The following is a 121,896-nucleotide window of genomic DNA, read 5'->3' on the forward strand; positions in this document are numbered from 1 at the left end:
AATGAGATTGACAGGCTCATTCTGCTGTGGGGGCCACGATGGAACACACAGTGTGAAATAAGCAAATACATACAGGAATAAAATGTCGCAAGAGCCCAAGGGATGTACCAACTGAGCTTTAGAGAGGTCAGGAAAGACTTTCTCTAGAAGATGACTTATTTAACTGGATGTTGAAGAGTTGACAGAATTCTTTACATAGATAAGGAGGGCAGAAGAAACAAAGTACCAAAGTGCTCAGAATTGTGACTAGTTTGAGAACAGCAAGCCATCTTCTATGGCCCTCATAGTGGTGTGGGGTTAACCCTCTGTCAAGGCCATAGTTGGTCCATATGGCGTCTTCCTATGCGTGCATTAGTTGATGTGTGTATTAGTCAGGGTTCTCTCTAGAGGAACAGAATCAATGGGAAGTATGATTATAAAAAGGGAATTTATTAGATTGGCTTACACGACTAGAAGCTGAATCATCCACAATGGCCATCTGCAGGCTAGAGAGCTGGAGGAACCAGAAGCTGTGCAGTCCAAGAAGTTGAAGTCACAGAATAAGAAAGATTAACAATGCTACTCCAGTTCAAAGTTCAAAGGCTACTGGAAACTCCCTGGAGAATCCCTGGCAGAGTCTGCTTTGGAAGAGTGGAGGAGTGAGATTCTTAGGTCCTCAGGAGATAGCAGCAGCAATCAAAAACCTGGTCAAGGAGAATCAAGCTTGCATCTGCTGTTTCTCCCTTGTTCTTCAAACTTTATCCCATCTAAGCCACCATCCTATTGGATAGTGCTGTCCACGCTTAGGGAGGGTCTCCACTTTAGTTTGCTATTCCACATGTCAATCATTCTTAGACACACCCTCATTGACACACTCAGAAGCCTTTTAATCTTTGGCATTTCTTAATTCAATCAAGTTGATAATTCAAATTAACCATTACAACATGTACAAGCTTGGTACATGGAGCATGGGATAGGTCAGCCCCTACTGGCTCCCCAGCTGGGTGCCATATGCTCTGATCCAGTGCTCTAGTTCCCACAGCTCTTGATTGCAACATGTTGCTGTCATCTTTCTCCTGTCTCTCTATGTCCTCTGGGACAGCATGTCAAATCAGGGGTCCCAGACCATTGGTATCAGAATCATATGGTGAGACATGGTTAAAAATAGATTCCCATCCCCACCCAGCTCTGCTGAATCAAATGTAGTAGAGCGAACACTAGAAATCTTCATTTTTAATAAGAAAAGGGCCTGAGATCAAAATATGCTTTAGAAACCACACTCCCCAAATATTTTGGATGCACAGCATAGTAATGGAATCACCACTCCTAGGCCTGGTAGAAAACCTGGTATATTATAAAAATGTTTAGTAAAAAATCTAATAAATGAAAAGACCAAGTGAATACCTTGGGGGGAATATGATACAGACAGGGTAGAACAGAAGAACAGAAGGTCCTAGACTAAGTCAATGGGCGGTAACTTCCATGGAAGAAGGGCGGTCCTGAGAGGGGAAGCTGTGGGGTGAGGTTCTCCATTCAGGGCTCTGGGTGGAATCCTGGACCCACCCTTGTGCCCCCCCACCTTCTCTGTTCTCATCCTCCCAGAGGCAGTTTTCTCTAATTTCTTTACAGGGCAGAGACAGTCACATGTTTATCTTTGTGGCCCCAGTGAGCAGAAAGCTTCATCAACACAAGCTCAAGGTCTGACATGGGTACCTCCCCTCCCCCGGATTTCTCATGCTCTCCACCCACACCTCTTTTTCTTTTTATTTATTTACTTTAAAAAATTTTTTTGGTGCCAGAGATTGAACCCAAGGGTGCTTAAACACTGAGACACATCTCCAAACCTTTATTTATTTATTTATTTATTTATTTATTTATTTATTTAGAGACAGGATCTCATTAAGTTGCTTAGGATCTTGGTAAATTGCTGAGGTAGTCTTTGATCTTGTGATCCTCAGCCTCCCCATCCCCTGGGATTACAGGTGTGCGCCAACGCACCCTGCTACACCTCTTTTTTAAAAGGGAAAAATGTAGTTCTTTAGACATTTGCAGACCAGTAAGTGAAGCAGCCATACTTTCTTTTTTGGTGTTTTATTTCATTTTTAATTGGCAAATAAATAATAATTGTGTTTATTTATGGGATGCAAAGTGATGCATACACACACACACACACACACACACACATACACACACACATAGTGGAATGCTCAAATCACGCTAATTGGCATATCTATCATCTCAGTACTGAAGACATTAAAAATCCTCTATCTCTGTTGAAATATATCAGCTATAAGTTCAACAAGTGTTAACATGAATATATTATATGACCTTGTAATTGAACATAGTTCTTCCAAAGCCACAGATCTTAGCCTTAGCCACATAATGTAATCATTGTGGGGCTTCCGGAACTATGCCTGCCTTTTTCTACACCCAGAGTTTCTAGTGTGTTCGTCTGGGGCACAACCTGGATTCTGCTGTGCCTTCTAGATTGAGAGTGGCTGTTCAAGGAGACATTGTCTGAGAACCTCTGATGGTAGTTTAGAGCATCCTGACTAGTTAGTCCATGGGAAGGCAGTTGAGGGTGAAAGGGAAGTTGAGGGCAGGAGGGTGTCAAACAACGTCACCCTGGCCCTGGGCTATTTTAAAGGGTAGTCAGCAAAACCACTTCTCAATATTCTGTAAAAGTGTCTCTAGAAATACATGGAGACAGGGGGAAAAAGTGAGTTCACTCCATATCACTGTTCAGGGAATAGAATGCAATAGGTTAGAAAGAACTCTGATAAAGAGCTTTAAGTAGGAAATTATTAAAACCCAAAAAACATGTTCTGAAGGGCAATCAATGAATCAAAGAAATAGGTGGCTAAACTGTCTACTAAGAACAGTGGGCCCAGTTAGCCACAGGAGTTTGGTGTTGCTGGGTGGGTATTAATTCCTCTTGTTTCAATTTGGACCTAACCACCAGCTTCTCTACCCCCAGTAAAAAAAAAAATCCACTCATCGAGGACCTACCTTCTGCAAAGACTGGTACATCAAGTCCATGCTGCCACTGGATAATGAAGAAGTAGTTTCGAAAGTGTGCTTCCTTCTGGAGTAGCAATTTTATCAAACCTGTAGCCAATTTAGATTAGTTTTTATGATGGCTTTTTTTAAAAAAAAAAAAGAGAGAGAGAGAGAGAATTTTTTTTTAATGTTTATTTTTCAGCTTTCGGCGGACACAACATCTCTGTTTGTATGTGGTGCTGAGGATCGAACCTGGGCCGCACGCATGCCAGGCGAGCGTGCTACTATTTGAGCCACATACCCAGCCCATGATGGCTTTTTAAAATAGTTTTCCTTTTTGTTGTTGTTTTTGTCTGATACTGGGGTTTGAACCCAGGAGTGCTCTACCACTGAGCTAAACATTCCCCCCCACCCACCCTTTTTATTTGTTTATTCTATTTTGAGACAAGGTCTCACTAATTTGCCGAGGCTGGCCTTGAACTTTCAATTCTCCTACCTCAGCCTCCTTAGTAGCTGAGATTACAGGTGTGCACTATCGCTCCTGGATAGATTAATTTTTTACATTATGCAGTTATGAAATATTTTTGCCAACATGTTTCAGGGTTTTAGAACTTTCATTAATGCTGTTACTTAATAAGCATTTTTAAAATTACTTCTCTTTTTAGTCAGTGTTTAAACTTTCTTAATACATGAATGTGTGAAAGGATAATTTACTTGAAAAGGGATCTGGAGCAGAAAAGGGCATCTTTTTGACCAGGTAGCAAACACCTAGAATCCCCAGAGGAGAGCCACTGAAGCTCTGTAACTGTTCCCTGAAATCTGCCCAGTACCAGGGTGCAAGCACACAGTCAGCGTGTTTTTAATGTCATCACCTATTTGGTTAGGAACTGCCAAAGGGGAATCTTATTCTCTTATATCTTAGATTCCTAAGTGATTTAATTCAACAGGTACTTATTTAAAACCAAGTCTTGGATCTGTGTCTGGGCAAATGTGATCTTTCCCCTCCTGGAACTTTTAATCTTAATGGGAAGAGAAGGTACATTTTCCCCCAATGAAGCCATTATATAGCAAACTGTGTCTTAGCATGGATGGACACAGCATAGAACATGTGCCTACATTTTAATTCAGTTCTTTTGCAAAATGAGATAAGACTCACAGGGTTGTTGCTGAGTAAAATATATTGTGGAAATAAAATATTTATGCACCTGAGCACATAATAACAGCTCAAGCAATGTTGCTTCCATTTCATTTAGCAAGGGATTCAAGGTCATCTGGCCTGGTAGCTCCTCTTTAGATATAAGGAAACTGAGACCCAGAGAGGTCAAAAGACTTGCCCAGAGTCACAAAGCTGGAAAGAGGCAGAACTAATAACTAAAAAGCAGGAGCTGTATTTTCTTTGGATTTCTCAGAAAGTACCAAGACTCTTCAAAATTCCACATTGCCCTCTAAAATGAGTGCCCCAGAACAATGGCCTGAGGTCGTTTAAATGACAAAACACAAGTCCCCCACCTAGGCTTAAAGCCACACTCATCTGTTTTCAGTGGAGAAAGCTGCTAATGGCTCTTCCCAGGCCTTTCCCAGTTGAAGCACAGAACCAAAACATTTGCAGCCTGAGGAGTCCCTCCCACTGTTTGTAGATCAAACACAAACAGAAACTGTGGGAGGCTGGGCCATCTCTAACTGAGAGAATCAATATCAATGAAACAGACAAAATCCCAAAATCTCAAAATAATGAAAACAAAGATATCCAAGTAATAAAATCTGCTAGAATCACAAAGACAACACAACTCCGATCTCAGCTGGCTCAAAGAAAGTGTCCATTAACAAGGGATTAACACAAGGGAAGTACACAACCAGTCAATAGGAAATGAAAACATTTCACACAGCCTGGTCCCATTTGAGCCCACCCTGGGATTATGGATGAGGGTGTGTTGAGATGATGTAGTTCTGACTATAGAAAGGAGTCTCTAGAAACCACCAGCCATGTTCCGACTTAAAGGGGCACCCCAAACTGAAACTTGTAGGATTGAAAATTTGGGGAACTGATAAGCCAGAAAATGATACTGGCTTATCAGGAACTGATTAGTACTGATTAATTGTCCTTTTAAGTCTTTTCTGTTGCAATTTCCAGCAGACCCTTGAGAAAAAAAGCCACATACTATCACTGAAATGTCTTTTAAAATGTGGGTTTTAGTCAAGGTTCTCAAATGCTAGAGTTCTGGGGGATGGGTAAGGGGAAATAAATGAATTAAATTGTGGTTTAAAATTTGATGAGCTTATCGTAAAATGGCATGTTCCACGCCCCTTATGAAGATAACGTAGGTACAGTTGTTCCAGCGTTCATGTTCCTTCAAAATTCATGTTGAAACTTATTCCTCAATGCAAGTGTGTGTGTGTGTGTGTGTGTGTGTGTGTGTGTGTGTGTGTGTGTGTGTAACCCAGGGATGCTCTTCCAATCAACTATATCCCCAACTTTTAAAATATTTTTTATTTTGATACAGGGCTTCACTAAATAGCCTGTTAATTGGGATCCTCCTGCCTCAGCCTCCCAAGTGGTTGAGGTTACACAAGAGCACCGCTGTTTTCCCACACTGTTTTCCCAATGCAATAGTAGTAAGAGGTGGTGCCTTTGGAAAGTGATTAAGTGGCGAAAGCTTTGCCCCTGTGACTGGTATTAGTGACCTTATGAAAGAAACTTCAGAAAGCTACCTTATCCTTCCATTTCCTCCATCATATGAGAACATGATAAGAAGATTCTATCCTGGAAGTCCTTACCAGACCCTGAATGCGCTGGCACCTTGATCTTACACTTCTCAGCCTGCAGAACTATAAGAAATAAATTTCTATTATTTTTCTATTACCCAATCTAAGATCTTTTGGTATAGTCCCAGAGCATGCTTGGACAGTGGGTATTTTCAGTTTAAAATATCTTCATTTGGATGAGGCAAAAATTAAATATTAAAATGAATATAGTTGACCACGAACATATATTAGTACGTGGCTGTGATATTGCTAGTCAATGGCCAAACAACTATAGAGTTGAATTAAATGTATGCTATGCATATGATAAAATTCAAACATTTCTATAATGGTTAATAACTAAAAATTAAAACAATTCTCTTTTTTTCAAAACTTTGCTTATTTTATTTTAGTAGAAAGTTATAACTCTATTTCTTTGATGTACACATCTATAACCAGGTATGATGACTTCAGATGAAATGAAGTTTATGTATTTGTTTATCATTAACAACTCCAAGAAGAGTCCCAGTTTAAGATCTGTCTGGCCTCCTGAGCATGCCAAGCAGTGTGGTCTGAAATACAGATGTGTCTTAGCCTGGAAATGTAGTCTCACCCTGGAAACATATTGCAAAGAACAGAAAAGAAGGAATGAATAAACTATGAATCTCTCTCAGACATTGATTCCAAAGAGATTCAGACAATTCTAATAGAAAATGACTGCCAGTCACTTGTAGCCAAAGGGCCATATTTCACACATGGCAGATAGGGACATATATGGTCTGCAAATGGAGAGAATATTTAAAATTGGGACCAACCTTAAAAGTCAGACTCATCTGAAAGGGTTTCCTTATGATGGACTCTGTCACCATCCTAGAGGAAAGTCATGATGGCTTCCTTGGCCCCTGAGTTCTGCAATCTGGGCTCCACCTCATTCCCTGCTGTGCTCAAAAACCTTTCTTCCACAGCTTTCATGCTCTGTGTGTATGTATGCAGGCTCACACACATTCACCCATCTATTGTCCAACTCCTAAAATCTTCCTCACTTCCTCTACTAGTATTCCATGTTTCCTAAAAGAAAATGTGATTTTAGCTAAGACCTGAAGCTTAGTCTCAAAGTTGGTTCATAAAGGCAAAGGATTTGAGGCAGATTTGGATGCTAAAAACATATTAGTGAAAGCTTAGATAGAGAAGGAGTCCTGAGTAGTTCTGGAATTGTTTTCTATATCTAGCCATGGGAGAAATCTTTTCACGTAAATGGTCTCCAAATGTTTTAAGAGCATCACTTAGCAAAGTGGTAAGGCTTAGCATCCCTGCCTTTTTTTTTTTTTTTTTTTTTTTTTTTTAGTTTCTCAGAGCAGAGACCGTTTTAATGTTGTGCAGGTAATTGGCTGCAATTGTGCTCATTCACCTTCATCCACAGGGGTATATAAAGAAGTTGATCACATCAGAGGCTACCCAAACCTCTCTGGTAGGATTTCAACAAAGTTCCCAGAATCAACAAACCCCCAGTGTCTACTGAGTGCCAATAACTAGGACTATGATAAATAAGATAGAGTTCTTGAGAGTCTGCAAGGCATTTAAGATGTGAGCATGAATTTGGGAATCAGACCACCCTAGAATCAATCCAAAAGTGATAGATCCTATGGTTACTTGCCTGATTGTTCTCCCCTTACTCCTTGTTAGAAGACTCCTGCTTCAGGAGTTTTGTCCATAATTTTAAAAAAGGGCTAGGGAGGTGGCTCAAGCAGTAAGCGCTCACCTGGCATGTGCGGGGCTCTGGGTTCGATCCTCAGCACCACATAAAGATGTTGTGTCCACCGAAAACTAAAAAATAAATATTAAAAAAATTCTCTCTCTCTCTCTTTCTCTCTCTCTCTCTCTAAAAAAAAAAAAAAAAAAAAAAAAAAAAAAAAAATACTGTTTCCTGGAGTTTCCTGGCATTTCCTGGCCTTTCCTGCAAACAGGTATCCAAAAGACATGTTCTAGCCAATAAGATACTGGATAGGATTCTGAAGAAAACTTCTAATTAAAAGGGGAGCCTAGCTGGCAGGCTCCTTTGTCTCTCTGTCCTTAGTTCTTCTTGCTAGTGGTGTGACAGCCATACTGCAAGGTTGAATCCAAGGAGCCACGAGGCTATGAAGAACACAGTGGAAAGACACAGGAGACTAGGTTCCTGAGAGCTTTGATTCCATGCAGCAACCTTAGACTGCTTCTGCATGCGATCTCGTTGCACCAGCCAAATGAATTCCAACTTGCTTAACTTGTACTAACTGCCAGGTCTTCTATTATTTGCAGTCAAAGGCATTTCTGAATGCTAAACCAATGGTGTCATTAAGTTTCACTTTTCTCATCTGCAAAGAGGAATCTAATCTTTACCAACTTTGAAGCGTTGCTGAAAAGCCTCGTTGGTACATACTTAGTTCCAACACCTAGCTCACAGTAATAATGGGAAACTATTATTTTGAATGGTTATTAGAATGAGTATCTTTTTTTTTTTTTTTCCTTTGCAAGCAAACCCAAGTTTTTCCCTTTCTTCTGGACAAGGAGCTAAGGCTGTATGACAGTGGAAACCAGCTGAGTTCCACTTTATATAGACCCTTACCTAAATATGACAGTCAATAAATACTTGATAGCTAAAAACCATGTCCTTCTGTTTTTACTGTAGATTTCTCAGGCTTTCTGCTAATGCACGCTCACTGTGTCTAACACTTGACAAGCAAGCTGTTGTTTTTCTCTTTTTAGTGAAACCCAATCTTGAATGCATTTCATTCTTGAGCAGCAATCACACCAACAACTAATAAAGCATTTCAATTAAAAATAACAGAAATTTTTTTTGGATACATAGGTTTTTTGCCTCCAAACACTGAGTTTTGCCCTGAGTATGTGAAATAATCATAATTCTGTTTCATTTCATGTTCTGTGTATTTGGCCTTCAATTTTGTGGACAAAATCACCAGTTACTGCTCATTTTATTAGCTTGTAAATTAGCTTTAGTTGAAGCTTCTTGATATTTTGGTCCAGCAGAAGCAATATAAAGGGGCTTAAAAATATATCCTGGGTAATGATTTAGATGATCTTATGCCATGTGTGTCACAGCAGCAGGACATGAGTTACTACCGCATCCCAGGTCCCTGTGTTGCTTTGCCATAACACAGTTCAATAAAGCAAATGTGATAAACCGAGTGCAGTGGCGCACACCTGTAATCCCAGCAGCTCTGGAGGCTGAGGCAGAAGGATCGTGAGTTCAAAGCCAGCCTCAGCAAAAGTGAGCAGCTAAGCAACTCAGTGAGACCCTGTCTCTAAATAAAATATAACATAGGGCTGGGGATGTGGCTCAGTGGTTGTGTGAACCTGAGTTTAATCCCCGATAACAACAACAACAACAAAATGTAATAGATGTACATAATAGGATATTATTCAGCCATAAAAGAATGAAATTTTGTAGCAACCTGAACGAACCTAGTGGATATTATGTTAAGTGAATAAGCCACACACAGAAAGACAAATACAGCATGTGTGGAATCCAAACAAGTTGATTTCATAGAACAGAAATAAAATCACCCTTCCCAGAGACTGAGAAGGGTGGGAGGGAAGGGAAGACAGAAAGAGATTGGTTAATGGGTATAAAATTACGGTTAGGTGGAAAGAATAAGTTCTAGAGCTCCACAACACATTAGATTGAGATAGTTAATAATTTATCATATATATATTTCAGGTATTATAGCTAGAAGAGAGGTTTTGGATGTTCCCAACAAAAAGAAAAATGTTTGAAGTGATGATACGCTAATTACCATTATTTGATCATTACACATTGCATACATGTATTCCAGGAGAAATCTAGAAATGTGTACTACTACTACTAACTGTAAAACCTCTTTTTATGAACTTTAGTTAATCAAATTTGGAACGTTAGTAAATGAAGGCTGAAATTCAGTCGGGGGCAGGGGAAAAAAACCATCCATTTGTTTAGGGTTTGTTGGAAGAGGGATAACCAGAATGGGTGGCTACAATGAGCCTCTTGGTCTGTTAAGCAGAGGTTTTCCATACTACAAAGCTTTCATCCAACTTTTCTAAATATTTTGAGTACCTTAATTTTCTAGAGAAGAATCTACATCAATATTGTCCATTACAATTATAATTTGAACCATAAGTATGAGCCATATGTATAATGTTAAATTTTCTTATAGTCACATTAAACACACACACAGAGATACAAGTAGAATTAATTTCAAATAGATAGATAGATAGATAGATTTTTTTTTTTTGGTGCCAGGAATTGAACCCAGGGCCACTTAACCACTTAATCACTGAACCACATTCCCCAGCCCTTTTTATTTATTTTATTTTAGAGATAAAGTCTTGCTAACTTATTTAGATCCTTGCTAAATTATTGAGACTGGCTTTGAACTTGTGATCCTCCTGCCTCAGCTTCCCAAGCCACTGGGATTACAGGCATGTGCCACTAGGCCCAGCTCAACTAAGTTTTTAGAAATTTTTTAAAATTTGTTTTAATTAGTTATACATGACAATAGAATGCATTTATGAACTTTGATATATCATACACAGATGGGATGTAATTTCTCATTATTCTGAGTGTACATATTGCAGAATCATATTGCCCATGCAGCCACATATATACATACAGTAATAATGTCTGTCTCATTCTACAATCTTTCCTATCCCCACATCCCTTCCCCTCCCCTCCCATCTCTTCCTTCTATCTAATCTAAGGAAATGCTATTCTTCCCTAGTGCCCCCTGCCTTATTGTGAATTAGCATCTGCATATTAGAGAAAACATTTGGCCTTTAGTTTTGTGGGATATATCCAAAATATTATCATTTCAACAAATAATCAATTCAAAAATCAAATTCAAAAATTCAAAAATCAATGCAATATTTTAGTATTCTTTTTCCATATTAAGTCCTTAAAATCTGCTGTGTAATTTATTCTTACAGCATATGACAGTCTAGTGTAGCCAATGTCAGGTGCTCAATAGCCACATGTGTCTTGTACCCATGTTGTAAGGCCTATGTTTCATGGTCTGCTTTGACTTCCTTGAGATTTGTAGGATCCCCAAAGCCGAACTCTGATACCCTCACCCCTACTCCTACCCCAGCAGGAAAGGCTCCTCCTTGGCCAGTTCCCCAGGTTGCCAAACCAGCAATGCACCACCTGGTCCTCAATCTAAAGAGTCACTTCTCTGCCAGCCTGTGGAATTACTCAGACAAACTCCTCACCTCCAGTGAGGGCCAGGGGTCATCTCCCCCACCACCACCATCCCTACAAATCCAGCCTTCTCCAGCCTCTGCTGGTTCACTTGCTCGCAGTTGCACCCCAGTGTGGCCTTGCATGGAATGGTGTCCTCTACTTCCATATGTGGGACTAATAAACTTCCATCAATCTCATCTGCCCAGTGTCCACTGTCATGTACTCAGTACTCTCCAGAGGCCTAGAGTAGAACTCCCTTCCAACCACAAGGTAAAGAGGAAGCAAACTGGAGGACAGCATGGGTTTATGCTTTGAAAGAGATTTAAAATCAACTTTTCAAAAATGTCTGGAAAAAAATTTGGATTCATCTCTGAGCTTGCCTATATTTACACTGTCTAAAAAAGTCCAGTTGTAGCTCTCTGGGTAATTTGTTCTTATCTTGTTAATAGTTTTAGTACCTTGGGGTGCTTATCTTTTATCTCAGTTGTGCAGCCAATCCTGTGTTGGCTCTGTACTTTCTTGCTACATTTTCTGACCTTTTTGAGGCTTGTAAATCCTGGAGGCCAGTGGTCCCTAGTATTCCTTGCTAGTTCTACCCATCCAGCATTCCAAAGGCTATTGGAGAAGAGAAATGGCAGGCCACAATCTCTTGATATCTGAGAAACTCAAACAAGGTAGTTTTAATTGCATTCATTGAAGACATCAAAATAGGTACTCTAATTAAAAGGAAACCAGGCCGGGTGTGGTGGTGCATGCCTGTAATCCCAGCAACTCGGGAGGCTGAGGCAGGAGGATTTCGAATTCAAAGCCAGCCTCAGCAACTTAGTGAGGCCCTGAGCAACTGAGTGAGACCCTGTCTCTAAATAAAATACAAAAAATGGCTGGGGTTGTGGCTCAGTGCTTAAGTGCCCCTGGGTTCAATCCCTGGTTCCCATCCTCACCCCCACCAAAAGGGAAACCAGGATTCCAAAAGACAAGTTACATGGCACTACATAGACTCTAAGTTCTAATCATAATAATCATAGATCTCCCCCCAAAAGGCACAATTCCTTAGAGAATTTAATTAATTAAGCAACTAACTAAGTGACTGGTTACTTAGTCCATTAAAATATTAAAGCAAAAATCTGCTTCATGGGGCTGTTTTTTTGTTTTTGTTTTGGTGGTACTGGGGAATCAAACCCAGGGTCACACACATGCTAAGCAAGTGCTCTACTGCTGAGCTAATATCCCCAACCTCATGGGACTTATATTTTCTGCATGTATGTCAAATAGAAAGCCCTAGGTAGAAGCCTGTGGGCAGAAGTGGTGGGGAATACAAGGTGGCTGCTATGCTAACAGAGAAAAGTCTATGCAAGCCAGAGGCAGCCCTGAGTCATCTGCTCCCAGAAGATTTATATGTGTGATTTGCTTTTTTGATAAAAGTCATTATACAGAAAAATTCATCTACAAACATATGGTGAGATAAAAATTGTATTTAACTTCATATAGTTTATTAGTGCTCAGCATTGTGAGATAGGGTCTTATAGCAGCACAGGGTAAAGAACACCATCTCTGCATTTATTCAAAAGAGATTTTAAAACCTGGTGATAAATAACCATGAGTTAGCTGCTTAGGCCTCAGTTTTGTTGTCTGTAAAATGCAGATGATAAGTGAACTACCTCCTTGAATTTTTAAAGCATGTAACAAGAAAATCTTTGTTAAGTGCTTTCACTGCTATATAAAATGGTACTATTATTATGAATGTAACATGCTTATTTTTATTTCTAATAACTATCATGGAAATTTTTCTTGAGGAGAAAATTGTCTCTGATTGGAAAAATACATTAGTAAATCCCGGCCATAGAACAGGGAAAAGCAAAAGTCATTTTTGGTGTATGCTTATGAAGCAATGCTGTTGGGGACACCCCTGGAGGTGCTTAGAGTCAGAGGTGGAGGGAGGCCTCTGGGTACCTAATAAACATGGATGTTGTCCCTAGTGACAGGCTGTGACTACGCATCTGTTGCAAGAGTTTCTTTTCCCTTATCAGCTGTTCACTCATGTTTTTCATCTGGGAGAAAATTTGGATTTCTTTTCCCTGAACATAGGTGCTTTAAACAGAAGATGCAGAAGTATAGGGGAGAGGCCTTGTCAAGGAGAAAGAGGGGCAGAGTAAAGGGACAGTGCCCAGTAGTACTCTCTCCTACCTCACCACTCCCTAAAGCCAGCTCTGAGAAAATTCTCACCTTCAAGGACAAGAAAAAAGAGAGTCAATATGTATTGAATGTCTACCCCATACAGGTACTTTACTGGGTATTTCATATGACATAAAATAGCATTAGCTGTATTAATTATAATACCATTTGTCAGGCATTGCACTAATCATGGTACACATATATTTTTTTTAACTTCATTTTCATGGCAATGTTGTGAGCATGTAGATAGTTATCTACATTCTACACAAGAGTTCCAAAAGAGGCTCAGAGAAGCAAAATAATTTGTTCAAGTTCACACAACTAGTTACCTTCATTCCAACTGGAGTTGCTGGCTCAGATGTGTCTGTATGTCCTTTCCCACGTACCATGGTACCTCTCAACAGGAAAAGAAGACCATGGGAAATATCACCACTTCCTGTTAATTTCCACACGCCCAGCTTTAATTGAGACTCTCGCTCATAGTAAGTGCTCAGTAAATGTTTATAGAATGCATGTCAGTAGAGAAAGACTAGAGAAATGTACATATGGAGTGTTAATATATTGCAAACTGAGCAAGAGAGGCAAACAAAAGGAGAAACCTCTGGGTGACCTTCATAATTCATGCACCACTCTGCACTATTCTTGATTGGCCTCATTTGATGATGCCCATACCTGATTTATATGGTCATAAATAATGTCAACTGCAGCAACCATCATTTTCTGAACTTAGTTGGGCTCTACCTACCTGCTGATTTCTATTAAATGCTGCTTAGAAAAATAATTGTGTGACTTGGCCCTGTTGGCATGAAATATAAATCATTGGTTTGGCTGCTAAAATATAATATTTAAGGTGTACAGCAAGACAAGAAATCCCCCCACTGCCCCCTATGCTTTAACAGAAGACAGGAGACCCTGGATGGTTTCCCATTGCAATGTGCCACACGTGTGTGGCTTGCTCTGCTGGTGGCACTGTGCTGCTGTCGTCACAGAGCCATCAGTCATGGATTATGGCTACAAGGGGTGCCCTGGTTTAATCTCATTTCTGAATGAATTAATATTATTAGTTTAGACAAATTAATGGTATTAAATGTGCAAGGTGAGTATGAATTATGTCCACATCCACCTATTACTAAATGTGCCTCATTCGTGTGCAAAAAAAAAGCTTATTAAATCAATTCCATGGAATCCTATTTTCTAAATGCTTCTTAGAAGACATGCAAAGGTAGGCTAATATACCTATGGACAAGTAGATTTCTAAAAATTAAATCTCTTCTTTGGTCTATATCGGAGAAAGATATAACTTTGTGGTGACTTATTATATGTCTTTAAAAATGAAATTATAAGTAGACTCCATCCAAGAAAATTTTATTTTTTCAAAAAGCCTTGAGCCATCTGGGCACGGTAGCTCATGCTTGTAATCCCAGCGGCTTGGGAGGCTGAGGCAGGAGGATCATGAGTTCTAAGCCAGCCTCAGCAAAAGTGAGGCACTAAGCAACTCAGTGAGACCTTCTCTAAATAAAATACAAAATAAGGGTGGGGATGTGACTCAGTGGTTGAGTGCCCCTGAGTTCTATCCTAGTACCAAAAAAAAAAAAAAGGCTTGAGCCCCCCACACTCTTTCCCCCCTTCCAATATAAAAGTAAGTTTTAAGTTATACCCATTTTTTGAGAGGAAGAGAAAAAGGGATATATGCTTCTATGTATCTCTTTTTATACCTGAAACCATTTTTCCCCTAAGTCTAAAGGAAATGCATATTTTTAGATGTATAATGCAGCAAGACTAAAATTTATGCCTGTAATTGAAATTTGGGAGGAAATGATGATCAAAATGAATGAACTCAAGGATTTTTTTTTTTCTGAATGATGTTCTTAATTGTTACTTTAAGGGACCTAGAGTGTTGAATACTGTGAACATACAGATTGACCATGTTTCATTAATGCAAGTTATTAATTACTGGGCACAGTACCAAATACTGGGGTTCAAAAACTTTATCATTCTCTTTACATCTCATTGGCTCCAAATTGGACCAAAAAGTAATTAGATCATTAAATGCTCCTAATGTTCTAATTACTTCCCATCAGGCCCACCTCTTAGAAGTCCCATCACCTCTTACATTGCCACACTGGGGACTAAGCTGGGGACATGATCCTTCAGGGGACTCACTTGAACCATATCCAAACCAAAGCAAGCTTCAATATAATTTCATTTCAACACATAGTTACTACTTAGAAATTTTTTTTAGGTATTTTACCTTCTCATCATCATCATTATTAAGTCTTTTTCCCAGCATATATTTTGTATTCACAGAAGACCTCAATTTGAATGGGCCACTGCTAGCTAGCCTTTCTAACTTTCCCTCAATATAACTTCTCATCTACAAAGTTAATTTCACATCATGCTCAGTGTTTTGAGAAGTTTGTCTTCCCCAATTTACCAAATTAGTACTCATTTTATGTCATTTCATCTAACAAGCAGTTATTGTTTGGTGCCTCCTATGAAATGAGGACTCCTTTCCACCTTTGAGCTGTGTACACATCTGGTGAAGGGAGCCCCCAGCAGAGCCACAGGACTCTTCTTTTCTGTCCCATTACATTGGTATGAACCTCTTTAGAGTGAACCTTAGGCTCCTTCTGCTTAGGGAATGGCTAAGGAGACAGTACTGTTTATTATATCCACATCTACCTTTTACTAAATGTGCCTCATTCGTGTGCAAAAAAAAAAAGGCTTACTAAATCAATTCCATGGAATCCTATTTTCTAGAATGCTTCTTAGAAGATATGCAAAGGTGGGCTAATATAAGTGGATTTCTAAAAATTAAATCTTTTCTTTGGTCCAAATAAGAAGAAGATATAAATTTGTGGTGACTTATTATGTGTCTATAAAATGAAATTATAAGTAGACTCCATCCAAGAAAATTTTATTTTTTAAAAAAGCCTTGAGCCAGCTGGGGATTTTAACTGTGTACTCATGATAAATAGGATTTTATGTCATGGGGGTTTAGATTGGAAGGGACCTTGAAAGGTGTGATGGTTAGTTTTATGTGGCCACAGGGTACTCAGACATTTGGTCAAACATTATTACAAGTGTTTCAGTGAGGGAGTTTGGGGATAAGATTATTGTTTAAACCAGTAAACTGAGTAAAGCAGATGCCCTCCCTAATGTAGACAGGACTCATCCAATCAATTAAATGTCTGAATAGAACAAATACCTGACCCTTCTCCATGGAAGAGAGAATTCTTCCTGCCTAAATGTCTCTGCACCAAGATGTCAGCTTTTTCCCTGTCTTTAGAATCAAACTGAAACATTAACCATTCCTGGGTTTTGAGCCTGCTGGCCTTCAGACTAGAGCTGCAGCACCAACTTGCCAGCACACCTGCAGACCTTGGGACTTGCCAGTGGACATAGTTGCATGAGTTAATTCCACACCTATGCATGCACATGTGCATACACACACACCCCCCATATGGATGGAAAGACAGATAATAGGTGATAGATGCTCATAGGTAGATAATAGATGGATGAGGGTTCTGAACATGGTTCTGTTTCCCTGGAAGACCCTGACTGATATAGAATCCTTTTCATCCAATCATCTCAGTATCCTCAGCATCAGTAGGGCATTGATTCTGGCGCGACTGCCCTCCCTTCTCCATGGATACCAAATCTTCAAATGCTCACGTTCCTTCTATAAAATGGTATAGTATTTCTATATAACCTACATACATTCTCCCATATACTTTAATCATCTCTAGATTAGTTATAATACCTAATACAACATAAATACTCTGTAAATAGTTGTTATACTAGAGGCTTTGGGGAATAATGTCAAGAAAAAAACTGCACGTGTGCAGCACAGATGCAATTTCTTTGTTCTTTGAATATATGTGATTCATAGTTGATTTAGTCTGTGGAACCCTTGAATACAGAGGATGGGTAATATTCGAGGAAATATCACAAATGAGAAATACATAATGCTTTGATTGATGGAGAGACCCACATGCTATTATTTGTATTAGTAAGTGTCTGGTGAGAATGCATGTCTAGGCAGACGTGAGATGGGAATTCCAGACCCATATCAGCACCAGCAACACCTGTGATCTCACCTGCTTATTCTTATAATTTGATAGAACCTATTTAGGCCATCTATTTTTCTTACCAGAATAGTGGTAGAGATGTGGATGAGGACTCCCGGGAAAACCTCTACTCCCAGGGCTCTTCCCCCAGGTTCTGCCCAGGCAATGGCACCCAAAAGGAGACCTCACTCTTGACATCTTTCATAGCTTCATGGGATATATTATTAAAGGTGGAAATTTCAGGGCTGGGGATGTGGCACATTAGCAGAACATTTGCCTAGCACGCACAAGACCCTGGCATGATCCCAGAACCAAAAAGAAAAAAGAAAAGAAAATTCAAAATTTTGTCTAAATAGTATTTAGAAAAGAGCAAAGGATTTGATGTTCCTTACCCTCTTCCCAAGTCCTAGCCCAGGATCTAAGAGACACCTTAGGTATGCCAAGTAGACAGATACTACTAAAGGATTACCTTTCCTCTGAATATAAAAGAAGACTTTGGCTTCTGTGAATGTTGTTAGAAGGACTTTCAGGCACTACTCACAATTATTCCTAAATCCCAGCAGAGCTACCATAATGTGCCTAGTTTGATTCTTTTGTCCCTTTAATGCAAAGGCCCCTTTAAGTTTCATCTGGTCCTTTCCCCAAAATGCCATTTAATTCAGTATGTTTAATTATAATATAACATATAATTTGCCTCTGAGTGCCCTCTAGGGAGAGGAGAGCTGCAGCCCAGCTCTCCCACTCTCTAGACCTGAGGTCTTGGGTGAACCCATTCTTCTGTTGCATCCATGGCCTATAATCTCTTCTAGCATTTCTCACTAATGCTCTATCAGAATTCCCGAACCCTGCTGAGAATGGTGGTGCACACCTGTCATCCCAGTGAGTAGGGAGGCTGAGGCAGGAAGATCACAGGTTCAAAGCCAGCCTCAGCAATTTAGCAAGTCCTTAGGGACTTACTGAGACTCTGTCTTAAAACAAAAAATAAAAAGGACTGAGAATGTAGGTCAGTGGTTAAGCATCCCTGGGTTTAATCCCTGGGACCATCCTGACCTCCACCAAAAAAAAAAAAATTCAGAACCCATAAGCTTTTCTTGAATCTTTTCCAGGTTGGAGAAGTCAATTAGCTACTCTGTAGAACAATGATTCCACAGTAAATAAAGGCAGCAGTTCATCTTCATGGGTGTGTGTGTGTGTGTGTGTGTGTGTGTGTGTGTGTGTGTGAGTGTGTGAGAGTGTATTTCCCAAAGCTTATTTTAAGCTTGGGTTTTACAATTCTTACTTCTTCTCTGAAGATTCTGTGTGTTCTTTTTGTACCAGTATATTTTGTGCCACCCCTACAAACCCCCAAGTAGTCTCTAATCCCCCACAGTAATTAGCCCTAACCAATATTTAAGTGCTTATTTTTTTTCAAGTTCTGTTTGTTTTGCCCGTGACACTAATTTATGGTTAGGTTATAACGATGGCAACCACAATCATTTAAATTGCTAAGAAATTTGTAAGCTTTAAAGGACTTATTTTGGGGAGGAAAAAAACCCTAGAGTATCATTTATTTTTATTATTATTTTTGCTTTAAAATTGTCCCAAGATTTTTCTCTTCACACTTTAACTCATTCTAGGTATTTTAGGAATAACTAACAGTGAACTTGTCTGGGAAAAAAAAACTGCCCTGAGCTATTCTTTAAGTTAATTATCACTTCTTTTGGTTCTGTGAATGGCTGTTCAATGACACTGTCAGCAAGTGGAATGAACCAAATTACTTTAATTATGGAGTAATTGCACAGAGTGATGGTAATTAAATCTTGATCAGTTTAAGTGAGTGAATTAATTGCTCTAACTTGGAATGCACACCACAGCAAGAGGGGTTGTTTTGTAGTTTAATTAACACCATCCACTAAAGTCTTATCATATCTAAAATGTAGACAATTAATGAGTTTGATATTATTCTCACCTTCGCAAGAATTAGGACAGAATACATGCTGAGAAAGGTAGTGTACTAAAGGAATGACAGGAAACTTAATATTCTTGTCACTTTTATAGATATATTGGTTGCAATCTCTACTTTGCCTTCTGGAGAAATGTGCAAATAGAAATATTTCCATATAATTAGCTTCTGGCCCCATTTCATTTTAATATTCCCTGATCTATGCAACAGTATACGTTTCAAATTTTGTTAATGTTTTAAATGTCTACAACCTGAATTTCATTGTGAATCTATCCATCACTCACTTCCTTTGATTTGGGAGAGACTGGCCCTTGTGCAAATACGCTCGAGGTCTTTAGAGAAGCATTTGTCAATCGTCATTTATTAGAAGTGGCTTTCTGTGCTCCTTCTAGTACCTGTTCCCTAGTGCTGGGGAATGCTTCATGTTTTTGGAGCACCTCTCCTGCCTCAATTGAGATCAGCAGTGCTCACCTTTGGGCATTAAAATCATCTACAAAATTCAAAAATTGTCAATGCCCAAGCCCCAATGCAGAATCTAGGGGGATGGGACACAACCATGAATATGTTTTTAAAACCTCTTAGGTGATTCTAGAGCTCATCACAGGCTGAGAACCACAGATGTAGAAATTCCATCCATCTCATCCTGTCAGCACTCAGAGGAAGATGGCATTATTGCAAATGGCATTTCCTGGTGGGTTGTTCCAATGGCTAGGATACAGTCTAAGGACTGAGACCTGGGCCTAATCCCAGGTATCATCAGAGCCAGAACTTGAATCTGATCTTCCCTGATTTCCACATCCATAAATGTTGAACCTGTATACCCTAGGCTGTAGCTCAGAATTAACATAACACATGGGAATTGGCCTAAGATGATGCATAGATTCTTGGAAGTTGAGCTGGTTTTGGAAAATAATAGTTTTCTATGTGAAGGAAGGGGGTTGGGGAGGTCCTGCAAACCAATGCTTCTTACATGCAAAAAGACGACAGCATACAATGTTGAGGGGAGAAATATATTAGACCAAATGGACCCAAACCATTGATAATCTCTACTTCTGGGCTGAAGAAGTAAATGCATTTAGCTTGTTGTTGCAGAGAGAATGAGAAGCAGGCATATGAAGCAGCTTGGTAACAGGGAGTTTTGAGAGAGAAATGGGTGGCTCTGAGGAAAGTTTAAGAAATTGCAAGTCTGTTTGGGATTGAGTGCCATCAAGAACAGGTGCAATTCAGTAATTGGGTATTTATTAGTTGTATCCAGAGATGGGAGGATTGAAGTGAGGCTAGCTCAGCTGATAATAAAGCCGTTCATCCTTCCTGTCGTTGCAGAGGATCCTTGTCTCTGTTTCAGACATAGTCAGAGGGGGAGTTGTCTCATCCTCTGCTATGAACATGGTTCATGTTCAGTTGGGAACATTATGATTAGCTTCCAGCAATGCTTTTTACTTTTTCAAGGGACAAGGCTCTTGATTGCTATTTTAAGGAGCTAGGACTTAAATGTTGAAGAATTTAAAGGATGGAAATAACATTATAAAAATTCCAATTTTGGAATAATCCCTCTGGTGGCTACGTGGAAGATGGTCATGAATGTGGCAGGCTAGATACAGATGGGCCAACAGGAACAGAGGAAAGCAAATACTGGAAATGGGGATGGAGAGAAAAGTACTGATAAGAGATGCTTTAGGGGCAGAAAGGATAGAAATTGGGCTATATAACAAGTCAGAGAAATAACAATACAAAGTTATAAAGCAGGGAGTGCTTCTTTATCTCCATTACTTAAATGGAGGGGGGAAAAAAACCTTTTAACATTGTAAAGTTTTCCTTGAAAAATAAAACCCAGAGTTCAGTAGCTTCCTGGACAAATAGGATTTTGTAGCCACATAAAAGTTGTAGTCAATCTTTGTTTCAGTTCTGGGAATGCCCCCAAAGTAGCTTTTTCTTACTTAGGATGGAAACAGCTTACAATATGTTCATCCTGGCACAATTCTGAACAAATATACTGAAGTAAGGAGACAGCTGGTCCCAGGTTTTCTTGGAAGATAGACTGTCTGTTGTCCAAGGCTTGGAGTCCTGAATCAGCTTCTAGAAGCCTGAGCAGCAAATAGGAAGAAGAGGAAGTGAAATAGTATCAGGTACCCCTGCTCTAGCTTGGTTCTTCAGGTCTCTCTTCAGCCCATTCTGCCACCGAAGGAAAAGTAAATGGAGTATCCTGTTGAAATTTTTTTAAAAATTAGCCTGGGTGCTAAATTTGTGGTGCTAAATGGGTGCAGTGGCATACATCTGTTAATTCCAGTGAATGGGGAGGCTGAGGCAGGAGGATTGTAAGTTTGGGGCCAGCCTCAGCAATTTAGCAAGGCCCTGTCTCAAAATCAAAATTAAAAAGGACTGAGGATGTAGCTCAGTGGTAAAACACTCCTGGGTTCAATCCTCAGTATCCCCTCCCCCCAAAAAAAGTAATATTATGAAAAAAGAAAGTAAAAGAAATTAGTGGAATACAACAGAACTTTGGGAGTTGGGGTGGGGGAAAGAAAAAAAAACTTTCTTTGGTGTTAGGTAGTAACTGAACATAAAGTAGGGGACCATCTTACTTTTGGGACCATGGTGCTAATTATATTGTCCTCTGACCTTTTTATTTTTTTTTTAATTTGCAAAATTGTCCTTTACTGATGTTAAAAAAAACCCACACAGATTCATAGAAAAGATTTCTGTAATAGAAAAATGAACCAAACAATGAAATTAGTAATAAATCACATAGAATTACAATTACTAATGACCATAAGATTGGAATTTTAATTATTTTTGAGGAAAAAGATATGAAGAGACCCAAATTCTTTCCTTTCAGTCTTTTGTGGGGGCTGGAGGCTGGGGATTGCCTCAAATCACTTAATTTTAATCTGTGACAGCACTGTTACATAAATGGCTTTGAGGAGAGTGCTTCTTAACATTTACTTCTGTTCCATTTAACACACATGTTTTGAAGAGCAGATATTGGTTTGAAAGCAACATTTCATAAAATTCAGATGACTTATTTGCCCAGTACTTCTGTAAGCCTATTCTGCAGATTAATTTTACTCTAAAACTGTTTTTTTTTTAAATGAAACCCTCAGAAATTGAGGATTCTAATAGTTCACGACCTTGAGCTTTAATGGAGAAAAAGTGGCCTTGCAATCCATAAAACGTGTTAATGTGGGGATAGAAATCTTTATCCTTCCATGTATACTAGGTCCAATCAACAGAATGGATTAGGTCCTGAATAATCTGACATTAGTATTAAAACAAATATTTAAAAAACATGTCTATCCATTACTGGTACATTATGTATGGAGCTTTGGCTCTTGGTATTAAGACATATCTTGATCCCCAAACCGGGTAGTAGAAACCATCATTATATGTGATGTTAGGTAAGGAATGCAGATGATGACTTAGGTCACTTTTTCAATGACCAGCAGAGGAAAGATTTGGCCATTCAATGAGACATTTTAATGAGATAGTGTGTTAAAATGAGGAGAGTGGGTTGGGGATGTAGCCCAGTGGCAGAGTAATTTGCCCAGCATGCACATAGGCCCTGGGTTCCATCCCCAGCAACACACACACACACACACACACACTCACACACTCACACACACTCACACACACACAAAACCCTGAAGGAAGCTTGAAGCCCACATTGCTGCTGTGCTGAAGGGCATCTGTCATGAGCAAACCACACATCAGTGTTCAGATTTCACAACTGAGCCATGCTATAACTAGTGAAAAAGGCATGTCACAGCCTCCGAAGACCATGCACCAATTCAATTTTCAACAAATTGAAAGTGGCACTACATACAGCTACAGTTGTCCTCACTATCCCCAGGGAATTGGTTTCAGGTCCCCATCTCCCAAATCCTCAAATGTTCAAATCCCTTATACAGAATGATATAGCATGTAACTTATGCACACCCTCTCATATGCTTTAGATAAATCATTCAGCTGACTTATAATACTTAGTAGTGTAAATACTATGAAAATAGTTGTTATTCTGTATTGTTCCATAGGGAATAATGACAAGAAGGGAGGGAAAAAAAAGAAAGAAAAAGCCTGTACATGTTCAATGAAGAAGAAACCGTTTTTCCTGAATATTTTTAGTCCGTGTTTAATTGAATCTGAGTACACAGAACTTGTGAATGCAGAGGACTACAACTTTATTATATCTTAATTATTTTTATAATAAAAATTTATTTCTCTTAAAATGTAACCTATCTCATTTTTCATTCAGTTGCTTATATATTTCCAGTACCTATTACTCAGTAACTTGTTTTGTTTTCATATCATTTTGAGTACCTACCATTTGTTTTTATTCTAACAACCCCCAGAGTACAGAAATATGTAGTACCTGGCACCTGCCCTCAGGGGGTTTACATTAGGAATCCTTAAAGATTAAATGATGGCATGTTAAGAATATCAATTCCCAGGGTATAGTGAGGACAACTGTAGTTGTATGTAATGCCATTTTCAATAATGTCATTAACACAGTATAATGCCAAAGTGTCAAATAAAAGGAAGAGATTGTGTAGGTACTCTCAGCTTGTGGCAGGAATCATTGCTGCATTGAATCCGTCAAAGTTTTATGAGGAAGAGGGTAGTAAGCTGGTTCATGAAAGATGAATAAAGACTATGGTGTAGATACCAGTTCTTGGGATGAGGGAGCCTGACTGGTAGCATGTGTCAGTTTCTACAAACATTCCAACGTGGCTGATTTAAAACTACTAACCTAACTCCCTGAACTTGAAGATGGCATATGCTGAAGATTCATCTGCTTCACAAGTGTTTTGAGAAAGGAAAGGATGATCTGAAGTACTCCTAAGAAGTACAATAGCATTGCCTCTCCCCTTCTCTTCCCCAATGCCATATTCAAGCATGGTCCTAATTATATACCAATTACCTTTAAAACCTATATTGAGATAGGGCAGAGGGGTTGGAGGGGAAGGGAGGAGGCGTGGGGTTATTAATGATGGTGGAATGTGATAATCATTATTATCCAAAGTACAGGTATGAAGACACGAATTGGTGTGAATATACTATGTATACAATCAGAAATATGAAAAATTGTGCTCTATAAATGTAATAAGAATTGGAATGCATTCTGCTGTCATACACACACACACACACACACACACACACACACACACACACACACACAAAACTATATTAAGGACTTTCCTCTTAAAGGGAAATGTCACCTCTTAAAGGTGACGATTCTCTGGGGATAGTGATGATCTCAGCTGGTCTATATCCCTTCTTTCTAAGCAACTCTTCTGAGCAGAGCACACATTTCCAAGATAGTGGACTTGAATTAGAATTGCAGGTTGTGGCCCCAGAACAGATCAAAGTTACATATAAGCACAGAATTAGACTGGACTTAAAACTTGGTAGAAGTTGGCTGATTTGCTCTCTCTCTTGGATGCATATTTACAGTGTACAGTGGGGACCCCAAGTCCTGATCTCATCACTCAAGAAATGTTAAAATACCTCTGATAAATCCAATTTTAATTCACCATGACTGCTAAAAACAGAGGCTTTGGAAACTAAAGCAGTAGCAAATCTCTTGATCAGAGTTTTTAAAAGGATATTCAGCAGCTGCAGCTTTGAATACATGTATGTATCCAAAAAAGTTAATATGACTTAAATATTTCTAGTCATTTTCCTGGTGCAAATCCATGGCTGAGGGAGGAGATTCATCCATCCACTCTTCTATCCATCCCATAGAAAGATCAAAATAGACCCCTGTCTTTCTTGCTTCAAGCTTTGTCTCCTTTTATGCTTTTCTTTTCTCTTCCTTGATCCTCCCACCTTTGCTCCCTCCCCTCCCATGAACCTTGATTAGCAGACAACCCACAAGCTTACAAAAACAGCTCTTGAACTGTTTTAACAGTTGCTGGGATGAGATCGCTCCATTGATCCCAAGCAGGAGCCATTAAAAACAGGGGACAATTTCAAACTGTTGCAAAGGAAATTTTATAGCGTTAAAAATAAAGAAAATTGCAACATGGACCAGAACACAAGGCCACAGGCCCTTTGCAATCCCAGTACTGCTTCAACTAGAGATGTTCCAGGTCCTCAGACACAGATTCGCATCAGGTGGAAAAAAGCCTTTAACTTTCTTTGAATCATTTGAACTACTTATTTTTTTCCTGATGCAACAAATATTTATTGACCATCTCCTCTGGCCAAGTACTAATCTTTGGGTGCCTCGGTGAACAGAACAAAGAAAAGGTCCCGCTGTCTTAGAGTCTATCCGCCAGCCATCCACAAAGCTACAGGCTACCTGCTTTGGTTTGGGATGATAGGTTTATTCAGGGGAGCCATAAAAGGGAAGGCTGAAGGCAGAATTCTAGATTTGATAATCATAGAGTCATTCCCCAAATATTGTTTATGTCCATAGTTCTGTCTCTGATTTCCCATATTCATCTAAGTTGGAATAATGACCTGGACTTTGCAAAACACTGAACTTTCCAGAAAGGACAAGACTCTTAGAAATGGTACAAGGTTGGAAACTAAATATACAAACCTTAATTTGTTTGACAGAGCACTGGGAAGATCAAATAATTAAGATAAAAAAGATTATTGACTTCTCTGAGTGTAAATATAATGCCTAGCTCACAGTGTTTGCTAAGAATTACTAAGGATATAGTTACAGTACTACTGGAAGAGTTTTTAAGGTCTAGAATTTCTGCGCATGGTGATAATAAAAAGTGAACATTTTAGCTGGTTTCTTTGTTTCAGATTCTCCCCAGACACTGTACCCCCATTATGCCAGCACCTCATCGGACCACCACCCTCCTCTTCTCCCTTGGTACACTACTTCCTTTCTTCAAACATTTTGAAGATCCATCTCACATATGAAGTCTTTTTAGACCAATCCAGGTCAGGCTGACTCCCAGCACTGGTTTATTCTATGAACTTCTAGAGCCATTACATTCTGTACCTCTGAATTTGTCCTGACTTAAATGCCAAGATAAATGTGCTATGGCTGTTTCCTACCAATCATGGATTTCCTCAAATAGAATGTGATGAGAGGAGAACTCATCACCTACCAAGTGAGAGTAATTGTTCCTCACTGGTAACGGGTGAAGGTGTCCTGCCTGTGTAGACCACATTCCTCAAAGGCCTTATTCCTCTTGCGGTAGGCAAGTTCATCAATGTCCCAGCTTGGGCTTGAATTTGGTAGTACTCCCTGATGATCCAGCTATGTCTACCAATGTCTAATGTTCTGACACAGCTGGCCCACCAGGAATCTTCTAGGAGGGAATGGGAGAGTGAGACCAGCAAAGATGATCTGAGAACATTTAATTAATAAGGAGAAGAATGATACCAAGTGGGGATTTATGCCTGGGAGAAAAGGAAAAAAAGTAAATTTAGTGAGCCTTTGGGACTCCTATATTACACTCTGGGGTCTCCATAATAGAAAATGTCTCTCAAAGGGTTGGGACCCTGCCCACCTTTACTGCAAATCTCTTTATAGCGTCTGCAGCATGATTTGTAGACAAGCATTAGGAGTCCCTTGGGAGGAGCAATCTGATGGGTGAAAATAGCATCAGGAAGGGGTGGCCAGCAAAAGTGATACCTGGCAAGGGTGACCAAACCCAGCAGCTGCCACTTATTTATTGTGAAGCCCAAACATTGATTGCAAAACATACTGGTTCCACGTACTAAGCTAATGAACTCCGTCTGCATTCTTTTATTTATCGTTCACCATTCTATGAGGTATTTAATTTCACAGATACAGAGTAACAGAACCAAGGTGGTCACTAACTGGATTTGTTCAAGAATATGTGTGAGGTACACCCCAGGAAACATCAGGTATCTTGTGGAATAAGCTCTCTGGGAACCGCACATCTGCGAGTGAGTTTTTCCATGAATTTTTCCCACAGGTATTTTATGCATGTGACTCCGTTTAATTTCACAGGTTGGTGAAACCCTGAAAATTGGGAATGCAAATAATTAAAATAATCATACTGGGTTAAGAAGAGGGAGAGAAGCACAAATCACAAATATAACCAAGTAGTCCTGCTCAAATAAGGGATGCCACTGTCCTGATGTCCCCGGGGCAGTTCTGTAACTAGGCAGGAAATGATTAGCACTGATTGCTGGCAGACTGTTGTCCCCTGCAGGGTGAGAAGAGGGAAGACAGCCTTGGGGATGTAGGAGAGGGAGTGGGCTGCTCTCACTCTCCCTGCTACCACCCCTGGGGGGACGCTAATTAGACAATATCTACTACTAGACCCCTGAGCTACATTGAGACCTTGGTTCTCAGTCTGAGCTGCAGGCATTGGAACCATCTCGGGGCCTTAAAAATGGCCCCACTAGGAGCACCCAGCTAGCTTACTCAGTAAAGCATGAGACTTAAAAATGGTCCCACTGCTCCCTCGGCGATTTTTTATTTAATTGGTCTAGGGTAATGCTGGGTGAGGGGCATCAGAACTTCTCAAGCACTTCACACAGTGCTTGCCTCCAAGAAAAGAAAATCTCTCCTTGAGTAGCAAGTATTCAATGAAACCACTTTGGAATAGTAAAGTAGGGCAGGGGACAAATTGATTCAAGACAGTGAATTGATCTAGCCTCTTATTTCAAAGGTGATCTTCAGACTAGCATTAGCCACATCCCACGGGAGCGTCTTAGAAACACAGAATCTCAGACCCTACCTACTGAATCAGAATCTACATCTTCAATGATCTCCATGTGATGAGTATGTATATTACTTTGAGAGTAGCAGCATTACTTTGTTCCCATTTTGTTGCTTTAGGAACATCTGTTTCATCATTTATTTTCCTTGGAAATTCCCCCCATTCCCTTTTTTTTTTCTTTTAAAGAGCATAGTTGCAATTTTCTCTGTCCTTCTTCAAGTACAGGAAAGCAAGAAGAGCAGAGAACTGGGATCTTGTTCATAACTAAGTCTTTTGTAAGGTTTCCTTCTATGGCCCCAGGTGCCCTGGCACAGCTGCTGATATTTAGTTACGTTCTGCACCAGCAATTCTAGCATTTGGGAAGCAAAATTCATTTTTTCTCTCTCTGGATTATGAAAGCCCGGGGCAAAGAAGGTGAAGAAACCAGCAGTTGGAGGAAATCGGTATTGAGAGAATCAGGTGTAGCAGCAGCGAGGTCAGAACTGTTTTTGTTTTAGGTTATAGCATTTTATTTCGGCCACAGTGATCTTTTCCTTTATGTGGACATGGAAGAATTTCTTTAATAAGGCCACAAACAAAGGTTTGTAGTTTTAAAGGGCTCAGCATTTGACTAAAGTCCTTATATTGAGTTACACTCCAAACAGAAATTATGCTCTCACTGTTTGGAATAATTACTTTCGGAAACATTTGGGGAAGTCCTCTCAACCATGATCTTCAGCCACTTGTAACAGTAATTGTTCCATTGAATAAGGGAACCACAACCCCATTTACCTGACATCAATGCCTGCTTTTCTTTTCATCAAGTAATAAAGAGACTCACTTTCTCAGATCCCAGATCTCCTTTTTAAACAAACCTGTTCGACTCCTTGTTTCAGTTTTAAGAATAAAGACCTGTGCTATTGAGTATAGTCAAAACTAAAACCTACTCAGAGAGGAAGGAATTTACACATACTGGGGAACTCTTTGGACTTTAAAGGATGTGGGTGACTTGGAAGCAAACTGTGCTTATTCTTGCAAAGTTGCAGAATTATGCTTTATAATGTTTGCATTTGGAAAAATTAATTATGATCCTAAGTCATGGGTTAGAAATATAATTAAACTGATTAGTGTCATAGGACAAAAATAAAAAAGCAAGACCTGTGACAGCTTCTGAGTCTCCCCACCCCCAGAAAGGCTCTTAAGGGAACATTTAAAACATAGGCTTTTGTTCCATCAATCTAACGTGCTCAGGTCAGGTGGACCCTGCAGCGTGGCTGAAATATTTCAAAGAGTCACTCACAAATGTGTCATTTGACCTGCTGTTCTTCCAAAGAGGTATGAAAAATGTGTTTCTTGCTGAGATAACTTGAAATCACATAAACATAATCTCTTTAATTCTTTCTAAATAATTCCATATTTTAAGTCTAAACACAATAGAACACAAAGCTTCTGGGATTAAAAAAAAGTTTTTTTATTTTTTATTTTTTTGTATGTGGTGTTGTCAGATTTCTTCTCTTCCAGTTTGTATTAGTTTGATCATAAGAGTATAATTTACGTTTTAAGCCAAGAAAACATATTTCCCTCTGTTTACACATACATATACAAAGAAGGCAATGTTGTCACTTGGTTATATGTATGAGTGTGCTTTTATAAGAATGATATCTTAAAGTCAAGACAAATACTCTTATTTATAATTAACCATCACTTGGTAGATCAGGGGAGAGACATCGGCAAGCCTTGTAACAAATTGAACAATATTTCCTTGTGTAAAATTGGTTCTGGTCCATTGTTTTTATTTATATGAAATAATGGTACTCACTCGAGTTTGTAATAACACTGTCATGGCTGAAGGGAGTTTGCTTTAGGTATTATATCTAGTATCTGCTCCCTCTCCCTTCTTTAAACAAAATCTCCAAGGAGAAAATCTGAATGTGGCTTGGATTTAAGAAGAAAAAAAAGTCTTCCTAAATCTCACTATGTAGGATGCTATTTTAGATTGTTTTAAGATTTTTAATAATTCTAGTTTGTTTGCTCTTGGCATTGAGCTTTGGATAACAGAGAAATTGCCTTATTCTTAGAGGAGAATTATCAGGCTCGGAGGTGCCATATTCTAATGCTTTCAGTTATTACAATGTTCTATTAATTTCCTTTGCTCTTTTATGAGGCAAGTCTACCTAACCTTTTGCCCAAACAGGAGTATTGGTTATAGGAACTCCCCAGCAGTAGATAAATTTAGCAGTTTGAAAGGGTTTGCTTTTCTTTACCACCACTAGAGTATGCTCTAGTGCCATAAGATCCAAAATGTTTTTTCTTTAGATGGTCTACAAGGTGGGTAGATGAAATGCCTAGGGGGGAAAAAATCTCTTCTTTGTAATTACAGAAGTATCCCTTTGATGGCATGGGTAAGACCAAATTGTGTTCACTAATTAATTAATTAAGATGGAACTGAAGAATTTAGCTTCAATATCGACACATAACAATACTCTGAATGAGATCATTTTTATTTGTTTTTTTAATTAGCTTCATTTAGCTCCATTGGGGTGATGAGAACTACTATTTCCCCTCCTCCTTGAGTTATATTTCTTTACCTTTTATTTATAAAATAAGCATCACTGTGGGCCAGTACAGGGATGTACACAGTAGGGTTACTTGGGCAGAATTCACTCTTTTGAAGAAAGAAGTTTGCAAGCAAGAGTGCTTATCCCATTTTTGTTTATCTCTACTGTGTTTTTCTTTTTTAATCCAACCATGATCAGAGTGGCTCACTTTCATCAATGCCAGTAGATTGTCTGGAAGGAGATGGTTTGGCTTGAGTGCCTTTTGCCCTTATCTTGAGACCATGGCAGAAGACCCTTCATTGGAACTTGGGTGCCCTGACTAGCCTCCTCATCCCAGGAGAACACTGTCCTGTGGGGACGACAGCAGCATGCTCCTTCCTGGGATCCTAGCAGATCTTTACAGCACATCCTTCTGCATCCCTCGATGAGGATAGAGCACCATCTTCCATTTTTATTCCTTCCTAGGAGAAAGTAGGCCACTGAGACTTTTCTCCAGGCATGTAGCCCTTCAGTTTTCCTATGTCTCCAGGGACCTGAAGTTCTTTTGCTCCTGATGCTTTAAATAGCTTTGGACCCTAAATAACTTCCTCCCTCAGGGTGTCAGTCATACTTGTTCCAACAAATTCTACAAAGTCCTTGTAGCTGGGACTACTTTCTCCCTCCATGTCAAAGTCTTTTTGCTCAGAATTTGGTGACCACCACCTCTGGAGCTCAAATTCTGACCAGAAGGTAAACCAAGAGTACATTCACAAAAATATGTAGCTGGTTATGCAAGGACAGTGAAGTCCAGCTCTGTGGCCACCCTGGGGCTGATTGACCCTGGAGAGCCCACAGCCAACAGAACTATCTGAGATGGTTCATTGTAGCAGGATTCTTCTGCCCCTGTATGGGCCTGGAGGTACTCCAAAGGTGTCCTACCACTCATGTGATACTTGATGCTCCCCTATTCCTAGGAATCTCAAATTAGATTTAGAATAGACATTATTGCCACCTTCTCTTCAGTTGGAGTGGTGGTGGTGAATGTTCTTCAGCTGAAGGTTTCTCTTGACAATGGAGAAACAAGGTATCTTAGGAGATTTAGAATCCCCTTCAATAATCTCTACTTTCCTTTTCAAAGATGCCCCCAAATAAAAATACAATCCAAATAAAATAAGTACACTTTCTATGTAAGTAACTTGAAGCCAAGCCATGAAATGAGTGGTACTTCCAAATTCTAGTTAAGTTTCACATGGACATCTTGAGCCATCATTTTTCTGGCATGGTGGAGACCTTACCTAGGGTCCTGATCAGATTTCCAGTCTAGGAACTTACAGGAGCCAGCCCCTACTGGATTCCAAGCCTCCCAGGACAAATGAGAACAATCTGACCTACTCCTGATCCTGGGATTCTATCAGGACCAGGAGGTCAACATGCCAGGTTTTGTGGACCTCAGTGGTGTCTGAGAATATCCAAGAATAATATTCATGTGATGAGCAGAACGCAAGCTCACCTCTTGCTACTCTCTTGAAGTTCCTTCAGCGTCTATGCTTGTGTTATGCACCTCTTTAGGCAGAAAGAAGTAAATGCAAACCCAACAATCTACTTCCAAGTTAGGCAGATCCTGAAACTATGTATGAAGGGCTGGGGATATAGCTCAGTTGGTAGAATGCTTGCCTCACATGCAGTCCTAGAAAAGGAAACTATGTATGAAAAGAAAACAGGATCCAAATTCCTCAGCTTATTAGTTGTGTAATCAAGATATCTCCCCACCATATGTGTGTGTATGTATGTATGTATGTATGTATATATATATATTTTTTTTTCTTAAGTAGAGGTGATATGAGATACCAGATTTAGGGTTGTAGGCCGACACCCCAAAAGTAAATATCACTGCTATTAACTTCGAGAGAGTCAAGCTAGGAGCATTAACTGATCAGTTCATGTAAAGATGATTCACTCAATCATATTTGTCAAAAACCATCTTTAAAAAATAATGTACTAGGGGATGGGGTTGTGGCTCAGAGTTAGAGTGCTTACCTAGAACATGTGAGGCACTGGATTTAATCCTCAGCACCACATAAAAATAAAAAATAAAGATATTGTATTCATCTACAACTTAAAAAATATTTGTTAAAAAAGTATTATTCTTACATGGGCTTATGTTACTTACCAAATAAGCTGTAATTTCAATGCAACAAAGGTTTGACAGACTTGCAAAAAAAAAAAAATCTGAGATTTGTACAAAATAAATATTTTTCTACTACAATATTGAATGTTCACCATTGAACATATCATGATATATTGGCTGTTTTCATCATTGTAGTCATTTAACTGCAATACTATTATTAATATATTATGCAATATAGAAGTTGGAGATATAAAAATGAAAAAAAAAATGCATGTTTCCAACTTTTGAGCCATTCACATTCTACCTAGGGACAGAAAGACACACACACTTCAGGATTGTGAAGTCTGCTAAATAGAACCTATCATGCATATTTTTTGTTGCTCACAGTTGATGGTAATGAGCATGGATAAACTCATATCAAAATACAAATGCACTTATATCTGAGAGTATTTTCCCCAAAGTATTTAACCCATTCAGTCTAGATACAGGAATTGTGACTCAACTATTGTGAACAGAATGTGAGACTAGAATTCAATTCCAGTTCTACCACCAACCAGCTGTGTGGCTCAGGCCAGATGCTTGACCTCCCTGATGTCTGCTTCCTTATCTATAAAGTGAGTAGTTGTAACTTTAGATCAATGAGCTCCAGACCAAGATAATCAACAAGATCACCCAGGAAGCTTCAGAATTATTCAGATATCCAGGCTCTTGCTGGAACTGCTAATCAGCATCTCCAAGGGTGGGCCCAGGAATCCACATTTTAAAAAAGCTCCGCCAAATATTATTAATGATCAGCCAGATTTAAGAAATGTGTGGTAGAGGACTGGTCACACTTGACCTTTCTTGAACATATATTTTTATTTTTGTGGTTTCCCCCCACACACTATTTAAAGACTATCTTGGAAGAATCTCTTACATTCATCTCTGACTCTTCCTTTCTTGTCCCTGCTTCTTTTGGGTCCACCTGTGCAGCCCTGGACACCCATCTCTGTTCTTCCTGTGTCCTCACGATGCAATGGCTGGGGGTCCTTCATTTTTCTGACTGCTTGTGGTCCTGTCCCCATAGCTCAACAGTGCCCACAGCAGAAGCCACTTCTCAGGATAAACCCAGCCCTACCCAGTGCCCCATGTAAAACAAAAATCTCTGAGACTCTGGAGTCAATCCTAGTCCAAGAAAACAGCTTAAAAAATGACCTAGAGGCTCAATATCACACTTAGGGGTGCAGATAAGATGGTATCCCATCATGGTTAATGTGAGGGCCTGGCTGGGTGACTTCCTAAGTCACATAGCCAGTGAGTGATAGAGTAGGAAATTCAACCCACAAATTTCATTTAAAGGCCTTCACATTAAGCATGATGTCAGCCTCTCTATGGTTTCCTTTTCTTCATCTATAAAATGAGAATAAATATGGTTTCCAACTAATAGTGCTGCTATTAGAATGTAAATGAAGTCACGGGTAATAGTTAAGATTTTCTGAGTGTGTATTGTACATCAAGCAGTGTTCTAAGCTTTACACACATTCTAACTTGTTTCACTGTTGGAGGCAAGTCTCAAAACCAAGCAGCAGGCGGGCTCAGAACCCTTGGTCTCAGCTACTGATCTGTCTCAGCTCCATCTTCTGTCTTGTCTAGCTACCCAGTTCCCCTAGGACTTAGGTTCTTTCTTCCATTTCATCCACCTCTTAAGAGCTCCCTTATGTGAGATCTTCCTTCCCTGCCCCTGTCATTAACTCTGCTCCAGCTGCTGCCATCACCATGAAAGAACATGGTTGGTGTAGCCCAATGGAAGATGAGACACACGTGCAGGAGAATTAAGCACCCCAGTCCTCCTAGCCAAGGCTATTCCAGAACAGCTGATCTTCATAAAAGGGAGCAATATTAGCCAAGATCAGCAGTCACTTAAAATTGGCTTGTGCCATTTGAGTTTGTGAATGTTGGCTGGTACAGAAGAAGAGGAAGGCCAGACAGAAGTAGCCAACCTGGAGAGGTGAAAGAGATTGCCAGACATGATACCAGGTTCTTGAAGGTTTCCAAGCAGGTGGAGACCAAGAGTTACTTTTTAGAAACATTTCAGACTAAGGACTAATGGAGGATGCTGGAGTGATAGTGCTGTATACACAGAACCATCTCTTTTGGCCTAAACTTGGCATTGGTGTTAATGACATCTGCCTTCAAGGGACCATGTAGATAGACTTAGACAATGAACATGTCAGCAGAAGCCACTGTGCAGACTAAGCCCAGAATGTCCACGAATGCGTAAGCTCCCAATGACTATGACTGTGGAAGGGTGGAGGTGATATAGAAAGGAACCCGAATAAGAACTGAATGATTAGGTAGAGGAAAAGTGAAGGAAGGGCAGGAGAGGGAATGTGGGGATAGGAAAGATAGTAGAAGGAAACAGACATTATTACTTTATGTATATATGTGACTGCATGACTAATATGATTCTACAACATGTACACTCAGAAAATGGGAAAATATATCCCGTCTATGTATGATATATCAAAGTGCATAAATGCATTTTACTGTCATGTATAACTAATTAAAACAAATTAAAAAGGGTTAAAAAAAAGAACTGAATGGATTTTCTGATAACCAAGTGAGATAGAGATTCAAAACAGATTAAATTTTATTTATTGAAATAAAGTCAATGTGCTCATGTGTGGTACAAATTTAAATTTGTATCTTCTCCACTTGAGTTACCATTTCTGCAGGATGACCCCACACACCTACCTCCCCCAACCACAAGTCTCAACCTTGCCAACCTAACCCATGCTCTGCACTCAAAGACCGCAGACCTGCTTGCTTGGGTTCATTTCATTCCCCAGCAGCCTTCCCCTGGCAAACTCTGTTAGCCTAATTGCAGCCATCTTCCTTTTCCCCACCCCACTTTATGAATACTATTTTTTTTTTTTGGTGTGTGTGTGTGTGTGTGTGTGTGTGTGTGTGTGTGTGTGTGGTGCTGGGGTTTGAACCCAGAACCTTGTCCATTTGAGGCAAGCACTTTACCAACTGAGCTATATCCCAAGCTCCATGAATACTGTTCTTATTCCCAAGAAATAGAAACTACCCCGAGATAAAACTTACCAGCCAGGAGATGTGCCGGTCTCTCTCTGTTCTCACATTGAGAGATAGGAGACAACTTACTGGCCCCTGAGATGGCGACATACTGGTGTCCCTGTTCCCTCCTTGAGAAGATAAAGGGATATGCTGGTTTTCCTGTTCCCCCTCTGGGAGATAGAAAAACTGTCTGTCTCTGTTCCCAAGAAACAAAATTGCCTTCCACAGATCAGGGGATGCTTACTATGTCAGTCAAGACTAAACCTGCCCCTAGCATGACCATGATTCTAGCCTATAAAAGGAAATGTTCAAGGGGCAGTTGCTGCTGCTGTACCTCTCTTTGTGCAGAGCAGCCTTATCAGGCTCCTGACAATAAACCTGCTTCTTATCCCAGGTGTATGATGATGTGTTTGATCAGTCCTGTGCCACTTTTCTCTCAAATACCTGCCTGCCCCACTTTAGGTCTCAGCTTCTTTGAAGCCACCTATGTAATCCCATAACACCCTGAATTTTCTCTATCATAGCCCTATTACACAGTGTTTCCATCTCCATATTATTTATTGTATCCACTACTGGTTCTTAGTCTGGGAGGATAGAAAACATGTCTGCCACACTTCTACCAAAGCATGGAGCCTAGTCACAGTAGATATTCAGCTGATATTTTTGAAGCGATTAACAATGATAACCAACATTTACTGAGTATTTACTCTGTCAGGTTGGATGCTAAGCACTCGCCCTAGATTATTTTATTTTTATTTTATCCCTGCTTAATAAAATAAAGTGAGGGAAGCTAAGTAACTTATCCAGCTAGTTAGTGATGGAATTGAGATTTGAACTCAAGAAGTCTAACTCCAAACCATTGCCCTGTAGTCCTGATAGGAGGATAGTTCAGATAGGCCAGATACCACAAAGTTCCTGGGTTCTAGCAAAACGACCATTCTGCTGGTGGGTCTATCTCACGGTTCATGAGAGTGCTTCAATCCATGCACTCTCATACACTCTGCACTTCCATCTCTGTTGCTCTTGCAACCTCCCTCTATTTCTATGAACATTCATGCTCTATCTTGTGCTCTGTGCACTAATCTCATGTTGAAGACATGGCCTTCCAAAGCAAAGACTCTAAAACCAACTAAACCCATCATAATAACCCAACATACAAAACCCATACATAATAAAAATTCATGCATACATGGGAGAAAAGTCTCATTTGTCCTCAGGTAGTGTATTTGAATTTTTTAAATAACAATTGCAGAATGGTCCCTGGACTAACTCCATTGATTTACAGTCAGCTTATTCCAAATGTCCTGTACCCAAGCTCATGGTTCAACCAAATAACCCACTTGACACAGGATATTTCTACAAGGAAACAAAGCCCTTTTGGAGGGGTTTGTGGAAAACAAAACATTAGGAATGGCATTACCCACCCAGCTCACCATACTCTTAATGCCTGATAGGGTCCTGTGTCTTCAGGCATTCTTCATCTCAGGGGTCTTTGGTTTACCATGGACTTGTTCTTAATATCCTTCCAAGATGAGGACTCACCTGTCAGCAACCTCACTTTTCCCATCAGGGGAGAGATGAACTCCACGGACAGATAGAACCAGGGCATCATCTAACAGGGTTCACTGCCAGTTCTGGAAATCTTGGTGTCTGTGGAGCTCAGGCCAATTACAAAAGACCCCTTTCCCCCAACCTAAGTGGTGGTCCCACTGGTCCCACTCTTCAGAGAAAAGCAAATTTCCCACTGGGTTCATAACATAAGAAGTAAGAGGATCTCCCTCCTCATCCTATTTACTGCTAAGACTCAGCAAAAGAAGATTATTTATCTTATCTTAGGAAGACAAATTTACTGATCATACTTTTCTTACAGATCATAAAACACCAAATTGTCTTTTGACTCTCAAAGTATTTTTGAGCCAATATGTGTCTACTTCTAAACCACAACTATTTTATTTTTTAGTTGTAGATGGATAGCATGCCTTTATTTTATTTATTTTTATGTGGTGCTAAGTGTTGAACCCAGGGCCTCATAAGTGCTAGGCAAGTGCTCTGCCACTAAGCTATAGCCCCAACTCCAAACCACAACTATTAGTGTGAGTATTTTCTGAAGATGAAGGAAAGTATCAGTCTCAGAAAATCCTTTAAACACAGTCTGACACCTATTTCGGTTTTTTTCTTCCCAACTTCCAAGATTAGATAATCACAAGCAAACTGATACTGCTGGAAACAATGTCCCTAAATTTGGTGTTGAGCATGACCAAATAACTCAGATAATTGTTTAAAGTCAGACAAAAGGAGAGAGAAATGACATAGAACAATGCTGACTGAAAACTTGTTTCCTAGGTTATTGATCCCCAAACAGCATGATCCAGGGTCCCCATTCTTACCAATTAAGAATCTTACATCCAGAAAAATTAAGCTTTATATTTTATGATGAAATAAAAACCTTCCATGATAAGCAAAAGTTAAAAGAACTTACAACTAGAAAGCCAGCACTATGGAACATCCTCAGCAAAATATTCCATGAAGAGGAATTGAAAAACAACAATGAAAATCAGCAAATGGAGGTATTTCACTAAAGGAAATACCAATCAAAGGAGAAACCAAGTCAACTTAAATATCAAAAGTAAACAAAAATGGTTGGGAATACAAATCATGTCTCAATAACAACCCTGAATGTTAATTGCCTAAAGTCACCAAAAGACATAGACTAGCAGATTGCATTTTTTTAAAAGAGCCCAACAATATGCTGCCTCCAAGAGACTCATCTCATAGCAAAAGGCATGCACAAACTGAAGGTGAAAGTTTGGGGAAAATCATACCACTCACATGGACTGTGGAAAAAGGCAGGGGTTTCCATCCTTATATCAGATAAAGTAGACTTCAAGCCAAAGTTAATCTAAAGGAAAATAGAAGGATATTTCATACTGTTTAAGGGAACTATTCATTAACAGGCATAACAATAATTATATATATATATATATATATATATATATATATATATATATATATATGCCCCAAACAATGGAGCAAGCATGTTCATCAAACTCTTCTCAAGTTCAAGAGTCAAATAGACCACAACACAATAATTTTGGGTGACTTTAACCCACCTCTTTCACCCTCACTAGATAGATCTTCCAAACAAAAGTTGAAAAAATAAACTATAGAACTCAATAATACAATCAATAACCTAGACTTAATTGACATATATAGAATATTTCATCCTTCAATGAGCAAATATACTTTCTTCTCAGCAGCACATGGATCCTTCTCTAAAATAGATCATATATTATTCCACAAAGCATCTCTTAGCAAATATAAAAAAGTAGAGATACTACCCTGCATTCTATCAGATTATAATAGAATGAAATTAGAAATCAATGATAAAATAAAAAGTAAAAGCTATTCCAACACCTGGAGACTAAATAATATGCTACTGAATGAACAATGGGTTGCAAAAAACATCAAGGAGGAGATTAAAAAGTTTTTAGAGTTAAATGAGAATACAGATACAACATATCAAAATCTCTGGGACACTATGAAGGCAGTACTAAGAGAAAAGTTCATTGCATGGAGTTTATTCCTTAAAAGAAGAAAAAGCCAACAAATAATGATAATTTCTAGGGCTTTTTCAAAGCCCTCGAAAAAGAAGAACAAATTAATACCAAAAACAGTAGAAGACAGGAAATAATTAAAATCAGAGCTGAAATCAATGAAATTGAAATAAAAGATTCAATTGAAAAAATTGACAAAACAAAAAGTTGGTTCTTTGAAAAAATAAATAAAATTGACAAATCCTCAGCAATGCTAACAAATAGAAGAAGAGCAAAAACTCAAATTACTAATGTTCGTGATGAAAAGGAAATATCACAACAGACATTATAGAAATACAAGAGATAATTAGAAATTATTTTGAAAATTTGTACTCCAATAAAATAGAAAATATCAAAGGCATCAAAAAATTTCTAGAGTCATATGATTTGCCCAAATTGAATCAGGATGATACATGCAATTTAAACAGATCAATTTCAAGTGATAAAACAGAAGACACCATCAGAAGACTACCAACCGAGAAAAGCCAGGACTGGATGGATACACAGCCAAGTTCTACAAGACCTTTAAAGAAGAACTAATACCAATACTCTTCAATTTTTTCAAGAAATAAAAAAAGAGGGACCACTTCCAAACTCATCCTATGTGGCCAATATCACCCTGATTCCAAAACCAGGCAGACACATTAAAGAAAGAAAACTTCAAACCAATATCTGTAATGGACATAAATGCAAAAATTCTCAATAAAATTCTGGCAAATCAAGTACAAAAACATATCAAAAAAGATAGTACACCATGATCAAGTGGGGTTCATCCCAGGGATGCAAGGTTGATTCAACATATGGAAATCAACAAACGTGATTCATCACATCAATAGAATTAAAGAGGGGCTGGGTCTGTGGCTCAGTGGTAGAGCACTCATCTAGCATGTGTGAGGTGCTGGGTTTGATCCTCAGCACCACATAAAAGTAAATAAAGGTATAAAAAATCACAACAATCTTTTAAAAAAATAATAGACTTAAAGATAAGAATCATATGATCATCCCAATAGATGCAGAAAAAGCATTCAACAAATATATAGCATCCCTTTATGTTCAAAAAACTAGAAAAATTAGGGATAACAGGAACATATCTCAACATTGTAACAGCAAGTCCCAGGCCAACATCATTCTAAATGGAGAAAAATTGAAAGCATTCCACCTAAAAACTGGAACAAGACAGGGATGCCCTCTTACCACTTCTATTTAAAATCATTCTTGAAAAACTGGCCATAGCAATTAGATGAAAGAAATTAAAGGAATACAAATAGGTAAAGAAGACCCAAATTAGCAATATTTGCTGATGATATAATTCTATACCTAGAAGATCCAAAAAATTCCACCAGAAAACTTGTAGAACTAGTAAATGAATTCATAAAATTAACAGGATAAAAAATCAACATCCATAAATCAAAGGCATTTCTGTATATCAGTGACAAATCCTTGAAAGGAAAACTACGCCATTTATTATAGCCTCAATAAATAAATAAATAAATAAATAAATAAATAAATAAATAAATAAATAAAATATTTGGGAATCAACTTAAAGAAAGAGATGAAAGACCTCTACAACAAAAACTACAGAACACTAAAGAAAGAAATTAAAGAAGGCCCAAAAGATGAAAAGATCTACCTTGTTCTTGAATAGACAGAATTAATAATGTAAAAATGACCATACTACCAAAAGCACTATGCATATTTAATGCAATTCCAACCAAAATCTCAATGACATTCCTCATAGAAATAGAAAAGGCATCATGAAATTCATCTGGAAAAATAAAGAGATCCAGAATAGCTAAAGCAATCCCTAGCAAGAAGGGTGAAGCAGGTGACATCACTATACCAGACCTTAAACTACGGAGCAATAGTAACAAAAAAATTGACTTGTAGACCAATGGTACAGAATAAAGGACACAGAGACTAACTCACATAATTACAGTTATCTTATATTAGACAAAGGAGCCAAAAATGTACAATGGAGAAAAGATAGCATCTACAACAAATGATGCTGGGAAAACTAGAAATCCATATGCAACAAAATGAAATTAAACCCCTATCTCTCACCATGCACAAACAACTCAAACTGAATCAAAGTCCTAGGAATTAAACCAGAGACACTGTGTTTATTAGGCCCAAATCTCCATCATGTTGTATTAGGCCCCAACTTCTTTAATAAGACTCTTATAGCACAAGAATTAATATCAAGAATTAATAAATAGGATGGATTCAACTAAAAAGCTTCTTCTCAGCCAAAGAAACAATCAGTGAAGTAAATACAGAGCCTACAATTTGGGAACAAATTTTTACCACTTGTACATCAGATAGAGCACTAATCTCTAGGATATATAAGGAACTCAAACATCTTAACACCAAAATAACCCAGTCAATAAATGGGCCAAGGAACTGAACAGACACTTCTCAGAAGAAGATATACAATCAATCAATAAATTCATGAAAAAATGTTCAACATCTCCAGCAATTAGAGAAATGCAAATCAAAACTACTCTAAGATCTCATCTCACTCCAGTCAGAATGGCAGCTATTAAGAATGGGAGTTCATAACCCGCTTGAATCAAACTGTGAAATATGATGTATTAAGAACTGTGTAAGGTTTTGAACGACCAACAATAAAAAAATAAATTAAAAAAAAAAAGAATACAAACAACAATAATTTTTGGTGAGGATGTGGGGAAAAGGCACACTCATACCTTGCTGCTAGGACTGCAAATTGGTGCAGCCAATATGGAAAGCAGTAAGGAGAATCCTTGGAAAACTGGGAATGGAACCTCCATTTATGCAGCTATCCCACCCTTCTATCTATACCCAAAAGACTTTAAAACAGCATATTACAGGGACACAGCTACATCATTGTTTATAGCAGCACAATTCACAGTAGCTAAACTATGGAACCATCCTAGATGCCCTTCAGTAGATGAATGGATAAAGAAAATGTGGTATATATACACAATGGAATATTACTCAGCAATAAAAGAGAATAAAATCATGACATTTGCAGGTAAATGGATGGGGTTGGAGAATATAATGTTAAGTAAAGTTAGCCAATCCCCTAAAAACCAAATGCTGAATATATTCTCTGATTTAAGGATGCTGATTCGTGATGTGGTGGTGGCGGCAGGGTGGGGCATGGGAAGATAGGTGAACTCTAGATAGGGCAAAAGGGAAAAGGGGAAGGAAAAGAAAGGAGGGGGATGGGAATAGGAAAGACAGTGGAATGAGATGGACATCATTATCCTAAGAACATATATGAAGACACAAATGGTGTGACTTTACTTTTTATATGACCAGGGATACAAAAAATTGTGCTCTACATCTGTAATATGAATTGTAATGCATTCTGCTGTCATATATAGCAAATTAAAATTTAAAAAATGAAAAAAAATGGCATATAAGTCAATGGTTTGAATTTTTCAGCCATCCTAGGTCAATTATGTTTTTCTGCCTGAGGCAGAATAATATTTAGCTTATATATTTATATATTATTACATGAATATATAATACATAATAATATTTTCCTTACATTTTTTCTTTATTTTTGTATCAAGGGTCTTGTTGAAGATACAAAATTTATGTTCAAAAAGTAACTTATTTTTAGAACAATGTTCAATATTCTGTCACATTAGGTCACCACAAGAAACTTGGAAACAAAATTTACTGTCATGTTGAGGGCCACAGCTGAGTCCGGATGACGCATGGCATTTTTGCCAGAAGTAGTGGTTGAGAGGTGATGCTAGCGAGCCATTAAGATGATGACTTTTGAGTTCTGGCTGAGTTCCCGCGGGGATTCCCAGAGAGTTCCTATTGGTTGGGGAAGTGCCAGAGGAGAGATAATTCCGGTTGCTGGTTCCTGGAGGAGCCCCGTGGTGTTGGGGGGAGTTCCTGGGAGTGTGTGTGGAGTGTGCTGGTGGAGTTCAGAAATAAAGCTTGTTCCTGCTTCAGTGGCTCCTGATGTGTGCCCAGCCAGACTGCGGCACTGTCATGTAGAAATCCACTATCCTTGAGTATAAAACAGTTCTATATAATCTATATAATTATACTACATAGCACTTTAAGATGCAGAAAAATTCATGAATCATCTCAACTCAATTCAGGTAATAATCTAGTTAGTATTCATTGTAGACCTGTCTACTAGGTAGCTATTCCAGAATCTTCCTTCCCTCCAGTCTATTTTTTAAAATTGTGAGATATATCACAGATAAATGAGGGCATGGAGCATTTATAAACACTTTGAAGAATAATTCTAAAGAATATACCTATGTAGCCACCACCTAAGCCAAGAACAGAAGCATTGACAGCACTCTGAAGCTCACATGTAACATGTACTCGCCCCATGCACAACCCTCACTTGCCTCCAGAGGTAATTATCATTATTTCGCTATCTATGATTGTTATCTTTATAGTTTTAAATGCTATGGATGTATCTTTAAATAACATAGTTTAGTTTCACTATCTTTCAACTTTAACAGCTGAAATCATTGTGTATATATTTTCTATAACTTTCTTCTTTTGTTCACTATTTTGTGAGAATAATCCATATTATTCAATGGTAGTTACCTATGGGTCATTCATTTGTTCTATACCATGCATTATATGAATGTAGGAGGATGGACTTCTCTTTTCTCTGTGGATAGATGTTTGGGGTTGTTCCTATTTGAAGGCTATTACAAGTGATCCTGCTATGAATATTTTTACCTATTTCTTGGCTTCCTTAACTATAAATCTGGAGTGGCTTTGGTGGGGTGTAGGCACTGGATATTTTCATCTCTACTAAAAAAAATACCTGTTTATCGAAGTAGTTGTACCAATTTATATGCCTAGCAAAATTTTCTTTTATTCCAAATATATAAATAATATGTAATATATATTATAATATTATATGCAGTACACATATAAATGTGTATATATGTATACATACTTACACATGTGTGTGTGTGTGTGTGTATTAGTAAGATAAAGTCACATTTGATTTTATATCAAGTGGGCTTTGGGGCAATTTTAGAGTTCTAAGTACTCATTTTTAGGTAAATTTCAGTGCATTAATGTTTGTGAAGCTACTTGGAATATCTAGAAAGAATAAAACAAAGCAGAGTGACTTCTGCTTCCAGTCAGATGAAGTAGACTTAATTTTCCCCATTCTTCCTGGTAAGCACAACTGAACATTATATATAATATCAACACACAAGACTTTGACATGTAAAGAAAAGAGTGCAGATAAATAGAAGCTTTAGAATCTGGAAAACAACACAGTAATGAGATCTCTGGGCTTTCTTTTTGCTGCATAAACCCCAGATTGGTTGCTAGAGAAGCTGGCAACCCAACAGGCATAGATTTTTTTTTTTTCAAAAAGCCAGGTTTAGTGGTGCTCACCTGTAATCCCAGTGGCTAAGGAGGCTAAGACAGAAGGATTGCGAGTTCAAAGCCAGCCTCAGCAAAAGTGAGGCGCTAAACAACTCAGTGAGACCTGTCTCTAAATAAAATACAAAATAGGGCTTGGGATGAGGCTCATTGGTTGAGTGCCCCTGAGTTCAATCCCCAGTACCAAAAACAACAACAAAAAAATCCCCCAACAAAAGGCTGCTTTCTCTGGCTAAAGAACCAGGAAAGGGCCAAATCAGATACTTTTAGAAAATAACCTCTTTACAATAGCCAAAACCAAAGCGAAAACTTTGACAAATGCGGAGCAGGAAGTCTAGATTTCTATCCGATTCAGGGGCACCCATATGCCCACCTGGTTGGTGTCAAAGAAGGCAGAAGAAGGAACCAGAGCTTTCATTTGAGTTGTGTAGTAATGAGATTCCTTTTGATGAGATCATTGGAGACCACTTCTAGCCTTCTGCCCCTGCCCCCAGCAATAATGAGGTGTGTTTTTCCTTCCCTGCTGGGTGGGGTCAGAGGGGCCTAGTGGAGAGTCAGGACTTTTACCATCCAACAAAAGGGAGGCCACCTTCCTTGCCCTCACCTACAATGTAGTTTCAGTGGAAGCCACAAGGGCCAAAGTAATGAGGTACTCTTACCCCTCTTAAATGGGGAAGTAGCAGGAAGACTTGGTGGGCAGCCTCTGCCAAGTAGGAAGGAGGAGTCCTCCCATTGGGTTTCAATATATGCCTCTCATAAATGCCAGGGAAAGTAAAGTCTTTCTCTGGGGACTTGAGAGGCAACACCAACGATCCCTTTTGTTTGATTTTCAAGACTGCTAGAGCCAAATGTGGGATATCATAGGACTACAGAGCTATGTAGGTGGAACATTCCTCATCCCAAAATGCAAAATCTAGAGTGCTCTGAAATTCAAAACTTTTTGGGTGTTGATAGGAAACTCAAAACATTTAAATTTTTAGGGCTGGGGTTGTGGCTCAGTGGTAGGGCACTCGCCTAGCATGTGCGAAGCCCTGGGTTCGATCCTCAGCACCACATTAAAAAAAATAAATAAAACAAAGGTTAAAAAAAAATTGGATTTTAGTCGGCAAAAAGCGAGGTTCTAAACAACTCAGTGACACCCTGTCTTTAAATAAAATACAAAAAAAATAGGGGCTGGGGTTGTGGCTCCGCAGTAGAGAGCTTGCCTAGCATGTGTGAGGCACTGGGTTCCATCCTTAGCACCATAAATAAATAAATAAATAAATAAATAAAAGTATTGTATCCAACTACAACTAATATATATATGTGTATAAAATACAAAAATAGGACTGGGGATTTGGCTTAGTGGTTAAGTGCCCCTGAGTTAAAAAAAAAAAAAAAAAAAGACAAACCACAAACAACAACAAAAAACTTTTAGATTTTACAGCAGTTTGGATTTTAGAATTTCAGTTTAGGAATGTTCAACTGGTAAAGTGTATGCAACTATTCCAAAATCCCAAAATCTTTCGATTCTGAAATACTTCTGGTCCCAAGCATTTCAGATAAGGGATATTCAACCTGTATTTATTTTCCTTCAGCCTGATATTCTGTTTCTAATGCATGTGTTTTCTGGCCTCTGTGATGCTCAGTGGATATGATAACTTGTCTTGACAACATTCCCTGACTTTTCAATCAAATCATAATCTTGGTGTTGCGGTAAAGGTATTTTGTACATATGATCAAAATCCATATTCAGTTAACATTATAAGGGGCAGATAATAGGAGAGACCTGATTCAATCAGTTGAAAGGCCTAAAGAGCAGAGTTGAAAGTTCTCTAATGAAGAAGAACATGTCTAAAAGTTCCAGCCTGCCCTTCCTGATGGCCTTCCCCGGGAATGTCAGACTTCCTTAGCCAGTCCCACAATCACATAAGACAATCTGTCATAAATGTCACATATTTTCTACTAGTTCTGTTTCCATGTTTTTCTACCATACAGCTTATATTATAGTGGAAATCTAAATCACTGTGGAATGAAGTAGTGCACAAACAAAAAGTAAATAATACTTTCATATCTCATTCATCTGCCCAGGGTCAAGTCCTCTCTCTCTCCCTTTAATATTTTCTACCTTCTACCTTTCTTTCTCTTTTGTCCTCCTTGGTCCTATCCCCCTTAATGTCCTGAACATCTTTACGTCATCACTGTCTCTTTCCAAATACTTATTGGAATTACAAAAATAAAAAACGAAAAATGAAACTAACCTATTTGGAACTTCAATCCCCGTGGATTTCCATACTACTCTTTCCCTTCACTGTCAGGCTTTTTGCAAATATATTTCTCTTCTACTTCTTTCATTTCCTACCTTTAACCCACTGGTATCAGGTTTCTATATCTATACTCTACTGAAACTGAACCTCTTGAACTTTCAGGGTTGAAACACCTCCAGGACACCAAATCCAACTACACCTGCTAGTTGCTTCCCAATATCCATTCTCCTCTTTTTCCTTTGTAATAGAGCCCTGGACAAGTTGTCCAGTTGAAAAGTTAATTTTTCAGAATCCTTTGCCTCTAGGAGTGCCCTGTTATTCAACTGTGACCAATGAAAATGTAGTAGAATTGTAGAATGGAGCTTCTAGAACACTCTGAATTTAAAAAGATGGAACATGCCCAGCTCTTTCCATTTCTCTTTTCTCCTCAAGTAGAGATGTAATGTCTGGAGCATTAGCAGCTATCTTAGGTCAGTAAGTCAGGACTTAACCTTGAGGGTATAAACTGAGTGGAATGGTGTACAAAGATATATAGACCTGAGTTTTGTCCTTAGGGCATCAGAAAATTGCCAAACCAGAATCAGACTGAATTCCTCCTGGTTTCTAACATCTTTTTCATGAGAGAATAAATGCTTAGATGTTTGAGCCACTGTAGCAGCGTCTGTTACTAGTAGCCTAATGAAGTCTGGAATGGATACATAAGTGGCTTCTCATTGTTCATTCTTTCATTTATTATATAAATATTTAAGCACCTACTTTGTGTCAGGCACCATTTTTTTTCTTTTTTTATTGGTTGTTCAAAACATTACAAAGCTCTTGACATATCATATTTCATACATTAGATTCAAGTGGGTTATGAACTCCCATTTTTACCCCAAATACAGATTGCAGAATCACATTGGTTACACATCCACATTTTTACATAATGCCCTATTAGTAACTGTTGTATTCTGCTACCTTTCCTATCCTCTACTATCCTCCCTCCCCTCCCCTCCCATCTTCTCTCTGTACCCCATTGAAGGCACCATTTTATAGACAGTGAAAAAAAGACAAAATTCACCAAGTTTAAAAAGTGTTTAAACATAGAGAAGTCAGGGTCCACATGGGTATTTTGTAGCATAAAGAAGAAATTGAGGAGCTGTAGTTTTATTTATTTATTTATTTATTTTGTGTGTGTGTGTGTGTCTTTTTTTTTTTTTTTTTTTTTTGGTACTAGGATTGAACCCAGGGGTGCTTTACTGCTGAGATATGTGCCTAGCCCCTTATTTATGTATTTAGTACAAGGGATTGGATCCAGGGCACTTAACCACTGAGTCACATCCCTAGCCCTTTTTATTTTTTTGAGATAGGGACTCTCTTAGTTGCTTATGGCCTTGCTAAGTTGCTGAGAATGGCCTCAAACTTTCCATCCTCCTGATTCAGCCTCCTGTGTCACTGGGATTATAGGATGTGCCACCACGCCCAGTGAAGAAGTATAGTTTTGAGAAATATTACTTTGATCTTACTATTTAATCTTCAATAAAATCCTTGGGAAAGAAGGCAGAAAGAAAGGAAAGTCTAAAATAGCCCTGCTACAGTCCATCATTTAGATTTTTGATGGAAGCAGCACCAGGGAAGACTGGCCAGTGGTAAAGGAAAACCCAAAGCAGTGTGCTGTCACTGGAGCCCAGAGAAAAAAATGTTTTATAATAGGAAGGATCGGGATTGGGGTCCTGGCTCAGTGGTAGAGTGCTTGCCTCACACATATGAGGCACTGGGTTTGATCCTCAGCACTACAAAATAAATAAAATAGAATAGAATGGGAACGACATGGGCCTAATGAGATTTGGAGTCAGCTACAGAGAACTACATTTCTTCATTTTCAAAAACCAAAAAATTAACCAGGAATCTAAAGAAACTTAGGTTTCACAGCTCCTACAAGAATAGGCCTTGAACTTAAATTTGTGTCTGCCATTTTGTATTTGTTTGTTTAAGGAATTCTCCAAATTGTTTAAATTCAAACCCTATAAAATCTAGATGTGCCCCTCTTCATCATCCTTTACCTCTGTCAAATCCCGACTACATAAACGTCATTGACATTACTCTTTCTTAGCTTCTTATGTCACCTTACTCTCCTCCACTCTTGTCTCTTCTGCCATTCCCTAACTAAAGACACCGGCTAACATTAAACTTCAACCTTGTTCTTGTTACATACACTATGCCTTTGCCAATTTAGTCATATCATCCATATATGCATAGCTCCCAAATTTCTATTTCCAGTTCTGATTTCTACCTCCCAAACATGGGCAAAGAATTATTCTCTTTTGAAATAAAAGTTTATTTTTATTTATTTATAAAGCTCAAAAGCAAAACATGAAATGGACAAAAAAGGAAATAAAGAAATACATGCTTGGTTCACTCAGAATTATTTACTTGCATGCGCTTTTGGAAAAGAAATAGAAGACAGCCTATCTTAGTTCTCTACTGTCGATTAACAAATTACCCCAAATTTATTGGTTTAAAACAACATCTATTAGGGGCTGGGGTTGTGGCTCAGTGGTAGAGCGCTCGCTAGGCGCTGGGTTCGATCCTCAGCACCATATAAAAATAAATAAAATATCCAACTACAACTATACACACACACACACACACACACACACACACACACACAACCAAAAAACTCACAACATCTATTATGTCTCTGGGACAGCAGTCTGGCTTAGTTGGGTCATCAGCTTCAGGGACTTTCACGGGCTGCAATCAAGTTCTTGACAGGGCTTATAGTCATTTCAGGTCTAAAATGGGGAAGGCTCCACTTCCTAGCTCCCCCATACGGTGTTGGCTGGACTCGGTTCCTTCAAGGTGGTGGTACTGAGGGTCTCCATCGGCTCCTGGCTAGCTCCTCTCGTGCAGTTCCACCCCACACCACGGGTGGCAGAAGCAGCCCTTCCCCGCTTGCGGTTTTCAACTCCGCTTCTGTCTCTGTTAGAACCGACCAAGTCAGTATGGCAGGGGGGGGGGCAATTGCCACAGGAACGGTACAGGCTCGCTTTCTTTAGAGATGCTCCCCACCGTAATTGGTCACTTTAGAGCACAAGATAAGGATGCACGTTCCTACTCGTGATGGTGACTAGAAAGTTCCCAGACCTGGCTCTCGCATGCCTGGCCGGTTTTCCGCCCCCACCGGGCGGGAAAGGTGCGCCCGGCCGCTGAGGCTCGACCCGGAAGCTGCAGCGCGGGCTGCGCTCGCCTCTCGGCGGGGACTGTGGGCTCCGCGCGGAGTCTGTGGGCCAGCCGCGTCCTCTGTCCATCCGAATCCATGGGTCTCCATGGCGACGGCAGGGGTGGGGGGCGGGCAGCCGGAGCAGGGCTGCGGCGCTCCGGGGGCCTCGGCGGCGGCGTCACGGTGTTCGCCGCTGTAGCCTCTGTGTTCACCCTCACGCTGCCCGCCTCGGTGCCGGGGGGAGACTCGGGTAAAGTACTCTCAGGCCGCCCCTCCCGCCCTCTCCCCTGGTCCCACTGCGGGAAGAGCCGCGGCCGCCGCTCCTGGTTCAGTCCAGTGGGCTCGGGCCTCCCATGCACCCGCTGGTTTGCAGCGCGGGGTTCATGCTTCGGAACCAGTTCTTCCATGCCAGCGACTCTGGTTTCGTTAGTTCCTGGGCTTTAGAGAAAGGGCTCCTGTGGGTTTCTCGAGACGCGGTTCACCGACCTTCCCACTTCCCCAGGTCGTTTTTTCCGACCCTGACTTTACTCACCATTCCCCTTTAGTCCACTTATGTTACTTAACGAGCCCTCGTGTTTCAGACAAAAGGAAATAACAGCAAGGGCGAATAGATTCCCTGAGAGCATTCTAGCGTGCTTAGAGACAAGTTACAAATCCTGGAGACAGTAAGAGGGAAACGTGATTGAGAGTGAGTCTCAGGAGAGTCTTCTGAGGAGGTGATATTTTAGTTGAAACCAGAGTATTGACAAAGAATCGTGCAGAATATTTGGAGAACCCTTTAAAAAAGTGGGATCAGATGTGGCTTTAAGCAGCTTCTATTAAAAGGAAAAGCACGACTCCTGGGCCTTTTCTATCACATTCATTCTTGTTCTGTATTTGAGACTAGAAACAAAGTCTCGGTTTTGTTTCTGTTTTACTACCAAATTAAGTGGATCATCCAAGTAATGCCTTATAATTGGCAGTAATTGACTCAGAACAGTGCTGTAACTTTAGGCAGTAAATCTCTATCCTCAAGAAATGGATGACATATTACCCCAAATTTAGTGGCTAGAAGCAGCAGACGTTTATTATCTCCCGATTGGGGTAGATTCAGAAGATGGGTGCAGTTTAGCCAGGTGCACTATGTAGGACAAGGTTGCAGCCATGGTGTGGTCTGGGGCCACAGTCCACTGGAGGCTCCATTTGAGGAAAATCTGCTTCTAAACTCAACCTAGTTCCAAGCTATTCAGTTCTCTCTATAAAATAGCTGACATGTCAAAAGAAAGAGATAGGGCACTTCTGTCTGACACCTGTCATTTTGTAACCTAATCCTGGAAGTGTTATGCCATTGCCCTGTTTTATTCGAGGGACTCAGTAAATCCAGCCCACATTCAAGGGGGAGAGGATTACACAAGTGGGAATTCCAGGAGTTGGGGATTATTGGGAGCTGTCTTCAAGGCTGTCTACCACATTGAAGTTCCCCAACATTCTGTTTTTTCTATTCATTACCTTTCCAATTTCTTTCAGGTCCTATTCAGTAGTTCATTAGTGTACGAGGGAATGGAGGTTTCCAAGATTTATATTAAATAGTGGGAGTAGCTTTGTGGATGTGAGTTTTAACATTGGAGTGCACTATTCAAAGATTAGATAGTTTTATTACCTGTTTTTAAAACAGCTACATATGGTTGTCTGAGCCTTAGTATGGGATAGGATGAATAAGAACATTTAGTGAGTGCTAACTATGCCAGGCACTGTACCAAATGCTTTTTATGGACTGATGTTTTAGCCCTTTCAGGTACTCTGAGGTAGGTACTATTATTACCTTCCTCTTGTAGATGAGAAACCTAAGGCTAAGCTATGTCCAAAGTCACAGTAAGTCAGTGCTGTCAGGGAAAGAACCCAAGTAGATGGCCTTTAGAACAGGCACTGGTAACCTATACTCTGTCAAAGAATTTTATGAGATACTTTGTTACATCCACCATCACAGATGTAATAATATTTAAAGTCTGTTTAAAATCTATGGTTGTTTACTCATACCTGTAATCCCAGCTACTCTGGAAGCTGAGGAGGATGATCACAAGTTCAAGGCCATCCTGGCAACTTATTGAGATCCTCTCTCAAAATTTTTAAATCATAAATAAGAGCTGGAGATGTAGCTTAGTGATAGAGTGCTTGCCTACTCTGCACAAGGCTCTAGATTCAATCTTCAGTACTGAAAAAGAAAAAAAAAACCTATGGCTGTGATCTTGTTTTTATTAATGAAGTATTTTTCCTCAAAAGAATAAAGGTATATATTCCCCAAACTTTTTTAGGTGTTCTCATTTGCTTAATTTGATACTCAATAGTGGTTGCTTCTAATAGTTTTATGTTTATTTTGGGGAATAAGTAAACTGTTTTTCATCTATATACCAGTATGGAAACTTTGTTTAATCATATCTTTGATCATTTTGTTTGTGTATTGAGTGTACTGCTCTACTTGAATATTTATGAAATAATTTTCTTATCAATAAACAGAACACGTCTCAAACAAAATAATGCATGTATTCTTCTTCCCAATAAGTCTTAAGTTATACTGCATAAACCCATGGCATTGTGTGGCTTTGTTAAATTATAACAATATAATTAACATTTAAGAAATATGAGGAAAAAAGAAATATGAAGGGAACTGGGTTTTATAAACATTAAGCATCTCTAGACAACTCTGAGCTTGCACCAGTTTGCTTCCTAGATAACAAAACTATGGGTCCCATAGTTGCCTGGAAAACTTGGGTTCCAAAGGTGTCTTGAGTAGCAAGTATGACAATGTGGTATGTCTTTTGATCAAGTTTGGTCCCAAAGGGACCCAAGTTTCTGGGTAAGATCAAGAAATCTTCCATCAAACAATGATCATGTAGTTCCAATGTAAGTAGGACTTAACTTTGAAGAAACACCAGCTTAAAGGGTCAGGACAGCTGGGTTCTATGGCATATCCTCCTGAAGCAGGAGTAGGAGGATCACAAGTTTGAAGGTACCCTTGGCAACTTAGTCCTAATCTAAAAGTCTAAAAAATATAAAATAAATAAATAAAAGGACTGGGGATGTAGCTCAGTGGTAAAATGCCCTGTGGATTGAACCCCCAGTACAAAAAAATGAATGGAAGAGAATGAATAATGATTGCAAAATTTTGAACTCATACTTTGTCATACAGATATAAGAATAACAAGAAAAAAAAATATCAAAAGAGTTTGGAATAGCAGACGTAAGAGCTAACCTGTTAAGGAGAAAACTATACTTGAGTAGTTATAAAAGGAAAAATTATCCTGAATATTTTTAGACCATAAATAATTTATTTAAAAGGAAATATTTAGGATTCAAAAAGTACCTTGATTTCTACTCATGAGTATCTCCAGAGATTTTTTTAGATGTCCTAAAGTAGGAATTAGGTCAGTGGTAAAGCATCCCTGGGATCAACCCCCAGTGCAAAACAAAACAAAAAAGTCCTCAGGTAATTTACTTAAGTGGGCAGTAGATGTCTTTGGAACCCTTAAAGGACTTCTATTTTGCAGTCATTTACCCAAGAATGAGGTAAGTGTCTTGAGTAGCAAGTATGACAATGTAGTATATCTTTTGATCAAGTTCTATGTTCAGGGCTTGAGTTAGATTGTGTGGCCAGAGGAGGAGGAGATGGGGATGTCTTGGCAGGATCATGAAATGGCTAAGATAATGTTTTTAAACTTAGTGGGAGAGAGAAATGAAAATAACTAGCCAGAATATAAGGCAATCTAAAGTGCTAAACAGACTCAAGCAAGCTCTGTAAGGAGAAAGAAGTGATTATTTCTAATGGGGGAAGCTGGAGAGAGTTGTGTAAGGAAAGGTGTCATTGAGGAGGTGGCAATTGAACTAGGCCTGAAGGATTTAGGAGAGAATGCTGGGGAAATATTCCATGGTGAGAAAATGAGTGCTAAGAGGTGCCAAAGAAGACCACTCCAGAGGAACACTAGGTATTCAGATTTCACTGAGATGAGCCTGGATTGATGGATAAGCCTGGCAAAGGGACCTTGCAACCTAGAGTTGAATGTCTTGCTGAGGAATCTGAACTTAATTCAGTAAGTAGAGACTAGTCATTGAGAAATTTTATACTGGAGATATAATCCAGCTTATTTGTCTTAATAAGTATAGTAAGCCATACTAAGCAATTTCAGTATGCAGATAAAGTGGGTTGGTCAAGTAAAGTCTAATTGTACCTGGGGCAGTAGAAATTAAAAGTAGAATATTGGTACGTACTGAAGTACAAAAAACAGACATTAGTACTTTTCCTATCATGTAATACTAATCACAAATCATCAATATTGACCGATTTCTTACATTAATATATACTACAGTGTATAGAGATGAGTCAGAAATAGTCCTTATGCTCTGGATACTTAAACTAATAACAAATAAGCACTGAATTACTGCATCATAATTCTAGAAATAATGCTAACAATGAGGAACTATAAAGCATATAATAATTTACTGATTGGAAAAAAATGTATTATAGCAGAACCTATCAAAAGAACCTAGGTGGAAATTGTTTTAAAATATCTAAATGTATGCAAATGCCAGTATTAAGGTTATATGGCACATTTTATAAATTATCAGACTTCAGACCTTTGCACATTTGACATAAATTGTATCTTTGTAAACTATTGTGCTAAATTCTTGAGAGACGATACAGCACATTATACTAATGCTCTCTAAAAGTATTTGTGTATTTTCAAGTAAATATGACTTTCAAGAGGGAAAATATAATGGAAATTCACCTGTATTTCCACTGACCAGTTATTGAAAACTATCAAACATAGTTTGTTCAATAAGACCTAACAGAGAAAATATTCTTTGACTATTTCATGCTGTTAAATCTCTACAGATTTACAGTTTTATCCAGTCAAATTAATGCAAAACCCCAATGCAAGCATTTGGATTTTGAAAACTTTGGAGGAGTGTCATTCTCTAATAGTAATTATTGGTTTTACATTATTTTTTCACAGGGGAACTGATCACAGCCGCACATGAGCTTGGAGTAAGTATTAGTTTTATTGTTTAATCAATGCTCTCATTAACAGTTTTAGGAATTAAGAAAGTTTAATTAAGCATGGAGTAAAGTAGATTAATTTATTTTCAAACCCTAGTTTTTAGTAACTTATAAGTACAGTACGTGACAATTTACTTTAAGTTTTAAATCCAATTAAACTAAATTATAAAGCAAAGCCTTTACTATATATACAGTGGCTGGCTTATTATCACCCCAAATTTTGTATAAGCTGTGGAGAATAAAATAAATCGGGTTAACAGTTTTAATAAGTTTATTATTTAATAAACTTTATTATGGTGCATGATCCCTTTAGGCAAGACCTTACGACTGTCAGCATGGTGGTAATCCCATAGCAGTGTGGTCTTTCAACTTTCTAACCAATACGATATTTCAGAATCTGCTTTTTTTCAAGAGCCTTTTAAATGACCCTAATGTACTGTGAACTTAGAGAACAAACTGCTTGAGAACCGACAATGAAATATGTCACCCTTTCTCCAGGTGACACACCATGTGATAGACACTGCCAAATCCACTAAAGAAAATATTTATTTGTATTGGCACAAGAGAATTACAATAGGAAACCACTATTTAAACATTTAGTCATTGGCACTTAATCTTTCTACTTGCCTGAGAAAGGGCTATACTTTTCAATTAAAGTCGGTGTGACTCTTTTCCTAGATGAAAGTCTTCTAACTGTTGCTATTTTTCCATAGGTTGCCCATCCTCCTGGCTATCCTTTGTTCACACTGGTGGCTAAACTAGCAATTACACTCTTTCCTTTTGGTTCAGTTGCCTACCGAGTCAATCTTCTCTGTGGCTTATTTGGAGCAGTAGCTGCATCATTACTTTTTTTCACCGTTTTCAGGTAAAGTTGATTAGTTAAAATTAAGTTTTAGTAATTGGAGATGTGGATTTCTTATGAACAACTACATACATTTAAAAAATCTTTGTTGCTTGAATGGTTTCCCTAACTCACGTGACTTCACTTTCTTCATTTACAGTAATTTCATATGCATTTGGCCCCTCACATGATTACATGGCTGGTTCTGCTTCATACAATGGGGTGAAGGTGTCACTGGTTCATTATCACAGTTCTCTGGTTAGGCAGAACTAATGAGGTTTGTCATTTTGTGAAGATGCAGATAGGCCAGTTTAATAATTCAACAATATGAAGTTCATCTTTTGATAAATGGTAAATACCATTTAATTACTCACAGCATTGCTGATGGGCAGCTGCCTTTCACACCAGATCTAATCTAGATATATTATATTCTAAATATGAACATGTATGCTTTTTGAAATGAGGTTGTTAACTAAGAAAATTATGTTTGGGATGTGGTTTTAGTTAAGTTTACTTTGTTCCAATATAGCTGCAGGGAAGGTAGGCAAACTAGACCACACTTAGTTACTGATGGAAAGCTTTCTTAGTTTGTAAGCTACTCTTGCTTTAAAAAAGTTGTAATTAGTTTAGGATATTGGTTAACTTATTTGTCTTTGATGTTTCTGTCTTCTTTACTCCTAATTTAGTCTAATCTATGCCCAAGAGGATAATAGCAAAAATATAAATTATACTTCCTAAAATGTGAAAAACCAAATTAAAGCACTTCTTCAAAAACTTTTCTAGTTTTTAAAAATAAAATCAAATCATTTTGTATGTAAACACAGTATAATTTGAGTAGACATAATTTCAAGTATAATTTTTGGAGACTAATATTTTATAATATAATGGTCATAACACTGCCCTTTAGCTAAATTCTTTCTAAATTCTTTTTTGGTTATTTATAGAAAGGTAAAAATTAACAGTTATGACACTCAATGTTTACTTTTAAACCTATTTGTAGAAAGCTTTCAGATTTAAATATTGTAATTATTGATGATTTATTAAATGCTTATTATTTAATTTGTTTCTATTTAGTGTTACATTTTTTCAGTGATAGCCAAATCTTTAAGTTTGAAATTTTAAAAATAATATCTCTGATTCATTAGTGTTTGAATACTTTATTTTTCTAAATTACCAGAATAAATTTTATTAGAATTATTTCTTCTGAGTCTTTTGCAATTCAGAATCTGTCAGTATTTCCATAGAAAGAAAAACTGATCATCTTTTTTTAAAAAATATGTAGGTATAAATTGGGATTCATCTGTTGTATATCAAATGTATGAGTTATTAATTTTCATAAAGATATTTTAAGACAGACATTTAAAGAAAACTAGTTTTTATTTTAAGAGTTCATCTTTGTTTTAGAGGATCTTTTATGTAACATACATCTATTTAAATGTTATACAGCTATATATAAATGCTCTTAGGCAAGTAAAGTGATTTATCTCCAAAAATTTTCTGTTTGTCAACATATTGTTTATGGCATTTCACATGAGAATACTATAAAAATCATACATAAAAACCTTTGCAAATACTGCATAGCTTTGGACTATAATTTTCCTTTGAGTTGTCCACATTTAAAAATGGCTTTTATTAATGCTTATGCTTCATTATATGACTTTTAGATAAGCATACTAGCCTGTGACCCTTTTCTTTTAATATGCAGCATTAATGATAAATTTTTATACTTGCTAATGTGTGTTTGAAATCACAACTTTAATATTACTAAACCAGGCATTTGAGTGGTTTTAGCAAGGTAGTACTTTGGAAAAGTTACTATCTTTCCGAAAAGGGATCTAACAATATTATCTCTCACATACATTTTAATATGAAAATACTTCATTATTTTGAATACAAATAACTGACAAGGTACATGTCCTTTGGGAATAACCTAGTTCAAGTGGCAAATCTGTTTTGTCAAACAATAGACACCCTTCAGAAAGGAGAAGCCATCTCTATGGTAATAGGACTAACAGTAGCCTATTGATTGAGTGGAAGAAGACATTATACAATGTCAGCTGGCTTGTTACAATTTCATTTGTTGTATGACCTGAACTTAACCTCTAAAACCTTTCTTCTGTGAATATAAACCCAACAGCAGGACACAGTTTTTGTACAGCCATTACAGTGATGGCTTTTTTCCAGTCCTAGCATACAGTAAATATATTCCTTTACAGGTTGACTCCTTTATCAGAATTTGTTTAGGAGACATTTCACTACTTTATTCATTTACAGACTAAATCATCATTCCATTTTGTTGTTGAATATTGAAGGGTTTTGATCCAGGAAACAGTTTTATTCTTTCTTCCCCCTCCCATCACTTAAGAGAACATTACTGTACATGTGGGATTAGTGCTGACTGGTGTGCAGTAAATTAATTCTTTTAACAGGTTTAGGTTTTTTTCAGGTAATTGTTCACATCGAATTCACTATATTTAGCTCTTGGGGTGGACATAAAGACCTTCTGTACCTTTTAAACAAAGATTGTATTTCAAAAGCAAATTTCTGTTTAAATGTGTTGATGTAAAAGGCTCCCTTTTTTTCAGTAAACATGACTTAGATTGAAAGAACAATTTATTCGTTGTTTCCCATTACTATGTAATTTTTGCTTTTCTTGCATCTTTCTCTTGCTTTTAAAAGCCGTAAGATGTCATTAACACTGCATTTTTTGTCAATCTTTCCTAATGGTTGGCAAGAACTCATTTATACTTGCTTTGCTCTAGTGTAGAAAGTGTATGAGTAAAACAGCACACTGAAAGCTGTATGTGTCACTGTCATTTATTGAATTAAAAATAGTTAAGATTGTGGCAGTTTCTGATTTATGTATTGTCCCTTTCAAGGGCATTTTAAGGCATGCATTATGTTAGGAGTTTAATCTAATACATTTCATTTGTATGAAATAATTCTTATTTAATTTGTGTACATAATCTATGTTTTTAAGGTTATGTAATAAAGTTAGTGACTTAAGGAACTGAGATTTTCCCTTTTAAGACCTTTGAAGTAAACGACTTTTAACTTTGATTATCTGATGTTTAAAGTGTCTTATTTTCTATGTGCAATTCCCAAACCCTATTAATATAAAACAAGAAGTTATAGGTAATATAAATCACAAATATGGACATCATTTAACTTAATACTTGAATTTCAAAGTTATTTTTTAGCAAACATCAAATTAGATCCAATATAATAAAATAAGGAGCAGTACTAAAATTACTCTCATCAAACATCTACATGCTTACATTTAATATGTGCTGATCATTAAAATAGAAGAAAGTGCATTGATAGCATTGTATACAAATGCTTTATTGCAGGGAAGATTTAACTTGCTCATGGTTTCAAATGAAAACATATCTTACATCATTTATTTTGTTAGTTACAGGATAGGGAATATATTCTCAACAGCCTTGAGAGTCAGCGTTTCTTTTTCAAACTATTAATGACCAATGGGAACTATAGAAAAATCCATTCATCAGTGTTTCTTGAACACTCATGTGAATTGAAAGTAAAACTCTTTTAGTTTTTATAATTAAAATTTAATACTTATTTTAAAGAAAGTAAATCAAAAAGTTACTAACCATTAAATAGGCAGTTTTCTAGAAGGCAGTGTCTTAGAAAACTTGCGTAAAAACCCTAATATCTTTAACATAGTGTATTTAGAAATCAGATTTCTTAATGTCAAGCAGGCTTCTTAGAATATATGAATATTAACAATAATTAAAGGTATATTGAAACTATTTCTATTTAATACAAAGAACTTGCGATCAATTTCAGTAGTATTTAAATATGTTCTGGCAGATTATTTAGTGCCCATATTTTATGCACGGGATTTTGTCATTTTTATAAATTATGTATTCCTAAACATTGTGTTGCTAAAAATTAATTTGATTATAATTTTGGAAAGCGAGTACTTGATTCTGAGCACCATCTGCTATTCTTATAGCTTCCGTTAAGATTCCATTCAATAAAGAATAGAAAATTAAAATGCCATACCTTAGAGAATGAGAATCTCCTGCTTAAGGGACATTTGGATTTTCCAGCTCAAAGAGTACTTTAGATTATTGCCATAGAGAATAATGTGAAGCTCTTTCTAATTTCTGAAGTAACTACGCATAAGTAACAAATAGTCACCAAGTTTTTGTAGTTGAAGAAGAATGGAAAGTACTGGAGCATTAATTTCTATTCAGGAGAATATCTGTCTTGATCCCTGGTTAATTGATCATATATTTCTCTCGTACTTGTATTAAAATTGCATTGACTCAGACTAGTTAAGCATATTAAGAGCTTGATTCATTTGCATTTTTTTATAAGTAGAGGGACATATTAGACTCAAATAGCAGCGCTTCATTTTGAAGGGAAAAAAGCAGGGCAAAAACTCTTTTAAGACTGTAGAGTCTTTTCTGACAGCTAGTCAGAGTTAGAATTAGTTCAAGGAAATGTTAATAATGCACTGCCTGGCCTAATCCCTTTGATATCACCAGGTAGCCTCCTGTTCATGGGTTAATTGCTTTAAAAGCGAAGGCAATATTCTGAGCGGTGGGCCGCTTCACCTTTTCACAGCTGTTACCATTGAGTGACAACTAAATCCCATGTGTAAGATGAGGAAGAGCTCAATCTCCAATTGGGAGAAAATTTATGTAAACCGCAATCCCTTCAGAATGTGCGGAAGTCATAGACTTTCTTGATTTACTCTGCTTTTCCCAGAAAGCTCTATTGTTCACTTTCCTAAGTCCCATCAACCCTTTGTAGCAGAATATCACAGCGGCAGCAGATAGCTTGAAATATATAAATGCTATCATAGCTCTGATTAATAGCAGTGCTTATGAGTCAAGTCTGATAACAGTGCAGCTCTCCACTCAATTTCAGATACTGCTAATGGAATCTGTCTTCTCCAATTGTAATATGAGAAGGCCTAATTTGCCATGGAGCTTGGAGCTGTCACCAGTAGGGGATTGTGGGGTCAGATGGGAGCTGCCAGGTTTTTGCCCTGCAGCTTGTATCTCTCACTTTGAATAGAGCAGCCCCCTGCCTGCCAGTTAGCTGATAGGCCGCCGTGGGGTTTATGCCACTATGTACAATAGGAGAGGGCTACATAGGCTGACTTTATAATTGTGAAGCTAGCTCATATTTCCACAGCTACTGTGCTGCATAATTTCTAATAAGTGGTTTTAACAAATGTCAGATTATGAAAAGTTTCCTCAATTACAAAAACTTATAAAACATTTAAATTGCTAAATCTGTTTCCTGCCGAGATTTTGCCACTGGAACTAGTCATCAGTTATTATGACTGCCCTAATAAATGCATATATTTCTTAAAATTACAAATAAAATATAGGTCATAACTCATATAGACTTGCCACTTTTCAAAGCCATAAAAATAGAAAACAATCTTAACAAATTGAAATATTAAGATATACTTCCCAACTTTGCATATTCAAACTCCTTAATGTTAATTCTCTATTGTTAAGTTGGTTGGTGTTGCTGATGTAGTTTAATACTTTCATTCTGTGGGTTTAGTTATTTGGATGTTTTAAAGTTGCTTTTAAGATACTTTTAAGTTTTCAGATACTTTTAGTATCTTAACATTGTGAAAATTATGCAACATCTTCTAAGTTTTCAGTTAAAAAGGATTGGGTATGAAAGATGTTGGCTAGTGCCTTTGAGAATAATATGTTGAAATATACTTTTACCAGTTTCAGTTTTACTACTGAATGCAAAGTATACTATCAACATTGTCAAGCTAATCTTGAGGTCTTGTGTGTTTTTACAGATTTCAAATAAAATGTTCTAAAACATGTAATTTGAGGGTTATTTTAAACTGTGATGTACCTCAAGAAGGTATTGCCTTGCATTTTGAAGTTATTTGGCATACCATGAAAACTTAGTAAAATGTAAATAATGGTGATTCCTATAAAGACTAGTTCATTTTTTTTCTTTTAGGGGTATAAGTTGATGGGGTATAATAAAATGAATTATTTGAAACCTTTGTCATTTATTAATTAATGTATGAATCTTAATTCTAATATAAATAGTCTGATTATATCTTATTTATGGAAGCTCTTCATAATCTTATTTTTCCCATTTCAGTTGCATTTTTTGAAGGCTTTTTCATTTTTACCCCCAATTTTATATAGTGGTTTAAAATCAGGACTAATACTTGGTACTTATATGGTACTGCTGGTTAATATTTACATAGCTGAAAATACAGGTGAAACGGTTTACCTTTTGATTGATTCTCATCAAAGAGAATTAACCTTGGGGGGGAAAAAAGAGAATTAACTTTGGTAGGATTTTTTTTTTCTGGAGTTACAGTAAATTTGTCTGCAATTTTTTTTAAACTATGGAAATGTTTAAAAACATTTTAGACCCAGTGGGTGGTAGCTTCAGAGATACACCTTTAACATATCACATTTTCAATGACTGATTATGTTCATTAGGTCTAAACTTGAAAATGTTTACTTACATTCTAATGCTTTCTAACCTACCATGAATATAATATTCCCACAGAGCACTTGACATATATTACATGCCCAGTGCTGAAAGAACGTAACCTTAGCAGTACTTATATTTTCATAGCTTAGCTTCCCAGTATCACCATTCCCAAGGTAGACTGGAAAGATAAATATATGGCATTGATTATGTGAATGAACCAGAAGGGAACATTGTATCATTTTCACGAGCAAAACTCAACTCAGAAAGATAAAAACATGGAAGAGTAAGGATAATAGATTTGCTGTTGATTGTATACTGCTTTATTGTACTTCTTTCCTGTAATCCTTTGCACCAATTTGGTTGTCAATATGAATTGACACTAGCAGTAATTTCTTAAACATTATTGTTCATATGCTGCATTGTGGTCTGCCTACTCCCATTCCACTTACTTCAAGGAGTTCTCACTATAGAGGAAGAGTGCTGTAGCCTCCATGTTGGGTTCTTTTCATACAAGTAACACTGAAGGCCAATGCGTTCATTAAATTTATGAGGTACATCATGTGTGTATTTGGAATGAATTTCAGGTTTCTGTTATTTGCCTTTTGATTTAGGGTTAGACAAACATGTTACTACACATGAAAATCAAATACAGTGTAGTAGAAAGAAAAATATACCTTATCATCAATAGCAAAACAGTGTCAGTGGTGTAAATTGTAACCTGATTTATTCATTATGTCAACAGATGGACACTAGCCCATCCGTGAGGAAACTACTACACAATCAGTACTTTTCTTAGGAAGCTTCTTGGGTCTCATGAATTTTGTGGACCAAAAAGAAGGCAGTTATGTTTTAATCAAAGAATTCTGATACTTTAGGCTGCTTTTAATAGCATCACATCTTTACACTTCAGTGGGGAACCTCTGTCATTTGCATTATCTGGACGAAGTTTAAAGTACTTAACACCTTTCCCATACTATCTGTCATATTCTTGATATGTCTTTCTTCATTGTGCATAAACACTGTTCACTACTAGAATGTAAACTACATGATTTTAATGTTAACCAAATAAAAAGCAATTAGGAAGATTTATTTATTGCAAGTGTACTTCATAATATTTAATATGTGAAGTATTAAATATGTTTATATAAAATAAATCATACTTCAGTTACTTGGATTTGCTATTCTGAATCACCTTTTCTCTATTAGTGTGAAACCATAGAATTAAGTATATATTTATTAGCATAAAAACGTGATTGTGATTATTGATATTGATAGATAACTGTCCTTTATAATGCAGTGGTTATGGCCTTATAAGATTTTATTTTAGGGGCTAAGTGTGGTGGTGCTAGCCTATAATCCCAACTACCTAAGAGGTTGAGGAAGGAAGATCATAAGTTCAAGGGCAGCCCTTGGAAACTTAGTGAGATTCTGTCTTAAAATAAAAAATAAAAAGGGCTGGAGATGTAGCTTAGTGGTAGCACACTTGCCTAGCATGTGCAAATCGTTGAGTTCAATCTCCCAGTATTGCAAAAAATAAAAAATAAAAAAAGATCTTATTTTTCTACAAGTCAGCTTAGATTCTACAACTATGTGCTTTATTTGAAACAATATCTCCCTGATTTTGCTCTATGAGAATTGGATTGAGAATGGAAAATGTTTTTTCTCATAGTGTGGCTAGCTCATCCTAAAACGTTCTTAAGTTACAATGGAAAATACACTATTTGGTGAGTTCTGGTGAAAAGAGACTTACTTTATTCACAACTTCATTTGAATTTCTCTTCTTTTTCTCTAGTTTACTATTGGTTTGTTTAAAATAATTATCAGAGCTGGGGATGTGGCTCAAGCGGTAGCGCGCTTGCCTGGCATGCATGCGGCCCGGGTTCGATCCTCAGCACCACATACCAACAAAGATGTTGTGTCCGCCAAGAACTAAAAATAATAAATATTAAATAAATAAATAAATAAATAAATAAATAAATAAATAAATAAATAAATAAATAAATAAAATAATTACCAATTTCAGTAAAAAAAACTTAATTTTAATGAGCTAATTTTAAGATTCTACATTAGCATATTAATTGCTTTTTAAAAAAATAATTTGGTATATTCAAGAGAATAAAATGAAAATTGAAATAGGATTTCTTAATTGCTAAGTGAAAACCAATAGTGTTTTTGATTATGTCATTATTTTTTGAAAAATTCATCAGACTTAGTCTTTACATAGGTGAAAGTTTTGTCATATTTTGTAGGGAATTCATGTTTATAGTTCATCTGCATATGAAACTTTATGGATAATACAAGATATCTTGTGGGCTCAAATCAATAATTTCATTTAAAACTCATATTTAAATAAAAATGTCAGATTTGACATCCTTTCTAATTATTTTTACTTATTCTTTTTTGGTTTTGTTTATTTTGGTACTGGGGATTAAACCTAGGAGTGCTTTACTACTGAGCTATATCTCCAGACCTTTTTTAGTTTTTATTAGAGACAGGGTCTCACTTAGTTTCTGACACTAGCTTTGAACTTGCAGTTTTCCTGCCTCTGCCTCCTGAGTTGCTGGGATTATAGGTGTGCACTACTGCACTCTGCTATCTATCAGTGTGTGAAAGACAACATGAGAAATTGTGAACCTTCTGTATTCTATTATTCCCTTTGAAATATGCATTTTTGTAAACAAGGTATAAATCATATAAATATGAAGATGAAAGTGCTTTTTTAAGTAAATTATCCTTTCAGTACTCTTGCCAAAAGATTAAGACTTGACTTGAAATACAGAAAATGAGTATGCCTTAGTTTCTAGAAGATGTATCCATATCACTCTGTGTTTTTTAAAAAAATCAATGTAACAAATCCAAAATAAATCCTTGAATTTTTCCCTTAATTTCATTTGTTGCCAAGACACTATTTTTATAATTATAAAGCCCAACAACAATAAAGGACATGGATCTTGAAAGACGCAAAATGTATCCAAATATCAAAACATCTTTTGTCTTAACTTTTTACACTTATAAAAAAGAGAATTCTTTCTAAATAATGGCATACATATGATTTTATAAGCATTATTTGAAAATGGTTGGATAAGGTGAGGTAATTAGAAACTGTTGCTACTTGAAGCCCATTAAAAGCTTAAAATAAAATGTGTCTAAAATTTTAAAAGGTATATAAATGGGAAAACCTTTAATTTTCAAAATGTTAAATAGCTTTTATAGAATGCAGGCACACATACATGTACACATACACATGAATGATGCACTATTATGTTGACATGATTATCCAGGGGTCTTAATAGTCCAAAAATAATTCCTTTGACTGAAACACATTGTATAGGGGGTTGCATGTTTTTCAAATCTGATTTCCTTATTGTGTCTTGATTTGATTACAGTTAAAAGTTTAGATGCCTGGCCTGGGAATATGGCTTAGTAGGAGAGTGCTTGTCTAGGGTATAGAAGGCCCCGGGACTGATTCCCCAGAAACACCATCAATAAAATAAACTAAAATAAACTCTCTCTATTCAATACACACTTAATAGTTAAAATATATATCTATTTTTGCAATTTAGTGAAAACCTGGAGAAGGAGCAACTACCCTAGTCTCTAGTCTTAAGTTACCCTAGTCTTAGTGAAAGTCCTTTAGGGAAAAACTTAGAAAAGGTGATGCTTACACTGAGTTGTAAATAATAACTGTAAGTTAGCCATGTGAAGACAAAACAGTGCTCCGGATATACAGAATCTTATTCACAAAGAAACCCAGAGGTGGAGAACCAACTTATAAGTAAGTGATTTACATGTCATATAGTGTTGTTGAAACATGGAGTTTGAGAGGGGTTATGTTAAATGAAGCTATGTTTGGGCTGAGATTAGAACATGAAAGGTCTTGACTATGGTAATGTGATTCTATTATAATTCAAGGGGAGTCATTAAAGGTTTAGATGCAGGAGTGTGCTAATATCAGGAATGTGCTAATATCAGGAATGTTTGTGAAGGCAGAAGACTTACCATACTATTGGGCTGGTTTGAGTTCCAGGGGATGATAATAACTGAAAGAGGGCAGTGGCCATGTGAGTGAAGAAAAGTTGATTAGTTTCAAAATAATTATGATATAAAATTGATAGCATTATGAAGTATGTTTAACAGGGAGTGGAAGCCTTGATGGTGACTCCAGGTCTCTTAACTTGAATAACTAAGGTAGATAATGAAAATCATGAATATAGAATGTACAGGAGTAGGATCCTTGTGAGCAAAGAGGGTGGAGGTTAATTTGGTGCCCATTAACTGCGATGTTCTATGGGACATCCAGAATTGGGGGGAGTGGTACTGGAATGGGTATATAGTAATTGGTTGGAGTTACATAAATCTGAAACTAAGAGAGCAAGTAGTGCTAGGGACGATTTGGTGTTTTCAGTTTGTAGTTGTCAGTTGAATTCAAGATAATAGATAAAGCTGACCAGAGTATGTAAAGTTAAGAAGAGCAAATTGCCTGAGAAAGAAATCTTGGAAGAGCCCAGCTTTCAAGGAATTATTGGGAAAAGAGACATTCAGCGAAGACACAGAAGGAAGATCCAGAGCTATATAAGGAAAACTGGGGGTGTCGTGGTGTCCTAAACAAAAACCTAGTAGAGTGAATCTGGGAGAGTGATCATCAACAGTGTGCAACATGACAGAAAGGCCCAGAAAGCCTATGAGTGTTGGGATCCCCAGACAGGAGTTACAGTAGTGTGCTAGGGTAAGGAAGGGGACAGAGGCTGCAGAGATGAGGCTGATACTGAGCCTAGCCAGACCTGAAACTGTATGAAATCATCCCTGATGTCAGCTTGCTTTTTAGTCATTTATCTCTATCACAGTAAGGTGAACAGTGTGCTCAAAAAATGCTCAGGAAATTGGATGAGCAATATGATGAGACTGCCTACCTTCAGAATCAGTGAAGGAATTGAAGGGCTCCAGGCTTCAGAAAAGCCTTACTGACTTTTCAGCACAAATCAAAGACTCAGCTTGCTGGGTGCTGGTGTGGGGGATCCCATCTCCTTGTCAGCATGCATGTGAAGTTAGAGCACTAGGCTGCACACTTGTTGTTCATTGCACTCCACCTGCAGACTTCTTTTTGCATGATGTACCGCTTGGCTCTCAGGACAAATTACTTAATTTTACTGAAAAATCTTACAATTTTGAGAAGAGCTTTGTTAGACTTTTTTTTTTTTTTAAATCATGGGCTATTTTCAACAATGGAGTTCAGTTTTGGTAATTAACTAGTATGTTCCATCCTTGAACAATTTGATATCCTTTTCCCCAAGCTACTTTTCACTCCCTGGCATGATTTTAGCTTTCTGGTTTACTCATTTCCTTGATGCCCCACTGTCCAGTTTAATTGAGACCTACAACCCCTTGCTCATCCTTATCTCCTCCCTCAACTCCCTACTGGCTTTACTTCCTTCTTTAATTCAATCTGGGGCTCATGGTTCATTACTTGAGCTCTCTTTCCTTCTTATCCTTCTGTCCTTCTTCCTTAAGGTTGGCTCTATCCAGACTTCCCAGACCTGGTTCTGTGCAGTCATGTGGACTGATACTGCTCCTCTGAACCCAGTCTCTGTAGTCTCCAACCTCAGCTGAGCATTTATTGCTAACTACTAGGCCTTGTGTGTATCTCTCCTGGGCTTGTAGAGTTTTTCCACAATAAATGTTTCCAATTACCTCTACTTTTCTTAATCCACTAATTTATATTACAAATTTACAAGTTTACAGTCAGTGGATTCTAAATCTTAAGGTAAAGTCAAAGTTTAAAGGCATCATGTTCAAAGTATATGCATCTAAGGAAGGACAGAATGGCCTAAAAGATTGCTGAGATCATCACCAGAGCAGGAGAGCCTCAGCAGGGTGTGGGTTGATCCAGAATCCTCAAACACACCCATGTGCAAAGGCCTCTGTGGTTGCTCCAGACCCTCGGGTTGCTCCAGCCTTCAGGAGGAAACAGGTGGTTTGGTGAGTCACCCCACTTGATTCTTTCAGTATAATAGGCTCAAATAACTGCTAATGAAAGCTAGTCAGGCCATCCCAACTGGAAGACAACTCAGAAACAGGCAAATGAGACTGTAAACTGCATTAGGTTGAGTATCGTGTTTGTTTTTAGCCACTGTATTCCCAGCACATTAAACGGTAAAATTTAGTAAATATTTGATAAGTGAATAAATATAATAACTCTGGGGGGAAAAGTACATGCATTTAAAAAGAGACTCAGAGTTTGGCCTATAAAATGATATTGAAATAAAAGAAGTTTATAAGGCTTAGGCTATATAGATTATTTGTGAAAAGTATTATTTATGATTTAATGTATTATTTGGGATGACAGAGCAACCAAAATATTTCATATTCTACCATTCTGTTCTTGGAGGCACACTCTCTCTCTTCTGTTTTCCACAAGGCTATGAGAACTTCAGCCTTTATTTTCATAATTTAGTCACACAGTTTCTCTTGAAAAGAATAATATAAATTATATTAAAGAGGGAAAGCAGTGTATTTCAGTTAAAATTTTTGGTTGAAAGCAATTGGATGACTATGATTAGCAGAAAAGAAATGTATTAAAAGGAAGTTGGGAAGAACTTTACAGTTCAGTTTTAAAAAGACAAATAATGTAAGAATTGGGCAAAGTATCTGAATTGACATTTCTCCAAGGATGTGTAATGTCCAGTAATGACCAGTAAACACAAGAAAACATGCTCAGCATCCTTAGCCACTAAGAAAATGCAAATCACAAGCTCAGTGAGATACCACTTCACACTCACTAGGATAGCTAGAATTAAAAAGCCTGGGTAACAGGTGCCCATTAAATGTAGAGAAATCAGCCCCCAGTACACTGCTATTGAGAGGCAAAAGATTCACTACTTGTTTTTCTTCAACTTATATTGAACTACAACCCAAATTCCTATAGACCTACCTTAAATTCCAGGCAAATTCATTTGATAATAAAAAGATTGAGATTATAGGTTTGATTTCCATTCCTTTTTTTATAATTAGTTACTTTCTCTTTTCAGCAGCCTTACAGTTTTTTTCTCTGATATGGAAGAAAATCAGGTGTAAGAAACTACTGATTATTTATTATAAAATTATCCTAATCTTGAGAGAGGAGAAGGGAAAATTCAGATTATACACTTTGCTATTGTGGGATTACTCTTCAATAAAATGCTAATGTATCTATGTGTAAGTCTTAAGGTGACTGGGTAAGTTTTATCACTGAAATTGATAATTTTAGGTTCAATTTGTAAAACCTTTTGGAATATTAAAAGGCAGTTAACATAGTTCATAACTAATAATAATTAATATCAACAGTTCAAATGCTTTGGGATGAATTTCTGAGTGTAATAACATGTTTAAAATTATGGATTGTGAGTTTGAGTTTCCTGAGAATTCAGTTATACTTTCTTCTCAGTTCTCTTTAATTGACCATTTGATGGTTTTAAACTTTGACAAATTGTCCTTTCAAAAAAGTAATTTTAAAACCTGACTCCATCCAGGTGTGGTAGCATACACCTGTAATCCCAGCAGCTCAGGAGGATTGGGAGTTCAAAGTCAGCCTCAGCAATTTAGTGAGACCCTAAACATAAAAAAGGCTGGTGATGTGGCTCAGTGGTTAAGTGCCCCTGGGTTCAATCCCCAGTACCCAAACAAAAACCTGACTCCAGAGGGTTTTGAATGCAATTCAAGATTGTAATGTGTTGTTTTGATAAAACATGGAAATAAACACAACTCTAATAATTAACAAAACTTCATTCTAGTCTATTCTAGACTCCAGGAGGTCCATATTTAATCAGTTAAAAGTGTAATTTATTACTAAGATAAATTATTTGACATTAAAACTAAACACCCATCTTTTTAACCCACATTATAGTGGCACCAGATGGCTATACTAACAGTTAGAATCTCTAGTTCTCCACTTACTTGCCATAGTACTTTGGAAAAGTTACCTGGCTCTTCAGCTAGTTCATTTGAAAAACAGGAATTTGTTGATTTTTTTTTAAATTGTATTTTGACAAGATGTTTCAGACTAATTTGTATTTAAATCACCTATACTCTGGAATCAATCATTTCTCCAAGGATGCTAATTTATATTTTAAGTAGAGAAAGGACTTTCCAAAATAAAATTGACAGATGGAACTGAGGTGTTCCTTTAAAAATGTTAGAAATGCTTTAAGGTTAATTCATTTTCTTCCTTTGTGTGCATGAGTGTGGGTACTTCCCATATAAAGTTCAAATTCAGTTCACATTTCAAAAACAAAGTCAAAATAAGCGATACAGACAATCAAATGTTATTGATGTTCAGAGATGGGATAGAAACCTGGAAATTGAAGAGAAATTTGAGAAAAGTATAAGCTTTGAATAAGTAGGACCAGGGAAGACATCTGTCTGGGGTTCAATGTGAACAAATGTGTGGTGCTAGGAATAAGCATGTCATATTAAGGAATTTTGAGGCACTTGACTAGTTAGCAGAAATAATAATGTTGGTAATTAACAGATGGATGGGGTTTATTTTATTGGAAGCCTGTATTTTAGGCTGACTCATTTAGAATTTATCCTACAGACAATGAAGTGTACTTAAGTTTTGAAGCTAGGTAATCAGAATATGTTTTAGGAAATTTAGTATAATGTCATATTACAGAATAGGTTGTAATACAGAGGACAAGTCAGGAAACTACTAAATTAGTTAGGTCTAAGGCATTGTGAATATAAACAAAGAAAATTAGGAAACTAATTTAGAATGAAAAAGTGACTTTAGTGTGTTTAATCAGGATCACTGGGAGAGTAAAGAACTGAAAGAAATGGGAAACTGATGGTTTCTTCATAATAGAAATTCAAAGGAAAAACAAGCTTGATGATAATGATTTGTGTGTGTGTGTGTGTGTGTGTGTGTGTATGTGTGTATGTATGTATGTGTATGTGCATACACATGCACGCTGGGTATTATTGAACCTAGTGCCTCTCACACAGTATGTATGAGCTCTATTCCCATCTTCTGTCGATATTGGAAATTTTACTTCTTTTTCTGTAATAGGTAAAACATAGTTGAAAATTAGTGACTTGAGACAGAAAATATCAAAATTATTAGGCTTAATAATGCTTTCTGAATTTCTTAACACTGTTAAGAAGTAGATATTTAGGGCCTTGCTTATTGGCATCTTCTGTAACCCAGCAGCTTGGGAGACTGAGGCAGAAGGATCACAAGCTTGAGGTCAGCCTCAGCAACTTCTCAAAACCCTGACGGAAAATAGAAATTAGAAAGGACTGGGGATGTAGCTCAGTAACAGACAGACCATGGGTTCAATCCCTAGAACCACATAGAAGAAAGCAAGAGAAGGAAGGAAGAAAGGAAGGAAAGAAGGGAGGAAGGGTTTTTATAGTTTAAGATTTGTAGCAAGGTAGGGAGTTGTTTCTTTAGGATGTTTAACACATTACCAGTCTTATCAGATCTCTGGATCAGGATCCAGATTTCTGATGAATTTGAAATGCATGACTCCTCTGGCATTTGAGGATGTGACATTTGTTTTCAAGTATTGCATTAGATTCTTTTGCCATTATTGAAATTCTCATTTCTATTCCGCTCCTAATGTGCATATATATAATTATATAGTTGAAATTATATCTATACATAATTTCAAACTTCTCAACTTTGTCTAAAAAATAACAAAAACATTAAAAACTAAGAACTTAGCTGTGCACAATTTAACATGATCAAATACCATGACTAATGCCAAGATAAAGATAGAAGGTACCTAAATTCAAACATACCACAAAAAATGAGTGAAAATAAGTATTCCTGTATATGGTTTTTGCCATTTCATTAACTTACACTTAAACATGTCTAAATCTTAATCAGGCTATCCTTCTTTGTGGATAAAGCAAGAAAATGACACAGGTTCAGCCCTAGTTGCTGTTTCTTTAGGTTTTCTGAACTGTCTTTGAGTCCTAGAGAATGTGTCTTAGAAGAAATCTCATTCTATCCATAAGTTTGTTCATTTGTTTGTTAGTAGGTGAATGTTCAGGCTTCCTAATTAAAATCTGTCGAAAGAAATTATTACATGAAGTAATGTATTAACCATATAATGTGTGGGGAGAGTGCTGGATGACTGTCATAATTTCTGCTGGGACAGTTTATAAAAAGGAAAAGAAAGTCAGTCCTTTTTGTTGGGAAAGAAGATTTCATGTTATCTGTATTTGCAGGCTTTCTGGCTCATATGCTGGAGGAATCCTTGCTGCGGGGGTGTTTTCATTTTCTCGTCTAACATGGCAGTGGTCCATCACAGCAGAGGTTTTTAGCTTAAACAATCTGTTTGTGGGGCTGCTTATGGCTCTTACTGTACATTTTGAGGAGGCAGCAACTGCAAAGGAGAGATCAAAGGTAACCTATTTGGATCAAAGTGAAATCATTTTTTTTTTGTTTTAATTTTTGGACAGATAGCTGCATTTCTTTTTAACTTTGGTTTGGATGCTGTTTATCTATTATGGTTACTGTCAAGGTAATCTAGGCATGTTGAGAGAGAAAATATTCTCAGTCCTTTTATTGTGAATGGAAGTATAATAGCCCTCATGAAACATGGGACTTTTCCCCCTCAGACTTCGGAAGTGGTTTGGAGAATGAAGGGGTTATGAAATCCCTGTGAGTGCTTTGGGAAAGGCAAGTTTGTTGGTTCATGCACCAACACTTGCTTGTTGATTACCATAAGGTGCCAAGCTTTGGATTGACCTTACATCATATACCATTATGGTATATTAATTTACTCTCTTATTGTGAAAATGATCAAATTTGTAATTTTCTAATTAAGAGTGTCAAGTGTAAAAGCAGAGTAGTTCAAAAGAGATTGCAGTGAATTTAAGACAGATACTAGGATCAAACTCATTCTAAGTGTGAAAGAACCCTGCCTTCAAAAGCTTACTGTCTGCTCATTGCAGAAAATACTATATTGCCTTTGTATAAGCAGCTTTGTGTTGTGAAAGGATATAGAAACAAAAAGACTTCATGATTTACCTGTGGTTCCCATAAGTAGATCTGTGATGCTATTGTTTTATTTTTCTAATTATGTTACAGAAAAAATATTCAGTATATTTGTTAAAGAAGCATAAACAGATTTTATTCAGGTTCAGAGGTAGGGAACACTTCAGTGGGGTTTTGTAATAGGGGAGAGAGATCAGGCTCAAGTCCAAATAACAATGAATAATGAGAATTTGTATCCAAGGAGCAGGCTGGGTGAAAGTGAACGGAAAAATTACTGAGAGGAAACATCAGGGGTAAAGGAGGATTCAGACTAAATTGGCCTAATGGGATTCTTGCTGAAGGCAGGCCAGGCTGATCTGACATCACCTAGGGCAGGGTGAAGGATAGAAATTGGATCAGTGTGATCATATATCCAGGGTAGAGATTTCTAGTTAAACTGACTGAGTATTCTTGATAAAATTGGACAATGCAAAGATGAACACAGTATCTAAAAGCCAGGGCTGAGTTGAGAAGAGAGTTCAGAGGAGCCTGCCTAGAGTTTGGTCAGGAAGAAAATCCTTGTGGGCTGGGGATATAGCTTAGTTGGTAGAGTACTTTCCTCATGCATAAAGCCCTGGGTTCAATCACCAGCATCACAGAAAATAAAAAAATAAAAATTTAAAAGAAGAAGAGAATACTAATCAAATATGAAATGAGTAAATGAATACATGTTCAAAAAAAGCAAAATACCACCCAGATATAAATAGGTTTCTAAATAAAAGATGTTACATTTTATTTATTTAGAAGGAGAAAAAGTAAAACAGAATTATTGGACTTCAATTATAGATTTTACTCAAGTAAGAATCATATAGTAGCCTGTTAAGATTTACTAGTTGTCGTACAGGAGTCTCTAAGAGTCAGTTTGAAGATAGTCATTTAAGATCAAACTGCAGTTGTTTAATGTGAGTGAACAACATTAACAAAAAGTAATGATGATAGGGGCTGGGGTTGTAGCTCAGTGGTAGAGAGCTTGTCTTGTACGTGTGAGGCAGTGGGTTCAATCTTCAGTACCACATAAAAATAAATAAATAAAATAAAGATATTGTCTGTTTACAACTAAAAAATATTTTTAAAATGATGATAAATACTAGTTACTGTTATAATTGCTTACATCTAACAGATTGATCTTTACCTGGCCTATGATGTTTGGTTTAGTGGTAAGAATGGCTTTTTAGCATTGTGCTTACTTAGAGTTTTAGGTGAATTTTTAACTTAGGTGTTTTTGTTTCTTTGTTTCTTTCTTTTTTTTTTTTTTTTTTTCCTGTTTGTTTTCAGATAGCTAAAATCGGTGCTTTCTGCTGTGGCCTTAGCTTATGTAATCAGCACACAATAGTCCTCTATGTTTTATGCATAATACCTTGGATTCTCTTTCGACTTTTAAAAGAGAAGGTAGGTTTTGGAATTTATAAAAATAAAATTAATAACATTTTGTTTAGATTCAATATAGCATTTGTTTCATCAGAAAACTTGGGGCTTTAATTTTTCTTGAGTTTTGTGTAAAGCATAAATAACCTTAAGCCCTAACAATATTGACTGGAAAAAAAAGGATTTACAAAAATAATGTAATATTGATTGCAGTGGCATGTGGCCTATTTCATAATTTTCTTCATGATTCTGAAAATAGGTTAAAAGGACTTTAAAGCAATAATACTAAGTTTCCTTAATAGTTTTATTATACATTTAAGGACACAGAGTGGTATAGTAGTCATTCATTCATATTTAACTGTTTGTTGAGTGCTTGCTCTATGCTGTATCCTTGCTCTAAGTGTGGAGATTTAGCTCTCAACAAACAGACAATATCCCTGTAGTATGAACTCATTAAAATCTCTGATAAATAACAGTCCTATTTTCTCAGGATATTTCTCTAGAATTAAAAAAAATGATTTATTTTTATTTCATCTTTCTATGAAAGAAAACTTTTTTGTTAATTAAAATGGCAGTAAATAGCAATATAGGAAAATTACTTTGTTGGGCAATAGGAGATTTAGGTAAGGAAAAGGCAGGGAGTCGAGTTAGACATGAACTCTTGAAAGAATAAATGTCCTTTATCAGTCAGACTTTCTTTTAGTCCATATGCAAAGCCAGTGCCAGCTAGGTCATTTTACTTTATTTAGTTTTTGTTTGTTTGTTTATGAACAAATTCAGCTACGTTTGTCATTTTATTATTTGCTCATTATACCAATTATAATTAGAAGTATAATAGAAAACATACAAGTAATAAAATTATTATATAGTAATAGGTAAATAATTATACTAGAGCTTTAGATTATTATATTAACTATTCTTGAACACATTTAGTTTCTTAGCATCTTGGCAACAAAGCAAAAAGGTAATGTGGAGATTATAAAATTCTGATTATGTGATTAAAAAGCAAATAAAAGGGAAACATAACAGTTGACAGGAAAGAGCAACTTTTCTTGGACTCGAATTCTATGAAGTCAATCATTTCAGTCTCACATTTCAGTCACAACAGTTAGCAGTATCCAAATTTCATAGAATATTCAGAAAGTTCTTCATGTGACCTTTTATAGTACATATCATTGATTTTTTAAAAATTAAATGTATTTTTATAATTAAATTTATTTATAAAATTAATTTATTTTAATTAGGTATATATAACAGCAGAATGTATTTTGATTAATTGTACACAATTGCAGCACAACTTTTTGTTTCTCTGGTTATACATGATGTAGTGTACACAATATGTGCTGTCATACATGTACCTAGGGTAATGATGTCCATCTCATTACACCATCTTTCGTACCCCCATACCCCCTTCCCACTCCTCCCTCCCCTTTGCCCATCAAAATTCCTCCATATTTTCCATGCCTCCCCGCCCCGCCCATTATGGATCAGCATCCACTTACCAGAGACCATTCAGCCTTTGGTTTTTTGGGATTGGCTTTGCTTAGCATGATATTCTCCAGTGCTATTCCTTTACTTGCAAATGCCATGATTTTATTCTCTTTTAGCGCTGAGTAATATTCCATTGTGTATATATATCACAGTTCCTTTATCCATTCATCTATTAAAAAGCATTTAGGTTGCTGCCACAGTTTAACTATTGTGAATTTAGCTGCTATAAATATTGATGTGGCCGTGTTACTATAGTATGCTGATTTTAAGTCCTTTGGGTACATACCCTTAATTTTTAAAAAATGGGTATATAACATTAAAAAGTATAACTCAGCCAAAATTTCCTATGGAATACAAAACTGAGGAAGCCCAAATATTTTTCTCAGTGGATGCACAGTTGGGGGTCAACAGACAATATAGCCCTCTCTAAACATAGCCCATTTGATATCAGTCATCTTAACCAGAGATATAGCTTGACCTGAGCAGACCCAGGATAGGTGCGTTCTCTGGAAAGGACCAAGAGTTGATTGAAAGGAGAGCCATGTACTTCATATAAAACATGCAGGATTTGGAGTTGACAATTTAGGAGATTGGACTAAGGGCCTGTTTACCCTAGAATGAGATGAGCTACTGATGAATGATGAAATTTGGAGAACCATGACTCTTTAACATACTTCTTCTTGTTCATTCATTTATGGTACTAAGGATTGAGCCCAGGGATACTCTACCACTGAGCTATGTCTCCAGCCCTTCTTATTTTATTTTTAGAGGGTCTTGCTAAATTGCCTAGGATGGCCTTGAACATGCTATCTACCTGCCTCAGCCTCCCAAGTAGCTGAGATTACAAGTAGCTGCCTCTGCACCTGGCTCATTTCCATTCTTTAGGCTAGAAAATAAGGTCTATGAAGTGCAGGGGTTGTTGGATCTCACTTTGAGGGGATTTGAAACAGAGCAAGGATTCTTGAGTCAGTTGGTGTCAACCCTGACTGCTCATCTAGCTAGGAAGCTTTTAAAAAATGTGTGTGTGTGCATATGTGTGTGTGTGCACATACATACACACATATATAATAATGTAGTACAGATGCATATGCATTTTTTATATACATATATACATGTATGTATGTGTATTTATCCTGAAACCTTATCTAAATTATTTTGTTATAATTGAGCTGGGGTGGGGTCTAGACACTACCCAGATTATTTCAATGTGCATCTAAGACTAAAAATTGCTCTCCAGACTATAATAGCTTTCATGTAATTGTTTCCTATTTATTCCTTATGCAAAAGGAAAATTCTGCAACAATTACATCTTACCATTCTAAATTCAACTTTATAATGTACAAAAAGTGCCAAAACATAAACATTTACTTTCCTTAAACCATTTTTAAGAATAGCAAAGCAAAGGCATAGTTGTTTGATTAGATATTTGTAAGTTTGTAAACACATTACTGCTATAGAAATCTCAAATGAAATCAGTACTATAATGAAAACACTTCATTTTCAATTAAGAATGTTTATTGAAAATGCTAATACAAGCCAACTCCCTGTTCTGCATCTGGTGAATGTGAACTTTCTTTCTTACATTCATTCTCAGAGATGAATTTCTTATTTTCGAAAAGGAAAAGTTAGCAATTTCTAGTTATGATGTTTGTAAGAGACCCCCTTCCCCAGTTAACCAATATTTTTAATCTTTCTGGCATACTTAAATTTATTCTTATAAAACTTTGTTGATACTGCCTTTCATTATTGAAGTGTATAGATAAGAAATATATTTTCCCAAATAGGTATATGAGATAACAGTTTGCATATAACAACAAATTTCTTTTAGTATTATATCCTAAATATAAATTGAGGAGGAAAAAAAGCATTTGGGTGAGCCTGAAGATTATATAAGAGCTAATTTTATTTGTGTGAAAAATTTCCATGAAATGTTCAAGGCCCTTGTAGGAAGAATTTATTATCCATGTACAATCATAATAAAGTATATACTTGAAGTCAACTTCTAATGATGACCATGATGTAAATTGGTATAATACCAATTCAGTGTTTTGAGCCTATTCAAAATCAGCCAAATAACACTTGATCACTTCTAAGTGGGTGATCTCAGCTGTGCAGTGTACATGTCATGACATAGCTTTAAGTGTAGAAGATACAATAAACATGATACTTATGAGTTTTGCTAATGTTATTTGCTTCACTCAGATTTCACCTGCCATGTAAAGGAGTTCAGGCTGATGCAATTTTCTAGTAATCCACAGTAATCAGAAGGTTTAACATAGTATTCTGTGGTGACTTAATATAAATTGAGAGATCAGCTCTGAGCAAACATATTTGATGTTTTCCTTGATGTGTTCTTGAAGTTCCAGGATGAATTGACTAAAATAAACACTGTTCAAAAACACAATGTGCTTTAATGCAGGAGCTATCACTGGGCTATTTGTTGAATTTGAGTCTGTGTTTCTCTGCTGGTTTGCTGCCCTATATCTACCTTCCCATCTCATCCTACCTCAATCATGCCCGCTGGACCTGGGGAGACCAGACAACACTTCGAGGATTTCTGACACATTTTCTCAGGGAAGAGTATGGAACATTCAGCCTGGTAAACTTACATTTCAAGCCCTTGTGAGGAAACAAGTGGTTATATTTTATTGTTCAATCAACTTCATTGTTGATTGAAAGAGCAATCAATGTTTATCAATGGCAGTAGATAGAATTTCCATTTTAGTTAGTAATATAACAAATTTTTCCCTTGGAATGTTAGAAAAAAATCAGAATCACTTCATCCAACAGCAAGCTGTTGTATATCCCTAATATACTTTTCAGGATGATATGCATTAAAGGGAACCTATTGCCCACTGTTGAAGACTGCCTGCAGTCTTGGGTACCATTGTGAATAAAAATCTGTGAATAAAAATATTGGAAAAATGTGAAGGAAAGGAAACTCAACAATTTTAATTCACCTTTATCAAAGCATTTCTTTTTGAAGTAACATATTTGATTAACAATGTTCATGTTAGTATTTATTTTTTTAAGAAACATTTTTTTAGTTGTAGATAGACACAATATATTTATTTATTTTTATGTGATGCTGAGAATCTAACCCAGTGCCTCACACATGCAAGGCAAGTCTCTACCATCAAGCCACAGCCCCAACCCTTAGTATTTACTTTTTAAAATTGAAGGCCTATTTATAAATGCTTTGTAAAATATTGGTTCACCAAATAGAAATAGTTCTTTCCAAAGAAATTCAAAAGGGTAAGGAAGGAGAGGCCTGTGAGGACTTTGTAAGATAAATTATGGTATTGATGAGGTTTTGTTCATCAAATGAATGGTGAGTCTGTAGATTTTTTTAAAAATTCTTTGTCCCTAAAATATACATTATGTATACTTTTGTAGATAGATGTTAGATATTATATTTATCTTACATGGAGATTTCATAATAAAATAGATTAGTAAAAGGTAATTTTTATTTATTATTTTCACTTCAAAGTGTGATACTTTATATTCTGATTTACTTATATTGGTTAATGCATTAAATACAGATTGATGGCTCTTCCATATTTGAAATTTCTATCTTTCACACATAATTGTGAAATTTTGAACAGGTTATAATAAACTTCAATTAAAATTCTCCAAAAGAGGACTAGGGATGTGACTCAGTGGTAAAGTGCTTTTCTGGCATGTGTGAGTCTCTGGGTTCAATTGCCAGCACTAAAAAAAAAAAAAAAAAAAAAAAAAAATCCCCAAAAACGCATAAAGAGAGGCTATAACAAAAGTTTAAATAAGTCCACTGACTCATTAATGTATTAATCATTCCTGCTGAAATAATTTAAATGATTTTTAGCCAATTATTAATTTTTCATAAAGATATCCAAGTTTAGTTTTCACTACATTCAAAATTGAACAGGATCCAAAGTAAAGACTGTTGCATTATATATTTAAAACATGATATTATATTATAATGAATCAAAATCATTATAACATAATAACCTGCCAAGGCTTCAATTTAATATATGTACAAATAACCTTTCCTTTTTTGTGTTTAGGCCAAATCTGAAATAGGATCCAGTATGTCTGAAATACTGGTGTAAGTATAAATATTTAAAACCATTTGTAAATTAATTTGCTATTCGTTTTTCAAGATGATTTTTAGGGATTTCTAAGTCCCTGTCTTTGTAAAGAAGTGTGTCTGAGAAAGTTTTCACCTGTACAGTTAATAGTTATTTGTAAATATGGAGTTGTCTAATAGTTATTTGTAAATATGGAGTTGTCCAGGGGTCTAGCCTTTCCTTCAATGAGATAATGTTTAAAGTGAGCAGTAAATACAACAATGAATAAGAATATTGGGAGAATAATGAGAGCCCCCAAAACTAAAATGTTTCATCTTTCAATTGGGTACAGAATTTCCCAACATAGTGTTGCTTTATAAATAATTTTGCTCTTTGTTCTGATTTTTATATTGCCTTTCTTGGAGACATTTTATAACATAGTGTGTAGCATGATTTGAACAATTACTTTCTTGTATTTTTGGTTGGACCTATGCTTATTTAATTCTTCAGAGCTTCATTTTTTAAAATTATCTTTTGACTTTTTTTTTGCCTGTCCTCATCCTAAGCTCTATTTTGACTTACATATTTTTAATATCCAACCTTATTAGAACCAGCTTAAGCAAGTATATTTTCATCTACATTATCCAATAATGTTCTTTGAAAAATGGGTTAATATTTGCTTAAAATTTACACAGATTAAGACAACTTGAAAAATATTCATACCAACTTAAAAAATATCCATACCAATTGTACTGATTTATAAATTTCAGAATAAAGTAGGTTTCTAGAACACAAAAGTGATCTAACTAATTTCTAGTTTGGAACTTACATGGCCATTTGGAAAAAACTGAAACAAACAAACCATGTGGAGACTAGATCAACTTTCTATATGATGCAGTTCCTCATATAGAAATATATGCAGTTCATCGGCTTCTTAAAATTTCTTTCTTGTTTATTTACTAACTTGCTTCCTTCCAATCATCCTTTTTTTTCTTTTTAACCAACTTTTTTTCCAACTCCAAGATACATAGAAAATTATTGTTGTAATTTAATAAATAAAATTAAAATTTTAATAAATTTTCTTGTAATTAGAAAATACAAGTAAGCAAAAATAAGAAAATTAAAATTACCTGTCATCCCAATATAACTGCTATCATTAATCTGTTAACATTTTTGTCTATATCCTTCTGATCGTTTTCATATTTGTGTTTGTTTAAAATGGGATAATGTACATGTTTTATTAGTCTTTTGTTTTTCACTTTTACCTTATCTTGAAAATCTTTCCCTGCCATCATTTTTTAAATATAACCTTTTGATAGTTTTCACAACTGATTTTAAATATTTCCTCTTATGTCTGACTTAGACTTTTGCAGCTCCTCTTGCTTTTTTGGTGGGGAGAAGGTAGCAAGAAGCTCTGTTTTCTTTTAAAGATAAAGAGCTTTTTCAGGGACTCTGAACTTTGCCATATTCTAATGAACTCTATATGGAAAGACTCATTGCCTATTCCTTTCTACCGACCTTCCAGAGGTTGTTCTAGCACTTAGGCTTACTGTTACATTTTAGTTTAGCAAATTCTACATGAACCTCCAAAGAACTCTCAAGAGTAATCCTAGATTATACATCCAACTTTTATTAGTTGCACATAAAATTATCTACTGGGAAACTTAAAGGCCTCCTTTATATTCTAGTCATACCTGCTAGGTTTTATGGCTAGGAAAGGAAAAAAAAAAAAAAAACTAGACAAAAGTGATGACCACTCACACCTGCCCTGTTTGTTCAAATCAAATCATCATGTAGAATAGAGGCATAATCCTAGCAATGTCTAAGTGAGGGAAATTCTAGTCTTTAATTGTTTCAGGTGGACAGGAGTGTTAAGAAAGGAAACTTATAATTAAGTTATGAGAAAAATCCTTCAAAATGATGGAACCTAATCATCTACCCTTTTCCAGACAAGCAAATTAAATTCTTTCCCCATGCATATCTCTAAATTGCAATCCTGTATAAGAAAATTATTGAATCTAACCTTAGGCAGTGGCCATCTTTTAGAGCTTACATTTAAGCAACAGATCTCTAAGAATTAATTTTGAGACTGACTCCATTTCTTTTGAAGAAATGGGTCCCATGCTGGAATCAATTTTTCAAGTATATTTGCAAATGAGTTAGGATAACTTCTCTGAGTAGATGAGTCTCTATTAGTAAAATACACATTGTGTGCTTTTCATAATTATAGCATCACATTTTCTCCAGTAAATTTGCCAGTAGGGGTAAAAAAGTTTCTTGAACTGGTGTATAGAGTCATTTCTTTTTTAGAAATCAAAGACTGCTACAAGCAATAGCTATTTTAGAACTCAGATAACATTTGAGGAATACTTATTAGTTAATGGAAAAATTTAGTTTAATTGTAGGAGAAAAAATACATTTCTTTGAGCTTGCTTGGACATTTTCCAACCCAGAAATTTAGAAAATCAGGAATTCTTTTAAGGAAGAAAATAACCCTTGGCCTTTTCTTTCTTTGTGATTGTATCTCCAGAGAAGTATTTGAGCTAATTTTGCTTTCAGTTACTAAATTACTGGTGACCATGTCTACATTATCAACAAAGAAAGTTCAAAAACTCCTTTCAAACAACTTATCAATCAATCAGGAATATCCTATTCAGTATAACAAAATAAAAAATGTAGAACAATTTTGTATTCTGATCCTACTCTGATTTATATATGTTAATAACCAAATACTACAATCGGAAAACATCTTAGAACTGTTTATTTCTCTCTATGGTACTTTTTCTCCCAAATTTAAAAGGAGACAAAATAATTTTAAAATATGACTCCAGTTTTGTTCAGTGCATGATCAAACATTTATTCTGCAAATGATATTTTATTGGAATTAGTCATTTTTTTTTCTGACAACAATAAGTTATTTTGTTTTTTATAGTTCACAAGTAATAAATATGAGGACCGAACTATCGTACAACATTCAAGCCCTTGCAGTTTGGGCAAATATATGTCTAGCAAGAAAGTGAGTAATGTAATTCCTTATTTTTCTTTTGTTCATAAAGTGAACCAGTGTTTTAGCATGTCATTGCAGAACATTACCGGTATTGTTTTATGTTTCAAATAAATGACTGTTCTTGCTTTCTGTTAAGGCAAATATGTTTTGCTTTCCTGATACCTTATTTTATCTTCAATTATAAATCAATTATTTCAAAAACCTTATCAGTTTATTGCAACTAAAATAGGCAAGTCATGTGATATTTTAAACTTCTGATTTGATATTACTCTTCGTGTACTAATGATTACTGTATATGCAAAAGAAGCAAACAACTATTTATTTATTTATTTTTATAGTATTAGGCATTAAACCCCTGCCCTCTGCCACTGAACTATATCTGCAGCCCTTTTAAAAATTTTTTAAATTTATATATAGGGTTTCACTGTGTTGGCCAGGCTGTCTCCCTCCTGAGCAACTTCAGGCATGCATCAATACATTCAGCACAAACAACTATTTAAATTCCCCTGATAATAAAAGAAAGCCCTAAAAATATAGCACTGCTAATCTTTATTAATTTTTTATTAATTTATTTTCTTGTCTGTTGAACATGTGTATTTGTATATAAGTCAGTATATGTATGTACATCTATATTTATGGTTTTATTTACTTAATGTAACATTATATTGTTAATATTTTTCCATACCAAAAAATATTTAAGGTCATTTAAATGTCTACATAATACATTCCATCCTATGACCAAAGGAGAATTAAATTTCCCATTTGAGTGTTATTTTATTGCTTCCATTTTTTCCCTCTATTATGACACTAATACTAAAGCATTTTTATGGGTTGTTTATGCACATTTGTGGGTTTTGCTTAAAGATTTATGCCTGAATGTCAAATATTCAGTTATTTTGACACAAAGTCAGTGATTATAAGTATTTTTAAAGCTCTTGATAGAGATATTATGTAGTTAATTTTTCTCAAGGATTATACTAACATTCTCATACTAAATTCTCACCAACATTGATATAGTATTTCAGGCATGAAAATATGCTATATTTTGCATATGCTTGATTACTTCTTAAATTTAATATGATCAATAGTTGATATTTTTTCTGTGAGTATCCTTTGCTGCATGATTCTATTGTCTACAACATGCAATTTGAATAAACTTAAATTGCAATTATAGAAAATTATTATTTCAAGTTATATATTGAAATATATATAAATATATATATTTAAATATAAGTATATATATTTCTGAGTTCTATTCCAACTCAGATTTCAACACTGATGACTTTCTTTCTTCTTAAAAATGAAAATTTTATTTGGGTGTGGTGGTGCATGCCTATAATCCCAGCAGTATGAGGCAGGAGATTCATAAGTTCAAGGCCAGCCTGAACAGTTTAGGGAGAACTGGCTCAAAATAAAAGAACTGCAGTTTAGTTTTGTGATAGAGTGCCCCGGACACAATCCCTAGTACTGCCAAAAAAAATTTTAAAAATAAAAAAATAAAAGGTTTATAGTTACAAATATTTTTCTATAGTTTAAAGCTATTTAATGTTATTATTGATATTCATACATATAGATAATTTTGGACATATTTTTATTCGTTTTGTAGGGAGAGACAGAATTCACCATTAGTGTGGCTTTTTACTGGAATGTTTTGCATTTATTCATTGTTCTTCGCTTGGAGGGCAAATTTAGATATTTCAAAACCACTGTTCATGGGTGTGGTAAGTTTTACTTAGATACATCCTTTAATCAGAAAGTTTATGAAGATCGTGCAAACATGTCTCTTATGAACTTTATAAAAGAATGAATTATTTCAGGAATAATAAAAATTATATATACATTTTTACAAATCAAAAGTTAAATTATTGAGCCATTAAGATTACGGCCTCTTTTTAGGGAAAAAAAAATGCTATGTTTTGTTAATAGAGTAGTTAAACAGGAAAATAAATCTAAGGTAGACTTAGGTTAGTTGTGTGTGTGCATGTGTATGTGTTATATGTGTATACACTTACAAATATATGTATTTCATCTAGAATATTTTTTAGAATAGCAAAATAAATATGGGTTACAACGAGGGGCTGTTGCCAACCTATCCCTTTACTTCTTACTTGGAAGTTCTAGGCCTGTAAAAAGAGCATCTATGTTTCTGTTTTCCTGTCAGCCATCTCTGAGATTAGGGTATTTCTTCTTATAATAGAAACTCTATAAATTTGGACAGCTTTTTTTGATAGCTGAAACCAACTAGTCATTTGTGTATGTGCTTAAGATGCCTAATAAAAAATGACCTACTTGATCATCAGACTTGGGAACAAAATAAATTAGTGTAAACGGTTAGGAGAATCACATTTATTACTGATAATGCTGAGATTGGAGAATGTGACTTCTAAGTGTGGGCAAGAGGACTTCCTTATCCTGCCAGAGGGGACAGGTAGTGCTGTGACTATGGGGCAGGCCTCACCCCTCCTCACTCCTACCCACTGTGCACAGAGATAGACTGTCCTGGACAAGTGCCTGCTTCTTGGCAGCTCACTTCCAAGAGGGAGAGGAAAACACAGGACTGTGTTGTCCCAATAACAGTTTCAGCTTCCCATCAATTCAGTTCCTACCCTCCTATAGGAAGAAGTAAGGGAGGGTAAGGAGAGAGGCCAGGATTATTATACTCATATAGCTTATGCATAAGGAAGGGACTATTAGGAGAAAAGCAAAAGCATTTCTCTACCTCTCCCACTCTAGATAATCACTGGAGTTCAGTATTAAGATGAAGTGTGAATCCCAAAAGGGAGACCCACATGTCAAACTGGGAAGGAAGAACTGTTCTAAATTGAAAATTTAAGTGACCTCAGGTTGGATTGGTGAAGTCAGTTAACAAGATCTAAATGACAGGAGGCAAATACAACTAGTTGTAAGCAGTATAAATTTTTTAAATATTTAGGTACCTGACTGATTATATGAACTAGTCAAGTGGACCTACTGTTTGCCTATCTTTCACAGGTGGAACGATTTTGGATGCAAAGCAATGCAGTGGTGGCCGTCCTCGCTGGCATCGGTTTGGCTTCACTTGTGTCTAAGACTAACCAAGTGCTGAATAGCAACGGGCTTCAGTGTCTGGAATGGCTTTCAGCAACTCTTTTTGTAGTTTTCCAAATATATTCTAATTATAGGTAACCCATGGCTATTTTTATGAAAAGTAGCACTTGAGCCAGAGAATTTTGAATATTTTACATTCTAGGACATTCTATTTTGCATTTATTTTTAACTTCTATTGGTTTCTAAGATTCAAAGTGAGGCAGCTTGGTCTGAATGTGGTAGATTTTATGTTTGGGGATTAATAAGCTTTTTGAATCAGAACCAGAGATTGTTTGTAGCATCTGGAGTATGTATAAAATTACATGATCTAAAATACCACTTAAGTGGGGAATAAAGAGATTTGGGGCTTTTTGTATACCCTAAAATAATTTATGTTTCAAAGATTTTTGTCTTTTGAATTATAACTGGCCCTTTACCAGTCAACTTTATATTAGAAAATATTAATTATTTTTAAATAAATTTCTGAAAGTTTTTAACTCATGTATTATTAGTATTGTATATATATTTTTTCAATATCTTTTTAATAATGATGATAATGATCTCTGTATAACATAAAAGATGTCAAAGTCTTAGATGATAATTAATTTATTTCCAGCAGTATTAGATACATTGCAAAAGTAAAAGAAAGAGTCCCTTGGCATTTTGTTATAGTGAGATTTGACTGTATTTAAAGGATTCAGTTTTCTTCTGGGTACAGTGATTGTGATTGGGTACGGTGTCATGCTTGTGATTCCAGTGACTGGGGAGTCTAAGACAGGAGGATTGCAAGTTTAAGGTTAGCCTCAACAATTTAGCAAGGCCCTACATATCTTAGTGAGACCCTGTCTCAAATTTAAAAATAAAAAGGGGTGGGGATTATAAATCAGTGGTAAAACACCCATTGACTTATTCAATACCCAGTACTTCCCCCCTACAAAAAAAGGTTAAATTTCCTCTTTTAACTTAACTTTCAAAATCAATGTTCTTTATAATCCCAGGTAGAGCCTGTGCTAGGAACATTTCATCTTCAGGACATCTTGGGAAGGGGCTGCATGACCCAGACATAGCTCCATCACTAGCTCAAGGAGGGCTCACCAGCCTCCAGTGTTTTTTAATTCCAATTTTCTCCTGGCTTGGGTCATCAAGAGCATTCCAGGGTCAGCACCAGAGATGTTTGCACAGGTTAGGTGGTTTATCTTGTTTTGATTTTTTTATTTACCCAAGGGAATGAAATAGATAGCAACTTTTCTGGTTGAAAAAGTATGAGCCATCACCTGGCAAAGTAGGAAATCATAGTAGGAAATAGTAAATGTTGCACTGATTGCAGAGGCAGGGATAATATTCTGTTCCTTGAAAGGTTTGTTTGCTTTTTGGTACTAACCTTGTGATTCAGCTTGAGGCATTGCTTCTAAGCTCCATAAAATGTAATAGACCTGATAATAAGAGAAAAGATATTGCTTGCCTCATCTTTTGATGCTTCCCCTGCCCCTTGTAGTCTTTCTCTCTTTTCATGGAAAGTTCTCAAAATTCATGTACTTTTTCTTTGAAGTTAGAAAGTCTACTTCATTCTTGAAAAGAATTGTACTGCTGTTCTTGGCAAGAACAAATAGTGTCAGGAGAAAAGTAGACAACTCAGCAGACTATTCCTTCCCTTCCTTCTCTTTGGTCTTATTCTCCAGTGGTAATTTTTCACCTTCCAGTGGAGAAAGGAACACAGGAAGCCTGGGGTTCAGGGAAATGGTGGGAAGGAACAACCTCTGCATGCAAGAAAATCATACAAATGTCTTATAAATATATGTCATAAATTGGCAGATTTCCTTTTGCATTTCTGAAAGTTCCTTTGGCATAAATGAAATTAACATAAATTACCTTAAATTCCAAGTGGAATCAGAAACCTTACTTTTGTTATATGAAATCGGATTACTTTTAGGAAGAAAAAGACTTATTCTTGAGCACTAACTGATTCCCTTTTTATGGAAATGATTATAAATTCTAGAAGTAAAGTAGTAGATGAGTGTTTTTTCAGTTGCACAATTGGGTCCTTTTTTTAATCAAATGATAGTGTTTTTTAATTATGCAAATTCTCATAGGATATAAATTAAATAGTTTGAAACAATAAATGTAGATTTGTGATAGGAAAAGAATGGTGTGGAAAATAAACCCAATGTTATTAAAATTATAGCAAAGTATTGCTATTTTAACATTTTTGATCTTTTTATTTAGCATTTGTGACCAAAGGACCAACACTGTGATCGATAAATTTGCAAAGAACCTTCTAGATTCTATGCCACATGATGCAATTATCTTACTCAGAGGAGATTTGCCAGGCAATTCTCTCCGTTATATGCATTACTGCGAAGGATTGAGGCCAGATATTTCATTAGTGGATCAAGAAGTAAGTATATGTAAAATGTATTTGGAATTTATCAATCATTTTAAAACATTTATTATCATTTTTAAAATACCAAATAGATACAGTGATTATAATCATTCTTAGGTAGATTATATATCACATTCTTTTGTTTATTTTAATTGTTAGTATTGTTTGAGTTGCTTCTTTCTCATTTAACCTGAATGTTTTAAGAATTATGTATTTCATGTTAGATTCAAATAATATGCTAGGTCTCCAGTTCACATAATAAACCATGAAAATGTTTATTGTACTGTAAATGTATTGTTAAGTTGTTTTTTTTTTTTCATTTAGCCAACTCAGCCATTTAAAGTAATACTGTCTACTGGTCTAGGGATTAAAATAAATTAAATTGAATATAAAATAAAACATACTGTGGTTAAAATAGCTACTTGATCATCAGAGTTGTGAACTCAAATAATTTCTCAAAATAAAAACTATTAACTACAACTCTGCTATGGAAATTTTGCATAATCTTTGCTGATCCTAGGACAAAAACATGTTAGGAGGGGACTTGTAAAAATTTTGATGGCAATTAAAACAATTTTCTGGAAATGAAGAACCATATTTAAAACACAACATTTGGGGCTAGAGTTGTAGCTCAGTGACAGAGCACTTGCCTAACACGTATGAGGCTCTGTATTCAATCCTCAACACCACATAAAAATAAATAAGTAAAATAAAAGTATTGTATCCATCTATAATTAGGAATATAAAAAATACTTTTAAAAACCCCTACAATATTTATTATTTAGACCATAATTATCTAAAAGGAAATAAATCTGGTGCTTTTAGAGTAGTCATCAAGAAAAGTGAAATTTTTAATCTTAAATGAATAATTATGATTGTTCAATAGAGCAATTATTAGGCACAATACTTTTAATAAATTGTGTTGAAGTAGAGAATAATTAGAATTTTTGGAGAAAAATAACACATTTGCAAATACTTTGTAGGGAAATTTGCAGATTATAAATATTTTATAAGCACTTTGCATTTATGTTATACACACATATTGATGAATTTAATCTTAAGTCTAATTCAAGTCTAGCTTCTGACAAAAGCTAGGTTATTCATTAATAATGTGGTAGATTATTTTTTGATAACATGATATTATTATGCTGTGATTTTAAATATTATTTGTAGCCCAGTAAAGTGCTGCTTAGCATGTATGAGGTCCTGAGTTCAATTCCTAGCACATGTGTGTGCATGTGCATGTGTGTGCATGTGTGAATACTGTTTGAGATATCAGCGGCTATAGTTAAGAAGTATGGATTTCAAAGAGTATAAGATATAAATTCAGGTTTTCATTCTATCATTTCCTAGATGTGACAGGGAATAACAATTTTCTTCTCAAAGCTTCTCTTCCCTTATGCATGAAATAGAAGTTATTATTCTATAAGCTAGGATCTTTTGAATGCACGAAAAAAGAATGCCTTAGAGTAACTTAAACTATGGAGTTTATATTTCACATAACAAGTAGTCTTAGATAGGTGATTTTAGGGTTGATGATAGAAGAAGCTCAATAATGTCAGAATTCTGGGGCATGGATGCACGGTTCCAAACATCACAACCTAAAACAAAGCAAGGTACTTCTGTTTGGGCCTGTCCCCCTCTTCTCTATTGGAAGTTTTCCAAGGCCTTAGAAATTCCCAGCAGACCTCCACCAGAGCTGGCTCGTATGCCCACTCCTGAAATATTCACTAGTAAAGTGAATGTCTGAGATACCTGACCAAAATCAAAGTTACTTTAGCAAGCAAGAAGACAATAGCTGTTAAATGTGCAATCAACAGGGTCTGATGCAATTGTTTCTGTAAAAGAAGGTTATTGTGGAAATTAAATAAGAAGCATGAAGGTCATAATGCAAACAGGGTATTTCAGCTTTTTGCTGAAAGCCTTGAGCAAAAAATTCCAATCCATTATTTGTTGAGTTTTATAGTGTTCACTTAGATTAAAAGTAATTTGTCACCAGGCCTGGTGGCGCACACCTGTAATCCCAGCAGCTCGGGTGGCTGAGACAGCTGAGACAGGAAGATCTCGAGTTCAAAGCCAGCCTCAGCAATGGTGAGGAGTTAAGCCACTCAGTGAGACTTTTTCTCTAAATAAAATAAAAATAGGACTGGGGATGTGGCTCAGTTGTCGAGTGCCCCTGAGTTCAATCCCCAGTACCAAAATAATAATAATAATAATAATAATAATTTGTCATTTTCATGTTAAATGACTTACATGATCTAAGTAAGCATAAGCACAATTGCTCAGATGTTAATATAAAAACAAAACTTTGAAAGTGCAAATAGGAATCTTTTCTTTAAAAAGAGGGTCTCTAACATATGAAAGTATGTAATTAACTATACATTAATTATACAATTAATAAAAGTGATTTTTCTAATATTAATAATTCATTTTAATCAAAAGAACATTAAAGTATTGACACTAATTTCTGTATACTAATAAATTCAGCCAAAGGGGTTAAAAACCCTTTGAGACCTAGATTATCATATGATTGAGGTTTTCAAGGGCAGGGATTATATCTTATTTATTGTAGGTAAGCAATACTTATTTTTTTGAATGGATGAATGAAAGAATGGAGTAATGATACATTTCTGTATTTTGTATAGGTTGTCTAGTCTGACCATCAAAGAAATTTCAACTTCAGCAAGCGTAATTTGAGAACTGTTCTGTGCCAGGCAATGTGCTAGGTGTACAAAAGTGAAAAGATACAGTCCCTTCCCCTAGGAGCTCACAGTCTAGTGAGGAATAGGCCTAGAGCTGTACTAGAGGTAGGTACAAAGTGCTACCTCTGCATGTCATTCTGGCTGTGGAGACTGGGGAGGGCATCACAGAGGAAGTGATAATTATACTGGTTCTGAAAGCTGAGTACACATTCTTTAGGTAGAATAAAAATGGGGAAAAACCACCTGGATCATCAAACACATGGAGGTTAGAAGGGTGAAGTGGCTCACACCTGTAATCCCAGCTCCTCAAGAGGCTGAGGTAGGAGGAGGATCACAAGTTTAAGACTAGCCTGAGCAACTTAGTGAGACTCTGTCTCAAAATCAAAATAAAAAGATTTGAGAATGTAGCTCCGTGAGAGAACACCACTGGGTTCAACTCCCAGGCCCACAAAACAAAATGCATGGAATTGAAAATAAAACTGAGCATTGATGTTACCTGATACAGTCATGTCTTAATTTTTAAAATTGTAGCTATACCCTTGATTATTCCTAAATGTATTTTTCAATTATTGAATGATAGTATATTCACATTTTAGAAACTTTTCATTGGCTAAACTTGGTTCTTTTAAAGAGATGTACTAAAAGTATGGCATCATATGTTATTTTTCTGGCAGATGATGACTTATGAGTGGTATTTACCGAAAATGGCAAAGCATTTACCGGGTGTTCATTTTCCTGGGAACCGGTGGAATCCTGTGGAAGGAATATTACCCAGTGGAATGGTCACATTTAATCTTTATCATTTTCTTGAAATAAATAAACAGTAAGCATTCTTTTCATATAATAGCTTTACTAAAATCTTAAGCTTTTCTAAAATTATTTCTGTGCAGCTGTGCCTCATCCAAAAGACCAATTTTCTATACCTATTTCCCTGTCACCGATGAGATTATCTTTGTAATTAAATTGAATATCTGTGCATAAATGAGGCCAGGCAAAAATAAATGTTATTGTTCTGGGCAAAGGAAAAATAAAGACAGATTAGCAAGAACAGCAAATAAGATCTTAGTACAATTCAGAGAAATTGGAGATGTGCCTGCCTACTTGAAATCATTGCAGGTGGATCGCAAGCAATTATAGTTTTCCTCCTGATCAACACTATGGCCCCCTTTTAAGTGTAAAGCAAATTTTCTTCAGAATAATCACTATATGAAAATAGCTTAAGGACTTTTTAAATAAAGGATAAGACAGTTTTATAAATAAGAAAAGCACCTACAGTTTACACTAGCTGAGATAAAATATGAGAATTGTGAATTTTATACCTGAGAACATAAAACTATTCATACTTAAGGTCAAGAATAAAGTACTTCTTCAATAGTATATTGTTGAATATTTCTCCTGTCCATTAAATACTTCAGATTGTCCAGAGCATGAAGAAGAAAAATTTATTTCATGACTTTTTTTTTCTTATAGAGGACTTTAGAAAATCTTTATAAATTCCAGAGTTAAATTATCCCTTGCTAAGAACATAATAGTATGGTATTTTCAGTGTTCAAAGCCTGTGTTTATGGTGGCTCGTGGAGTAATATAAAGGTAATAGGTATAAATGTGCTGTGAGAGCAACATTTAATTATTTCATTCTAGAATAAAATATAAAGAACTATTAACATCTCCAAATTGGCATTTTTGTGAATTTTGTTTAATCCAACCTCACAAAATTTACTATGTGGCAGCTTGAGTTAGGCCCTAGCAATATATAAAGATGAATGAGACTCAGTTCCAAGTCCATGTAGACCACAATCTAGTTGTATATACACATAGTTATGACTGTAACTAGTTGTTTATATACATAGAATATGATAAAGTCTACCCTAGCAATGCTTTGTAAAGTGTCAGAATAAATGCTTGATATGTATCTACTAAATAGCTGACTCAACTGACTTGAAAAGCTGAGTGTTCTGGCTTCATAGATGAGGAATCCATTAATTCCATCTAGGAGCATTCATTCAGCTTTTGTTTAATTAAATAGCAGTTGGTATGTCTTTCAAGGGATATATATTTTTTTTTTTCTATCAGCACTGGGGATTGAACACAGGGGCACTCTGCCACTGAACTACATCTCCACCCCTTTTTATTTTTTCATTTTGATCAAGAGTCTTACTAAGCTGTCAAGACTTCCTGCCTCAGCTTCTGGAGTAGTTGGGATTCTAGACATGTGCCATTGTGCTTGGCTAGTGTTAACATTTTGATAAGCTGTTTTTTGATTCCATTTAACAAATTATTTATTTATGCACATATATACACATAGACATATACTATATTTTCTATAGCAGGAATATCTCATTTTCTGTCCAGTTATTTTTTCCTGACAACATATCATGTGCATTTCCCATGTGATCAATAAAATGTCTTTGTTACCATCATTTTCCATAGGATTCATAATAATTTAACATACTATTTTTTTTATAAACTTTTGTTGTTTCTAGACTTTTGCTACTATTAACATGGTAATAAGCATTCTGACCCATAATGTTTTGTCAATATTTTTTACTAACGAAAATCACGTTTATTGTCTGCTTTAAAAATAATATGTGATTTAAAAAGTAGTATGTGTTCATTATAGAATAATAATTCAAGTTTTAATTTTTTACTACTACAAAGAGTGTGTCTCTAATAAAGGTTTTTTTGTTTTTTTTTTTTTGGTGGTGCTGGGAATTGAACCTAGGACTTTGTGCATGCGAGGCAAGCACTCTACCAACTGAGCCAAATCCCCAGCTAAATAATAAATTAATTTTTAAAAATTAAGAGTGGACCTATCATTCAGAAACAATTAATGTAAAAAAATGCATATTTTTTACAAAGTTGAAAGCACTTGTTTTTTCCTTCAATGTCATAAGAACATTTTCTTATGTTTTTATAAACTCTTTATAAATATTTTTAGTAGATACATATACTATGATTTAATAATAATAGGTTAATGCAAATCTTAGTAGATATTAACATTGTATCTAAAGTAATAAGCTACAACAAAAGCCTTTGTACATGTAATTTTTTGTGGATAGGTAGAATTTATTAGGGTAGAATAATCAATATTAGTAAAAAATAATAGTAATTATACTATTACTAATATTAACAATAATTAGAATATTAGTATTTCATTCAGAAGTAAAATTACTAAGTGTAAGGACATGAATGACTTAAAAACACTTAATAGGGATTTCCTCCCCCAAAATGTTGGACCATCACATGAAAACTCTTTAAAATGAGTACTTTTAAATAGAAAGAAGCTAATCCCCAGACACAGTGACACATGTCTGTAATCCCAGAAGCTAGGGAGGCTGAGACAGGAGGACTTCGAGTTCAGAGTCAGCCTCAGCAACAGGGAGGGGCTAAGCAACTCAGTGAGATCCCGTCTCTAAATAAAATACAAAAATGGGCTGGGGATGTGGCTCAGTGGTTGAGTGCCCCTGAATTCAATCCCTGATAATACCTCCCACCAAAAAGGAAAGAAGCTAAAATTTAGTTAGCAACTATTATTTTATGTTTAATTATACAGTAATTTTTTTCTTTTCCCTCTATTTTTTTGGGGGGGGCATACAGTTCTATGAATTTTAATACATGTATACATTTCTGAGATCACCACAACAGTCAGAATACAAAAGTCTGTTGCCCCTCAAGCTCTCTTTGTGCTACTCTTGTGTATCCATACTATCATCAGAGCCCTAACCTTATCCTCCACTGATCTGTTCTTCATTATTCTTCATTATTGTAGTTATAAATGGAATCATAAAGAATGTAATCTTTTGATAATGGCATATTTTACTCAACATATGCCTTTGAAATCCACCCAAGTTTTATATACTAGTTCATTACATTTTGTTGCTGAGTAATATTCTATTATATGGATGTACCACAATTTGTTTAGCCTCTCTCCTGTTGAAAACATTTGTGTTGTTTCCAGTTTGTGGCATTTACAGATAGAGCTGCTATAAACATTTATGCTTAAGTTTCTGTATGAATATGTTTTCATACCTAGGAGTAGAATTAAGCGATTTGTTTCCTTTTGAGTTTTAAAATTTTTTTATATGTTCTAGATATGAATCCTTTGTCGATATGTAATTGTTAAACATTTACATTTTCTCCATTTGTGTCTTATTATCTTATAAATATTTCTTGTGGAGATGAAGTTTTTTTTTATTATTTCAATGAAATCCCCAATTATTTTTCTTTTATGAATTATACTTTTGGAGTTGTTGCTAAGAATTCTTTGCTAATGCCAAGTCATGAAGATTTTCTCATGTTTTCTTATAAGTTTTATAGTTTTGTTTTTGCATATGAGATGCCAAATTTTCCTCACATTCTTTGTTGAAAAGATTATCCTTTCTGAAATCATTGAATTGCAATAACATCTTTCTTTTTTTGTTTGTTTTTTGATTCATATTTTATTTTTTTCATTGTTTTTATGTATTTATTCTAATTAGGTTTATTTGACAGCAAAATGCATTTTGATTCATTGTACACAAATGGCACACAACTTTTCATTTCTCCGGTTGTACACGATGTAGCATTGCACCATATATGTAGTCATACACATACCTATGGTAATGATGTCTGTCTTATTCTACCATCTTTCCTGCGCCCATGTCCCCTCCCTTTCTCTCCCTCCCCTTTCCCCAGTCAAAGTTCCTCCATTCTTCCCATGCCCCCCCCCCCCACACACACACTTATAGATCAGCATCTACTTATCAGAGAGAACTTTGGGCCTTTGGGTTTTTGGGATTGGCTTATTCTCCAGCTCCTGCAATAACACCTTTCTTGTTATTTACAAAAAAAAAATCCTTCTGGAATTTTTGGTTGGTTTTAATTTGATTAGTGTTTCTCATCCTTTTGCTTTTAACCAAACTATATCATATTTAAAATGGCTCTTGTAGATAGCATATGTTTGGATCTTGTTTTATTATAAATCTGTTTTTGACCTAGTTTATTTAAACCATTTGCATTTAATATGTTTAGATGTATGTCTACTTTTTTGTTATTTGCTTAAGTGTGTTCCCTATTTTTCATTTCACTGTTTCCACTTTTCTTCCTTCTTTTGTATTGATTTTTTTCTATAATTCCATTTATTTTATTTTTTTTTTGGTACTAGGCATTGAACCCAGGGGTGCTTAACCACTGAGTCACATCCCCACTTCCCCCCTTTTTATATACTTTTTTATTTTGAGATAAGGCCTTACTAAATTGTTGGCACTAGCTTTGTACTTAGAATCTTCCTGCCTCAGCCTCCTGAGCCACTGGAATTATAGGAATGTGCCACTGTGCCCATTTCATATTTTTTATTGAGAATTTTACTGTATCATTTTTACTATGTGTCTTGGTGAAGATTTGGGTTTTTTTGTTTGTCTGTTTGTTTGTTTTGCCTTTTAAGTCCTGCTTGCTCTTGAAATTATAGTATAAATACATAATTTTTTAATCTATTAAAGATGTTTATTTTAGTACTTCAAATGGAATGTAGAAATCTTGATTAAAGATAAATGATTAATGGGGCTTGGGTTGTGGCTTAGGGGCAGAGCATTGGCTAGCATGTGTGACTCATTGGGTTCAATTCTCAGCACCACATATAAATAAATAAAGGTCCATCAACAACTAATAAAATATTTTTTTAAAAAAAAGATAATTGATTAATGATTAAAACCAATCAAAAAACCCAGAAGGAATTTGTTATTGCAATTCAATGATTTCAGAAAGGATTAAATTCCTTTAATCTCCCCACTTTTGATTGTGTTGTTACATACATTATATCATGTATGTGCTAATTTTAGTTTTCAAATTTTTAGACACATATTAAATATCTTAAAAGAAAAAACACAATATTTATCTAGGTATTTACCAAGTCTGTTTTTCTTCCTTTAATCCAGTATTTAGATGTTTCCCTTTTGTATCATTTCCCTCTTTTCTGAATATATTCCTGTAATATTTTGTTGTTTTTTTTTTCATTTGTTGATAGACCTTTTTTTATTTATTAATTTATATATGGTGCTGAGAATTGAACCCAGTGTCTCACACATGCTAGGCAAGCACTCTACCACTGAGCCACAACTTCAACCCCTTTTTTTAAAAAATATTTTTTTAGTTGTAGATGGACTCAATACCTTTATTTCATTTTTATGTGGTGCTGAGGATTGAACCCAGTGCCTTCCACATGCAAGGAGAATGCTCTACCACTGAGCTATAGCCCCAGCCCCCTGTAACATTTCTTTTAGAGAAGGACTGTTAGCAGTGGGTCCTCTTAATTTTCTGTCATCCAAAAATGTTTTGTTTCACCTTCATTTTCTTAAGCTTGTTTGTGGATACAGGATTTTGTGTTGATAAATATTTTTCCCCACACTTGAAAAATGTTATTTTACATCCTTTTGACCTATGTATCTTCTGATGAGAAATCCACAGCAGAAATATGTTCTCTCCCTCTGGCTGTTTTCAAGACTTTTTATTTGTCTTTAGTTTTCAGTGGTTCGATTATGAGGAATCTAGGTGCGGATTTCTTTGAGCCAAACCTGTGTGGGGTTTTGCAGAGTTTCTTGAGTATGTAAAATTGTGAATTTCTCAGACATCATTTCTTTAAATATTTTTTTCTGTTCCACATAGTTTCTCTTCTGAAACTAATGACCTAAACTTAGATGCCTGGAACTCTACATTTTCTTCAGTCTGTTTCTTTTTGACATACTCTTTCCCTGAATTCATATTAAGCCCACCCAGTTAATTTTTAATTTCAGTGATTGTAGTTTTCAGGAGTGTCATTTCTATTGGGTTCCTCTTTATATCTTCCTTTTCTTTGTTGAGATGCCCTATCTTCTCACTAATTTCAAGAGTATTTGCCCTTACTTCTTGGTGCATGATTATCAGAGCTTTTAAAAAGTCTTTGTGTGTCTATGCTAGCATCTGAGTCACCTTGAAATTGGAAACTGTTGATTGTCTTTTCCTTTGTGAGTTGAGATTTTTCTGGTTCTTAACATTCTGAGTACTTTTGGATTATATCCTAGACATTTTGAATATTGGTCCTTATTTAATCCCAAAACAGTGTCTATTTTTTTTTAATTTATTTATTTAACAGATCTTTGGCCAAGTGAATTTCTGGCTGCAAGTTCTGGCCTACTTTCTGTGAGCTGTGGTTCCAATTCCAGTTCTATTTTTAAAACAGTTGCAGTAACATTTGGATCAATCCCATGTGAGTGCTACCAAGTGTCTAATCTGAGATCTGGGTGATCGACTGTCCTATGGTTAATTTTGCAAACTCTGTTTAGGGTCTGATCCACGTATTCTTATCTCCGAGCTAGGAGTCCATATACAATTTTATGGAATTGGCTGTCTTGATTTCTGCCCTAAAGGACTGGTCATCCCAGTACTTTCCAGCTTCCTAAGGCCTTCCTTCCTGGTTCTCTATCCAGAAAGCTGAGGTTTTAATTTCTATCTTTTGCCATGTACTTCCTGTAACTGCCTGCATCTGGGGTCAAGCTGCAGAAGGACATACAAAAGGCAATGGGGATTGGCCCTTTACTCTTGGAACCACAGCTCCTCTGCTAAGAGAGAAGGAAGGGTTCTTCTCCCTCAGAGTTTTAGGCTTCTGCCCAACTGCCACTACCATAACTGTGGTGCTGACTCTACTGCTGCCTAAGTGTTTCTTGGTGTCTGAGAAGGAAAGGAGGGGGAAGATCCAGGGGGTTTTCTCCACTCTCTCCAAACTGTAAGAGTCCACTTTCTTGTTCTTTAGGCCAGAAATAAAAGGATTTTTTTCTTGGATTTTTTTGTGTCTTCACATATACTGCTGGATTGGAGCTTTCTTTGATTTGTACTGCAGGGAGACAAATGATAAGTTCACTGCTGATTTGATAGAACTTTGAATTCTGATCTTTTCCCCAGACTTCTTTTTATCCTTTCTCTTTTAGAGTCCTCGGATACCTGCTCCATGTATTATGTCCAGGAGCCATAGTTGAGTGTAGATGGCGAGACAAGTGAACTCACTCCACCTTCCTCAAAACTGAACTTCTATTATGTTTTAAGAATGTACTTTAAATCAGATATTTCATTTAATTTTTGAAAACCATCAAAGACAGTTATCAGACCTATTTCACAGGTGAGGAGACTATGCACAGGTAGTTAATTTTCCCCAAATCCTAGAGGCAGTAAATGATACCCCCCAAAAATCTAAAATCTAGCCATCCCCAGCAACTTAGCAAGACCCTGTCTCAAAATAAAAAATAAAAAGGGCTGGAGATATGGGTCAGTTGTGAAATGCCCCTGGGTTTAATTGCCAATACAAAAAAAAAAAATCTAAAATCTAAGCTGGAGGTCTCTTGTTTCAAAGTTTTGTTTTGTTTTTACTTTTTAACTTTTCACCAGTTTCCCCTAATATATTCCTTTTTCTTTCTTACTTAATAATATCTATTAAGACATAAACAACAAATTGGAAGATAATTAGTTATCATTTTTCCTGAACAAAGCTTATTTTAACCATTTTTATTACTAATTTTTTCAGGAACTGAGGTTCCTAATAGTTATTCTAATTAATTTTATCCAGCAAATATTTATTGTATATTAGGTTGTGTCATGCTGTGTGGGATTCAGAGTTACTTTAGGGAGCTATTCAGGGAGATTTACAAATGCAAATAATAAGTTGAATATAATAATAACAAAAAAGGTAATTTTTTTTTCAAAAGTATAATGGGAATTTAAGGAAAGAACGACTAGGACTAAGTAGGGATACAAAGGAAGATTTGTATTTCTGCCTGTAAAATAAAAGGAGATATTAAAGAAAACATGTTTATACATGAGACAATACCACAGCAGTTTTTTAAAAATCATACTTGTCCCCATGTGATATAATGTTATAGACAGGAAGATTTTTTTCATCTAGGTCTGTTTGCTCCCACTCAAAAAAAAAAAAAAATCCCATTATTTTTACACTCAGATAGATTTCAATGTATTAGTGAAATATTTAAATAAACCACATCTTTACAGATAGCTTATTGGTAACCAAGGTTTAAGGCATCTAAAGTGACATTTGATAGATTATATTTACCATTTAGAATCTTAAGTTAAAACTACCTCACCTATTTTTCTCTTTTCAATAGAAAAGAAACATTTGTTTGCATAGGAATTCATGAAGGTGACCCAACCTGGAAAAAGAACTATTCACTTTGGCCTTGGGGGTCTTGTGACAAATTAGTTCCTTCAGAGATTGTATTCAACCCTGAGGAATGGATTAAACTCACAAGAAATATCTACAACTGGACTGAAGAATATGGAAGGTATGAAAAGCAGTTGTATTTTAAGCAGAATATGACAGTTTTGTGTGTCTAAAAAAATACACACTTTCAGTTGTCTTTTAATTTTTTTTGTTTTTTATTTTCAAAATTATTTGCTTCCCACAATGTATCAGAAAACATCTCTCTCTTGACTTCCTATTAACAGAATGATGGGACATAGAGGGAAAAGGAGATTGAGTGGGTACCACAAGAGTTAGATGTATGGCATCTGCAGCTTCCAGGCCTTTCAACGCTGTATTGTCCACCCCGAACCCGGTATCTCATTATCCTAAAATAAAAGGGGCTCATTAACAGCACTTGAACTTTCAGAGGCACTCTGCTGCCCATGATAGTTTCCACATGCATGAACTTGTCATTTTTTTTTTTTTTCAAGAATTGCAGATATGGGCTGCACAAGTATCTCAGTGGTACAGTACTTTTCTACCATGTGCAGGGTCCTGGGTTCAATCCACAGCACAACAACAACAAAAAAGGCAGATAATTTTTTTGTACAGAAGACCGAATTTGAGTACTTTTTAAATTTTTTTCCAGCTATTTGGCATCAACCTGTTTATGTTGTTTGGGGCATTACTATTAGTCTTCCTTTAAGCATTTCTACATAGAGTTGACTGTCTCCCATATGGAAAATGGGTCACTGTCTAAAGAATTGTTTCCACTACCTATTTGCATTTTTTCTTATTTTTAAAATTATTTTCTTATTTTTTATAATTATACATAATGGTGGGGTTTGTTTATATTTATATTATAGGGTGAATATCCTTCCTCAGAATGTCATCTGCTGATAATTTTTGATTTTCATGAGATCCCTCCACCTTTCTTTTCCTTTATCCTCTCTAGCTTCCACATATGAAAGAAAACATGACCCTTGACCTTTGGAGTTTGACTTAATTCATTTAGAATGATGTTCTCAAGTTCTATTCATTTTTCTGCAAATATCATAATTTTATTTTTCTTTTTGGCTGAATATAAATATAAATTTTCTTTATCTATTGATGGGTACCTAGGCCAGTTCCATAGTTTGGCTTTTGTGGATTGTGCTGCTATAAACATGGGTGTCCATGTATCATTATAGTATGCTGACTTTAATTCTTTAGGATCAATACTGAGGAGTAGGATAACTGCATCGTATGGTGGTTCTATTCCTAGTCTTTTGAGGAACTTATGTGCTGATTCCCATAGTGATTATACTAATTTACAATCCTTCCAACTCCTCTACCTATTTTAAAAATTATTAATTACTTAAAAATTATCTAACCTGCTTAAAATTGAAAATCAAAAGACAAATTCATATGAACAAATGCTATAAAAGTTTTTTGAATCAACATAAGCAAACAGACCACATTGTTGCATTAACATCCAGAGCTTGATAACTAGTATTAAAACAAAGCACTCTGTGGCCTTTATAAGAAAAAGTTAGAAATAATGTATTCTTCAGATTGTGGACAATAATATGTGTGCATAGCATTATTCATTGTCTCCATTCTATCAAAATACACAATAAAATAAATTTTAATGGAGAAAAATCAATAAATATTTTGGCTAGAGTTCTTTGTATGGCAAAATAGTCCTAGTAATGGTTTATCCAAGCCAGGAGTTTCCCCTCTTCATGATTATTCCCTTGTTTCACAGCTCCTGGGGTCTTCACTCTGTGTAGAGCATGGCCCACACCTCACCTCTAACTGTTGCCGTTTAACAGCTCTTAATAATAGCTGGTCCCCCAAATGTCTTTGTTTGCTTCCTTGAGGCACTAGAGCTCACACTGATTAAGGACACATTTATCAAAACCTGTAATTCCTTAACTGAACTTCTTTTTTAGGAGAATAAATTTATTAGTTTGGTCATTATTAGTTCTTAAAGATCCAGCCTATTTGCCAGGTGTGGTAGCACACACCTGTAATTTCAGCAACTTGGGAGGCTAAGGCAAGATAGCAAGGCCCAAAGCAATTTAGCAAGACCTTGTCTCAAAATTAAAATAAAAAGGGTTGGGGATGTAGCTCAGTGGTAAAGAGCCCTTGGGTTTCCCAGTACCCCCTCCAAAAAAAGAAAAAGAAAGAAAGAAAGATTCAGACTGTTTTAGTGGCCTTATAAGATTTTAAAACAGGCATTTCATGTCTATAGCAATAAATGTAGTTGACAGAAAGATATTATTGTTTCTTATAACTGCAGGTTTGATCCATCTTCTTGGGAATCTGTGGCCAATGAAGAGATGTGGCAAGCAAGGTGATTAATTACATTTTTGTGTTTGCAGTCTGTTTTTAATGTAGCAGAGAAGTAGCCTATGACAATTTTTACTTTGGGAACAGGGGTGAGTGGTAATAAAAACAATATTTATGAGCAACTATATGGTTTAAGGCATTGTACAAATGGTTTTTTGAGCTAATACAATTAATCTATTCTCATCCTCATAACGTATGAAGTTTTTATTAATATCACCACTTTATAAAACAACAAACTGGAAGAAATTGTACATGCCCAAGGCCACTAGGCTATTAATGATGGAGCCTGGACTTTGACTCTAGAACAGTCTTAACTCCCATGCTCTCCTTTCAACTAAACCAAAGTGAATGAGATTGAGTGGAAGTTGACCATCGAAACCCTGCCTCTATTTGTAATGTGCCAGTTAATTAAGCGCTTACTTAATACTTACTAGAAGCCAGGCACTGTTCCAGGCATCAAAGCTATACATATGAATATGACACAGTTTCTACCCTCATGGAAATCATAGTCTGATGGAATGAACCAACATGCTAAAAGAGATTAATATGATAGATGCTGTACTTTCCTGTTGTTCAGAGAGAGATTACATTCTTCTGTATGGAACACTTCATAGTGATGTTACTGCTTTTCCTGGTCCCTGTCATTATTTTTAAATAATCAAAACAACTAACATGAGCAAACTTTGACCGAAATATTAATGTAAAGGTCTTAACTAATACACAGGGGTGGCTTGCTCCTATTGGCTGCTTCTTCTGCAAAAGTGTATACCAGAGACTGTGCACTTGGAATTGAGTTATGGTTTACATGTGTTTAAAACGATGTTAAGAAGCTGGACACAGTGGTGCACACCTGTGACACAAGCTCCCTGGGAGACTAAAGCAGGATGATCACAAATTTGAGGTTTGGGCAACTTAGTGAGACCCTATCTCAGTGGTAAAAGCACCCCTGGAGTCAATCTGAAGAAGGGGGGGGGGGGAAGAGGAGGAAGAGGAAGAGGAGGAGTCAAGAAATACAACTGTAAGATAATGATTATAAAAATAGATATACCGTAGTTTATAAATAATAGTTTTGAAAAAGTCAGAAAACAGCACATATCAACTTATCAGCTTAGTTATAAGGACAAACACTTGCTTTAAATCCCTGGTAAAAGATACATTGTATGCACATTTCTGTGACTAACTGTGGGAAAACTAGGGAGAAACCACATAAAAGAAGAAAGCTGTCATTACTCGGGTAGGTATTGATTTAATTAGTGTGCTAAATACAACTTGGATGAGTTTATGTGGTCAAAGAATCTAGCCACCTTTGAAGACCAGGTCACACACAGAGTAAGCTGCCATGATAAGCACTTTCAGGAATGTGCTGATAATCTAGCCAAGTCTCCCCTCTTTCCAGCTGTTCTTGCTTAAGAATAATGTTCATCTGAAGGAGACCAGATGTAATAGCAATGATTAACGTAGACTTTTTTCTGAAAGATTTGGTAATAAGTGCAGCACTTTGGGGAAGGGGCTGTTGCTATAGGTTCAGAGTAAACTTCCGTGAACATGAAAGAATGAAAAATAGCACAGTAAAGTGTTTTGTACATTCCATACCAGTGGAAAGCTTGGAAGATTTAGCCCTGAATATGAAATTGATGGTATGATTTTAATAAAGGTTCCCATTCCCACCCCAGGATGAAAACACCATTCTTCATCTTCAGCCTGGCAGAAACTACTGATATGCCTTCAAAGGTGAAAACTCAGCTCTACTCTCATGCATATAAGGTATGTGAAAATTTTGTAGAGATATTTGGTGGGAAGGTGGAAGTCACTGGGATAGAGAGAGGATGTACAACAGAGTTTTTTGTTTGTTTTGGTACTGGGGATTGAACCCATGAGTGCTTTACCTCTGAGCACATCCCTGGCCCTTTTTATTTTTTATTTTGAGACAGGGTCTCACTAAGTTGCTTATGGTCTCATTAAGTTGCTGAGGCTGACCTTGAACTATCAATCCTCCTGTCTCAGCCTCTTAAACGGCTGGGATTACAGGCATGTGCCACCATGCCCAGCAATGACAGAGTTTGTATTCTTTTGTTTCGAACTTTAGTTTGGGCATTATAAAACATCATATATGGGAAAATAACTCAATTGTATCATAAACAATGTTCATGATGGAGAGTAGACAAAATACTCCCACCAAGATGTCTGTAGCCTAATATCCAGAACCTGTGACTATATTACCTTACATGGTAAAAGAGACTTTGTAAATGAGACTTAAGTTAAGGGTCTTGAGATGGAAGATTATCTTGAATTATTCAGGTAGGCCTGATATGATCACAGGGGTCTTATAAAAAGGAGACAGGAAGGTCAGAGTCAGAGGAGATGCAACGCAGAAGCAGAGATCACAGAGGAAGAGATTTGAAGACGCTACACCACTGGCCCTGAAGATGGAGGAAGGGGGGCTGCAGATTAAGAAGTGCAGAGGGATGGGAGGGAAAGGGAGGGGGAAGGAGATTAGCAAGGATGGTGGAATGTGATGGTCATCATTATACAAAGTACATGTATGAAGACTTGAATTGTGTATCAATATACCTTATATACAAACAGAGATATGAAAAATTGTATATATATGTATTAAGAATTGTAATGCAAAAAAAGTACATGTATAAATAGCATAAATTGGTGTAAACATACTTCATATTCAGAGGTATGAAAAATTGTGCTCTATATGTATAATAAGGATTGTAATGCATTCCACTGTTGTCGTATATTTAAAAAATAATAATAATTTTAAAAAAGTGCAGAATGCCTCTGGAAGTTGGAAAATGTAGGGAAACAGATCCCTCACTAGGTCCTTCAGTAGAAATTCAACCCTGCTGATTTTACAGCTTCTCAACCACCAGAAGTGCAAGATAACAAATATGTGTTTAAAGTTACTGTGTTCATAAGTTGTTATTGCAGCAATAGGAAACTATTATAATGGCTTCATTAAAAAAAAAAAAAACCTTCTGACAGGTTATCCTCTTTATAAAAGTCTTGACACTGTCTACACCTGGAATGATAGGGCCAATGGTCAGTAATTATTTGCGCTGGGGCGGGGGGAATTCAATATCTTTAGCCATCAGGGAAATGCAAATTAAAACCACATTGAGAGTCCATTTTACCTGAGATGGGTATCTCCTATGTCTCAGAATGGCAATCATCAAGAATATAAAAAACAGGCAGGCAGGGTGGCACACAACTATAATCCCAGCAACTCGGAAAGCTAACACAGGAGGATCACAAATTCAAGGCCAGTCTAAGCAACTTTGTGAAACCTTGTCTCAAAATTAAAATAATAAAGTAAAAAGGACTGGGGATGTGGCTCAGTGGTGAAGCACCCTAGGTAATCCACCCCCCAAAAAAAATATCCATAACCTGTGACTATGTTACCTTACATGGTAAATAGTAAATGCTAGTAAGGATATAGGGAAAAAAGAAGCCCTTATACAATGTTGGTGGGAAAGTAAATTAATATAACCACTATGGAAATCAGTATGGAGATTCCTCAAAAAACTGAAAATGGAACTATTGTATGATTGAGATATACCGCTTCTTGATATATACTCAAAGGAATTAAAGTCAGCATACTATAGAGATACTGCATACCCATGTTTATTGCAGAACAATTTGCCACAGCCAAATTAAGGAAACAGCCTAGGTGCCTTTCAACAGATTAATGGATAAAGAAAATGTGGTATATATACACAATGGAATTTCATTCAGCCATGAAGAATAAAATCATATCATTTTTAGGAAAATGTATAGAACTGAAGATCATCATGTTAAGCAAAATAAGCCATGCTCAGAAAGACAAGTTTCACATGTTTTAAGGAGGACTTGAAAGTAGAAGGGAGATGATTAGAGAAGAAGAGGAACTTGAAAGGAAGGAAGGAAAGATAAGAGGGGTAGTGGGGAGTAGAAATGACCAAAGTATGTAATATGCATGTGAATATGACACAATCAAACCCATTGTCCTGTATAATCAATATATGCTATTTAAAAAATGATATAGCCATGGCTGGTTGAGATTTTAAGAGTAAAGGTAAAAGGTCACAGAGAGAGGCCCTGTCTTCTAACTGGCCACAGGAAGCTGAATGGACCTTCCCAAGGTACACTGAGGCTTCTGCACAAATTGTCCTTCTCTGCTGGGAAATGGAACACAGAAAGGAGGCTTGCTATGGCACTATTTTAACAAGTTTCTGCTTTTCTGTTATTTATAGCAATGGGCTCTTTCAACACCATTTAGTCTTGGAGTCTTATATAAGAAACAAATATCCTGGCAAGGACCTATGAAAGACAGAGCTCAGAACCTATGTGTTTGAGCAATGAGATTTTTCCACTCTCTCTCTAGACTGCCATGGATCTGCTTAGCCGGGGCATTTGCTTTTGCTGAGTCAAAAATAACATGGCATCCAATAAGTATGACTAATTTCACTACTAAATTCTCATTATTGGTTCATTGTTTATTCATGTATTCCTTCATTCACAAAGCATTTATTGAGCACCAACTCCATATCACATACTATGTTGGAGATAATTGACCTTGTTCCAATTATCAAAAAAGTAGTAGGCTGAAGAGGGAGACAGATGATCAAGTCCTCAGTCACAGTTCACTCTTGTAAGTGCTATGAGAGGCCTGCCGAGGTTCTGTGGGAACAGAGAGCCCGAGCTGGGAGGAAAGAAGAGAGCCTTCCAGAAGAGATGCCACTAGATGTTCTTGAATTATCAGAAAGAGCTGGCAAGAAAGATGGTGGGGCAAGGAAGTGAGAGAGGAGGGGAGAGCAGTCCATAAAGGAAGATACCCAGGGAGCACAGGCAGGATCCTCCAGGGAATCCCCCTGGAGGAAAGGAAGAGAGTTGGTTATAGGAGTGGCACACTGGAATTCTGTCTGGTAGATGGGAGGTCTAGGTTCTCCATTCTCCCTGCCATTAATTGTTAACTGTGAGTCAGTTAACCTTCCCAGGCTTTGATTTTTTCCTTTAACAAATTATGGGCTTTTGGGGGCTGCAGTTGTGGCTCAGTGGTAAAGCGCTTGCCTAGCATGTATGAGGCACTGGGTTCGATTCTCAGCACTGCATATAAATAAATGAATAAAATAAAGGTCCGTCAAAATCTAAAGAAAGTTTTTGAAAAATATAGGCTTTAAATTTCAAAAGATTAGCTCTTAACCAGGTATGATGACACACACTTAAATCCCACAATTTGTGAGGCTGAGGCAGGAAATTGCAACTTTGAGGCCAGCCTCAGCAACTTAATGAGATGCTACCTCAAAAAAGAGAGAGAGAGAGAGAATAGGACTGGGGCTATAGCTTAGTGGTTAAGTGCCCCTAGGTTCAATCCCCACCCAATACCACACACATACAAAAATAAGATCAGCTCTTGTACCTTTGAATGTATCATATTCTGTTCATCTCTCATACCCTGTAACACTATGAAAAATAAACAGTATTTATTTGGGAGAGCTAGGTGTTGTAGCACAGGCCTATAATCCCAGTGACTCTGAAGGTTGAGGCAGAAGTATCACACGTTAGAGGCCAGCCTCAGCAACTTAGTGAGGCCCTAAGCAACTTAGCAGGAACCTGTCTCAAAATAAAAACTAAAATGGGCTGGGGATGTGACTCAGTGGTTAATTCCTGATACAAAAAAAAAAAAAAAGCAGTATTTACTAGGGAGAAAACTGAGAATTATTAATATTTTATTTTTATTTCCTTATCAGTGATCTCTTCCGTGGTCAGTTGCTAGACCACCTAAAGCTCATTTGTGGATTTTTTCCCCCTTTGGACAATAAGCTTTTTTTTTCAGTGAACACAGACTATGGGTATCTCCTGTGACTACAGATGTGTGATAATTCTTACAAGACAATTGAGAGCAATTATTTGGTGAATCAACACAAACTCACCCCTATTACTGGTTTTTCTAGAATATTGTTAGGTGTAAAGGATATTTTTGTTGTCATTTACATCATCTAGCTCAGTAGTTTAAACAGAATATTAAGTTCAGGGATGGTAGAGAAGCATGGAATAGCCAGCTCCTCAGGAACAAATTGGTTAAGTTGAAAATGTTTCCAATTAATGGGACAAGTCTATTAAAACAATGTCATAGTAGGACACTCTGAAAAGGAAATATAATTCCAATTCCACATCATGAAACATGATTGGCTTCTTAAGACTTGACATTTGTGACTTACTAGATCATCCAAATCAAATTGAAGATTCATCAGTCATAATGTAAGTTCTTCAATACCTAAAGACTATATAGGAGGTAGGTCACTTGAGCCTCTGATTCTCTTGAGCAATTCAGGAAATTAAGGCTTCTTGAAGTACTGTCTCTCTTTTGGACTCCAAAATCTCAATAGGTTTTTGAAAATAGTTCCTGAGCACCTACTTGATGTGAGCAGCATGCTATACACTTTATATACATTCCTCAGAGGGAAGCTCAGAAGAAGCAACTGAAAGAGAAAAGGAGATTATGAGAAAGGGCAGAGAAGAATTGAATGTTTTACCAAAGGAATAAAAATGTAGGAGGGCTGGGGATGTGGCTCAAGCGGTAGCGCGCTCGCCTGGCATGCGTGCGGCCCGGGTTCGATCCTCAGCACCACATACAAACAAAGATGTTGTGTCCGCCGAAAACTAAAAAAAATAAATATTAAAATTCTCTCTCTCTCTCTCTCTTTAAAAAAAAGAGATTTCAATTAAAAAAATGTAGGAGGCAGACTTTATAGCGTTGATATATATTAAAGCATGTGGGGACTCTTTCCTATTTCATTGTGTTGTGGGGGATTGAACCCATGCTAGGCAAGTGCTCTATCACTGAACTACACCCCCACCCCCACTTCCTATTTCATAAAAATAAGGGAACTGAGGGGGAAGTTGCTATAAAAGGCAACTTGAAGATGGAAGGTTTATTAAGTATCAAAATGACATATCAAACATGGATTTTTAACAAGGATGCTGTTTTGAAATAGGTATGGATTTGTCTTCTCTGGAGTAGGAGTTTGAGAAATAAATAATACAATTGGTCTGTTTCAGCAAAATGACGTTTTGAATGCAATTCTAATTCAAAGAGCACTTGTCCCATAGAAAGTGTTATTGCTATTCTGTGCTCAGAGAATCTACAGGAAAACTCCTGGGAATCCAGCTGTAACTTGACAGTCCCCAGGAAGGCTGTGAAATTCCCAAAGAAGCAAGCATAACACTACATTTAACAGATTTGTATTACCTTCTTATTTATTTATTAAATTTTAATGTGTTTCCTCTGGAAAACTCAATATTGAAAATTCTAACTATATTCAGTTTATATTGTCTCTGATGTTGGAAAATCAAAATTTGAAATTTTTGTGGGCAAATTTTAACTATCAAAAATATAAGCTATAGGATAACTGAAAATTTTTGCTATCTTGCTTTAAGGATATCTCTTAAATTCTGTTATGCTTAACCTACCTGATGATAGAATTGTTTGGATTGTTTTGTTATTGCTATTATTACTGTTGTGTTCAATGCAGAGAGAAATTCTTTTAAATAATATGGGACAGAATTTAAATTCCTTCAAGTTCTTTTTCCACACAGTCTTCTAAAGAAAGTTGTCATTTTTTTCCCCCTCTAACAGCTAAATTTAGAGTTTCAACTTCTCTGCCTGTTGAGTAAATAGCTTGCCACAATTTAGACCTAAATCCCTTTCCCAGAAATCTTTCTGGAGGAAGAGCATTTTGTCCTGACACAGTATGTCTCGGTTCCTTCTGCAACATCCAAAAACCCCAGAAGCAGTTTTAGATGAAGCATATTTGCCTCCCGCTACTGTTATAATTACAGTAACATCGTTGCATTTTCTGCATGGCCTAGCAACAATTTGATTTTACTGTAGGCTGCTTGGATTTTTTTTTTCTTAATTCCTTTATGTTTTATGGTTTTGGGGGGGAAAAAGTCAAGGAATAACAATGGAATACCAACATTTTTCCATTTTCCAGCTTTATAAGGAGATTGTCTATTTACAAAAGGAACACCCAGTGAATTGGCACAAGAACTACGCCCTTGCTTGTGAGCGGATGCTTCGTCTTCAGGAGAGAGATACAGACGCTGAAGTCCTGTTGTCTGAAACTATCAGACATTTCCGTCTATATACTCAGAAAGCACAGAATGATCCCCAGCTAGCTGATATTTTAGTTGCTCTCAAGCACTTAAGAAAAGAACTGCAAGGTCTGAGAAATATGAAAAATGTGTAATACAGCAAAATGGGAAAAACCTGCTCAACTTTCAACTTCCAAAATTCTGAAGTCCAAAAGTTTTCCTTCAAGAAAACTGCATAAGAAATGGAAAACTTAGTGATTTTTCAGATCCAAGTAATATGGCAACAATATTGCTTAATGAATGTTTGGTGATTGAGATGTGTGCTATTTATGCAAAATTATAATATCCCATGTTACCAAATTAGCATATCCATGAGAAGCTTTTGAAAATTTTTTTCAAAAATCTTCAACAACCTTATACCAAACAACTGTACTTGATTCAGTGAAATTCTAGAAGATAATGAACTACTTTCATAAGGCCATGTTTGTCTATTCATACCAGACCAAAGACATTTTCTGTTTTCTGAAAATGAAATAGTTTTTTAAAGGAATGGATCTCTCTATGCTCTAAATTACAATTCCTTTTTCTTTAAGTAACTATTGTTGTTGTGTAATCATACTTCAAGCTACACAGCAAGTAGGTGATATTTTGAGAAACCTTTGAGTTTTATTGTTATAAGACAATAGTTTTCTGAAATCACGAATTTGAGCTAATTTAGTGTTTGCTTATTTCAGTTACAGAAACCAAATGGCAAGTAAAAAGGATTTTACATTTACATAATTAATTTTATATTTATGTTTTACTTCTATTTGTACTTACAGATATAGGCCCAATAATTAGGGGTTCCTGCTGCCCAATGCAGGGGGGAATAAAAAGGTTAGGGATTGGTTTAGGGGGATGGGAAAGTTCAATAAATTCATTTCTGTTACAAGCATCTTTTATACATATTACTAAAGAGAACAGAGTAAGAAATGCAAATAATAGTTCTTTATTTTATTATGACAGTTAATTAATAGCAACCTGTTTTAATGAATAAAGTCACTCAGAGTCCTTCAGCACTTCCTAAGTAGAGGCCAGAATCTGTAGGGATTCTTTTCCCCCCAATTGTAGAGCTCCTAGACTCCAAGCACTATATAGGCCCCTGTATAGAAATGCTCACTAATGAAGAGGGAGGGCTAGAAGCTTGTCTGCATTCAAAGATCACTGGTGAGTCATTCAGCAAGAAAAGGCCCCTTACCAGGAATAGTCACAGTTCCGTGGCATTGTACTAGCAAAAGGGTCTGATCAAAGGTCTCCTGTGGAGCTTGCATGGTTCCCTTTCATACTACGACCATAATTAAAACCACTAATTCTCTTTTAAAATGCTGCAGGATGCCATGTAGGCATCTGTCTGGAGTGTCCTTTGTGATGTCATAAGCTGTTAAGGACCAGTGCCGAGGGCTTTTGAGTGAAATGCCAGTCATGAAGGTGCTTCAAGACAAGGGTGCCTCTAAAAGCTTGACAGGGCCTTGACTGCACAATTCGAGCTGAATTTGCCCCTTGTCAGCTGCCAGTAAATAAATCTCAAAGGGGGAAAAGCTGAAGTTTCATTACCTGATCCATGGGGCTTTGTTGGTTTTGGCATCACACAGGGGAAGCTCTTGCCCCGCCATTCTCTGGATTTGAAGATGTCCATTGGAGCCTGCAGTGCCTGGACAGGGTTCAGAGCGGAACCTTTTGAAGAGTGTCAATAGTTGTAACAGTTCAGCTGTTAGGAAGACAAATAAATGGAGGAGCTCATTAATCCTCTTTTGGCTCTCAGTGCCTTTTGCCCTTTTATCACAGCCTTATTAGGCTCCTACTCATCTTGAACCAGAAAAAAATGAATTGAAGTTGTTGAGTACTAATTGGCAAAGACTTTTAATCATGGGCCAAGAACTTTCACTGACTTGAAAGTAACTTCTCCACAGGGAAGAGCCAAAAACCTGGTTTACCTTAAAACAAAAACCTGTTGGAGTTCAGTGTGGTGTAAAAATTTAGGGAAGCACTGATAAATTGTGTAAGTTTATCCACCTGAAAGAAATTATATAAGATTATGATTTTCAATTTTAAGGGGGAAAAGTATAAAAAAATGTATTGTCTTTTTTGGTTCAGAAAAGGGACTGCATGCCTAGTGCAGTGACTGTTTGCTTCTGAGCATCTTCACATAAGTATGAATGTTCATCTGAGCAGCTACCAACAGATCATGTTGGAGAAACCTTATTAAAAGTTATATTCTATAAATAACCTTGAGAGTAGCAGTGAAGACATATTTTTGATAATACATATATATGTAACTCTGTACTAATATGTTTCATTTAATTGTTGAATCATACACAGATTATTCTGTATTTGTGGAGCAGGAGCTTTGGACCACTTTTGCTTTGAGAAAGCAATAATATATGGCCCAAAGTAGATAGAATCATGATTATTTAAAACTCTAAAAACCATTGGTAAATGTAAAAAATGTAAACTGAGCTGAGATCTAGGGATGTTGGACTTCATTTCCAGATCAACTGCACTGAAGAATTCTTTCCTGTCTATTGTGTGAGTCTGAACAAGTGGCTTTTTTTTTTTCTTAACTTTCCTTGAGTAGTGCACAACACCATAAAATCTGGTAGAATGGGTTTCTTTTGGTGTAACCCTCACCCCATATTGAAGAGGATGTGAAGGAGATGGCTTCTCATGCAGGATTTGGCCGGCATTCTCTAGAAGTGTCCCAGGAGTGCTGTGGGTTGGCAGGATGACAGGAACCCCACAAGGCCAACTTCTGCCTGGACTTTGGCCTGAAGAGCAAGTGGGAGCCAGCAAAACTGTCTGCCTCTCCACATGCTGCAGCGCTCTTCTGCCTGGCACCAAGGCTGTCACACACCAGAGGGCAAGTGGAGAGAAGGACATTGTGGCTTCCATGCTGCCTAACAACCTACCAAGTGTGTTCGACTCCCCATCCTTTCCTGTTCCCTCTGGTGGGAGTATGCATGGTTCTTGTTCACTTTCCTTTTTTCTTTGTTTTTTCAAAAGAATCCATTTTTTTAAAATACCTTTCTTCTATTAGTCAAAATGCAGCTAAAATAGAAGGAAATTGATTGCTAGTGTACTATTTTAAAAACTTACAATAGAAATTTTGAAGTGTTATTTCTGCCCATATTCTTAATGTTTTCCAATGATGTAACCATGATGTTTAGCCATTATCATATTAAAGCCTATTTTGAGTGTTAAAAGTTATTGTTAGGATACCCTGCTAATAACTTGAAGTCATCAGGCTAGGATATATAAAGAATAGATGTTTTAATTCATGTTTTAAATGTTAAACATTGTGAGTCTTTCATCATAATTCTCATCAATATCCTTCAGAAGTTAATAATTTAATGCTTTTAATAATCAGAAAGTTTAATAAAGATTATTAAAAATGAATCATTTTACATCAAGTCCTTTTACTCTCTTTTACTTTTGGTATATTTTATAAATACATCAACATAAGGTGCTACTTAAAATTCTGTTCTAACTGGCTCCAACACCTATGGTTAGGGAAATTTAGAAAACAGTTCAGCCCAGTAAGAGATTCACACTACTACTTTGTCCTCAAATTTTGTTGTGGATGCAAATTTTAAAGCTTATACTCACAAACAAATGATGTTTCCAGGGATTTTGGGAACATCTAAAGGCCAAGATCTTGGCACAGTATTACAGAGCAAACAAGGAGCTAAAGCTTAGCAGTGATCATGCTCAATGAAGACATCGTTGTCAGTACCTTCTAAAGGTCTGTTTGATTTGGATCAGCATGGATGATATTTTTAAAAGCCCCAGGAATAGCATAGTATGCTCACCTGGATATGGAAAGTAAACTAACAGAAATATATCTTGAAAGTTTTTTCCCCCTCTTCAGAAAATAAGAAATCTGGTAGCTCTTCAACAATGTAACATATATTTGGTAGAAATTGTTATGCACTGGAAAGATTAGTTTGTGTTATATTGGGGGTGGGTAGCAATGATTGCAAAGCAGATGGAGGTTCCAAAACTCTAAATGTGAAACCAGCAATTATTGGCCTATAAGTATAGTTCTTTGGCTCTTTTTTGAAGATTCAAAGTGTTATGGGCAAAAGTTATTTTTTTTGTCATATAGATATTATGATAATTTTTTAAAAGTTGAATTGATGAGGTTGAGAAGTTTTAAGATAAAAGTCAAGTATACAAATGCAAATAATTGGGCCATTACTCCTATCCCAGTGATCCAACTTCACAGAGCAACCAAATAATCTCAAGACATTTTATACCTAGTTGCAAAATGTGACAATAATGTTGTTAAATTAAGGTGCAATAAAAGAGAAAAACAAGCCAAAGTTAGGAGTTTTCATAAACTTAATTATTTGGAATTTGTTATGTCTACTGTAAGTCAAGTGGGGTAGCACACGCCTGTAACCCCAGCTAGTTGAAGGCTGAGGCAGGAGCATCCCAAGTTCAAGGCTATCCTGGCAACTTAGTGAGACCCTATCAAAATTAAAGAACAAGGGCTGGGAATGTAGCTCAGTAGCAGAGTGCCCCTGGATTCAAACCCCAGTATTAATTAATTAATTAATTAATTAATTAATTAATTAATTGCTGGTGAAGTTGTATTAGTAGAAGAAAAAGAGAAAAGAAATAAATCTTATATATTAAGTTCATTATAAGTTACATATTATAAACTAATAAATAGAGATTGTGAATTATGTCCTGCTGTTAAAAGAAAACCACCATAATCATCTTCTATTTAGAAGTGTTAACTGAAAGGGAGTTGTTTTGTAATATAACCTTTTAAAAAAGATATAAAGATATTTGAGATTTCTCTGAAATAGTCCCTTACATAGTTGAACCATTGGAAATATCCTTAATACTTGTGGTTATTTCTTATATGCCAAAAGTATATATGCTTAAAACCAAAATGCACACAGTGCTGGGGGAATGAGACACCAGGCCTCATTCTTGGTTGAATCACCCATTATCCCAGGACCATGAACATCATGTAGGTGTAAGGAATTCCCTGGGAAACCTTGGTATACTAAGACTTGAACCCCGAACTGCAATAGTGTACACATGGAGGATTTTGAGAAGAGGCTAAAAAATACAAGGACTAGAATCTTCTTATAGTGTCTTCCCTCAAATAGGTTTTGAAAGTGAAAGGCAAATATAATTGTGTTATTAGTAGTACTTTTAAACATAAATGTAAATAAATTAAGAACTCTTCAATTATTCTAGCAAAAACTACAGAAAATTTCAAAGGAATTGTTTAAAAGCAGAAGTGATCAATTCATCAAAAAACTAAGAGTACTTTGAGTAAAGAGTTAAAAGCCAGACAAGCAGGTAAAAGGAATTAAAAAAAAAAGAAAGTTTGCTTACAGAATAATGAAAAGCTGAAGTTCAATTGTGCAGAGCATAAAATAGGTCAGTTCACTGGAGAGTACTTGTATTTAGCATCATATTTATTTAATATGTAATATTGTTTTGCCACATTTATAGGGTGTTTATTCAATCAATGGACTGGTATACAGCTATTATTCTTCCAGTGATCAAAATCGTCACCATTAACATATGCATTTACCTGTGTTCACCAGGAGGCAGTTCCTAATTATGCAGAATTGTGCCCACTAGAGTGAATGTCAAACTGTGGGTCACAAAGTTCATTTAACAAGAATTGACCAACTTTCCCTCCCTGCCACTTCTTCTTGTACATGGGATTGAACCCACGGGCACTATACCATTGAGCCACACCCTAGCCCTTTGGTTTTTAATTTTGAGACACTAAATTGCTAAGGGCCTCACTAAGTTGCTGAGGCTGGCCTTCAATTTGCGATCCTTCTGCTTCATATCCTTTCAAGTAGCTGGGATTACAGGCTACTAACCACTCCAGTATCTGGTCAAGTGGTGGTACCTGGCCTGACCAGCTTTTTCTTAATGAAACAGAATTTAAAATATTATAAAGCATCTGAGCTAAAACAAGGGTTAAGCATCATTTCATGAAACTGTTTCATTTCATGTAGGTGTATGCACATGTATTTACAGCAAATATGCTATATATGTGTGTGTATGTATGTAACTTTACATATACATTTAAAGTGTATGTACTGAATCGAAATGTACTCATTTTGGGACACAGTAAAAAATAAATTTGAGGGACTGGATTGTGGCTCAGCAGTAGAGCGATTGCCTAGCATGTGCAAGGCCCTGGGTTCGATCCTCAGCATCACATAAAAATAAATAAATAAAAATAAAGATATTGTGTCCAACTACAACTAAAACATTTTTTAAAAAAGAAAAAATAAATAAATAAAAATAAATTTGAAAGCCATTGGCTTAGGAAAACAATTTCAAAGGAGTTAGTAAGAGATCATCTAGTATTAGTTATCACAACTAATCTAATTTAATAAATGAAAATGAAAGCTATAGTAAATAAGTGGCTTATGTTATACACCAAGGTAGTGGTGGAACTGGAACTGGTATTTGAGCTTCTAGGGTTAGCCTGGTGTGCTTTCCCATGTCCATCACAGTTTGATGAAATCAGCGGCATCCCATCATCAATTCTGTGGAACACTGAAGTCCTCAAATAATCCAGCCACTTTTAAATTATGATAAACTTTTCTAGAGGTAAATGGTGTGTAACAACAAGAACTCGTGTCACAGGAAGTTGTTTAAAATGTTATATGCTGAACTTCTTTCTCCCCCTCTTCCAATCTTCCAGAATAGAATTTTTTCCCCTTTCCTTTTAGATAGGGCCAATTGTTCCCCTGGCTTTTGACTGAGAATTTCCACTCCCATTCTGGATTTAGGAGTATATACTCAAATTAAAGGACTTTAGTGTGATAAGAAAACAGTCACTTTGAAATCCAGGAACTTATTAACCTAAGCACATTCCAGCTGAATCAGCTGTTGGAAGCTCCTTCTGAGAAAGGTTATGCCAGTTTATGTTATTTCTTTCCCTTCCTAATCCAGTTCAAAACACAGTCCTATTTCTGTTTTGCAGAAGAACATGTGCCACTCCATTGGAATGTTTTTGAGTTGGAAATTTCTGCCCTCCAGAAGATTAGAACGCCTCAAGTTGGTGCTCACCACTGTTCCATTCGGTTTAGCTACTTTATTTAAAACACAAAGGATCCAGTGGCAGAGATCTCTTTGAAGACCTAAGTGTTTGGTTTCCTAATTATGAACCAATTCTGTGTGTAGGTAATAATAATTCCTTCCCAGTTCGCCTCTTGAGTCCTGTGTATAATTTCTAAAAAGATATAATACTAGTAATAATAATCACTATGATAACAATCTTAGTGACATTTGTCATCCATTGAATTGCTTTAGTTGTTTGAAATGACCTATTTTATTTTGTTTCATTTACTATCTTTGTGAGGCAAGAAAATTTGGTGTCTCATTGAAACAAACACCTCTCCCCACCCAAACTAGGCCTTTTGCACATTTGGTAAAAATATACAGATGGCTACTTCACTGTGTTAGCATTTAATAGTCAGCATGTAAGAGGACTTCTTTACATGTTCCCTGTTGAACACATAAATAGTTGATTTAAAGAGCTTCAAGCAGCCAGGTGTGGTGGTGCTCACCTGTAATCCCAGCAACTCAGGAAGTTTAGGCAGGAGGATCACAAGTTTGAGGTCAGTCTTAGCAACTTAGCAATACCATTTCAAAATAAAGAATAAAAAAAGCTGAGGACGTAGCTCAGTGGTAGAAAGCCCAGTACTGAAAAAAATGAATAAATAAATAAAAATAAAGACTCTAAACCTGTTGAATGCTACGAGTTAATTTGTACTGTGTAAAAGTATGAGTCTATACAATAAATAAAGAGCTCTGTATCAAAGCAATCTTCTGAGATCTCATAATAATGGTGTTATATTGTCATGTGAAATGTGATCTGCTTAAAATTTTGGCAAATTAGAGATTCCACATATCTTTATATTAGAGTGCACCTGGATTGAATAAGTACCTCCACAAGCAACTGCTCTCACCCCTTCAGGCTCCCATAGCCACATTCAGTCACTCTGGCCCCTTCTCTGTAGAATGGGGATATGATAAATAGGCTTGCTTCATGGTGGGGCTATAAGGGTGAAACACTGATATTTATAAAGTGCTTCGAACAGTTCTAGTATACACCAGTTGTTCAGTACTGGCTCTTTTCATTAATATGTCAATTTAAAAGGTTCTTATTTACTTTGCATTTCTTAGTAAAATAAATCCTCAAAGTTTTCTCGTCCTTTGCATCTCATGTTTTAAAATGTCCTCGCTAAATGTGCATCTGGAAATTAAAAAAAAAAAATTTAATTTTTTACAATGATATTAATAAACAATGTGTTATTTAAATTATGTGGGTAACTGGCAAATATAAGAGAGTAATCAAAAAGCACTGAGTCAATGAAGAAATGAAATCAATTTCATCAGTAATGCAGACATGTCTCCACTTACTGCACTCATACACAGGTAATGGCCGTGTATTCACAATGCATTCCACATGACCCCCTTACTATGATGGTCCTCCTTTTACTGGTTTCCCTGAACCAGGACCCATCTAGGCAACGACTTCAACATTATTATTCTCTGTCTCTTCTTTCCAATCTTAGATTTTGACATTTATGCATTGGCTCTCCTTCAACCTTCCCCCAAATATTGAAGATTCTTTTGGGGCTAGAGACCTCCCAAAGAACAGTCTCTTCCTAAAACAGCCTCAGGAAGATTGGAGTCCTGGGCACAGGGCCATTGCTGGGCTTTTAAAAACATCCTGGAGGCTGGAAGTGGTGGCACCCACCTGTAATCCCAGCAACTCAGGAGGCTGAGGCAGGAAGATCATAAATTGGAAGCCAGCCTCAGCAAGTTAGCAAGATCCTAAGCAACTTTGACTCTGTTTCAAAATAAAAAGGACTGGGGATGTAGCTCAGTAGTAAAGCACCCCTAGGTTCATTCCCCAGTGCCAAAACCAAAAACCAAACAAATATCATCCAGGGGACTGCAATCGTATTTCTGAGAGGGGATGAGCAGAATATTCATGAGGCTGCTTCCTTTTTTATTCATTTAATCAATAAACATTTTTTGAGCCCCTATAATGTGCTAGACCTGGGTATTAGGTATTCAGAGAAGAAGCAGACACATAAGGGCCCTGTCCCCACAGAGCTTTCTTACTAAGGTTGGAGAAAATAAAAATAAGTCTAAATGTCTTACTAGACTTGACACAAAAAGAAAATCAAACCTTTCTTGTAATCATGAATGATGCTTGAGAAATAGTTACCCCACCCCTCAGAACATATCCCCAAGTTGCCCACTCACTGAGATGTCTGCATGTCGTTCTTAGGTTATCTGGAGCCCTGCTGAATTTACAAAGGGCTGTGCGGGACCATTTTGGTGTAAAATGCACCACTTCCCCTCCCACACCAACATCCGTTCCTTTGCCTTCCTTGGCCACCCTTATCTTTCTGCAGTAGTGCTAGATTCAAAAGTCAGTAACCCTGTCTATGGCAAAGAAATAGCCCACTTCTGCTTATGCCACCATAATAACAGAAAGGAGGCGACAGGAAGAGCTATGTGTCACCTACCTCCCCTTAGAGCCGCCACTCAATTCTTAGAGGGGTGCTGGTTGCATGAGGGCCCTCAGTACTCACCCTGCCTAGTTTCTTGCTAGAAAGCAGTACAAACCACAGGGAGGAATCACTGCTCAATAGGATTCTTTCCCAAAATGTACAATCTCAAGTTTAATTCCAAGAAAACATCTCACAGACCCAAATAAAGAAACTTGTGAAATATCTGACCAAAATATTTACAAGTATTTGATTTTTCAAATATATCAAGGTCATGAAAGACAAGGAAAAAACTGAGAAAAAAGTCACAGATTTAGGAAAACTTAAGAGACAGACGACAAAAAGCAATGTGGAATCCTGGGTTGGATCTGAGAACAGAGTAAGAGAAACGTGGGTGGAACCTGCTTCAAAGTCTGTAGTGTCGTGTTAATAGTATCATGCTAATATTAGCCTCTTGGTTTTGATCTTTGTGCTCTTTATGTAACATATTAAATTAGGCAGGGTTGGGTGAAGACTAGGCAGAAACTTTCTGAATTGTTTTTGCAATTTATTGTGTAATTCTAACTTGACTCCATAATAAAGGGGTTTTCTAAAAAATCAAAGCAAAGCACTTCTTGTTCCCTTCTTTCTCCCTGTCACTCTTTATTGACTGCTTTAGGCTTCAAGATGAACAATAGATAGGACAGTGGTCTATAGTACTAGGGTGCACCAGTGATCAAAGAGACAAGATTCTAAGAGCCAAAGGCCACTGGCCTCACTAGTCAGGCTTTTAGATGAGTTGGCCAACCAACATTAGCCCTGGGCCGCTCTCAGCGGCCATCCAGGAGGACCTGGGTGAGGAGCAAGTATCTCCCCAGAGCCTGAAGTTCTGTTCCCAGCACCTGGGAAGGCTCAGGAGAGGCCAGTGCCCGTTAAATTCCCCTCAAAGCCACTGGACTTGCACCCAGCTTGCAGAGAGCAGGATCCAGTCTTGAATTATTCCTCTGGTCCTGGTTTCTTGTTCAGGCAGCCACCACGGGAGAAGAGGAAATGGAAGCGAAGCATCCTTAATACCCTAATTCTTTCAAAAGATGATTCAGGTTTTTGTAGCCTCATTAGCATTTGCCGATAAAAATACATTTTGAGTGGTATTATGCTAAGTAATTATTCTTACAAGATGTGAAATTAAACACATTTTACTCAGCATGAAATTATTCCTGCCATGTACCGAGTTGGGTGACAGCTTGAGAGTTTGGGTGGTGGATTGCAAGACAGGGAGACACCATCAATGTACTTAAAAAAAAAAAAAAAAAAGCCAACCCCAAATATTCCACCAAAGGTAAGTCCTTGTAGCAAAATGATTTTGGCTGGATGAAATATTAAACCTGCTACTATAAATTTCACGCCTTGCATTCCTGAAGCAGATGCAGGGTGATGATGC

At 36.4% G+C, this 121,896-nt stretch overlaps 1 protein-coding gene across 5 annotated transcripts; it reads left to right on the plus strand.

Moving 5' to 3' along the window:
* The first annotated feature begins 49,879 nt into the window (after window positions 1-49,879).
* Tmem260 (transmembrane protein 260) lies at window positions 49,880-118,775 on the plus strand. Of its 5 annotated transcripts, none has more exons than XM_013357521.4 (16): window positions 49,882-50,133; window positions 54,872-54,903; window positions 55,629-55,780; window positions 72,431-72,608; window positions 74,517-74,630; window positions 78,517-78,696; window positions 80,144-80,184; window positions 83,079-83,162; window positions 84,760-84,874; window positions 86,145-86,314; window positions 88,443-88,614; window positions 91,976-92,124; window positions 100,424-100,600; window positions 102,785-102,838; window positions 104,508-104,598; window positions 117,932-118,775. In XM_013357521.4, the coding sequence occupies exons 1-16, from the start codon at window positions 49,980-49,982 to the stop codon at window positions 118,082-118,084; spliced, it is 2,016 nt and encodes a 671-aa protein (XP_013212975.1). In that variant the 5' UTR covers window positions 49,882-49,979; the 3' UTR covers window positions 118,085-118,775. The 5 variants fall into 5 exon arrangements, with proteins under 5 accessions (XP_077906079.1, XP_013212976.1, XP_013212975.1 ...); XM_005322732.5 differs by lacking the exon at window positions 117,932-118,775 and adding an exon at window positions 110,820-114,351; XM_021724747.3 differs by lacking the exons at window positions 49,882-50,133; window positions 117,932-118,775 and adding exons at window positions 53,438-53,947; window positions 110,820-114,351.
* The last annotated feature ends 3,121 nt before the right edge of the window (window positions 118,776-121,896 follow it).

Source organism: Ictidomys tridecemlineatus, chromosome 5 (assembly GCF_052094955.1).
Source record: "Ictidomys tridecemlineatus isolate mIctTri1 chromosome 5, mIctTri1.hap1, whole genome shotgun sequence".
NCBI classification, from domain to species: domain Eukaryota; kingdom Metazoa; phylum Chordata; class Mammalia; order Rodentia; family Sciuridae; genus Ictidomys; species Ictidomys tridecemlineatus.

Bases quoted from the DNA above. Each gene is read 5' to 3' on its own strand.
- Tmem260 (XM_005322732.5), top strand. From the start codon at position 49,980: ATGGGTCTCCATGGCGACGGCAGGGGTGGGGGGCGGGCAGCCGGAGCA. The intron at 55,781-72,430 runs GTAAAGTTGATT...CTGTATTTGCAG, and splicing joins CTTTTTTTCACCGTTTTCAG to GCTTTCTGGCTCATATGCTG. The intron at 86,315-88,442 runs GTAACCCATGGC...CTTTTTATTTAG, and splicing joins CAAATATATTCTAATTATAG to CATTTGTGACCAAAGGACCA.